Here is a 121,896-nt window from a genome sequence, read left to right as displayed (position 1 = left end):
TAAACCACAATACTTCCATAGCATGGGTTTATATGACATCTATATATCAAAAACTAATTTTCATACAATATGACCCAAATGTCATATTTTCATGCATGATACCCATTCCAATTGTGCCAACCCACTATATTAGGGACTTAAGTCCGTCTCCTAACCACTTGGCACATTTGATAACCCATCTACCATGGGTCCCAAAGGCTCTTCCTAACCTTAGAAATCTTAAACTTAGTCATCTCCCTTGGTGACTCATTCACTATGGCTACACCTACATGGTGTATCATAGGTGGCATTTGGCTTACAAACTTGACTTTCTTAACCTTAGATACCTTGTCTTTGGTTAATTTCTTCTTGTCCTTCACCTCGGACACCTTATCTTTGCCATAATTATATGTCATCCTAGCATATTCCTTCTTATTGGCCTTGGATGACTCTCCCTTGTCCTTTGTCACACATCCCTTACCAATGTCATGTGTCACTTTAGCACTTGACCTTCTTTTGGTCTTGGAGGGACCCAATTTGACATGTTTGGATCTTTAACCACCTAAATACATGTCAAGTCCTTTAGGTCCAATAATGAACCTCTCTAGGACTTTCTCCATTTCCTCAATCTTTTCCTTCAAGGCTTGATTTTCCAATTCTAGGGTTCTAACCCTAGAATCAACATGTCCATCATGGACATTTCTAGACCTACCCTTCCTAGGCATGTGTCTCCCTTTCTTGGGATTAATGCCTAGGTTTTCAACCACCTTCTTCTCCTTAGGCAAGATAGGTTGTTTCCTTTTTGGTCTATCATTTGAAAATGATTTCCTAGGGTTATCACCTACATTAACCATATTCCTATCATTATATCTAAAACCATAAATATGCATGGGCAAATAATTCATATTATTTCTAACATACATGGAGGAATTTAAATTTGAACTTGAATTCAAGTTAGGGTTTACCTCCCTTACCCTTGAAGCTCCTCCTTGACTTGAGCTCCTCTTCTTTTTCCATTTCTTCAAGTGCGCTAATTTCTTGAGCTCTCCTCTCCTTGGGCACTTTGTGTGGTAGTGACCCCACTCACCACATGTAAAGCACCTATCTCCTTCTTCTTCTTCTTACAACTCACATTAGTTTCTAAATTAACTTTAGTGAGTTTAGGGTTTACCTCCTTTACCTTCTTGAGCGAAGGACATCTACTCTTGTAGTGCCCCATCTGACTACACTTAAAGTATCTGATGTGGTCCTTTATGCTCTTCTTGGTAGTTGAGGTGGAGGGTTGAGCTTCCAAGATCTCCTCTTCCTTGGATTTCTCTTCTTCCTCTTCACTTGAAGATGTAGATGATTCCACTTCTTCTTCCCTTGAAGATGTGGATGATACCTCCTCATCTTCCTTCTCCTCCTCAGATGTTGAATACATGACAACATCCAATTGGTCCTTCTCCTCTTGGACCAATGAGTCATTCTCCTTGGGCTCCTCCACTACTTGGAGTTTTATAGGATCCTCATGAAGCACAATTACCTTTATCCAAAGGTCGCTTGTGTTCTTATATTCACCTACATTCAATACCAAATTAAGGGGTAATAAATTAATCAAAATTCTAGTTATCTCCTTGTCTACCTCCAATTGCTCCCTTTGCTCCTCGGTCCAATACCGAGGCCAGAGGTGCTTTCCCTTATTGTCCGTTGGAGCTTCAAACGGTTCCTCCAACACAATCCATTGGTTCCAATCCATTTGGAATCAAGTCTCCAACCGCTTCCTCCAATACTCAAAATCATCTCGATCGTATGGAGGTGGGATTCAGATATCCCATCCTAGAGGGCTTTCAGATTCCATCTTCCTCTAGCGCTTTGCTCCCTCGGCGATTAGTCCATAGAAGAGTGACCCACTCTGATACCACTTATTGGGACCTTAACGTTCGCTAGAGAGGGGGTGAATTGTAACACCCCTAGGATATCTAGCAAGATTATTTATTTTTACCAAGGTTTAAATTAGGCATTATGTGTAAATTTGCAAAGAAATAAAAAATAGAACCAAAAAGGAATGACCAAGGTTTGAACCTTGGATCTCTTACTAGATACATGTATGTGTTAACCAATAGACCAAGAGAAGATATTGTTAGAGAGAGAAGTGACAATATAGTTAAGAGTAAGAAAAGAGCTTCTTTCATTTAGAAGGAGAAGTTAGAGTTGCCTTCTTTCTCTCAAAAGAAAAGAGGACTCTTGCTTCCTCTTTTCATTAAGGGAGAAGTAAAGGAAAAGAGAAGGAAAAACCCATTTTTTCTTCCTCTTCTCATGAAGAATAAAAGGAGAAATTAAAGAAGAGAGTTCATTTTTTCTCTTCCTCCACCCTCCTTCTCTTCACCGTGACCAAGAGCTTCTTCCCCCTCACCATTGCCGAGCCCAAGCAAGAAGCTCCTCTCTAGGAAGGCTCCACAAGCAAGGTCTATTCCATAAGAAAATCAAGCGAGGATGTGAGTATCCCCTCACTGCAGTACAAGTAGTTTTCGGTTTTCTTCGTACGTAAACGTTATTGAAATCGTAGAGATTTCCTTTTTCAAGTTTCGGCCAAGTTAGATTTGTGGTCATTTAGGTTAACAAGTTTACAAGCTATGCTTCATGTTGGAAAAAAAAAAGAGTCTAGAACCTCACTTTTAAAGTTTCGGCCATGATCAAAAAGTAAGGTTTGGATCCAAGTTTTGTTTGGTAACAAGCTTGCCTATGTTTTCTTCATGATATAAGATCTTTTATATGTTGTTGGCTAAGCTTAATACTCCCTATAATATTAAAAAGTTTAAGAACCCTAACCTAAAGTTTCGGCCAAGATGAGTTATAGGGTTTAGGGCAAGGCTTTAAAAAAAAAAAAAGAGGAAACTTATTGTTTATGTTCCTAAACTTGTTAAATTTTCTTATATGTGGATAGCTTAGGTGTTCCATGCTCCATGTTGTATAAAGTTTGGAGAAAGTTACTTTCAAGTTTCGGCCAAGGTTAGGAATGCAATTTAGGGCGAAGTTTTGTTAATGATAACATGTTGTTTATGCTCCTTCATGATGTATGAACCCTTGTGTATTGGTAGCCTAGATTTTTATGTTTCATGTTGTATGAAAAATATGGAAACCCTAGTCACATGTTTCGGCCAAGAATAGAAATGAAGTGTGGAGTAAGATTTTTAAATGATAACATGCTTGGTTATGCTCCTTCATAATGCATGAACCCTTGTGTATTGGTAGCTTAGATTTTTATGCTTTATGTTGTATGAAAAATATGAAAATGCTAGTTGCAAGTTTCGGCCAAGAGAGTATAAGAGGCCTAGGGATAAAAATTTAGAACCTAGACATGCTTGTTTGTGTTCATTCATGAAGTATGATACCTTGTATGTAGCTAGGTTAAGCCATTATGTCACATGTTGCACTAAAAGAATGGAAACCCTAATTGTAGGTTTCGGCCAAGGTAGAGTGTAAGCTTAGAGTTAAAGTTTTTCTAATCTAATTATGCTTGGTTATGGCTCTACATGTTGTGTGATCTTGTGTATAAGATTAGATACGTTTCCATGCTACATATTGTACAAATGAATGCTTAGAACCTCACCTTAAGGTTTGGCCAAGCAAGTATATGGGCTTAGAGCAAGGTCTTGAAATTCAACCATGCTTGTTTATGCTTCTTTATGATGTATGACTAATTATCTAGAGTTGGTTTAAGTTTCATGCTTTGTATGGTGGCCAATGTTTAGAATCCATGCTAGTAAGGTTTCGGCCAAGGTTGAAAGAATAGGATTGGGGAAAAGTTTTGAACCCAACTATGCATGCTTATGTTTTCTCATGGTGTATGATCTTTGATATGTGATTAGTTTAAGTTCCATGCTTCATGATATGATATGTTATGCCTTATGTTATGAGATAAGCTATGTTCCATGATATGATATGCTATGCTCATGATATGATATGATATACTATGTTCATGATATAATATCTTATGCCTTATGTTATGAGATAAGCTATGTTCCATGATATGTTATGCTATGCTCATGATATGATATGCTATGCTCATGATATGATATGCTATGCTGCATGATATGATATGACATGCTCGATGTTATGAAGATCACATGTTATGTTTTATGTTATGATACCAACATGTTATGTTTCATGATATATGTATGAAAGGCTTATGTAAGAAGAAAAGCCTAAGAGTTGCTTCCCTTAAGTTGGGATCAAGAGCACTCTTCATGGTATGGCAAAGAGATGCTTCCCTTAAGATGGGATTAAGAGCTCTCTTCATGATATGACAAGAAATTTTGACATGTATGATAAGCTATGATATGCATGATGACATGATATGTATGACATGATATTTTATTTTATATGGCTTGTACCAAGGGTGGGCTCCATAAGCGCCCCGAGGTCGATGGTCTATGAAACGGGCCTCGTAAAAAGGGATGGGCTCCTTAGTACGCCCCTAGGTCGACGAACTATGAACGGACCTAGATCCCTAGTAGGTTCGGGGCTAGCTTCCCTGTCCTAGGGATTGCGCACATTATGTATGTATGTGGTACAAGTCAGGTCCTCATGATGATATTATGTTCAAGTATGTATATGATATGTTTTAAAAAGAGACATGATGCATATGTGCATTTCATGATACATGTTTTTAAAAAAAAAATAAAATAACAAACATCTTGCATCTACATGCACATATTTTATGAATTATGGTTTATGCACTATTATGAACAGGTATGAGTTATGATACATGCTTACATGATATGATATATCTCATGATATGTGCTTACATGATATGATATGTTTCATGATATGCGCTCACATGCTATGCTATGCTATGTTATACTTCTTATATGAGATGACATGTTTACGTTATGTTCCCTCATGCTATGTTGTGATATGTTATGTTTCTTACATGATAAGATATGTTCTATGTTATGATTTCTCATGCCATGTTATGCTATGCTATGTTTCACATGCTATGTTGTGTTATGAGCTTTATGTTTTATGAGTAGGAAAGGAGCTCATTAAGCCTTTGGCTTATAGTTTTTATGTTCCTTGTACTGCAGATAAAGGCAAAGAATGGATGAATTAAGGGGAGCAGCAGGAAGGGCAATGATGATGTGTGTGGAAGTGGCATGGTGGATAGATCGAATTAAATTTAAATTTATATTTGGTTAAATTGTGCATGTGAACTAAGTTTGAACTCTATGCTTATGTTCTTATGATAGATTGAGCTAGTATGTTATGCTCTTATGATATTTTACTCTTGTTAGAATGATCATGATATGGTAAAATGTTAAAAGTTATGATTCACATGCCATGGTTTAAGACAATCAAATGCATATGATAAAATTTTAAGTATGTCTTCCGCTGCCATGAGTTCATATGCATTAGTATGTTAGGTGAATGTGAGTAACCCCGTCCCTCTAGGGCAGTCTGAGTGTCTATGGAAGGGCGGGCGTTACAGGTTGGTATCAGAGCAAGGTTTACCTTCCATATACACACACATCAAGCCTACATCCTGCCGCTCCAAGTAAGAATTTCTATGCTTAGTATATATATATATATATATATATTTATGATGCTTATGCTTAGTTTATTTATTTATTTTATTTTATTTATGATTCTTAGTAGTATGCATGCTTACTTTATTCTTTTAAGTCACAATTTCAGTTTAGGTTGCATGATGGTAGGTTAGGGATGATAACACAACAAACTTATAAATAGTTAGAAATGATGATAACCTTCGTTAGTCTGGTTAGAAATGATAATAACTTACGCTAGCTCGATTGTCATTAATGAAGATAAGGATGGCTAGAAGACGTAATACCAGAGCAGGTGAGACAGCACCTCCACCTGATCTAATGCATGTAGTTACCGAGCTCCAGCGTCAGGTTACGGAACAGCAGCAGATGATCACTGCTCTACTGAATCAACAGGGAAATCCTGCTACCCCGCAAGGACACCAGAACGTAGTACCAGTAATACCTACAGCTGTACCAGTACCACCGGTACCTGCACCACCAGTAGGCCCAGCTCCAGTGGTTCGTCAGGAGGCATATCTGATTCAGTGCCAGAGATTGAAGCCGGAAGCTTTCTCTGGTAACTGTGAACCGTGGGATGCACAGGCCTGGTTCAAGACTGTGGAGAGCATAGTAGAGTTACTGGATTGGCCTGAGCACGAGAAAGTCAAATGCGCATCGTTCTGCCTTACGGGCGATGCCAGAATGTGGTGGGACCGAGTCAAAGCAAAATGACAGATATATCAGATGAGATGGACAGACTTTGAGACGGAATTTTTTGAGGAATTCTTCCATATGAGGGTGACAAACAGGCATTATGACGAGTTCACCAAGATCAGAAGACAGTGAGCGATGGCAAGAGTCAAACTCAGCCGGGAGGACAAAAATTCCAGAATACCCGAGCTAATTGGAAAGGGAATCACAGTGGCAAGCGGAAGCAAGGGACTGACTCCAAGGGTGGACCAGCAAGTAAGCAACTCATGTTTCCTCAGTGTACCACCTGCGGGAAGAAGCACCCGGGAATATACCGGATAGGCACAAATAGATGCTACAACTGTGGAATGGAAGGGCATATGGCTCGGAACTGTCCTACTCAGATTCAGACACCCCCTCCACAGCATGTCCAAAACAGAAGTGTTCCCCCACAACTACACCTGATGCAAGCTGTGATAGAAGGCCCGCAGATAAGCCAAGGGAGACTGGAGAATGCTTCTACTGCTGTCACAGGTCAGTTACCTAATTTTAGTCAATATGCTAAAGTTTTATCTGATACTGAAGGTGAATTGTTATCTAATACTGAAGGCGAACCAATAGTCGAATTTATCGGGAAGCCGAGAAACATTATGTGTCACTGGGTCGAAAATATGTCCGGACAACTCTCTACCCTGACCTTAGCACCGACATTATTCGACAATATATTGGAGAAGCAAACTAGTGACCAAAGCCTCCAAAGAATTAAGCAGGAAACCTTAGAGGGAAAGCATGACAGATTCCGTATCGCGGACAGTGGAATATTATATCTTAGGGATCGATTATGTATTCCCGGGGATCCAGAGTTGCGAAAGAAGATACTGGAAGAGGCCCATGCAACACCCTATGTGATGCATCCGGGTTCCACTAAGATGTACCAAGATCTGAAAAAGAAATTCTGGTGGTCCGGTATGAAAAGAGATGTGGCTCAGTATGTCAGTACCTGTATGACATGTCAACAGGTTAAAGTAGAACACCAGAGACCTGGAGGATTACTACAGCCAATCCAAATTCCAGAATGGAAATGGGAAGATATCTCTATGGATTTCATCTCGGGATTACCCAAGACGATGAACGGTTACGACGCTATATGGGTAATCGTGGACAGGTTGACGAAATTTGGCCACTTTCTGGCAATTAAGATGACCTCCTCTATTAGCTCAATTATATGTCAAAGAAATTGTTAGATTACATGGGATTCCTAAGACCATTATTTCTGACAGAGATGGTCGTTTTATTTCACATTTTTGGGAATGTGTTCAGAAAGCCCTTGGCACCAAGCTATTGTTCAGTACTGCCTTCCACCCTCAGACAGACGGACAAAAAGAAAGGGTAAATCAAGTACTAGAAGACATGTTACGGGCTTGCGCCTTAGATTTCAAAGGGAGTTGGTGCCGATATTTATGTTTAGCGGAATTCGCCTACAACAATAGTTACCAGGATACTATTGGAATGGCACCTTACGAAGCTCTGTACAGAAGGAAATGTAGATCCCCTATATGCTGGTACGAAGGTGGTGAAAAGAAGGAGATGGGAGTTCAAACAGAATTCATTGACAACACCACCCGTGCTATACAGAACATCCGCCAAAGAATAGAAACAGCTCAGAGTCGACAAAAGAGTTATGCAGATAAAAGACGAAGGCCCTTAGAATTCAGTATCAGAGATGCAGTATTCCTTAAAGTGTCTCTTATGAAAGGAGTAATGAGGTTTGGAAAGAAGGGAAAACTAAGCCCGCGCTATGTAGGCCCATATCAAGTTCTGAAAAGAGTTGGCAAGGTGGCTCACGAAATAGCGCTCCCTCAGGAGATGTCAGCTATCCACAATGTGTTCCATGTTTTGATGCTAAAGAAATGTATTCCGAGCACGGACCAAGTGATCAAACCACAAACCGTACAAGTGCAAGAGGATCTAAGTTATGAAAGTCGACCGGTTCAGATATTGGATCGAAGTATCAAAAGACTAAGGAACAAAGAGGTACCCTTAGTAAAGGTCCTGTGGCAAATCAACGGTTCGAAGAAGCCACATGGGAACGAGAAGACGATATGAGACAAAGGTACCCGGAACTATTTTAAGTTCTAGGACGAACTTTTATGAGGTATGGGGGACTGTAACACCCATAGGATATCTAGCAAGATTATTTATTTTTACCATGGTTTAAATTAGGCATTATGTGTAAATTTGCAAAGAAATAAAAAATAGAACCAAAAAGGAATGACCAAGGTTTGAACCTTGGATCTCTTACTAGATACATGTATGTGTTAACCAATAGACCAAGAGAAGATATTGTTAGAGAGAGAAGTGACAATATAGTTAAGAGTAAGAAAAGAGCTTCTTTCATTTAGAAGGAGAAGTTAGAGTTGTCTTCTTTCTCTCAAAAGAAAAGAGGACTCTTCTTCCTCTTTTCATTAAGGGAGAAGTAAAGGAAAAGAGAAGGAAACACCCATTTTTTCTTCCTCTTCTCATGAAGAATAAAAGGAGAAATTAAAGAAGAGAGTTCATTTTTTCTCTTCCTCCTCCCTCCTTCTCTTCACCGTGACCAAGAGCATCTTCCCCCTCACCATTGCCGAGCCCAAGCAAGAATCTCCTCTCTAGGAAGGCTCCACAAGCAAGGTCTCTTCCATAAGAAAATCAAGCGAGGATGTGAGTATCCCCTCACTGCAATACAAGTAGTTTTCGGTTTTCTTCGTACATAAACGTTATTGAAATCGTAGAGATTTCCTTTTTCAAGTTTCAGCCAAGTTAGATTTGTGGTCATTTAGGTTAACAAGTTTACAAGCTATGCTTCATGTTGGAAAAAAAAAAGAGTCTAGAACCTCACTTTTAAAGTTTCGGCCATGATCAAAAAGTAAGGTTTGGATCCAAGTTTTGTTTGGTAACAAGCTTGCCTATGTTTTCTTCATGATATAAGACCTTTTATATGTTGTTGGCTAAGCTTAATACTCCCTATAATATTAAAAAGTTTAAGAACCCTAACCTAAAGTTTCGGCCAAGATGAGTTATAGGGTTTAGGGCAAGGCTTTAAAAAAAAAAAAAGAGGAAACTTATTGTTTATGTTCCTAAACTTGTTAAACTTTCTTATATGTGGATAGCTTAGGTGTTCCATGCTCCATGTTGTATAAAGTTTGGAGAAAGTTACTTTCAAGTTTCGGCCAAGGTTAGGAATGCAATTTAGGGCGAAGTTTTGTTAATGATAACATGTTGTTTATGCTCCTTCATGATGTATGAACCCTTGTGTATTGGTAGCCTAGATTTTTATGTTTCATGTTGTATGAAAAATATGGAAACCCTAGTCACATGTTTCGGCCAAGAATAGAAATGAAGTGTGGAGTAAGATTTTTAAATGATAACATGCTTGGTTATGCTCCTTCATAATGCATGAACCCTTGTGTATTGGTAGCTTAGATTTTTATGCTTTATGTTGTATGAAAAATATGAAAATGCTAGTTGCAAGTTTCGGCCAAGAGAGTATAAGAGGCCTAGGGATAAAAATTTAGAACCTAGACATGCTTGTTTGTGTTCATTCATGAAGTATGATACCTTGTATGTAGCTAGGTTAAGCCATTATGTCACATGTTGCACTAAAAGAATGGAAACCCTAATTGTAGGTTTCGGCCAAGGTAGAGTGTAAGCTTAGAGTTAAAGTTTTTCTAACCTAATTATGCTTGGTTATGGCTCTACATGTTGTGTGATCTTGTGTATAAGATTAGATACGTTTCCATGCTACATATTGTACAAATGAATGCTTAGAACCTCACCTTAAGGTTCGGCCAAGCAAGTATATGGGCTTAGAGCAAGGTCTTGAAATTCAACCATGCTTGTTTATGCTTCTTTATGATGTATGACTAATTATCTAGAGTTGGTTTAAGTTTCATGCTTTGTATGGTGGCCAATGTTTAGAATCCATGCTAGTAAGGTTTCGGCCAAGGTTGAAAGAATAGGATTGGGGAAAAGTTTTGAACCCAACTATGCATGCTTATGTTTTCTCATGGTGTATGGTCTTTGATATGTGATTAGTTTAAGTTCCATGCTTCATGATATGATATGTTATGCCTTATGTTATGAGATAAGCTATGTTCCATGATATGATATGATATGTTCATGATATGATATGCTCATGATATGATATGCTATGCTTATGATATGATATGATATACTATGTTCATGATATAATATGTTATGCCTTATGTTATGAGATAAGCTATGTTCCATGATATGTTATGCTATGCTCATGATATGATATGATATGCTATGCTGCATGATATGATATGCCATGCTCGATGTTATGAAGATCACATGTTATGTTTTATGTTATGATACGAACATGTTATGTTTCATGATATATGTATGAAAGGCTTATGTAAGAAGAAAAGCCTAAGAGTTGCTTCCCTTAAGTTGGGATCAAGAGCACTCTTCATGGTATGGCAAAGAGATGCTTCCCTTAAGATGGGATCAAGAGCTCTCTTCATGATATAACAAGAAATTTTGACATGTATGATAAGCTATGATATGCATGATGACATGATATGTATGACATGATATTTTATTTTATATGGATTGTACCAAGGGTGGGCTCCATAAGCGCCCCGAGATCGATGGTCTATGAAACAGGCCTCGTAAAAAGGGATGAGCTCCTTAGTACGCCCCTGGTCGACGGACTATGAACGGACCTAGATCCCTAGTAGGTTCGGGGCTAGCTACCCTGTCCTAGGGATTGCGCGCATTATGTATGTATGTGGTACAAGCCGGGCCCTCATGATGATATTATGTTCAAGTATGTATATGATATGTTTTAAAAAGAGACATGATGCATATGTGCATTTCATGATACATGTTTTTTTAAAAAAAAAATAAATAACATACATCTTGCATCTACATGCACATATTTTATGAATTATGGTTTATGCACTATTATGAACAGGTATGAGTTATGATACATGCTTACATGATATGATATGTCTCATGATATGTGCTTACATGATATGATATGTTTCATGATATGCGCTCACATGCTATGCTATGCTATGTTATACTTCTTATATGAGATGACATGTTTACGTTATGTTCCCTCATGCTATGTTGTGATATGTTATGTTTCTTACATGATAAGATATGTTCTATGTTATGATTTCTCATGTTATGTTATGCTATGCTATGTTTCACATGCTATGTTGTGTTATGTGCTTTATGTTTTATGAGTAGGAAAGGAGCTCATTAAGCCTTTGGGCTTATAGTTTTATGTTCCTTGTACTGCAGATAAAGGCAAAGAATGGATGAATTAAGGGGAGCAGCAGGAAGGACAATGATGATGTGTGTGGAAGTGGCATGGTGGATAGATCGAATTAAATTTAAATTTATATTTGGTTAAATTGTGCATGTGAACTAAGTTTGAACTCTATGCTTATGTTCTTATGATAGATTGAGCTAGTATGTTATGCTCTTATGATATTTTACTCTTGTTAGAATGATCATGATATGGTAAAATGTTAAAAGTTATGATTCACATGCTATGGTTTAAGACAATCAAATGCATATGATAAAATTTTAAGTATGTCTTCCGCTGCCATGAGTTCATATGCATTAGTATGTTAGGTGAATGTGAGTAACCCCGTCCCTCTAGGGCAGTCTGAGTGTCCATGGAAGGGCGAGCGTTACATGAATAGCGTCTCACCCAAAACGTCGCTTCCTATAATGGTTAGTGTGCATAGCGGAAATACAAGACAAACACTAACAAAAGAAAGCAAACTTAACACGTTGTTTAACATGGTTCGGAGATGAAGCTCCTACTTCATGGCTTTCTGTAAGGTGGATGATCCCGATCCGTCGGTAGATGACTCCCCGGAAAACCTCTGGCTAGCTCGAGTAGCTCCTTATGGGTGGAGAAACCTCGCCACAAACTCGCACAAGCTCTTGATCACTCAAGAAGATCTTGGAGACTCTAATAGGGGTTAATCACCTCTATTTTCATCAACTTTAACCAAGCTTTCAATCCTTGGTTATATAGGCCACGAGTTGGAAAACTCCACCTACCAGTTGACTGCCAAAACCATTAGTCGACTGCCCTCTGTGGAGATTCGACCGTTACAACCCAACGGCTCGATACCAGTCGACAGATACTTCCATCAATCGACTACTCCACACTAACCGAACGAACAAAAGAATTTTGTTCGTTCCTAGTTGACTGCCCGGTCGACTGCACCAGTCGACTGATTAAAATATCAGTCGATTGCTATAGTAGTGCTACAGTAACACTACAGTACTGCTACAGTAATGCTATAGTAAAATCCTAATCCTAGAATTTAACTTCCGAGTGCATTCACTCAGCACTCGTCCTCGCCCGACCAACATAGACCTAGCCTTCTAGCCTCCTCCATTAGCCTTGCATCCCTCGGATGCCTCCCCATCCTTCACGTCTTACCTTCTGGAGCTTCCATCGGCCTTGTCATTGTTGTCGGGTCTTCCTTTGCCAAGAGGTTGCGCCTCCGGGACTTCATCCATTGCTAAGTCACACTTGGACTGACGTTGCCAAGACTGCATGTTTGGACTTACACCGCCAAGACTCATCCTTGGACTTTCCTCCTTTGCCAAGATCACACTTGGACTTTCCTTGTTGTACCTGTATCCTGCACACTCATAATGCATATCAAATACAACAATAAACCTAACTTAAATCTTTGTCCAAACATCAAAACCTTGGATACCCAGATTGCTCCAACAGTATATAGTTTGTAATTAATACTCTCAATGCATATGGTAAGATTTTGTTTTTGTATCCATTCTCCATTGTATGTATCTCTAACATTCTTGCAGATAGTATCCTACATTTCCTTTTCAATCGCTGTGGTGAAAATTTTTTTTGTTTGGTGAGTGGGGGACCGAGACATGCTACTATGAGGTTGCCATTTTCCAGGTCATTCAATTGACTTGTATGTGTTTCGTTCACTAGAACTCCCTGTTAACTACTCTGGTAGGGGGGTGCTTGATTAATTTACCATTTATGAATGGATCTTCATTTCTATTTGGTTGTCGATAACCCATGTTAGGATTTAATAAGTATCTTGACCTTCCCGTTGAGATATTAGAAATCAACCTAGTCATTACTTTCTATCACTAGTGGTTACATCATTGCATGCTATTATTTCCTAAGAAAAACTATGTACTAGTCTATTATGTCACAAGATTGTTGAAGAATACTCTCTAGCTTGATTGGTTGGGTGTTATATATATATATATAAGAGCATTGATTGCAATTTGGATGATTTAAGCTTGTCTTGTTACTTCATATCTTGTTCTAAAATTTGTAGAAAATGGTAGATGGTGGGGGAATGAATAGCTGGACATTTATCAATTTTGCAAAGATTGTCCAAGATAATTTGGCTAGGGGATTTTGTCATGAGTTTGCTCAGATGTGCCAGATATCAGGAATGGTATGACTTCAACATTTTTTACTACAGCATATGATTTACTACATGCAACTTAATTCTTAATTATCTTATTTGAAGAAGAGCCACATAGATCATTATTTTTATCTACATGTTTTGTACGAATTTTCTCTAGATCCTGTGCTTCATCCTCTAACTGCTCTGCCTGATCATGTTGAAAGAGCACTTTCAGCACGCTATCATGATGCAATGAGCATACTCTAACCTCAGGGAAAGGTGCTTGATTTGCTCATTGTAATATTGTCTGATAATGATGGTTCTCTTTATGGTATGATGTCTTTCTTGCACTTGATCTTGTTTGACACAACTTGATATTTCTTCTTGTTGACAAATATCAGTTGGCTGAACCTTGTAGTTTTAATTTTTTCCTCTTTCCTTGTTCACTTTATTATTATATGTCATGGTTATTACAGGTGATCTAAAGCGGATATGTGAGACTGCCTTGGTTTAGTTTTACAATGTTGTTTGACAAAGCATGTTTTCAGATGAGTAAACCATACCTTGCCAATGTTGGCCTCTAGATCAATGTAAAGGCGAGTGCGTGGAATGTGGATCTATTTTTCTTGTTCTGCTTTTTGTTACTAAAGCTTGATTCATAGGTTGGAGGAAGGGACACAGTTCTTGTCGATGCATTGTCAAGGTGCATTCCTCTTGTTAGCGACCGACCAACTATAATATTTGGTGTTGATGTAACACATCCTCATCCTGGGGAAGATTCTATCCCTTCTATCGCAGCTGTAAGTATTTTGTCAATCTTCATTTCTTGCTCTATGTATATTTGCCTTAATGTATCCTTACTATCTTGATTATATTTGGTTTTTCAGGTTGTTGCATCTCAAGACTGGCCCGAGGTGACAAAATATGATGGATTGGTCTGTGCTCAGGCCCATCAAGAATTAATTCAAGATCTATTTAAAGTCTAGCAAGATCCTCAGCAAGGAACTCTTACTGGTGGCATGATAAAGTATGAAATACAATCTAAAATCAATTTTAAATAGAATGTTAGTTTTCTTTTTCGATTTACCTGGCTGAGTAGAACATTTGCCATGCAATATCTAGGGAGCTACTTATTTCCTTCAAAAAGGCCACTAAACAAAAGCCTCAATAGATTATATTCTATAGGTATGAATCTTTGGAAAACTTAAAAAATACTTGATTGTTTAGATTAATATAGCAAGTTGTACATTTAGGGATGGAGTGAGCGAGGGTCAATTCTATCAAGTTCTACTATATGAATTGGATGCGATCAGAAAAGTAAATTTTTCTATCATTTATACTACGATTCTGGTTTCAATGTTTTTGTACTCAACACTCCATTTTTGTTTCAAGACTGTGCCTCTCTAGAACCAAACTATCAACCTCCAGTGACTTTTGTGGTGGTCCAAAAACATCATCACACTAGACTGTTTACTAACAATCACGGACCACCAATCTGTTGATAAGAGTGAAAACATATTTCCTAATTAGTTTAGCTGATGGCATGGATGCATCATTTTCAAGACAATTCTATTTTGTATATTTTTTTCAAGCCTTGTCTTCTCAATAGAGCTTTTCATCCTTGAAATTCCCGGGATTGTTGTTGATTCTAAGATATGCCATCCTACTGAATTTGACTTCTACTTGTGTAGCCATGCAAGCATTCAAGTAACTTATCTCACAACTAATACCTTTTGTATGATGTACTTAATTTAAAATCTCAAATTTATGTATACTTTTTAAATTGTGGAACCATTCACGACTCTGAAAGAATAATAAAGGCACACATATGGTAACTGTTGTAAAAATATATGTGTATTTATTATTCTTTCAGAACAAAATTTTTCATACATATAATAGTGTATTTCTTTTGATATCAATAGGTTGTTGATCTCTTGGTGCCTTATCAAAGGGGTGAAAAGATTGGACTTTTTGATGGAGCTGGTGTGGGGAAGACTGAATTTATTATAGAACTGATGATCAACAATATTGGAAAAGGTTGGCATGAAAGAATCAGCAAATGAGAAAGAGGAGTCCAATGAAATCTTACAAGTTGAAGATTGTGATGGGTCTTGGGTTGACAATAATTAAGTGCAATCCTACATGGCATGGACCACCATCACAAGTTTCTAGTCTTTTGGTTATTGTTCATTAGTTATAAATAGAGTTTATTTGTTTATTTGTATTGAGATAAATTTTATTTGAACATGAGACATCTTTCTTCTTTTGTGATTGTAATTCTTGTATAAGTAACATTTTGAATAATATTGATGTGGGGAATATTCTTTCTTTAGTGATTATGATTCTTTATTATATATTTATATTGAAATATGATATATTAGTATTAAAAGATAATAGTTTAAAAGACAATGATTTAAAAGTGTTATTGTTGTCTATTACCCTCAAAGATAATGGTTAAAAATCATTGTCATAGTCCTAAAAACTATTGTAATTGCCAGTGTTATTAAAAGTACTTTAAATAACAACATTTTTAAACCATTGTCATTGCAAAACTGTTGTCTTTTCATTCAAAGACAACAGTTTAAAATCATTGTCATAGCCCTACTTTTAACAACATTGCCAATTACAACGATTTTAAAGGGCCTATGACAACGGATAAAATCCGTTGTCTTTTAATGTTTTTGTTGTAGTGTTTCGTAGCAAATGAAAAGGTCGAAACTATCATACCTTTTTTGAAATTGGCAACCATGCAGTATAATGGCAATGGAAACATGAGAGAGACACCTGTAAGTGCTCACTCAACATCTGGGTCCCAAGATTCGAGCAAGAAGAGGAAAAGGATCAGTAAAGGAAAAAAAAAAGGCAAACTACAGATTTCGGGGGCTATAGCTTTAAAGTACAAAAGAAACAAGATAAGGAGCCTACTTGTTTCTTCTACAAGAAGAAAGACCATATGGTGAAAGACTACCCCAAATATGCCAATTGGCGTGTAAAGAAAGATAAACTTCTCAACTTTGTTAGTTTAAAAGTCAATTTAATGATTGTACCCACTGATACTTGGTAGATAGATACCGATGCTACTACTCACATAAGTGTCACTATACAAGGTTGTCTCAGGAGCTAACTTTCGCTTGATGGTGAAAGATACATCTATACGGGAAATAAAAAGAAGGCTAAAGTTGAGTCAATTGGTATTTTTAGGCTTTGTTTAGGAACCAATATTTTTTTGGATTTAGAAAATACATTTATTGTACCATCTTTTTGACAAAATTTAATTTTAATTTCTTATTTGGACAAATCAAGTTATTCTTGTTCATTTAGAAATAGAATTTTTAATATTTTCTTTAATTTAATGTTGGTTGGTAATGATTCCTTAGTTGATAAGTTTTATAAGTTTAACACTTTTACTCTTATGGTTGATAATGTAATAATGCATAGTATAAATACAAAACGTAAATTGACCAACGAGAATTCTTCCATGTTGTGGTATTGACATTTAGAACATATATCCAAACAACGCCTATAAAGGTTAATGTCACATGGAATTCTTGATTCCCTTGACATGTCAAACTTTAATATCTGCATAGAGTGTATTAAGGGTTAGACCACTAATAAAAAAAATAAGGGGGATAACCGTTGTAGTGACATTTTGTAGCTAATACATATAAACATTTGTGAACCATTCGCTAAGGTATCTTAGAATAAACACACATATTTTGTTAGCTTTATAGACGACTATTCCAGATTTGGCTATTTATACCTTATTCATGAGAAGTCATAATCTTTAGACATGTTCAAAATTTTCAAAGCCGAAGTTGAACTTCAACTGGGTAAGAAAATTAAAGTCGTTCGATCCGACCATGGAGGTGAATATTACGATCAATATGATGGATCAGGTGAATAATGTCCAAGACCTTTTGTGAATTACCTTACTCAGTGTGGGATTGTGCCTTAGTATACTATACCGGGTACTCCCAGTTAGAATAGTGTAGATGAATGTCGCAATCGTACCCTAAAAGATATGGTAAGAAGTATGATTACTTTTACTTGTCTACCAGAGTCTTTGTGGGGTGAAGTACTCAAGACTGTAGTTTACCTACTTAATAGAGTTCTTAGTAAGGAAGTCACTAAAATCCCATTCAAGATGGGGATGGGTAGGAAACCTAGCATTAGACATTTACACGTCTGGAGTTATCCAGCTAAAGTTAGGCCTTATAGGCCTAATGAAAGGAAACTGAAGGTCCCTTGCAGCTGGCAAGACGATGGTGAATTACCTTGCACAATAAAAACAACAAATATCTTTCTCAACTATCAAGCTTTAAACAATTACACACTTAATAAAAAATAATTAAAATAAGAAGAGTATGAAACAATAATTTTACTTAATTTGTAATCAAAGGATTGCTACTCCAAGGAAAGTAAGCTCACTATGAAGATCTCCTTTTCAAACAAAACGTCAGAGGAAGAGAAGCCTCGTACATGAAAATGAAGCTTGAAAATGAAAAGTAGAAGGAAATTCGAAGTACAAAGTGTATTGTTCGAAATGAAGAAGACTAGGGTTTTATTTATAGCTCACTGGTTAAAATTGATTGTTTGTTGATGTGGCACAATTTGGGCCCCCAAACCCGCTATGGGTGCTCCCAGGGTGGCAAAATTATATCTCCATGCGATGACTATGCAACAGACAAGCGATAAGATTTTATCCACTACCGGGCATCCAGACACGCTTTGGGTGCCCAGACCTCTACTGATGTGGACCCAAAGTCGATCGACTCATCGAGACACCCTTTCTGCATCGAGGTGGTCCAAGCTCTCGGACAAGAGTCAACCCTAAGTTGACTTTTTGTCCAACCTTCAACTCTTGCTCCGTTCGCTTGGATGATTTCGGTCATCTGGAATTGGGCTCACCCGAACTCATCTTTCGGCCTTCTCGAGCAATCTTTCGCTCTGCCTTCTCGTTCCTCGGAAACGTTGCGTTCCTTCTCATCTGCCAACGTACTCTTTCGTAGCACCTCATCCCTCGGACGTATCGAGCTCGTCGACTCCTTGTACCATCCTTCTCGGTAGCTGTATCTTTCGTTTGACTTCGTATGCTCCTAAGTTCCTACACACTTAGACACAAGGATCAAAACATAACAGGACCTAACTTGACTTGGTTGATCATATCAGAACTACGATGGGGTACTTACAATCTCTCCTTTTTAATGTGAGCAACTCAAATTAAGTTAGGGTAAAATAAAAAACAATAGTAAAATAACAGGTGAATCATTTGCAATTAAATAAATATGTTATGCAATACCAAAAAAAAAACCTCCCCCTAGACTTCATCTTGTATTCTTCCCCTTTAATCATATTAAAAATAGGGGTATTCTATGGAAATGACTTTGAAATAAATTCTAAGGGATATAAAAAAGAAAAAATAGTAACTAAGATTCAAAAAAATTATGAAGTATAAATTTTGAAAATATGAAATTTTACGATTTAAAAATTAGATTTAAAAGAAAAAAATATTTTCTATCATTAAAACATTATAAAAATTTTTATAATGGTTCAACAGACATAGCCAAAATAGTGATAAAATTTGTATTAAAGATTGAAGTTAATATAAGTAGGAAAAAATTATTTTCTATAGAAAAAGGTATATCATAAAAAAAACTTAAAAATAATTTCTAAGCTCGAAAAATCATAAAACATTTTCTGAGAATGTAAAATTGCAAGTATGTTTACAAAAAAAAATCAAAAATTAAATATTTGAGAATTTTTAATATTAAAAATTAGCATTTTGATAAAAAATTCACAGAAAAATCAATAATGGGAAAAAATTATAAATATATTTGTTTCGATAGAGAACATGATATGATATTACAAAAAAATAAAATTTTAAAAAATTACTCTGTGAAATAATTTTAAATTGAAAAATCTAATTTAAAAAAAAAATCATAAAAAAATAATACAAAGGTAAAAAATTTTTGAAATTTTTTTTGTTGATAAGTAATGAAATCCTATTTCTTGAAAAAATTAAGATATAATTAATTTCTAATAAAAAATATATAAAACAATTTATTTAAAACTGTAAGACAATTTTAAGTAAAAAAATATTAAATTAAATTTAAAAAATAAAACATGCATAAAGATTTTAATCTAAGCATGATTTTGAAACCTTTCTACCTACTGAATTAATCAAACATATTTAGGAACATATTTTTATTATAATTTTTTAATTTGACCCTTATGATATTGAAAATGCTAATTTAGTTCTTGATAATTTTTAAAATTTGAAGTAGCAAAATTCCAACATGTAGAATTCTTCAAATTTTTTATTTGTTCTTTTAATTGTTCATTTTATATTTTCATTTTGTCAAAATCTTCTAGTCGACAGGATTTTGCTAAAGTTCCTTTAGCTCTTTGTTTTCCTTTAATAATTTTTTATTATCATTTTCTAATTGACAGAAATTTTTAGATAAAATTTTAATAAACTTGTATAACTGGTCAGGAGATAAAGACCGTACCTGACTTATCTCGTCGATCTCGTTATCTGATGCTCCTCCTGTAGTGCTGCTTCTTTCTGACGTTGCTTTCCCTTGATCTATGCTCTTGATGCTTATTTCAGATGAGCTTGCTTCACCATCTTCTTGGTGACTTGCCGTCAGCGCAAGTCTGGCGTGGGCTTCAATCTTCGACTCTGATGACAACATTTTGTCTCATGTCACCTTTAAGTTTTTGTGCTTTTTCTGGGTCAGTCTTTTAACCTTGTTCTTCAATTTTGGGCACTTGTCTTTGACGTGCCCTTCTTCATTACAGTGATAGCATCTCACTTTCTTTTTTCTTTTCTTGGCTTGCACTTAATTAAATTTATTAGATCTAATTTTTTTTTTAAAACTTTCTTACCATAAATGTTGTTTCATCATCATCAAGAGATATTTCAGAATCTGGTTCATCCATTTTTTCCTTTAAGGCAATGTTCTGTTTCGGCTCCTTTAAATCTGCACATCCAGATTCATGAATTTCAAATGTGAAAAATAACTCTTCTAGATTACTTACCTCTAAGTCCCTAGAGATGTAATATGTAGGGGTGTCAAAAATGAACTTGACCCGATAACCCAACCAGAATCACAAAAAAAAAAGGTTCAGATTGGGCATTTTTGGGTTCGGGTCGGGTTCAGGTTTGGAGGGTTTTCGGATTAAAAATTTTTGAGTTGGGTCGGGTCAGGTTCGGGTTGACCCGGGTATCTATCTATCTATCTATATATATATATATATATATATATATATATATATATATATATATATAACAATGTTAATATGATAATGATAAAATATTGAGATAAAAGTAAAGAATTATAGGAAAAATAGCCCTCAAAAGTCATTTTGAATCAGATTTTCGGGTTACCCGGGTCGGGTTTGGGTTGGTCAGGTTCGGGTTCAGGTTTAGGGGTTTTGGGTTAAATTCAGGTTCGCGTCGGGTTCGGGTTGCGTAAAAAAAGATCAACCCGACCCAACCCAACCTGACCCACCCGAATTGACACCCTTAGTAATATGCATCTACTAGAGTTGACCAGTCTGGTGTTCTTGGAAAAACATTAAGTGCATACCTTATTGAATCTCAGTTGGTTATCTTTACTCTGAGATTCATGAGTTCGGTGATTAACTCCTTTAGCTTGCCCTGCAGTTGAGGGACTATTTCACCTTCCTTCAGTCTAAGATTCATCAGTTGGTTCCGAAGTAGATCTCTTCTTACGAGCTTGGTTTTCAAGGATCCTTCATGAAGCTCTAGGAATTTTTCATGGAGGTCTTTTGTAAACTTGTAGACTCCAATTCTGTTGACCTCTTGTGGTGGCAGCGCGCTTAATAGAGAGAATTCTATCTTTTCCTTGGTCACAAACTTGGCTTGTTTTTTTTTTGTCCAGTTTTCTTCTTTCTTTAGCTCACCGTTGTTGGCAGTAGGTACTGCAAAATCATTTTTTTAAATTAGAAATATATCAAAATCTATTTTTAAATATACCTCCATTTTCTTCTTCCAGTGGGTGAAATCTCCCTTGAACTTTGGCGGGTGGATTCTTGTTCCAGCCATCATCTTCTGTGCTTTGATCAGCGATTAGTCCTTCTAAAACGGTTGGGCTCTAATACCAATTGAAGGTCCCTTGCAGCTGGCAAGAGGGGGGGGGGGGGGGGGGGGGAATTGCCCTGCACACTAAAAACAACAAATACCTTTCTCAAACTATCGGGCTATAAACAATTATACATTTAATAAAATTAATCAAAATAAGAAGAGTATGAGACAACAATTTTACTTGGTTTGTAATTAGAAGATTGCTACTCCAAGGAAAGTAAGTTCACTATGAAGATATCCTTCTCGAACAATACGTCGAAGGTAGAGGAGCCTCGTATATGAAAATGAAGCTCCAAAATGAAAAGTAGAAAGAAATTCACAGTATAAAGTGTGTTGTTGGAAATGAAGAAGATAAGGCCCTATTTATAGCCCATTGGTTGAAACTAATTGTTTATTGACGTGGCATGATCCGGACACCTGGATCCTCTTCGGGCGCCCTAGCAAGGCAAAATTTTATCTCCATGCGATGGCTACGCAATGGACAAGCGATAATTGATCCACTCCTGGGCACCCGTACCCGCTCCAGACACTCGGACCACTGTTAATGTGAACCTAAAGTCGATCCACTCGTTGAGGTGCCCTTTCTACACCAAGGTGGTTCGGGCGCCCGACAAGATTCAACCCTGAGTTGACTTTTTGTCTAGCCTTTTGCTTTGGCTTGTTCGCTTGGGTGATTTCGACCATTCGAAATTGGGCTCACCTGAACTTATCTTCTAGCATTCTCGAGCAATCTTCCACTTCGACTTCTCGTCCCTTGAAAATGTCGTGTGCTTTCTTCTTGTTCGCTAGTGTACTCTTCAGCAGCACCTTATCCCTCGGACGCACCGAGCATGTCGATTCCTTCTCGTGACATCCTTCTCGCTAGCTGCATCTTTTGCTCAACTTCTTGTGCTCCTAAGTTCCTGCACACTTAGACACAAGAATCAAAATATAACAGGACCTAACTTGACTTAGTTGATTTTATCAAAACTACCATGGGGTACTTAAAGAAACTAAACTCAAGAATAGTTAGCTGTAATTTTATAAGTTACTCTGAGAAGTCAAAAGGGTATAAATGTTATGATCCCTCTAATAGATCCTTCTTCAAAAGGGGAAATGCCAAGTTCATTGAGGACAGTGGGAGTAATAAGTTTAGGAAAGTATCTTTTGAGGAATGCGTTGGCAATCTTCCCGTGGTCACTACTAGTGCAATCAGTAGCGGTGTGGTTACCATACTGGACATTATAGGTATCACACATCTAGTGAATGTAGTGAATTAAGATATTCTATGACATCTCCAATGTAATTGGAGGAGCTTGTCACTGAAATTAAAGTATTACTTCACATTAATGAGTAAGTACCTCAACCACCTCAAACACAAGTGTCTTTAAGGCGATCCATAAGGGAATAAAGAACCATGAATTCTCGTAATTATATCTATCTCTAAAAGCATAATTTTGACATAGGGTTGAAAAGTGATCCTACATCTTTCCAATAAGTCAAACACTCTAACCCTGAAAAGTGGATTAACGTCATGCAATAAGAGTTGAAGTCTATGGTAAACAATGACGTTTAGAAACTTATCAAATTGCCTACAGGTAACAAGCCCATTGGTTGTAAATGGATATTTAAAAGCAAGAGGGATTCAAGGGGCAATGTCGAAAAGTATAAGGCTCGTCTTGTTGCTAAGGGATTCACTTAAAAAAAAGGCATTGATTACAAGGAGACTTTCTCACCTATGTCGACGAAAGACTCAGTTTTTTGACACGTCAACCCTAAACCCCTTGGAAGACCTTCCTTTTGCTTCTGCTCCGCTTCTTCTTCTTCCTCAGGTTCCTTTATCTTTGGTTATTCTTTATGTTGTTGTGCCATGATTAATTGTTGAAACTAGATCCATGCTCATATGTTCTTGTATTTCCTATATGTGAATTCTTATATGATTCTTAGAATCTATGCAGCTTAGGTTTTACAAGTTTTATCATTCAGATGAATCAATCCATGATTTCTTCTTCTTCTTCTTTTTCTTTTATAGTGTGGAAGAACTTGGAACATGATCATATCATTTGCAATTCAATAATGTTAATATGGCATTGATCACATTGAGACTGCCATTTTATCAGGCACTCAAACATGATTTAAGTCTAGATTAGAAATAAAAACTACTCAAATTAGACACCCTTAGTTGCAATGGTCATTTCTCGACTAGGTCGTTGAGATTCAAGACTTTTTTGATTGGCATGGCATGACTTAAGTTGAGCAAACACAATTTTCTAAAATCAAACTCATAGAATTGACAATTAATACAAAACTACTAAAATTTAATATGTTAAATTATCTATCTAGCCTAACATGGATCATCAAAGAGGTGTCAAAACGTTGAAGAGATTGAACAATTTATGATACTCTCTACCTTTTGACCATTAGACCTCTGATCGACTAGCTTATCTCCTACTTTATAAGTAGAGAAATGATATACACCTCGAAACCCCATCTCGAAACTCCATCTTGACCAACGTGGACTCTTGCGTGGACACTTCCATATCAGCACCAAAATATTAATTTTTTCTCTCTGATGCATCTCTCCGCGCTCATTTCTCTCAGCCTCCCTACACTAAATCTCTCTATGCGCATTTCTCTCTACCTCCCTACCCTAAATCTCTCTGCACCCATCGAATGCCCGGCCAACCCTCCTTCTTCCCCCAACCCTCCCCTGCCCTAAATTTCCCCTCCATCTCTTTGAAGATATCGGTGAAACCCTCCTCCTTCCCCATGCAAAGGATTCAGCCAACAAATCTAGGTATGAGGTAGAACTAGCTCCCTTCCCTAGCTGAAGCTTCTTTCGTGACTCCTTCAGCTAGCCCCTGCCCTCCCGGCCTCCCTCTCCAGGCCCTAGGATTGTGAAGCAAAGCTATGCCAAATACTTTGCACCATTGCCCAAAGATAATTTTTTCTTCCTTTGCTCTTTTGGTCCTTATAACTATTCATATTTAGTGACTAAATTTGGAGTTAATTTAATTTCAATTTGTCTGTAATGGGCTAAAGAAGGAGCCTTCCTTGTGAAGGCTCTTCGATTTAATACACAATTGACAAAAGGAATGTCTCAATCTGTTTCATGATTTCCTTTCCTTTTTTGAGAGTTTTTTCTGGTGAAATTTGTTCTGGTCTTTAGTTTGTTACTGTAATGAGAAAATTAAGTAGCAATAGTAACGTAGTAAGTGTCGATGTACATGTCAGAGATGGTGCTGGTGTGGCTCCATGGCATGCTCAACGTTGGCTTCCAGTTCATGATCCGATCAGCATCCTCGCTGCAAACCTGATCAACTACGGCACCAACAAGATAAAGTGCGAGTGGGGGTGGCGCTTCAGCCTTGCACTCGCCGCTGTCCCAGTGGCCATCATTACCGCTTGTTCCTTGAATAGACAAATCAAGGACCTTTTTATCTTTCATTGACTCTATTGAATTCTTTTAACAAAGTCCAAAGGAAGAAAAAAATTGGAAGTCATGTGATTAACACAAAAGGGGAGAAGTCGTGATTGCGACCAAACCATCAACTAACCATCTTTAAGTTTTGGAGGGAGATATAACCATTCTTGCTTGGATTTAACATAACACATAATATTGCAATATAATTTCACATTCCTTTCAATATGATTTCACATTCTTGCTTGACTGAAGAAGTATCAAAGATGAGAACTAAGTCCCAAAAGAAGAACAACATAGAATAAGTCATTACAAAATGTTCAACCATTATTTAATATGTTTCGCATCATCCATCTTAACTAAAAACTTATTATCCTATCACATTACAACACCAACATTAGTCAACACTAATTAACCACCTGAACTAATAAACTAATTAGACTTCATCTGGTTCTTAGAAACATTTAGCCTATCATATTATAACAACAACATTACTCAACACTAATTATCAAGAACGAACTAACAAAGTAATAAGGTATATGACCAAAAGAGTCAAATTTACTATAACTGATATCCAGACCACTGATGGTACATTCAAATTTCCTGGATTATGTCCATGAGAAGCAATGTGTTCACTTCCTAACCATGACTCTATTGTGTTAGGACCAAAAGGAATTTACATATTTCTACAATGGCATGATATTGTCCACTTTAGACCTAAGCTCTCATGATTTTGCTCTTTGGCTCAACCCAAAAGGCCTCATACCAATAGAGATATCTTTTTCTTATAAACTCATGATCTTTCCCGTGTGTTTTTAATGTGGGACAATGTTTACAATCTTGCAACCCCAACAATCCAGCTAAACAAAGGACCATAGGATCTCCCTCAAACATCAGGTCACTCTTGACCTGTTTAGTGCCTCCTCTTGAGCATCGGGTCACTCTTGGCCTACCTAGTGCCTCCCCTAAGCATTAGGTCACTGACCTGCTTAAGACCTCCCCTACTTTATTCAAGGTTTCACCTACATGATTCAATCTTAGATCATGGCTCTGGCTCATTCTTCTTCTAGCAGTTAATCCGGTGAAGAGCGACATTTCTCTGATACTAATTGTAGGGTTAGTAGCATCAATAAGGGGTGAATATCGACTTGTCTCTTTCACTTCAATTTTGTTCGTTCTTTCTATCAAAGTCGTTAGTATGCAGTGAAATATAATAAACAGAACAAAAAGACAAGTAGGATTTACTTGATTCCCAACCCCCTAGAGTCAGTACGTCCAAGGCCTAGCACTCAAGCGTGAGTCCACTAGTAGTCTTCTTTCTAGAAGCTTTCCGGAGACAGAGAAACTCATCTTACAGTTTATCAAGTACAAGCATAATAGATTAATAAAATTAATATAGTTTGCAATAAAAATACAAACAAACACTTTACTAAGATGATTTGGAAGTCCTAAATGCAGCACACTCTTCTTAGAGCTTCTTCGCGTCGTAGCTTTCCTTTTGAGAGCACGGAGTATGAGTAGTCAAATAATAGATCACTCGAACGTAAAGCCTTCATCTCCTTTTATAGAGTTGGATCAGATTCTTACCAAAATCAACTCTTATCTGGATGAAGTCATATTTGGATGAAGCATATCTGGATAAAGTCCTATCTGGATCAAGCAATATCTAGATTAAGTCTTATCTCTATCCACATCATCTGCTTATCCTTATCCTCATCTAAATCATAAAGATGAGCTAGATTTTTTATCACATCATCTTCCATACCAATATTTCACAAATCAGCAATTCAGACCTAGCTCAATCTGTCTATCAAACTGCTAGTTCGGTCCATTGAACTGGTTTGGGTCTGGTTCGACCTGAGTCAAGTCCGGTTCACCCATTTGTGTTTGTCTTCTCTCTATTTTTCTTCCATCTCTAGGTTCCTATAAAACAACCAAACATACACAAACAAGCAACCTTAGCCTTAATCATATAAGTCTACTTGACCTACTAGACTTACCTTTTGTTTAGAGGTCCCCCCTCCAAGTCTACCACTTAAGGGTCAATGTCTCAAGATCAAGCCGCACTCCTGTAAGTCTACTCAACCTAGTAGGCTTACCTTTTCCTTAGAAGTTTCTACTCTAAGTCTACCACCTAAGGGTCAATCCCTTAGGATCAAGCCACACTTTTGTAAGTCTACCCGACTTACTAGGTTCATTCTTGGCCTGTATCCAAGACTTTACCATTACCTAGGTTACCTCCCCCTAGGATTTTCACTGTCTAGCTCCACTCACAAGGACTTTTACCTTCTAGGGTTACCTCCCCCTAAGATTTCCACTACCTAGTTTCACTCACCAGGACTTCCACCACCTAAGGTTACCTCTTCCTAAGATTTTCATTGTCTAGCTTCACTCACCAGGACTTCCAACACCTAGGGTTACCTCCCCCTAAGATTTCCCCTTGCCTAACTAAGTTAGGACTTTTCTTGCTAGTCTCTTTCAAATATCAAGTCTTGTTTGGATCGACTCTTGGTCAAACTGACCAGACTTAGGTACATTGTCAAGTATCAAAACCCTGGAAGCTTATCGCATCAACATATTCTTCCTAACCTTCCACTATATATTTCACTGTTGTCTTCATCAGACAAAGTATCGACCACCACCTACTTTTGCAAGCCATGTTGCCCACATCCATAAGACCTCCTTTCAGGATTTTTAGTCGATTTAGAAACACATACCAATGTTCTTCATCCATAGTCCCTGTATTGTACAAGTTTAAATTTCGTATTGTCGATAGATCTATAACTTGATGATGTCATGAAAAACCAACTTAATAAGAAAACGAGAATTATTTAGATTCAAATTTTTTTAATGTTCATAGAGTGAATGCTAAATCAATTCAAAAAGAGAAATAAGCTATTTTGTGTTACTATATAAATCAGCAATAAGTACCACATAAATTATCTCATTTTGATAATAAGCAATATGTAAAACATAAACTTATTGCTTCAAGCTATCTCATCACTCGAAGTATCTCATCTAACAACTAACAACTTATTTATTTGGATATGAGATACAATAAACCAACTACCAATCTCTTGAGTGACAAGAATGATGGTTAATTTCATAGAAAGAAAAAAACTAATAGAGAAAGAACATAGAAAAACAAATCCAAAATACATAGGCTTAGAAAAGAAGTTCACTAGTAGTGATGAGTAGATCATAGTTTAAATAAAGGAAGAAAAAGAGAATGGAGTTGCTAAGCTAAATCCACATTCCATATGGTAAAGAAGAATACAAACAAAAAAGTTATAAGGAATAGCTGTCAGTGCAGTACTACCCTCTGTCACGTTTTATTTTAAAAACTTACTAAACCAAAGCCACTACTCCAAAACAAAAACAAAAACCCAAACAATGAAAAAATTCACATATACGCACAATGCAATTGTGGTTCAGGGATAAAGTGGTTTCTCCAAAAATAGTTAGGCACTACATACTGAAGCAGAGTAAACAAGTATCAAAATAGGATAAGAAAATGGAACAACATAAACTTCGATAGAATTCAGTCAAAATTGTTAATAAATAGTTCCATTGTCTCAACTATTAATTTGAAACACCAAATGGCAAAAGACATAATTTGAAAGGCATAGGTGTTGATGGCCAAATTAATAAACACGAGGGAATAAGACTATAAGAGGCAATCTCCACCCACATCAATGACTTCTTTTTTAAAATAGAAAACTCCTAGTTTTGAGTGACTAAAATGATATATGGTAAATCTTAAATCTCCACCCTAAACATACAATGCCTTTTCATAATTTATACAGTAAATATAGATTACCTTCTTTGGAAGATGCAAAGCATGTGCCCCAATCTTGTTTGCAAGGAGAGTTGAATCCAGCAACTACCCTAGGGCGAATCGAGCAGCTAAATAGAAGAAAATTAAGCAACATTAAGATCCAAACAGAAGAAAGCTAATTTGTACAAAAAAAATACAAAATTTATAAAATCACTTAAGGAAACTAGCGCAACCCATTTGAATACTCATAGAAATTCATACCTAGATTCGTTGGCTGAATCCTTTGTTAGGGAAGGAGGATTTCGTCGATATCTTTGAAGAGACGAATGAGGGGAGATTTAGGACAGGGGAGGGCTAGGGGAAGAAGGAGGGTTCGCTGGGCGTTCCATGGGCGCGAAGAGATTTAGGGTAGGGAGGTAGAGAGAAATGAGTGCGGAGAGATTTAGGGCAAGGAGGTGCAGAGAAATGAGCACGGAGAGATGCAGTAGAGAGAAAAAATTAATTTTTTGGTGCTAACATGGAAGAGTCCACGTTGGTCGAGATGGGGTTTTGAGGTGTATATCATTTCTCTTATAGAGAAGTATCAACACAATCAAATAAAGTGACCAACTCAACTCGTCCAAAATCTATCATTCAACTAGTAGAGACAAACACATATGCAAACTTACTTTTCATCTCTAGGTAGTGGCAATGAGGTCTAGCCCTTTCACAGGAACTACAAGCCTCTTGGAACTCAAGAACAGACTCTATTATGATCGAATATTGAGTGTCACATCAATAATTTTCACATGCATGCAAATGCAAAAGTAATTCTTATAAAATTATTATTGAGTGATGAAAAATTTATAAAATTTAAATTGATGCACTTTGTAAATTTTTAAAAATACAATGATACGGTGCATAAAGGTAAGCCCGGTCATTGGGAGTCAAGGAGATGTGGCGGTCAGAAGTTAAGGGGATGTGACAGTCAACAGTCAAGAAGATGTGGTAGTCAGAAGTTAAGGGAATGTGACAGTCAATAGTCAGGAGGACGTGGTAGTCAACGATCAGGAGGATGTGGTAATCAATAGTCAGGAGGATGTGGCAGTCAGCAGCTAGGGAAAGAAGAGGTAGTAGAATCGCCTGGTGTCACCAGAAGCAAGATGCTCGGTCTGGTACTTACATATCAGGATCCCAGATCTGAATCAGAATGTGCAATTGGGGTGATGTCTGACCTACTCCGACTGGTCGGGTTTTCACAGTCCGGTCATACTCAGACCTGGTTCTCTTAGTAGGTCAACTCCCGGTCAGCTCTTGAGCGATCTCATCATAGCTCTCCCAGCCCCTCAAGACTTAGGCAAGGTGTTATACATGACAGATCATCCCGAGCTGCCCTAGTCATGCCCGGGTAGGACAGAAGGCGCTACACAACAACAAGGTCAGGGAATCGTAACTGCCTATCAGGGAATAACCACTGTATGTCAAAGAATATTTCAATGGTATGTAGTCATTTATGAATGGAATCTTCTTCCAGTCCACAAGAGGGTGCTACGCGTCCTCCATTACTAGACAGATCCTGACACCCGACATTCTCTGACATCATTTAGGCTCTAGGGATACACACTGTCATATAAAAAGGGAGGTCCTCTCCCTTGCGCCGGTACTCTCTCTCGCATATTCACATTTGTCTTCTACTTTTCTTTCTCCATCGTACACTGTTCTTCTAGGAAATAGTACCTGACATGAGCATCGGAGGGCTTGCTACAGGGACTTTTTCCTAGGTTTCTGGCCTCTAACATTCCGTATGTTTGTCTGAGTGTGCGCAGAGCTCAAGTACCGTTGGCTCAGTCATCGTTGTCTGTCAGCGTCACGTGGGGGTTCGTTCTTATAGGCGTATATGAGAAGGGTGTCCTAGTCACCTCTCCATCAACACCAGCGATAGCTCATCCGACCTTCGTCTGACTCAGATTTCGAACACCGGAAGAATCAACGTGACCATGACGACGGGGGAGTACGAATTGTTCAAGGAGGCCAAGAGGCGCGCAACTTCAAAAAAATAGACAACTGCTTCACGACCGTATAAGATGTCTGCAATTTCTAAGGACCTGACTCACATCTCTAACAAAGGATCTAAGAGGAAACAACCCGAGGAGTTCCCTCCAACCTTTTATCGGGAACCTGGCCCGGACTATTTCCACAAGGGCCCAGACTATTATAATAAGAAAGAGCAGCCGCAGGCTTCTATGGCGGAAAGCTCCCCGCCCAGGGACTTAAAGAAGGGGAAAGTCATAGTCCTCAGGGAGGAGCCTCGGGGGGAGCCTGAGGAGCAAGTGTCCTTCTCTTTAAGGGTACTCAAGGAGAAGCTACTGAAGGGGTACAAGCCCCCAGCTATCGGAGAGTATGACGATAGTAAGGATCCGGAGGATCATCCCTGAAAGTTTCAAAATGCTACGCTGTTGCACCAATACAGCGACATCATTAAGTGTCGAGTGTTCTTGAACACTCTGTCCGACTTGGCACAGAAATGGTTCGATGGATTGCCGAACGGGTCCATCACCTACTTCCATGATTTCAAGACTGTTTTCCTGCATCATTTCACTAGCAGCAGGAAGTACCAGAAGACATACCACTGTTTATTTGCCCTCAAGCAAGGGTCTGCCGAGGCCTTGAGAAGCTAGCTATATCAAACGCTTCAACCAGGTAGCCTAGGATGTCCCGTCCACTATCTCTGAAATATTGATGAGCGCCTTCTCTCATGGGCTGGTAGAAGGGGAGTTCTTCCAAGCCCTCATCGGAGAGCCCATGAAGAACTTCGATGAGATGCTAGGGAAGGCCGCTAGTTACATCAACGTAAAAGAAGTTCAGGCGGCTCGGCGGAAAGCGGATAAGGCACTTGCTCCCGCCAACAAATTAAAGAAGAGGTCACCCTAACCACCAACTCAGCCTCTTCCACGCGCTCAGGATGCCCGACTACAATTCCATCCCGGTCAAGATTCTAGCTAGGCCGGCCCAATGTGTGGCAGTTGTCCAAGCCCAAAGGCCCGATTAGTGGGGGTCGCGTTATTGTACTTACCATAGGTCCCACACCCATGCCACAAGTGATTGCTTTCAATTCGTCTGTGACTCCCGACACGCAGCTGAGCTGGGCCTACCTCCACCTGAGATCGCACCCAAGATTTAGAGGTTGCTAACCAACCAACAACCCGTAGCAGGTCAGTCCGGTAAACCCCTGCTCGATAATGCAGGACAAGAAAGTCAATAGCTCAGTCGTGACCAGGAGCCAGGAGAAGCCCGGGAGGAGGGCAACAGAGGAAACGTGGTCATCTAAGAGATTGACATGATCTCCGGAGGGCCCACAGATGGAGATTCCGCTAGAGCTCAGAAATCTCATGAGCACCGCCTGGAGATACACGTTGTGGGATGCAGTCAGGAACAAGCTACCGGGCCCATCATCAGTTTTTGGCCGCAAGACCTAGAGAGGCTGGAGCTTCCTCATGATGATGCTTTAATAATTAAAGTCGTCATAGCCAACAATCGCATGGCCAGGGTTTTTGTTGATACCATAAGCTCTGTCAACGTACTGTTCAAGAGTGCATTCGAGAGCATGCAAATCGATGCAAGTGAACTCCAGCCCGTGGCCACTTGATTATACGGCTTCACCGACAATGAAGTAAGACCCATGGGCCAGATCAAACTAGCCATATCTTTGGGTAGCGAGCCCCCGGTGAGGATATGGAGGAGCACTTTCATAATGGTGGATTCGTCGTCCTCGTACAACGTCATCTTAGGGAGACCGACACTGCATGAGTTCTAGGCGGCAGTCTCCACTTTCCACCAGAAAATCAAGTTCCCTGTGGGAGATTAGGTCGGGAAGTCAGAGGTGAGTAATTGGTCTCTCGTAAGTGTTATATCGACATGATGAAGGTGGAGGCCCACAAAGCTTAAAGAACCCAGGATGACAGTATCCACGTCATCCAAGAGGAGCCTCTGCCAATAGTAGAGGAGCCCATCCCTTGAGAGGAAGTCCAGCTCTATCCCGAGCATCCAAAAAGTCTCACCTGCATATCGAGCGACCTGCCTATTGAGATCAAGACAGACCTGGTTCAATGCTTGATGTGTAATAGGGACGTCTTCGCTTGGTCCCCCGAAGAGTTACCCGGAGTCAGGCCCGAGGTGGCTGAGCACAAACTGTTAGGATCCTTTGTACGGCTAGAGAGGGGGGGTGTGAATAGCCGACCCCAAATCGCTCGCGTTTCTTCCTACACTTCGTTAGCGCAGCGGAAAAATAAACTAGAAACGAAAGGAAGAATATCAAACCTTAACACAGCGATGTACGAGGTTCGGAGATGATACTCCTACTCCTCGGCGTGTCCTTAAGGTGGACGAGCCCTGTCAATCCGTCGGTGGATGAATCCCCGGAAACCCGGCTAAAATATACTCCTTCTGGGTGGAGTAACCTCGCCACAAAATCTTGCAACAGCAAGCAAAGAGTACACGAGATACAACAAGAAATACAAGACAATATGAATGCAACAACACAAGCTTGCCTTCTCGTTGTCGACTGAAGTCCCAGATTAAGCAACAACTTCACGGACGGATGCCAACAAGCAACTCAGCAGCAGCTGATCCAGTCGTGGAATGAAGCTCACGCGAAGCTTGCAAAGAAGAGCTCAACAAAGCTCAAGCACAGCAGCGGCCAAGAGAAGAAGAGGAAGAAGAAGAAATGCGGCGACTCTCGACCCTTTATACTGCGAAGCGGTGAAGAAACTGGCGCCGCAGCAACTGAGAACTCGGCTTCTGATCGATGCCCTTCATCGTGGGGACCGATCAATCGGTCCCAGACCGATCCAGCTCTCCCGTGGCGCGCTTTCGTCTGCTGATCGGTCGTGGAGACCGATCTCGGTCTGGACCGATCGAGAACTCTTCTTCACCGATCGTCGCTGATCGGTTGAGGACCGATCGAGAACTCCATGATATGCTCTCTTGAGTGGAATCGATCGGTCACCGGACCATCACGATCGATCATTTTGGATCGGTCTGCAGACCGATCCAACTCTAGGTTTAGAGTGCCCTCTCTAACCTAGTTCGGAGAAAAGCCCTCTCCGACTCCATATGCCAAGCTTCACTCACTTGGACTTCTCAACACCGGATGTCCGATCACCCTTGATCTATCTGGATTTTCCTTGCCTGACTTCACTCACCTTCCACCGGCTTCACTCACTAGGATTTCCACCGCCTAACATCCTCACTAGGTCCTTGCTTCACTAGGACTTTTCAACTGCCTAACATCCAGTTAGGACTTTCCTCGTGCCAAGCTCCCTGCTTGGACTTCTCGCCAAGTCTCCATACTTGGACTTTTTGCAAGTCTCCATACTTGGACTTTTCGAGCTAAGTCTCCATACTTGGACTTTTCGCGTGCCAAGCTCCTCGCTTGGACTTTTCCGTGCAAGTCTCCATACTTGGACTTTTCCAGTGCCAAGCTCCCTGCTTAGACTTTTCCGTTGCCAAGTCTCCATACTTGGACTTTTCGCGTGCCAAGCTCCCTGCTTGGACTTTTCCCGAATCAGGTCAACCAGGTCAACCTTGACCTAAGGTTGCACCTACAATCTCCCAAACACCTATTCTTGTCAAACATCAAGAATACAACTCTCTCACGAGTGTCAAACATCAACATGCAACTCAACTAGGTCAACCTTGACCTAAGGTTGCACCGACAATCTTCCCAAGTCAAACATCAAAATACAACTCGAGTCAAGTCACCTCGAGTCGGGTCAACCAGGTCAACCTTGACCTAAGGTTGCACCAACACAAACTGCATCTTTTGCCCGATTCACAATTGGTCAAGCAAAAGAAGTAAAACTTCATGGTCGAGCAAAATAAGATCATCCGAACTGAGGTAGACCAGCTCTTGAAAGCAGGACACATTAGAGAAGTGCAATTATCACCCTGACTCTCTAATGTGGTCCTGGTGTCTAAACCCAACAATAAGTGGAGAGTCTGCATCGACTTCCGAGACCTCAACCGTGTCATCCCCAAGGACTACTGCCTACTGCCCAGGATTGATCAGATGGTAGACTCGACCTCGAGCTGTGAAAGGATTTGTATGCTCGACGCTTACCAAGGGTACCACCAAATCCCTCTAGCGTGGGAAGATCAGGAGAATGTCAGCTTCATCACGGCAGATGGTACTTTCTGTTACACTGTCATGCCTTTTGGATTAGGAGTCCGTTCTTGTAGGTGCATACGAGAAGGATGTCCTAGTCGCCTCTCTGTCAATACCAATGACAACTCATCCAATCTTCATCTGACACATATTCCGAGCATAATCATACATTATGTGAACTAAATATTTTCTTTAAAACTCATTTAAAAAGTTTCATATTCGCTAGCTATTCTACTCCATTCAAATAATTACTCCTTTACAAGTAATTATATCTGCCATTTATTCATTTTTTAAACGCCTTTTAAAATTTAATCAATATTAAGTTAAGTTCTCTTTAAAAAATTTATCCTATTGTTACATATCTCTTCTTTACTGATACATAAATAATCTAAATAATAACTTACAAGGATAAAATAGATATTTTAATAATAAAATACAAACTTTTATTAGAAGCATTTTACTAGACAGCTAACAGATGGATACTTAACAATTATCCAATTTTTCAGTGTTCAAAGTTTGGAGCTATGCTTTTATCTCAAACTCTGTTCTCATGGAAATAGCTAGCCTTCAACTTGCAACTGATGCCTCATGCTCATGCAACGCCAAGTTCAATATTTCTAGGTGACAATTGCCATCATGTTCAGTTGCATGTGAACTGTGTCCAATTGTCTGCTCTGATTGATGCTGAAGGCATGCAGCTGGAAAGGCACACGTTTTATTGCTTCAGCTTCAGCACCACAACCATGGCTTTCCTAATTAACCTTTACTTTGCCTCTGGATCTTGTCAGAGAGATGTCGTGAATAAAAATACAACACGGTCATCCAAAGCCCATGGATGACAATGAGAGACTTGAAGGTGATCTGCATTCTTAACTTGAAGGTGCATGTCAAGACCTCCTGTATCTGATCAGAGCTGATCGACACGGACAAAACATATGATGTTGATTTTGCTTTTGTCTGATCATGAACGAAAAAACACAATCAAATTCTGACATGACAGTGAAGCACTAGCGCAACCACACAATTACAATAGAAAAAAACAACATAAAACCATGCAGGCTCCCATCTGTTTTCTTGTAATTGAAAAAACAATGAATCCTTCCGGCTGTGCAGGCTAGGTCCTCCTCGTGCATTTCACACCCCACTCGGTGGCGGGTACCAACTCTATCTCCTCTGATCCATCCGCATCGCGCTGGCATCCGACACACGCACGCTCGGCGCGCACGCTGCCGTTCGCTGATATGCCAACTCCACCAGCCTACGGTTGTCGCTTGCAGCTTCCCACTCGCTCTCATCATGTGGCGTTCCATATGCATGGCGTCGGCGCATTGACATGTCCTTGTTCCAGTACGCCCACTGCTCGACGATTGTTAGGGGCCTCGCTAGCTGCAGTATTTGACAGGACGTAGCTGCGAGGGAGCATGCATCTCTTGCATGGGGCCTCGCACTGATTGCATTCTAGCGACGCATTAATTAAATCAAACTAGAAGAAGAGTAATGGGTTCTGATTAATTGGGTTTGGTGAAGTTGTACCAAATGTTGGATTTTGGATCGTATTTCTATATCTAATCGGCATCACGCATGCATGCAGCACTGGACAAGCTGGGTCAAGAACAGCATGCAAATTGTTATTTTATAGTGCCTGCATATTCATGGTTGGAGATCACTACAGGACCTTCTGTTTTATCTTTCAATTCGGTCCATAAGCAATTCAATTTGGCTATTTGGGGGCAGGGAACACTGGTGGTGCATGCAGATTTTTTCTTTGATCAGTACTTCGCTACTCATGAAACTCTCAAGATTATGTCTAAATCACTTGGTTACGTTCTTCAGTATAGTTTTTGATGCCAGTAAAATAAGCACTAACCAAGAGTTAAAAATAGATGCCATTTATGATCAACAAAGTGAGATTTCAGGCAGGGAAAAGAGGTGTGGGTTGTGGTGTCAAATCATAATTTTAGGTTATATGCTCTTGCTCTTTAATGTTCCTCCACTGAAGAGGATGGCCTTTAGATGGTGCATGTATGTGGGGAACACTGTGCTGAAACTGGTACCCTTGGTGGCAAACACTGAAAGGAAAATCCAACAATTCAGCAAATATAAATCCTGCAGCAAGGTGTGCCCATATGTGACCAGCTCCTGTGAACTTATTGGCTGGATTTTTGCCACGCATAGCAGCATGACATAAGAAGAAGAAGACAAGGAACATTTCGCTACGAATCTCTCCGGCTCTGAATTTTGCAGCTATTTTTATTCTCTGCTGCTTGTTCTGGTGCAGTTAATAAGTGATGCATGGGCATGTGGAGCATCAAGTACTTTTCCTAGCTAGCATGTCCCATATTGTTGTGTCTGGACCAACTTGCATGCCTTTGTTTGTCAGTTGATCGATCTGTTTCAGAAGGTGAACTGGAGACTGAAGCTAAGAAAATTGAGTTGTCTCCGAGAACGGGGCATAAAATAGATGATGTTTGATGCCGAAGAGGAGACTGTCGAAGATGAACTGGTCCTTTCGTCGGCCGATGAACATTTAACTTGCCTCTCATGTGAAAGAGAGAAAATATAAGAAAATCTATCTTTATCTTATCAAGAACGGAAAGAAAACTTCCAGCTCTCAGGATCTGTAGGCAGTCAGAGAGGCTAAAAAACAAGCCGCAAGATCACAGGCGGTCGGTAAGTTCATGAGGCAGCGAGCTCATAGCTGCCGACATTGGTAGGGTGGCAGGAGGTGAAGGAGGATATTCAGCCTTAGACATTTGAAGTTTCAAAGTTAACATATTTAAAGGAGGAGGATATTAAACCTTCTTTAAAAATCATGTATTATAAATTCAGATTTCTTTTAAAAAACACTTCTTCAAAATACATTGGCATATATCTCTAGCATAACTTGTAGTCTAGCAAACAGAGGGAAATGATTGAAACATCTGCTGAGGGAAAGGTGAAGAAGATAATTTGCAGACTTTATAGACACTTTATAAAAGCAAAAACAACAACAAAAACAACAAAAAGTAGTGCAGGCAAAGACAATTATGATGGGAATGATTTCAGTAAAAGCGAATTCCATTTAATGGTGGCTAATCTTATCTTTTATTCAACTATTTCACAATTAATTAATCTACATATTATCATTTGGATTGTGATAAACAGACTGGAAGCACCTCTGCCTTTGCAAAGAAAACTTCTTACGAGATTAATCGATGCTTCTCATTTGAACTTCTGTTCATAGCCAACAATTTGCTGATGATCTTCTTGGGCTTCTTAGGAAGTGAGCAAAAGGCCTTGAGCCGCAAAGAAGTGGTTCTCAATAGAGCTTCGCGGGGAATTAGGTCGTCGTCGATGTCATTATCGTCCTCAGAAAGCTTCATCTTGAGGGTTTGGAGCTTGGCGGCAGGGCATTTCAATCTTGAGACATTCCAACCATCTTCCAAGGGAATAGCAGTGCCAATGCGGGGAGTAGCAGTGCCAATGTGGTGAAGCTTCAGTAACTCCCTGTCTTCATCTCTTGTGCCGGTCTTGGCCAGCAGTGCCTGGATGTTGCTGGGTAACTCAGTCACCTGGCAGCCTGACATGGCAGCTCTCGATTGCTCGAAGAACAGTACCTGCACAACTACCCTGAGAGGAAGTAGCTCATTCTGTGCTGCATGCATGCAGGCCTCCACTGACAGCTTCTTGCAATCCAATATTCTACACAATTGCTTCCTTGAAGTCTTGTCAAGCTCTGGGTGTGACTACACCAAGCAAAACCAAGACTAGTTTGAGGATCACTCGAGCAAATCTTTGAGAAAATGAATCATTTGACCTAGAAATATTAGTGATCATTACCCTGAGATAGATGTCGATGACTCCGTAAAGATCATCATGGTTGATCCTGGCAAATTCTGGGACAGCTTCAGCAGCAGCAATTAGCTTCTCCATGGTTAAGTTCTTGTCCCTGGCAATTTCTTGGAGATAGCCATCAATGAGCTTGGCCACTCGCAGCTTGGAGCTATGGGAAGCCGAGGATGACCGCCGGCTGTTCTCCTGCAGCTCGAACTCCACGTTCTCAGTTGACCGAGACCTCCTCCTCTCGCACCAAAGCTTCTCCCTCAGTGGACTAGTTGCAGGGCTCTGCCACTGAAGCAGAAACTCCTCCAACATGATCATCACCAGATCCACGTCATATAATGTGTTGCCGGAATCTGATGCAGGTGGAATCAAGAGATCGTCAACTGATGCTTCCTCCAATTGTAATCCAATTCGTCTGGCCAATTCCGTCTTCAATGAAGCAGAAGCATGGAGAAAGTTGGCGGCTTTGAGAAGCTGGAGAAGGAAACCGCACGAAATAGAGCCTTTGTCGGAAGGCAGCAAGCTCACTATCTTCTCCATCAGCAGCGTAGGCCTTATGGTGGTCTCATGGTCGTCGCTCGGTGCCATCATTGGCAGCCACCTGCCGGCATAGACCTGCAATGCCTCGCCGACAAGCTTGCCGGAGACAATACTGGCAGATTTCACGGCAACCATGATCCGCCAGTAGTGGTCGACGCCGAGTTCGCTGAGGTCGTCTGCCCACAGGTTCCTCGACGTGCTGGGGAGAGTAGAATTGGCAATGATGGTGGAGGCGATGGAGTCGACGCAGCGACTGGTGATGCCGACCTCCTCGCACAAGGATGCGTGCCTCCGCGTGCTCTGCAGCGTGACCAACGTGTCCTTCCACCGCCGGAGGATGGAGTTGAAGAAGACGTCGAGTTTGCCAAGTAGGTTGCTGCGGTCGGCTGCGTCGCTCATGCAGAGGTAGTGCGCAGCGCACCAGACAGGCACAAGGTTAAGGGGGCTGAGGGTGATGGTGATGCCGTAGCAGAACTTGGCGCAGAGCTCGAAGGCCTCGGCGCCACTGGGGAAGTCCGGGAGGTGTATGACGACCGGATCGGCCGCGTCCTTGAGCTCGGAGTAGAGCTTTTGCAGGCGAAGGCATTTTGACAGCAGGGGGAACTGCATGATCTCAAACATCAACACCAAACAGAATCTGGTAACAAGAACTGTAAAAAATGGACACAAACTCGAACGAATTGCGGTGCAATTTACCTGGTGCAGGTGATACAAGTTTTTCTGCACCTGGATTTGGAGGTCAGTGGAGACCTCTGAAGAAACAGACCTGGAATTAAGAGGCCGAAAGCAGCAAAAGAATCAGAAATATTGCTTCTGAAGCTATGATGAACAAATAACTGATCAAAAAAATGACTACCTGATAGCTTCTGCGGTGAAAAAAGTATCAGGTCTGGCTCCAAGCTTCATGAACCTCATTTTTGGAAGCTTAGTGCATCACCTGAGACAGAATTCAAGGAACCTAGAAAAGAATGGAATGCTGAGGTATTGGCTGGGGTCTGGATGATTTTATTGGAAGGAATAAGTAATTCAATTGGTTTTGGATGCTCAAGAAGGTTGTATATATATTATACATCATCCTCAAACTATGTTTGTCATAACTGGCCCTCTCAAGAAGAGACCTCACTAAAGATGAACTGATCCTGTCCTTTCGATTTAGAAAGAACTCAGATACTGTTAACGGAAGACCAACAATGACGGGACGGTCCAGTGACTAGCGCATGAACTATTGTTAATTTAAAATTTGGAGTTTGAATCTTGACATAGCTGAGATAAATATCTTCCTCATATGTCAGTCATTGTTCCAAGAACTAATAGTCATCTATAATTTATGTCCTATATATTGATCCTAAAATAAATTGACGGGGGCGCTGGGACGAATACCGTCACCTTCTACCAACTTGAAGAGGAACAATAGCAGACCCCATATCCCATATTTGCCAGCAAAGAGATTAAAATAAAATAAATACTCGTTCAATGAACCTTTCTCTATGCAGGCACGGTACCTTCGTACCTCATCTGTTCTTGTGGCAATATTTTAAAAGGATATCTTCTCTCGTGTGTGTTGGCTTATGAGATTATATCAGAACTAGTGCTTATGTCTCAAACTCGTGTAACTTAGCTTCATGGGGATGGAGGATGATGAAGGTTTGTCTTCATGTACCGTGTCACATTGGAAACTTATGTTACAATTAGCAATCTAAGCGTGCGCTGGTCTGAAGCAAGAGGTTGATGGAGATGCATGCAAGCCTCAAGGAGCTGGAAGCTGAAGACAAAGGTTGATGAGTTCATTTCCAGCACTGAGGTCATTACCTGTCATTTCAAGAGAAAAAAAAATGTCATTCGTGAATGATGATAAGAGGGAATTATGAACACGCAAGGTGGATTCAATTCACATGTATGAATTTCATGACTGAACTTAGAAACAATAATAAACTGGAATAATTCATGGTTTTCACACATGCCTGCCCGCAGGACTAATTTGTCTTCAAGAATTCCGACAAGACTTTTCCTGATGATTCAGTTGGTAGAAAAAGAAGTCTGATTCACGCACACCTCCTTCGGCTGCCATTATTATTATTGTATTGTTTTCAAACTAAACAAATTAAAGTGAACCACAGTTAACTTGGGTCTGTACTAATAGAAAGAGGCAACGCAGATTGCTTGGCTAACCCAGGTAGTAGAACACCCCAGACAAGCCAAAAATACTACAGTAGTTACAATAGCGCCTACAACAGCTACTAAGCAGGAGACCTTAAGAAAAACTAAAGTGAAACGCAACACTTCCAAACTAATCTAAACCAAGCAGATGGAACAGAAATGATAAAGAACAAAAACAAGCACTCCAGCAGCCAATAATGATCATGACCATGAAGAGAACTTGTAAAAGAGTTGATGCACAGCTGACGAGAGAGTTGACGTATTGAACTGCAATGTTAGTGTTCTATAGAAAAATAATTCGGCAGAAATTAAAAAAAAACACAATAAACAAAACAAAACGAAAAGTAGAGTATACTGGTTTAACGTGATTTAGCAGTCTCGGACTCCTAATCCACAGCTTATTATCCGTCAGTGGATCACTTCCGAAAACATCTCTATATTTTTGCCTTCTTAGCAGCACCTGAGCTAGAGAAGCCTTTTAACAGAAATTACAAAAGAGAAAGAAAGAAATTCAAAAGAGTTTTTCAAAATGGCAGAGTAATGATGTTGTTTTCACTTGATGGGACGAAAGTTCCATCAGCAGGTACTCCCAATGCTGCAACAAGTTTAAAACTGATGAAGCTTTTGACCAAAAAGTAGCATCATTTGTAGCAGTCCAAATCACAAATAGGCAGGCCTAAACCTGCACCTCGTGTTTAGCAGCTTCGGTTATGTGTCTATTGCAAGAATCTTCAATCTCCTCTCAAGCAGCACATAGATCATAAGCATAGCTATCCAAACAGCATGCTAATAACATTTTAGTTCATCCTTGCATGGCAAAAACACAGCTGAAAACCAAATGACGGTAGTTACATCATAAACATGACAGAAGATACATTTAGAATCCAAGTGTCTCATTCCTTTCCTTTTCAACAAACCTTTTGTGTTAGCTTTTCCATTAACAACCAGCCATGCAAATATTTGGACCAAGCGAAGGACTTTTGAACCAAAGGACTCCTGCACCAATCTATCGTTAAGATCTTAAGTCTGGATTTTAAATCTCATTTTAAAATTATTGAAAAAGTTTAATATTGTCTAAGTCGTTTAAATTTTTATACTTTGCTATATTTCAATAATCTTTAATAGTTGTTTAGTTTTGAGCAATTATTAAAAAGAAAAATGGAAAAGATAAATAGATCAACTGTCTGTTTTGACTTGTTCAAATTAAAAACGAACTTGAAATCCTCACAGAATAAAAAATAACCTTTATTACACTGAACATAAATCATGCAACCATAACAGCTATCAACATTATCTTATACATTGAAAGAAGTTTAAAAAAAAAAAAAAAAGGCACATACAAGAAGAATGTTGACGGTACAATGATATCGTGCTAAATCTTCACAAACCAGCATTCAACACTTGTAGCTAGCAATATAGACATTTATGTGTCTACTAGTAAAATTGAGCAGACTCTGGTGGTTCCTCCAGAACTGCAAGTTCAAACAATACGGAAACACAATGAATCGTCAGTGTAAATTATGATTGCTATTCATTCAAAGAGTTTCAAAATTATAGGCAAGATAGGAACCTTGTGTTCTTCTTGCTTCTTCAGTTGAGAAAGTTTCAACCTAATTTAGTTCCACCTAATGAGTTGTGGGCTCATGAAGAAACTTTATAAAAGTTAGATGAATGAGCTATTAATTGTTTAGAGACATTTGGACCTAGTAATAGACAGAATGTGCTTTGGTTTGAACTCTAGATTCTGCATGTGTACCTCTCAGTGCCTTATGCTGTAAAGCAGATATGCTCATTTAGAACCATCCATTGGCATGAACTAAAGTGTGGTCTACAAGAGTGAAAAATTCTCTCAATAAGATACAAAAAAAAATATTTCTGAATACGTCATCGGCAAAAGAAGGAAATTCATGTTGTGATCATCTCCACTTTGATTTCTCCTAAAATGCCCTTTAGTTGTACATCTGGCGAAGATGACCTCCTAGTATAGTGTTCTGAAACTTTTATTTTGTGTCTCTACCCTACTGGAAGCATTTCAACAAATGAAGCATTGTAGTCATGCAGACTGATACGCATCAGTTTTATACTAAGCACTAATTTGGGTGGTGCACTTTTGTTATTTTATTTTTTTATGTAGTGATGCTACAACATTGTGGATACAACAATACCATATTGATGAAAAGCAAGACTGGTAAAACTTTCAGACATGAATTAGTCAAAGATTGTCAGCAACAAAACTATAATGCACTTGGCAAGTTCTTTATTGCATAGTGACCAAACTAACTGTGTCCAACATATAATCCCTTTGCTGAGAAGAAAAAAAAAGATGATTGACTTGTTTTGACATCTGTTTCAGTGCTGAATTTTCAATTTTAATACTTTACCAGAATAAAATGGAGAAACTTCATGCATTAATTTTGACCATTTATTATATTGCATAGGCTCACCACCCAAATAAATTTCATGGCACATGCCCAAAATAAAGTGAACCAGAAATGGATGGATGTTCGAGGACAACACTGAAACGAAAAATGAAGTACGTACTAAACTGAAGCAGGAATCATATCTGGCCTTTTGTTTAATTTATTAGGAAATTGAAACATACTCAACTAATGTTTTGCTAAACATTACATTCTGCCCAAGTTATTCTTTGACTAACAACTTGGATTATTGGGGATATCAATCATCAACTTAATTGATTTATTCTTTACTGAGGTATAAGATCATTCTATTAGTTAGTCAACTACAGAATTTAAGGTTAAGCAGCAAATTGTTTGAAAATTACAGATAATTTAGAAGTCAAATTGTTATCCTTAAAGATCCCACTTCTTGATAAACTTTGCCACAGGCAAATAATCCATCAGCTTTGAATATTGTTCAGGTTGATCTCACTTTGTATAGCTTTGATATCATCACTTCATGCCTTCAGGCTATCAAATGCAGCTTTTGCTTTGTAGTCCAACATCAGTCAACTAAATTAGGAGATAAAATTAAGCCCAGCATTGCATTTTTTTTATTGAAAATATTACATAGATACACTTAAAAACATTTGGAGTGTCCAATATATACATGCGGATCATAAGGTACCAATGTAGTTTCTAGGAAGATTTTCTATTTCCAAACTGCACTCCACACTTTGGTTTTGCTTAAATAGCACACCTGTGAGGATGATATCTCTGCTATACCCATCAAGCCAAATGGAAGTCTTCCATTTTTACAACTGTAGCTTTAAGTTACTTCCCCTTCTATAACTGGACTGGATCAACCAAGAAATCTGTAATCCCACCTTGTTATCCTACCACAACCCCGATATCCAGCCTTTTTATTCCTAAAAGTTAACATCACCTAGAAAAACCTCTCTAACCATCCAAGCCCTTTACATCTCAACTACGCTTTCATCTCCACCAGTACTTTCTACTCGTGTCTTCTCATTCAGGAATAGGAAGGTTTACGATTGTAGGACAAAGAAAAGTACGTGTTTCTTTTTTTTTTTTATAATAGAATGTGTAAGTTTCTGTATAATTGTTTGATTCCCCAAATATAAAAGTTTATAGTGAACTTGAGAAAATTCTTGTGTCCACTAGAACCCATGAGCTAGCAAAGAAGGCCCTATGATGCTTTCTAATGGAAGAAACTGTTAAAGTCAAATCTAAAATGTCCATGCAAGAGTTTTCAGACAATTTCCAGTCCATTTATATAAGACCAACTCTCATCCTCAATTCAAACCCGAGAGTAGTTATCAGACCATCCTCATATCAAGGGGATTTTAAACTCCTTGACGACCTAAAACTAGCCTATTTGATCTAAGAACATAGCAATTCTCAATGGAGGTTCTGGAGAAGTAATCAAGCCATCTTCACCTCAAAATGTCAATCAAGGAAATTTTCTCAAAAATCTCCCTCATGATCATTTTCAGATCATTTTAGTTCGCAATTTGAACAAAAGACTCCTGGGACCTATGTTACTCGGACTCGCAAAAACCCCCTGTTCCCATGGAGACAATTGAAACAGGCATTGGTATAAAAACTGAGTTCCAGCAGTAATAGAGTTCTGGCGTAATAAAAACTAAAGCAACACATCGGTGAATTTGTTTGTCATCCTCATTCACCCAGTAACAGGGTTCTTGCATAAATCATCAAATTGGAATTAATCCTATCATATGTCCTGATAGTGAAGTTTTATGAATATAATCTGCGAGTTTTCTATAACGTGGATTTTCTAACCAATGTCAATAAATACAACCAGACAATAAAAAAGATGAAAATTTTGTAAAAAGAAAAATTGTAATTCGTCGAAAATAATCAAAGGAGAAGATTCTGAGCTGCTGCGGTAGTGAGTGAGTTTACAGCATTGGATCTCGAGGAAGAGGATGGCTTATCCAGCACCATGATCACGATCCCTTGTGCTGCTTCATGAATATCTACCTCACTCTTCGCCTCCGTTCCTCCTGCTTGGAAGAGTCCCAACGCAGAAAACAACCTCATGTCCGATGATCTCCGTCGCCGGCAAACTTGTGATTATGCTCCTCGGCGAGTAGAAGGGCGAAGGGAAGGGGAAACAGCGTTACGAGGGCATTGTTGTTGTTGTTTTTTTTTACTATTGTTCTTATTTCTTGAGAAAGGAATAATCTTTTTAAATTTTAAAATAATTAGTATAACGTCTTAAGTTTTCAATCTCACAAACTTAATTTTTTATTTTTAAAATAAATTTATAAAGAGCTGATAAATCAATTTATTTAGAAGGATATATATTATTTAAGGAGGCCGGATCTCCTGGACCATTTTTGTGATCCAAAGAATATGCCACTTATATTTGCGATCAAATTATGGTCGCGATGCGGTTTCAAATTATTGTGATCCCTTTCTGGGTTCATCGTCCCCACTATATTATAGTTTTTGTTCAGAGCGAGCGGTCGGAGACCGCCTAAAAGACATCCTCGCTCGGTGTCTAGTAACCTGACCACTTATTCATCACCGGAGGTCTTCGGACGGCCTCTGGCCGCTCGCTCCGAACAAAAACTATAACCTGATGGGGACGATGAACCCAAGAAGGAATCGCAATAATTTACGATCGAATCATGATCACGATCCGACCGTAAATACGAGTGACATATTTTTTGGACCATTAATACTACAGGGGATCTGTGCTCTTATTTAATATAGTTGGAGTATAAAAATATTTTGATAAAAATATTACTTTAATTTGATTTATTCTTAAGTTATAGCTTAATTATTTCTTCAATTGAGTCATTTAAATTTATTTTGGTTTAAGCTTTAAAAGACCTCACTTCAATTAATTCTTTGCATAATATTCAGTTACATTTGGTTTTATATACCGTTTACAATTTCGTTTTGTGTTTGCATATTTCTAATATATTTTTTTATTCTAAGACTAAAATATCTCATCTTGTCCGAAAATCTGATGAGATGGAAAGTTAAAGATGTGATATTCTCATTGACCGCCTATAGATTCTGCTCCAATTTACAACACAGATTACGTCAATACCGAGCCAGGGATGGAGTCCCCGGTGTTGGCCCTCCGACGCTCAATTCAGTCAGGGCAATGAAATTGAAGGCAGAGTACCAACAAGAAAGAACAGTAACACGAATAGTGTCTATTGCATACCTCCGTCGATATTTGAACCCCCCCCCCTTTATATAGAGATACTGTAGCACGTGTGCACTCTCCCCAGGGTGATCACGCTTCCCAAAATTTTCCCTGAAAAGACTTGTCAATAAAGTGTCTCTGACATAAGTACTTTAACAAGTCGGGCATATCTCTGAAGTGACAGTGGAAGCTTCCGTCGTATGATCTTCTGATTGTCCTCGGTGTCAGCAGCACTAACTTCCAAAAGGATGTCCATGAATAACAAAGGGAGTATGCTACTAGGCCGAGCAGGTTGGCCGCTCGGCAGGAACTTCGCTGCTCCTGTGTCCCATCCGCTAGGTCGAAACTTCACTACTCCTGTGCATGTGTTTGCTCGCCCGTAACTCCGTTGTTCTTGTGTCTCGTCTGGTCGACCGAAGCTCCACTGTGCCAATACCGAGTCTTATCGCAAAGCCAAGCGGGGTAGCTGCTCGACCCATCTTCTACACATCGTCTCCTCTTCCGTCCAGCGTCCACTACTCCCTTGAGCGTCGATCATTTGACACTCCCCGTGTCAAAGGCGGGATCGGATCGGAACCTTCTCCCCTCATAATCGGACCGGAACCTTCTCCCTCGGGGATCGGACCGGAACCTTCTCCCTCCGGTTGGGCATGATCACCCAACTGCCCAATGATATCTAAACGTTGACTGCCTTGACTTTAACCTCCACCGTGGCAACTATCCTCTGCGGGGTGGGGCCCCTCCTTATCACTGTATCACATGTCTCCCTCTAAAATCTAGTCGAAGGAGGTTGTAAGTATGACTGTCTGGACAAAATTGTATGTGAAGCTTACGACCCAATCGACTTTGACACTCCTTGGTTTTTACTCGAACTAACGTAGCCCAATAGTCGACTATGTGACCACTCTGTGTCGGTCATCCTGTTGAAGATTGTCGTTCGGACATAGGTCTACTCTCTTATGCCGATCGACACAACGAACATTCATACTTGGAAATCTTTTCTTGCGCTGTCTTGGGTGAGTGTGATCTGAGCTTACGTCACCCGTATTTCTGGGAAATCGTGTAAATCCCTGCGCATTATGGCTGAGCGTGCCCCCATGCCTTTTAATTGCCCTCATTAAATGTCGGCCCGTGGTGAGGCGCCACGTGTCCCGCCCGCTATCATCACACGCTTAACGTGACAAGCGGATATCCGCTGGCGCCTTCAAATTCAACGACCCAATTTCTTCCTGGGCTTCCGCGACCTAGATCGGACGGCTCCGGTTAGCCGACTCTGGGGCTTATAAGTCCGTGCACGTCGCCTTCTCCTCCTTTGCATCTCCTCTTTGAGCTCTTCGGCGATAACTCCGTCTCTGTGCTTCGGTGATATTCTTCCTTTCCTACTCCTCCAGTGACCTTCCAGTAAGCTTCCTTCCAATCGCACCCGTCGTCGAGTTTTTCGACATTTCTTCGTCTGTGTTCTGGCGATAGTCTTCCTTCCCCTCGCATCCTTTCGCTGACTTTGTTTTTTGCGATGGCGAGTTCCTCACAGCCGCCTGTCGGCGTCCCTGGGCTTTTGTACACCTCTACTGAGTCCAGATTTGATGTCGGCGACGCTAAGAGTCTGACAGCCGCCTTTGAGTTTTCTTCTGAATACAAAGTTGTTCTTCATTCTCCTTCCGATCGGCCAAACTCTCCGTCGCCCGGCTATCTTACCTTTTGAGGGATTATTTTACCATCAGTCTACGGTTTCCTATTCACCCCTTCTTTCTCACCGTTTGTAAATACTTTCGCATCTCCCTTCATCAATTAGTGTTGAACTCCTTTTGACTACTTTGCAGGGTAGTTGTTCTGTTCCTCTTGCATGACATTCCTCTCATTCCTCGGATTTTTCACTATTTATATTATTCGAAATTATTCGAGCCGGGGACTTTTCTTTTCCAAGCCCGAGTGGGCTTAGTTTTCTTTGATAAAATACCGACGTCCAACAAACATTGGAGGGAATACTTCTTTTTTGTATGCCTTCCCAAGCGGTCAGACTTCCCGACCCACTGGCAACTCGAAATGGCGAGTGAGCCTCCCTTGAAATAATACAAGAGCCAATCGGACTACCTCAACGCAACTTTAATGTTGGTTGGTCAAAAATATGACATCCACAAGTTGCTGCTGGACGGTGTCCTCTACATTTTTGGCCTGAGTCCGATCCGCACCCCGCTTCCGTCCAGCCTAGGTATGCAACTTCTTCACTCCTTCCTTTGATTGTAACTGATTTTTCTTCTTCTTTTGCAGCTGAAGTCATACTACATTTACGTCTGGCCGGCAAGGCTAAGCTTGCAGATGTCGCGATCAATGTGGCGGCTGTGGAGGAGTTGGAGAGCTGCTGTCTGTAGCCAATCATCTCCCAGGAAGACCCACAAGACGAGAACGAAGTGGCTCCAGTCTTGGTGAGCAAAGGGGCAGCCAGCAGGACGCCTAGTGGTGGAGTGGTTGGTGGATCACAGCCTCCCTCCGAACGACATCTGGTCGTTCAAGTTGAGGGGGTGACGAGCTCGGCCTCCTCAGGAGAGTCGTTGATGAGGCGTAATAGGCACCGAACGGAGCCTTCATCACGCTCCACATCCTCGGTGGTGCGGTCCGCCGAAAGGGTTGAAACTTCGACCCCCGCTCCAATTCAAGAAACTATGGCCCCCACGTCGTCTGATCGGATGCTCTCGTTGTTCAATCTGCCGCAAGGGACTCTCTACGCGCCGCCAGTGGCCTTCATGCCACCACCATCAAAGGTCAAAAAATCTGGCATCAGTTTGGTGTCCTCGCTCGGTCGTCCGGCCGAGCGACCTCTGCCCAATCAGCTCCGAGCGGCCAGTGCCATATAATGGCGGTTCTCCACCTCCCGACTAAAGAATGGCGTGAGTTGGCTACCGTTGAATCTCGAGCCCCCGAGCACCAAATAATTATTCAGGGGTCGCTCGCACAGATATGGGCTGACGCCCGAGCCCGTGCAGTGATGATGCCTTCAGGGGCGCTCGCGGACAGCCATACCCAGATGTCAACTGGGGTAAGTGTTGTGTTTGTTTTTCATAATTTATCCCCGGACGATGCTTATACTTTCCTAGTTATTCGTAATATTGGATAGAGAGACTGGCCATGTGGCAAAGGCTCGCATTTTTGGAGGAGGAAGTCAAGAAGCTGAAGGTCCCGAGCGGCCAGTCATCTGCCTCTCAAGAGTAGACGAATGTTGAGGTGGCTAAGCTGAGGGCCGATTTGGCGAAGAGCACCGCGCTACTTGAGGCTGCGTGGGGAAAGAGCGCAGAGCAGGCCTCTCTGCTAGCTCGGCTTAACAAGCAAGTCACCACCTTTGACGCCAAGATCGAATCGGCAATGCGAGGAAACTCTGGGCCATTGAACACCTGGACCTGAAGAATAAAGAGGCCTGGGCCCTTGTTAAGAAACTCAAAGAAGGTGAAGATTTTTTGGTCGCCGAACGAAAAAGTCAGTTGGCCGAAGAAACTGCCATTCGAGGCCAACTCTCCGTAAAAACTAATGAGCTGGTCACCGTGAAGGATGAGCTGGAGGCCTCCTGAGTGGCCTTGAAAACTTATCAAGATGCCAAGCCTAGCCGGTTTGAGGTTATAAAGAGGAACTACATCCACTCGGACGCTTTCAACGACAAGGTCGTCGACCGGGCAATTCTCCTGTTCGACCTGGCAATCGAAGGGCATTCGGCCAACTCCAGGCAGGCGGCTACCTCTCTGCTACTTTATCGAGTAAGGTCATCAGTCAGGACAAGTTGACTGAAACGCTGCCTGACGATGCCTTAGATTACCTTGAGTGAGGTTGCGAGTTCCGCCTCTGTAAAATTTTGAAGTTTCAATGAATGCTTGTTTGTTCGGCTAAGCTTTATCTTCTTCTAGTATTTGTTTTTTCAACTCGTCTTTCGAACGTGGCCCAGTGATTCCTCTGATCGGTGACTAGTCTATCTAGCCGATCGATCCGTTTTATTTCTAGAGTTGCTCATTATGATTCTGTGACTTTTCGATTAGTGATGGAAATATTTTAAAGAATAGTTCCAAACGGTCACTGTATTTCGTGGTCAGTCATTCGTTATTCTTGAGTTATAAGATCATTGCTTGACCACTTATCGAGATGAGGGTTTAAGGTCGTCGCTCGACCGTTGGTGAAGACCAGGGTTTAAGGTCGCCGCTCGACCGTTGATGTAGACCAGAGTTTAAAGTCGCTGCTCGACCATTGGGGAAGATGAGGGTTTAGGTCGCCGCTAGACCATTGGGGAAGATGAGGGTTTAAGGTCGCCGCTAGACCATTGGGGAAGACAAGGGTTTAAGGTCGCCGCTCGACCGTTGGGGAAGACGAGGGCTTAAAGTCACCGCTCGATCGTTGATGTAGACCAGGGTTTAAAGTCACCGCTCGCCCGTTGATGTAGAACAGGGTTTAACGTCACCGATTGACCACTAATATAGACCAGGGTTTAAGGTCGTCGCTTGACCATTGATGAAGACTGGGCGAAGACTAGGGTTTAAGGTCACCGCTTGACCATTGATGTAGACCAGGGTTTAAGGTCACCGCTCGACCGTTGATGTAGACTAGGGTTTAAGGTCATCACTCGACCGTTGATGTAGACTAGGGTTTAAGGTCACCGCTCAACCGTTGATGTAGATGAGGGTTTAAGGTTGTCGCTCGACCGTTGGGAAAGACGCATCTCAAGAGTGGCATTCTTTGCTTTTATTCATATTTGCCCTGCGTTCAGGAAACATACAAAAATACATGTATTCACTAGTGCACCTCTCATCCGACCTTATAGTGTTGGAGATAATTCACACTCCTCAGCCTCTCGAGCTGCCTCCCCCCCTCATCCTCCAAGTAGTAGGCGCCTGAACGAAGTTTCATAGTGTTGAATCTACCGTGCATTTGACTCATGGTCTCATTGGACTTCATAGTGAAAGTTTGAAGTTACCCCAACAAGAGATCTCTCTTGGCTCTCCTTGATTCGCTTGATCCTTCATTTAACTCAATGAGTTTTTCCCAAAGCTCTTTGGCGGAGTGGAATTGTCCTACTTTGCTTAGTTGCTCCTTTGAGAGTCCACATTGTAGGGTTGTTGTAGCTTTTGCATTTGCTTGAGCCTTCTTTGTCATCTCTTTTGTCCAATCCTTGGTTGAAAGAGGAGCTCCCGACCCATCCTTTGGCATCTCGAATCCATCTACAACGCTAAACCAATTTTCAATGTTATTCATTAAATAATGCTCCATCCTACCTTTCCAATATGCAAAGTCGTTGCCATCAAAGAAGGGTGGCCTTGCGGTGCTATATCCCTCTTGAAATGTCATTTTGATGCTTCGGTTGACAGTGAGGTCTTCCGATGCGAACCGGGCTCTGATACCAATTAATAGGACCTTTGCTATTGGCTAGAGAGGGGGGGGGGGGTGAATAGCCTTTCTTCGATTTTTCCTACAATCTTGTTAGCGGAAGCAAATAGAGATAAAGAAAATACAAGAAAACAAGAGAACAATGTTAACTCCTTGGTTTACTTAGTCTCCATCTCCTTGAGGTGACTAATCCAAGACACACACCCACACAATCAAGCTCCACTATAAACTCCTCCTTATCGAATCACAATCGAAGGTGGAGAAACCTTTACACAATTTCCTCTTCCTCTTTACAAAATGAAGATTACGATCAGAGGGAAGAGAATGAATATCTGTAGACTTGAAGATCAATTGATGAGCACTTTTTCAGTTTTTTGAACAGTAGTTCTTTCTCCAAGCTCTAAAAGTTGTTTTTATAGTTTTCCCGACATCAGTCGACTGGTATTCATATCAGTCGACTGATGGGCTTCAACGGCACTAAAGATTTGATGAGATTTTGAGCCGCCACTTCATAATGGTCATCTACCAGTCGACTGGTACTAGTACCAGTCGACTGGTGCTTGACTCCAATCTGTCTGCCGACCTTCTGTTCATTCTGTGTCTTGGTATCAGTCGACTGGTGTGGGTACTAGTCGACTGGTACCTTATATCTTTGAAATTTACAACAAACATACAGTTTCAGATAAACATTACTTTATACACTTGAATTACTTCCTTAGCTTAGATTTCATGCCTCCAAGCACCTTCCCTCAGCCTTGCGCCCTTAAGATACTTCCGTCTCCATGACTCCTCATCCTTACGCTTGCCTTCAAGGGCTACCTTTGGCTTTGTCATGCTAAGTCTCTATTTTGCCAATAGATCGCACCTCCGGAACTTTCCTTGCCAAGTTTTCATACTTGGTCTTCTCTTCATATATGCTCACTCAATACTTATGTTAGATCATAATTAATGCCCAACTTAAACTAATTTAATCAAACATCAATAATGAGTAATGTCTTGAGCAAGATTGCTCCAACAGTTAGGACACATATGAGCTAGAGGGGGTAAATAACTCGCTTTGCTTCTTCGAACTTGATGTACAGTGGAAACTTAAAGTGAAGACTTCACAATGCCAACTCTTGAATTTTACTTGGTATCCACCTTCTTGAGGTAACTAATCCAAAGGTTCACTCCTCACTCACAGATTCACTATGAAAACCTCCTTCTTAGAGGTGGAGAAGCCTCGTACAATCTCGAACATGAGAAATACAACAAGAGAATACAACAAGAAATATAAACAGGATTACAAATGAAATTGAAAATGACTTTACAACAATTAACCTTGTTTTGCTTGCTATTTTTTTTATTTTAGTTAGCCTCTTGATGCTTAGAAAGTACAACAGCATTTGTCGCCAAAACCTCAAGAATTGACTCTTTCAAATGCCCATGAAAACTCTTTCTAGGGTTCGTTCGATGCCTCCTAATCGATTGACATCATCTCTAATTTATTGTTATGTCAACTCGATCATTCAAAACTTGTAGAACGACTCTTTTTTACCTAACTAATCGATTGGGGAGTCATACTAATTGATTCAGAAGCTTCTAATCAATTGGCCCAATTGATTTAGAAACTTTCTATCCTTGCGAAAATACTACCTAATCGATTATCTTAATCGATTGACATAGCCTCAATCGATTCCAAGACTTTCTGTTCTCATGCAAAAACATCTTCAATCGATTAGCTCGATCGACTGAGAAATCTGAATCGATTGTCCCAATCGATTCCACCACTTCATTTGCTTTCATGAAAACCTTTGCTAATAGATTGGTGCCTAATCAATTGAACAATCGATTCTGATCCTCACTATGCTCTCGTAAAAAAAAAACTCTCAATCGATTCCGACCCTCACTGTGCTCTCGCGAAAAAGCTTCCAATCGATTAGCCTAATTGATTACTTTGGGTCAATCGATTAGGGTAATCAATTACCCAACCCTGACACTCAGAATATGAGTTTAGGGTTCTTTTGCCCAACATTCGGTCATCTGTAACTCATTAGGACTTTCCGTTGCCTAACATCTGATCAACCTTGACCTGCCAGGGCTTCCTCACCAAATGTCTAGTGAACTTTTAATCCACTTGAACTTTTGCTTGCCTAGCCCTATTAGGACTTCCTCCTGCCTAATCTCCAGTTAGGACTAGGCACTCGGTAGACTTCTTACCTACCTAACCTTTAGTTAACATTTTCCATTTCCTAACCTTCAGTTAGAACTTTTCCCTTGTCTAACCTCAGTTAGGACTAGTCACTCGGTAGATTTCTCATCTGCCTAACTTCCAGTTAGGACTTCCCATTGTCTAGTCTCGAGTTAGAGCTTTTCCTTGCCTAATATCAGATAAAACTTTTTATTATCTAACCTCCAGTTAGGATTTTTTGTTGTCTAACCTCAGTTTAGATTTTTCGTTGCTTAATCATCAATTAGAATTTTCCTAGTCAAGTATTCGGTCCTCTCTTGATCTACTTGACTTTTCTCTTATACATTGTCAAATATTGAAACTCAAATTTGAACAATCCGAGTTTAATCAAATTGGTCAATCTTAATCCGAGTATGATTACATCAACACATAATTGCTACTTAATATTATGTGAACAAATTAAATATGTATTATAATAATTATGAAAATATAATTATACGACGGCAGCTATTATTTTTATTTTATCACTGTAATGCCATGAATATTATGTGAAAACTAAAATCAAGAATATTTTGTTATTGTATCTTATAATTTTAGACCAACACTGAATCTTTCGGGAAGAAAGGAAGCTGAGGAGAAATAGAAGGTAAAGGATGTGGCAGAGTTGATCGGCGATGAAGAGATGGGACGGGCGTACCGAGAAATTTTGGACAGATTTTAAAGTTGCAAAAAATAGTCGATTTCAATCCGGTTCAATAGTTTAATTTTGAAATCTACAAATTAAAAAAATTTATACAGTATATTTAAAGGTAGCTGTGCATGCCTTTTATTAAAAAAAAAAAACGGACTTCTAATTTTTGACCCCAAAAAAATCAACCTCGTTTATTTAACGAAATCCTTGTAAATTTTTGAAGCCAAATAGCTGAATAAATAATTATTTATATCCATCCTAATTCCTACGGAACAAATCCTTCTACAATATTTCAGCACAAAAAACTCGGTGAGCAATACGATCTCACAACTCACGGTCTCCTCCGACGCCTCTCCGGCTAGTCAACAAGAGGGCGAAGAAGCTGATCCCGGCGCAGACGCCAGCGACGACGCTGCCCTCGCGGACGAGTACCTTGATGGCGACGGCCGCGATTTCGGCGGTGATGCCCAGCCCTTCCATCACCAGCGCCCCGCGCGGCTTCCCGGCGAAGGCGAGCAGCACCAGGATAGTGATCCACGTGACCAGCGTGGCGGGCACCGCCACCGCGAGGGCGGACCCCATGGCCAGCAGCCCGAACACGGATCCGTACATCAAGGACGCGCACAGCGCCAGCCACCCGGCGGAGGCGGAGGAGGAGGTGGAGGCGTGGTGCCATGAGTGGATGAAGAGGAGGAAGGTCCAAGAGGAGTAGAGGAGGAGCGCGTAGGCGAGGAGGAAGAGGCAGAGCCAAGTGCGGCGCTTTCTCATGGCCCTGAGGAGGAGGAGTCGCCCCGAGAACGCCATGGCATGGGCCGATTACCCGACGAAATGTCCAAACGGAGGAACGGAGCAGAGAAAGAGGAAGAAGAGCAGTCAATTGGGAGTTGATAGCTGGTTCAATAGGACAGAGTAGGCATTGTTATTCTATCAAAATTACGTGGGCTTTGTGGGCTCACATTCATGTCAGCGCAATTTATGTCCCAACCCCAATGGCTGGTTCAATTAAATAAAAACAATGAACAACGTCGAAATTAGAACAGTAAACAAGTTGAGATATGAGGTATTCAAATTTATTTAATAAGATAATTGAGTGAAGTTAAGCTGAGTTTAAAATAAATCATGTCTTTGAAATAATTAAAAAGACATAATTATTTAAGTTTGATTAGATTTATTTTTTATGAACTTGAATTTGTTTTAAGCTTGACTTGAGTTTGGTTCGTTTAGATATTATTGAATTCTTAATTCAAGATTAGCTTGAGCTTAGTTTAAGCTTGGTTCGTTTAGATGTTATTAAGTTCTCAATTTAAGTTTGTTTGATTATTTAAAACTTTTACTTATTTGATTGGTTATTGAAGTTGATAATTCAAATTTATTTGTTTATTTAGTATATTAATAAGAGTTATTAATGAATATGATTTGTAAATATTATTTAAGAATGTTGTTCACGAACATTAATAAGCTAAATACATATGTGTTCAAGCTTGTTGTTTAGCTTAATGAGCTATTAAAACTTATTTACTTAATTGATCTGGTGTATATTGAACGAACATAAATAAGTTCTTACCAAGCTAAACATCAAGTTTGTTCATGAATGTTTGATTCATTTACCGCCTTAGTCGAAATAATAATAATAATAATAATAATAAGGAAAGTGATATAAATTTTATCATTTTTAAAAAATTATTATATTAGTTATGAATTTAAAATATATTTAAAATATAAAATTTTAAAATTATTGTAACTTTGTTTAAAAAATAGAGATCAAATTAATATAAAAACTATATGTTTACAGGCAAATTTTTTAAAAATAGAAATAAAAATAAAATTTGAATAAATAGTTGCACATGTTGAATCGTGTGGACTAGGGATGGTAATGGGTCGGGTTCGGGTCAGATTCTATATCCTACGTCCCCATACTCATTGGGTATAAGATCTCCGATGGGTATATTCATACCCATTAAAGGATCAAATATCTTCTATAGTTTTAATTTTTCTTCTTTCTATCCAACTATTATCATTCAACAAAAATATATTAAAATTAACATCCTATTAACATATATATATATATATATATATATATATATATATATATATATATAATTAAAAAATAGATTAAACATCTATATAGTCTCCTCCTAATATCAACAAAAATAGCAAGTTGATTTTGGAAAAAGAATATTTTCTTTAATATATGTATATATATTATTTAATCAAGTATTCGGGTCGGGTATCAGGTCTTGATAGTCCCTCCATACCCTCCTCCATTCGGATCGGGTATCGGATCTTCCATCGGGTTCGGGTGAAATTGTCATCCCTAGTGTGGACAGACTAGAGGTAAGTGAATTGTCATGCAATTAAAATTTGAATCTTCTCTTGCTACTTACTTAGCAATAACACACTTTAATTAATTAAAGACAAATAAAATAAAAAGAAAGTAGGGACTCAAGGTTTTAATTGGTTACAATCTAAGTGGTTGTTAATTCTATGAAACTCGTAATACGAAAGCTCCTTCTTAAACAACAAAGGTCGGAGGCAGAGAAGCTCCTTACATAGTTGAGAGTACAGAAGGTTAAAACCGAATTAAGAATTGAATATGAAGTATGTTGTCCTAACTTAGAGGACAAGACCTCTATTTATAGTCTACTAGTCGAAATGACCCTTTGTTGACATGGCATTTCTCAGACGCTTGGAAGCAATCCAGGCACCTAGACTTGGTTGAGTCGATCCACTTAGCAACGAGTCTCTCCAATGATCCTGGTCTTCCCTAGCGGTTGGAAGGGATTTGAGCGCTTGGAGTCTGCTAACATGGACTACGTGTTCATATGCTTCAACAATGACTCTTGCTAATGTGGTCACCCTTTCCAAGCACCTGGATTAGATCTGGGTTCATGGAATCGGAGCCCCTAGAATAGATCAAGGAGCCTGGAATGGTCAACTCAGAAGTTGACCATTCTTCCATCCGCTTGCTTGAGTGATGCTCCGATCATGCAGAGTTGAGATTACCCAAATTTAACTCCGGTCTTCTCCTCGAGTAGGCTTCTTCCTTGACCTTTAGTCCCTCAGACGCTCCGTGTGCATCCTTCTCACTCCACTAGTGTACTTTTCTATAGCTCCTTATCCCTCGGATGCACCAAACTTGTTGACTCGCTTCCCGTATCATCCTTCTCGATCGCTGTATCTTCCGCTCGACTTCTTGTGTTTCTAAGTCCCTGCACACTCAAACACAATGCATCAAATCCACAAGACTTAACTTATTTGACCATATCAAAACTAATCTTTGGTACTTACAATCTCTCCCTTTTTGATTTGTATTAACCCAAGTTAAGTTTAGAATAAATAATTGTAAAAATCATAACACTAAGATAGAATATTACAAGTGTAAATGTTTACAAGAAAATTACAAACTCCCCTTTAACTTAACTCTTCTAATTTATCCTCTTTTGATCACTTTTGATCACATGAAAAATAAGAAAAAATATGACGAAAATGAATAAAACTTATAATTTTTCTAGGGGTTGTACATAGATAATTCAATATTTTTTTTACCGAAATTATTTTGCAAAAAAAATAATTTTTAAGAATTATACTTTATTTTTGAAAAAAATAATTTAAAAATTATTTTTAAGCTTTGAAATATCCTCAAAATTTTTATCAATGTCAAACAAAACTATTTAAATTATTTTAAAAATTTTCAAGAGAAATCTATTTTTATTTTATCCAAAATAAATATTTTTATACAGAAATAGGCTTTTTTGAAATAAAATAATTAAAAATAGATTTTGACTTGTAAAAAACTAGCTAATTTATTTAAACATTCAAAATATAATAGTTATCTTTACAAAAATCAAGTTTGTTAAAATTTAATTTTTGAAAAAAAAATTAATATTAAAAATATTTATGCTAACAGATAACATTGTTGTCTATTATCAAAAAATGAAATGAATTAAAATAGGACAAAAGCTTGTGAAAAATTATTTCCAAGTAAATATTAATTTTATAACAATTTAAAAAATCTAATAGGTTAGAACAAATTTATGAATCCAAAACAAATTTCTATCTATTAGATTTATTAAGTATTTTTATGGAATGCCACTTTTAACATTTATAAAATTTGGCCCTATAAATTTTGATATACCAATTAAGTCCTCTATTACATTTAAAGTTTAAAGCTTGTAACTTTGAATTTGAGCATGTAGGATCTTTTTCTTATAAATCTATTTGTCCTTTTAATTTTACATTTTCATTCTTAAGTTTGTCAAAATTTGCTATTAGACATGCATAGTTATTCTTTAAATTAATATACTTTGACCTAGTTTTACAAAGTGGCCTACTTAGTATTTTAATAGTTTCATACAATTGGTTGGAAGGTAAGAGACGTACCTCACTTACCATGTCGGACTCATAGGTGGATGCTCCCCCTTCATCAATGCTCTCTTCCAATATGGCTTCATTGTCTTCTTCTTGGTGGCTAGCTATTAGTGTTGGGGTTGCAAGGTTACAAACATAGTCCCACATTGAAAACACATGGGAAAGATCATGGGTTTATAAGAGAAAAGATATCTCCATTGGCATGAGGACTTTTGGGAAGATCCCAAGAGCAAAGTCATGAGGGCCTTTTTTTCGATCCTACAATTGGTATCAGAGCCCAGACTGCCAGAAGGTTTAACCGTCGACTGTGTACAAGAGCTATGGTCTGATTGAGCCATGTGGGTACAATATTGGCCTCGAAAAAAGAAAATGGGGGCTCCTATGTTCAGATCAAGAGGACCAGATACCAGGTAGGAAGTCCTAGTAGGTCAGGTGGACCGAGGGGCAGGAAGACCTGGTGGGTCGAGGATCGGACATGGGAAGTCTGTGGTCCTTTGTTTGAGGGGGGATTGTTGGGGTTGCAAGGTTGCAAACATAGTCCCACATTGAAAACACATGGAAAAGATCATGAGTTTATAAGAAAAAAGATATTTCCATTGGCATGAGGCCTTTTGGGGAGATCCCAAAAACAAAAACATGAGGGTCTAGGCCCAAAGTGGATAATATCATGTAATTGTGGAGATATATCTAAATTCTTTTCGATCCTACAATTAGTGCTAGCCCGACGTACTATTCCATCTTAGACTCAGATGATGATGATTCTCTCCACATCGCTTTGAGGTTCTTATGCTTGAACTTTCTTAACTCTTTGTCTTTTTCTTTTTCTTTGAGTTGCAGGCAGTTGTCCTTGATATGACATTCTTCTTGGAAGTTGTAGTTCCTCACTTTCCTTTTACCTTGTTAAAGCTTCTTTCCTTGTATCTAATTAATTTTTTTAGTTTTAAAATTTTTATTAAACTTCCTTACCATGTAGGCTTCTTCATCTTCGTCGAGGGAAGATTCCAAATCTAGTTTTACTTCTTAGCTTATAGTGCTAGATTTTGATTTAGCTATTTTTCCTTTCTTAGTCTCCCACATCAAGTTTTGTATAATTCTAAGGTAGAAAATAAATTTTTTAAGGTACTTACCTCAAGATCCTTAGAGATATAGTAATAGTTTACTATCAATGCCCAGTCAGGGATCCTTAGGAAGGCATTAGGTGCATATCTTAATGAGTCTTGATTTGTTACCATTTCTCTGATGTTGGTGAGTTTGGTAATCAGCTCCTTGAGTTCGATGTGTAGTTGAGCAACTGTTTCTCCCTTTTTAAGTCGGAGGTTGTTGAGTTGGTTTCTGAGAAGATCTCTCTTGGATAGTTTTGCTTTAGAGGTACCTTTGTGTAATTCTAGGAATTTCTCCTAGAGATCTTTGGCGGAGTTATAAGCACTGATCTAGTTGACTTCTTGAGATGGTAATATGGTTAGCAGATGAAATTATGCTTTGTCGTTGGCCATAGAGTTGACCTACTTCTTTTTATTGCATTGGAGCTCTTTTTTTTCTTCTCCGTTTTCATCCCTATGTACTTGAAAACCATACTTAATTGTTAAAATAATTTTAAAGTCAATTTTGAAGAATACCATCTGACACTTCCAAAGTGTGAACTCCCTCTCGAACTTCGATGGATGAATGCTTGATCTAGTCATCGTCGTGTTGGTTTAGTCAGCGATTAATACTTCTAAGGCAGTTGGGCTCTGATACCACTTGTTGAATCACATGTGTAGGTCCTGGTTGGCTGGCAAGAGGGGGGGGGTTGAATTATCCTATTAAGAATTTTGATACTTTCTTTTGCTTTCTTATTTTAACAAAGATAACACAGGTTAGTTGCGCAAAAAGTTAATAAAAATAAACATAAAAAAGAATAGTAAGAGATAAGACCGATTTACTTGGTTTGCAATGAGAAGATTACTAATCCAAGACTTTGAAAGCTCCACTAAAAATCTCCTTCTAGCGTAGTAGCATTTTACAACAATTAAGTACAAAAAGACTATAAAAGTAGTAAATAGAATTTGGAAGTTTGTATTCGAGTGTTGTGTTGAATCTTGAGCACCAAGCCTCCATTTATAGCTCCACTAGTCGACACTACAACAAAAAACCCTCATAGACATCGGTTTTCCACCGGTGTCTATTATATTTTCGACCGATGTCTATGAAGGCGATGTAAAAGGTCTGCCATTTTAGACATCGGGTTAAAACCAGTGTAGTATCACTTAACGACACCGGTTTTCAAATCGGTTATTAACCGATGTAGTATCACTTAACGACACTGTTTCATCAACGGTGTAAAACCGATGTAATATTATATGGTAATAACAGCAGTTTTGGCAGTGGTATACGACCGATGTAATATTAGTTAATGACATCAGTTTTGCAGCAGTGGAAAACCGATGTAATATCTGTATTTTTTACCAACACAAATTTGATTTCCGAAATAGTGAAAAATCGACAGTAACCAAGAAAATACACAAATATTTACAAATTACACAAATATTCTTCATTCAACAGTATCTATAAAATACACAAATATTCACAAATTACATAAATATTCTTCTTACAACAGTATCCATAAAATACACAAACATTCTTTTTACATCAAAAGCTAATAGATATCAAAATTAAGGTAGAACATTCTTTTAACAACACATCAAGGTAGAACATCGTGAGTCAAAAATCAAGTTGAGGCTACATTAAATTATGTGAATCAGAATCCGTTCAACTTGCTATACTGCTCCATTCTTCTTGCACCTTTCATTTCCCTAATCTCACAACTTTTCACCTTCAAATGCCTAGTTTTCTGAGTTAAAACATCCACTGTTCTAATCTGTCAAACAAAAGTATCATTTGGTCTACTTAACTACAGCAAAGAACAAAAACAGAAGAATTATACATGCTGCAGAAGTCCTAGAATATCACCATCAGAAAGAAATTGACATGGGACAATATACGCAATTTACATTCCATGCAAATGCATGCATCATCCAAAGTTTTCAAAAATCAAATACCTTTCCTACTCAAATGTAATCTAGCATGCATTCAGCCCACTCGAACAACACTTCATCAATTTCAACTCTGGAATACTTGAGATTTGTAAACTGTAAAAATACAGAAATAATATATTAGTAAACCAAGACCAAAAATCATAGTTGAAAAAGTAGTAAGAACACCAGGTAACAAAATGACTAATTTGAATGCTTAAAAAGAGACACATTCATCATTTATCTCAACCACATCATATAGTGATAGATCTATCATTCCTGGGAACTTAATATATTCCAAACCAGAAATTATTGCAACAAAGTTTTCTCATAGTTGCAATTTAATTAATCAGTACTTGATGGAGGTTCAATCTTTTCATATTCAGAATATCATTCAAATGTCCTGGTGTAGCAACAATGATTGAACACTACGTTCAAAAATTAATCAATACTTTAGAGCCTTCAAAAATTCCCACTGCGTTCTTCACAGACTCAACATCAATGTCTATTAGCTTTCCTGTGCTTGATGGAATGATTGAACACCTCTTTTCTCGGGCATTAAGGTGTTTGCTTTTTCTTCAGAAGAAAACAATGCAATATTGACAAACAAAAGAATGATATGTTATTAACCACTTACGAATCAAATAAAGTTGAGCTAGAATATTGAGGTGATGGGAATTTAGATAAAGACCTTTTTTTTTACTGTACAAGGTTTATTAGTAAAGAGATTATTTTGCTGATCTCTTTCATCCTATATCTTTTCCAATCCATCATGGTATCTTACTGGACATAAACTTCAAACGATGCCTAATAAAATATCAAAAATAGTACTAGAGCCAAAATTCTCAAACACATCAATCCTCTTCTTCCTTTGGTTTATCTTATGGCAAACATTTTCGTATATTTCCTTTACGGCACCCTCTTCTTCCCTGGTACTTTCTATACCAAACACATCAACCCTCCCATGGAGCCTCTATATAAAACAATGCCTATGCGCTATAACTCATGATATATGTTGATCCGGCGGTAAGAATAGGGGACCCCCTTTTTCGAGAAGTCAACGCCACGTGGAGGTCAAAAGGTTAAAAGGATTATCGGAGAAGGGTGGGCCGACCTACAGCGGCGACCGACACGAACGAGGGTTGGGCCGACACCAGAAAAGGGTTGGGCGGCCGGTCTAAAAAGCAAAGGCACCCGGGAGTCGGGGTTCGCATGTTGAACAAGGTCGTATGGCCGGAGCGGTGGCTCGCCGTGAAGGCATAAAATAATCACACGCTAATAGTCCACGGAGCACACACTGATTCTCCCGGACCGACCGACCGGACGAGATGGAAGCCGTGTAGGACGCTTCGGCATGAGGTAAGAGAGAAAAGGACAAGGGAACATCTTCAGTGTATGTTCGGCAGAGTAGGCCATACGCGAGAATCTTATGAGAGGGTTCCGTTGTCCCATCGAGACGGTGCTCGACTGTAGCGTGATGATGTCGGTAAGTTTGTCGACAAGCCCATCGAGGTATGGGAGGGGACACGTCTGGTGGTATGTGTGCGCGAGCCTCTTTCGCAACTCTATATAAAGAGTCTCACCCTTCATTGGAGGTACGCGTTCTTAGATATTGAAGCCACCTCTTTGTTGCCCACTTGCCGACTTGAACGTCGGAGGCGTCATGCGCGGAACCCCTTCCGCGCCCGACTTAGTTCGCAGCCCGTACCCGATCGGAGATCTCGGCCAACTAGGAGGCGCCGCCACGCGCGTCCGTTGATTCATCGATTCGACGGGATCAATTTTGGCGTCGTTTGTGGGAATGCTCTTGCATCCGATCGGAAGCAATGGACAGGCCCGACCGCACTTGTGATGCTCTCACGGAGGAGCTCGGCGCTTGATCGAGACAAGAGCCGCTAAGCTTGTGGAATAGAGACAAAAGTCGCAAGCCGAGTGGGTTGAACACAAGCAACATCAGCATCGAGGGCCGAGCGGAAGCACCTCATGCCACGGTTCCATTTCATCGGACCTTATTCCGCACGTCTCCTGAAGCCGCGGTAGTGAATCGTGATCGAGGATCTTCATTAGATGAAGTGCCAAGGCGAGAGCAGGAAAAGGCAAGGCTCCCGGCGGATGCCTCGCCGAACGGATCAACGTCAATTCTCGAGGCCATCTGCGGGACCTTGCGAAGGCACTATGTGCCTCCGGGATTGGTGAATACAGCGGAACCAGACCGGACGATCATTTGGGTAAGTTTGACAACACCGCTATCCTTCACAGATGGAGTGAAGTGTCGAGTTTTCCTTACCACCCTCTCGGGATCGGCTCAACGGTGGTTTCGGAGGCTCCGGGCCGGGTCCATCACAAGTTTCAAAGACTTCGACGACCTTCCTCCACCATTTTCAAGCATGGCGCTACCGAAGACTAGCGTGAGCTTATTCACCATCAAGCAAGAGCCCGAGAGCCTTTCGAGCTTATATCCGCGATTCAACCGGGTGGCCATGGACATTCTTCCGAGACAATGATGAACGCATTACGCAGGCCTCGTGGAGGGGACTTCTTCTCGCTCGCTTCGGAAGCCGCCCCGAGACTACGATCATATGCTACCGGGCTAATGAGTATATCAATGTGGAGGAAGCCGGCTCGGAAGAAGGAAGCTCAACCGCCCACCACTGCGGCGAAAGTAGTCGCATCGCATCGCCATCGTGCCTGCGGAGGACCCGATAGGCACCCGCCCAACATGCAAGATCCCACGCCATTCAAGTATTTTGCCAGCGCCAAACCTAAAAAGAAGGTATGGACCCCAATGTTTTGCTCATTTCACCGGACGGACACGCATAATACAAGAGATTGCCGAAGCCTTCCCTTGATCACCCACCCTGTGCCCCGGGGTGGCCGCTGTCGATCACCATCATCCGACAGGCGACAGCACCCTCGTGAAGCCGATCGGATGGTACCTGACAGGCAACAAAGGCAGACTCCCGAGCGGCATCATACTCCGAGACGTGAGAATCCCTGGATGTCTAGGGAGCGACATAGACCGTCCGCTCGGGAAGAAGAAAATAGAAGCAACACTTCCCGAGGTGAAATCAACATTATAGCTGGTGGGCCGACCGGAGGTGACTCTAATCGAGCAAGGAAGGTGAGCGTCAAACAACTTCAGATCCACGCGGTCGGATGTAGCCAAGAACGGGCGAGAGGCCCCGAAATCAGTTTCGGGCCCAAAGACTTGGAGGGAGTTGAAGTACCGCATGACGACGCTCTCCTCATCAAATTGGTAATAGCCAACTACACTATTCACCGCGTTTTTATTGATATAGGGAGCTCGGTCAATATTATATTCAAAAAGGCCTTTGACCAACTACAAATCGATCGAGCCGAGCTGCTGCCCATGACAACCCCCCTCTATGGGTTTATGGGCAATGAAGTTTTACCGGTCGGACAGGTTCGACTGGCTATCTCTTGGAGAGGGGGAAGGACGCTTGAGATGCCAAACTTCGTGGTGGACTCTCTCGACGATAACGTAATATTGGGACGCAGGCTCTCGGTGAATTCGAGCGACCGTCTCACTTTCCACGGAAGATCAAGTTCGGTTGAAGACAAAGTGGGAGAAACGAGGAGATCAAGCTGGCATCGGCGATGCTACGTCGAGATGGTGCGGCAGCCATTGCTCTGGAAGGTGCCGGATTGAGGTAACGCCATAATGAAAAACCTCCTCTTTGGTGTATGAAGAAAAAAAGGAAGTGCATCCGACCGGGAGGCCACCACATTCATTGCGATCCGAGGAAAGCCGAAAGAGGAAGTGGTCAAATGCCTCCAGGCGAATGATGTGTTAGGCCCACGGCGCATGGGAAATTTCACGGTATCACAGTGACAAGCTCCACGTCCAACCGGACTCTCGGAGGTGAAGCAAAGGAAGAGGACTTCAAGAACAAAATGCAATCATCCAGGCGGAGTCAACTCAAAGAGTAGGCCACATACATGAGGTCAGCCAGTGGCGGTTGGCGAGCGTGGTACTAGTCTCAAGCCGCAACCCGGTGGAGAGTGTGCATCAATTTCAGGGATCTTAACAAGGCGTGCCCAAGGTTTTATCCCCGGATCGATCAACTGGTAGACTCCACGGCCGGTCGAGTTGATATGCATGCTCGACGCTTATCAAGGCTACCATCATGCCGCTCACAGAAGATCAAGAAGGTTAGCCACGCAGCCAGTGGCGCTACAATGTGATGCCGTTCGGTGAAAATGCGGGAGCAACTTACTGAACAAAGTCTTCGAGGCGGATCGGCGAAATCTGGAAGTATATGTGGATGACATTCTCATGAAGTCGATCGGCCGATCTTTTAAAGACATGGAGGAGACTTCCGACACGAGGAGGTATGGAGTTAGTCAACCCTCAAAAGTGTCTGCGAGGCAAAAGGCGCGTTCTTGGGTTACATAGTGTGACCGAGGGCATCGAGGCAAACCAGCAAGGTGAAAGCATTACAAGATATCGCCCCAAAAATCCGAGGCGAATACGGTCCGGATAACGAAGATTGTCGTGTTCATCTCAAGACGGCCGATCGGAGTCTCCCGTTTTCAAAATCTTGTGCAAAGCCACTAAGTTTCATGGGACGAAGAATGCGATCGAAGAAGATCTGAAACATACTTGAACTCTTTCTTGTGCTAGCCAAGCCGGCTATGGGTGAGCCACTTTGTATCTATTTATCTTCAATCGAGCAAGCCGTCGGCTCAGTACTAGGAAGAACCCATATATTTTCTAAGTCATATTTTAAAAGATGCTGAATCTCGCTACACTAGGCTCGAGAAGCTGGCTTTTGCTTTGGTCCTCGCCGCTCGGCGCCTCCGTCCCTATTTCTTGGCGCATACTATCATTGTCCGGACAAATAGCCCATTGGGGAGAGTGTTGCTGAATCCAGAAGCGTTCAGACGGCTCATCAAATGGACAACGGAGTTGAGCGAATTTGATATTCAGTATCAACCCCGCTTGGCGATAAAGGCACAGTCCTTGGCAGATTTTATCACCGAAGTGCAAAGGCCAGAGCTCGAAGCTATGTGGAAATTATTTGTGGACTGATCGTCCACCCGGCTCGGTAGCGGGATTGGCGTGCTATTGCTCTCTCCCCAAGAAGAAAAGATGCACTTATCCGTCCGGCTGGACTATAGAGCTACAAATAACGAAGCAGAGTATGAGACCCTTATAGCGGGCGAACAAGGCCGCATGTATGAGGACGGTGTGTGCCGCATTGATTCTCGAAGATGACTCCCGATACTTTTGAGATTAATAGCTCGGCTCAAACTCTACTGAGGCCTTTGAAAAGCTCAAGGCCAATTTAGAGAAGTCATTATCCGAAGATACCGAGCGGAAAACCAGAGATGAGTTAGCCAAACTCACAGTTCAATAACCGGCTCCACATCAGGCCCAATTGAGCAAGTGTCTTTGGTGGCCGCCGATCGGATGGAGGCCTCACATTTACGGCGATTGGAGAACACTCATCATGGAGTTTTGCTCGGGTGCTACACCTTCCGCCGGATGAAGCCCCTACGAGGAGGAGAGCCGATCGGTTCACACTCATTGAGACCAACTCTACAAGAAGGCTTTCTCCGCCCGCTTTAAAATGTGTGAGCTTGGAAGGCGCAGGCGTACATCCTCAAGAAGTGCATCAAGGATCGTGCGGGGCATCCGCGGACGATCGTTGGTTAAGAAGATCCTATTGGTCGGATACTTTTGGCCAACCTTGCCGCACTGCCGACCTTCGCGACGTGGCTTTCATGCAGATATCACAACTTCTCCACCGGCGGGGAGGAAATGAGGCCACTACGTCTCATGTCCGTCCGATCGGTGGGGATGGATATCGTGGGTCCATTTCCTGGCGGCCGGTCGGTGGAAGTTTCTTCGTGGTCATCGACTATTTTTCCAAATGGGTGGAGGGCGAGCCACAAGATCACCGAGCGGATGGTCAAGAAGTTTATTTGGCAACATATCATCTGCCGGTTCGGCATCCCCGATCATGGTTTTAAAGGCGGTTCAGGGAAAGTTGCTCAAGATTGGTGAAAAAGCTGAGATCGAGCAACACTTCACGTCCGGGCGTATCCCAAAGTAATGGTCAAGCCGAGTAGCTAACGGGAAATTCTTTTCGTCATCGCTCGGCTCGACCATTTGGGAGGAAGCTGGGTAGATGAAGTGTCAGGTGTCTTATGGGCCATCCGCACGACCCCAAAGGAAGGAACGGGCGTCACACCTTTCCATTTGGTATATGGCGGCGAACCGGTTATTCCGGTCGAAGTCGGCGTTGAGTCCGTCTGGATCCAGAATTATGATGATGATAACGCCGAGCGGAGGAACATGGAGCTAGATTTGGTCGATGAAGAGCGAGCCAAGGCGTCCGTCCGACTGATGACGTATCGGCAACGGATGAAGCAAAACTACAACCGACGCGTGATCCCTAGAGCATTCCAAGTTGGCGACCTTGTCTGGAAGAAAGTAAAGCCGGTCGGCGACGTCGGAAAGCTGGAGGCTCCTTGGGCGGGCCCCTTCAAAGTCATCGAAAAGCTCCGCTCGGGTGCTTATTATTTGGAGGATGAAGACGGACGGCCTAGATCGACCATGGACCTTGATCATCTCCTGCGAGATGGGTGAGAGGTGCTGATGTAATTTTATATATGTTTTGGTCGCCTATGTCCTGTAATGCGAAGCGAAATGATAGAAGGATGGCAAATAGCTTCGTCGAACGGCAATGTTAAAATTAGCCTTAAAGACCGTCGAGCTCGACGTTAAAATCAAGAGACGAGCCGGCGTCTATAAATCATCCGAGCGGAAGAAGGCGATAAAAAGAGAGACGGTGTCATGTTTGAAAAAGGCAAAGAATCCATAAAAATCGAGATCAGCCTAAATCCTCAGTAAGACCCGGTCAGTCGAATCGGCTAACGAATTATCAAGTAAAGAGGGTGCACGGGTACAATAAGCACACTCAGGCGTTAAAATCGAGCGAGTCCTTAGTGTAAAGGAAGTCCACTCGTTGTTAAAGACGAGGCAGGTGTACAAATAAAAGAAACGTAAGGTCACGTTAAAAATCGAGAGACGAGCCAGCGTCTATAAATCATCCGAGCGGAAGACCGTCGAGCTCCGACGTTAAAAATCCCGTTTGCAAGGTAATTTGGCCGATCGGTCAACTAATCAAAGGCACTTCGTGAATGTCCGCGGAAATCCTGTTTGCAAAACAGGATATAGCCAGTCGAGCGGACTAGCTATTCAAAAGACTTCGTAAAAATCAGGGAATACAAACGGTAGTTGGTAATCCGAGTGGCTAGCACATGTATTGATTAACCAAAGAAAAAGCTAGCATTGAAGAAATTAAGGCCGAACGGCCTAATTACAAAAAGGATAGTTTTTGACCGAACGACCTAATTACAAAAAGGATAGTTTTTGGCCGAGCGGCTGAATTACAAATAAACTCCCTACTCTAGGTAATCGTAAAGGTCCTTCGGGATGTTATCGAGGAGCGCCACTTGATCTGCAGGAGGAATGAGAGCGGAGTCGGGAAGAAGACCCTTAGACTTCAAATATGTCGTCGTGGTGGTCATAGCAAGGTCGAAGGCGGTGTACATTCGTTCGCAGACTTTCTCTGAAAATGCAGCCGAACGGATGTAGTTTAGCCGCAGGGCTGCGACTCGGCCAGGCTCTGCGTCCTGATATTCCTTGAAAGCCGCTTGGGAGGCGTTGAGGGACTCCTGCAGAGTTTGCAGTTCGTCCTTATGCTTGGTTGCATCGGCCGAGCGGCCCACCTTCTCTCCATCTATCTGCTCCATCAGCTCCTTCACTTTTTACTCCAGCCCCCGAGCCTCTACATTCTTCTTCTCCAGGTCGGAGATAGCCGTGTTCTTCAGCTCGGTCGCCAGGCTTATCTTACGATCTAGAGATTTATTCACACGGTCGAGCTCGACCAAAGTGTGGGCCTGATCGGCAGTCTTCTTCCGCTCGGCCTCCAATAGATCTTGGGCTTTTTTGAGCTCCTTCTGAAGATCGGCATATGAAGGGCCTTGGGAAGGAGCGCCGCCCGAACTCCGTAGCCGTTTGAGCTCCTCGTCCACCATGGCAAGCCGATTGGAGACCGCAATCTCCTCCACCCATCTCTGACAAAGGAAAAATTGTTAGTAGCCGATCGGAAAGACTGTGTAAAGGACTTAAAAAGAAAATGCACTTACCCCGGTGGCCTGTTGCATGTGGCTATTAGCCAAGTTGCTGAGTGGAATCATCGCCACCCGCGCCTGAGCGTCGGCCCACATTTCGGCTAAGGGGCCCTTCATCGTGATCATATGCTCGGGCGCGGTGGGTCGATCGGCCTCGGGCAGCAATTCTTCAGTCGGGAGGTGAAGTGAGACTCGGACAGTGCGGCGCCGACCGGGGGTCGTCTGGGCGAAAGCCGGAGAAGGAGCGGAAGCCGGCGCAGAAAACTGGGACAAAATAGTAGAACGATGAACTTGTCGGGGAGCGGGCGGAAGGATGTTGACTGGCACAGCCTCAAGAGGGTCCACCGACGCGTCGAGTTGGGAGGGAGTTCGATCGGACGAAATTGCCTCGATCTCTGGAGCTTTGCCTCGAGAAGCGGCGGTGACCCGTTCGGATGGATGGATCGCAGAAGTAGCCGAGCGGAGTGGCGTTTCAGCCCAGTGCCTTTTTTGTCGGAGGGGCGCTCTTCCTCTTGCGCCAAGCCCTCCTCCCGAGCGGAAGGCTCTCGACTAGCAGTTGCGCCAGCCGCTGGCTCTGGGAGAGAAGCCTGAGCGGCCGACTCCCCAGCATTTGTCCCGCTCTCCCCCTCATGCGAGCCGACTGGCTGGATGCCGAGCGTCTCCATTTCTTTGGCTGCCGCGGCTTCGAGCGCCGCCGCCTTCTTTTTCAGAATTCCAGCCATCACCGACTCCATGACAATGTTTGCTGCAAAGGAAAAAGGAGGAAATCAGTTAGCAATCAAAGCAAATACACAAGTAAAATTCTTACCGAAGTCGCTTGGGAGGGGTGTTCTGATCGGACTCAGTCCGAATATGTACATAACCCCTTCTGGAAGGAATTTGGTGATGTCGACCCGCAGACCGGCAAGTATATTGGCAGCGTGTAGATAATCCGGACGGGTCTTGAATCTTTTGAGCTCTGGGGAGGTTGGTGGTCCGATCTGCCACTTCGTCAGGAAGGGGGCCCGCTCGGGCAGGCGGAGGTAGAAATAAAATTCTTTCCAATGCTTATTGGAAGAAGGAAGTTTATTGAAGAAAACTAGGCCGGGTCGAGCCTGGAACATATATGTGCCCAGCTCGGACTGTTTAGGGTAATAAAAATAATAGAAAACTTCCGGTTGGAGGGGGATATTGTGGATTTTGAACAGGACAACGACGCCGCATAAAAGGCGGAAGGTATTGGGGACTAGGCTTCCGAGCGGAATGCTGAAAAAGTTGCAAACGTCAACGATGAAAGGATGAATGGGAAACCACAAACCGGCTGTAAACTGGTCGCGGAAAACACAAAAGGCTCCGCGCGGCGGTTTATGAGGCCGAGCGGAGGGACAGGGTAAAATGACTTCGAAATCAGAAGGGATGTCAAAATTTTCTATCAAAAGATCGGCGTCGCGCCGATCGAAGCACGACTCCATGGTAGTATACCATGGGCCGAGGGCTTCGTCTTGTGGCTGAGAAGAGCTAGCCATTGTTCGAGCGGACGAAACCAAAAAAGATGAAAAAAGGATAAAAGGAAGAAGACGGCAACAAAACAGTACCCCCGAGCACGAAAACTTGGGAAAGAAGTGTAAAGAAAATGCTAGAACCAAAGAGAGGAGGAAGAACCTTACGACGAAGAGGAAGATCGAGGAGAGAGCACCGGAGATCGCCGGAAACAGAAGCGCGAGATCACCGGGAGTCTGGAGCGCAAGAAGAAGCAGTGAACTCGCACAGACGCAAATGCGGCGAAGAGAGGAGAAAGCGAAGATTTTATAGGGCGGAGCCCGAGCGGCCTCCACCATTGGATCCAGGTCGCGAGAATCGGAGCGTGCATCGGGCCCTTGATTTCGGACACCTCGCCGCCGTCGTACGATGACGGCAGCAGCTCCACGTGACATTCCGCCATTGGAGTGCATTTAATAAGCGCATGCTTGGCCTTAATGACGAAGATTGGTGCAACTTCCAAGGAGATCGAGGGAGGGTGGCGTTGATGAGGCGTGGCTACCCCTTGATCCGAGCGGATGGAGGTTAAAGGCGCCGCTCAGCACTAGATGGTCCATCAGTCGGACTAATCGCCTCCTTCGACTAGACTTGAAGGGAGGCAAGTGATCCGGCGGTAAGAACCCTTTTCGAGAAGTCAACGCCACGTGGAGGTCAAAAGGTTAAAAGGATTATCGGAGAAGGGTAAGCCGACCGGCTACCAGAAAAGGGTTGAACCAACCGGACGACCGGAGAAGGTGATTTACGTCTGGATCGCCGGAAGTCTAGCGAAAGCAAAGGCACCCAACGTGAGGGTTCCGGCGCTCATGTTGAACAAGGTCGATGGCCGGGTGGCTCGCTCCGAAGGCATAAAATAACGCTAATAGTCCACGGAGCACACTCTGGATTCTCCGGCGGACCGGCTGACGAGATGGAATCCCGGCCTGCTGCGCCGACTCGGCATGAGTAAGCAGAGAAAGGACAAGGGAACATCTTGACAGTGGGTATGTTCGGAGTAGGCCATACCACGAATCTTATGACAGAGGTTCCGTTGTCCCATCGACGAGACGGTGGCTATCAGGTGTCGTAAGTTTGTCCGACAAGCCCATGTTGAGGTATGGGAACACGTCGCGGCGATATGTGTGTGCGAGCCTCTGCAGCTCTATATAAAGAGCCTCACCCTTCATTGGAGGTCTGCGTTAGATATTGAAGCCACCTCTTTGTTGCCCACTTGCCCGACTTGAAGCGGAGGGTGTGAACCCTTTGCAGGTTCGTCGGAGCGTCGTACCACCGATCGGAGATCTACATCAGCAACTAGGAGAGCGCCACGTGCCCAGCGTCCGTTGATTCATCGATTCAGACAGGATCATATGTCATGCAAACTTTATACGCATTTAGTATCATCAGTTTATGGAGGTATTAAGGAAAGATTAAAGTGATTGTTGTCTAATTCATAACCAATTCTGCCTTGATCCTTTCCAGCTTGATGTATTACCATATTAAAATTCCTAATTGCTTTCGTATGATGTGATTTTTCTCTATTCTTGTCCATTGTTTTTATGTAACTGCTAAAGTATTGCTTGTGTTAACTATGAACTTTGAACAATGCTGAACAAATCATCAAGAATATTATTCTTTCCACAAGTTCTCACAAAATTGTGTATAATTGATCTAAATAGTTAGCAAATGCAATTTTGTGATTGTTTTTTCAGAAAGATATATAAAGGAAGCCCTTGAGCCTCCATCCCCCAATAACTTATAATTGTTGTAAGACATTGACATTGTTGTAATACAATTTCAAAGTGTGTTGTATCCTAAAGGTTCAACTAACTGGGGCTCTGACAATATTAATCTTAACTCACCAATTAGCTTATATTGCTAGTAATACCATAGTTATCCTTCACACACCTTTTACTTAAATCACAACTTAAAGGCCTAGATAACCAAATAAAAGGATTGAACACAGAGTTAAGAAAAAATGACCTCGGTTTGTTGCGAGCATTAGCGAGTTGCAGGGCAGCAGTGTTTGTGGCAATTACTCCGATTGCATCATCAACGAGAGCTGCTAGCTAAGGATGCAATTGCAAAGTAAATTAGTATTGAATGCATTTGAAATATAGAAAAGGATAAGTAATTAGATTTAGGATACCTGGCCAGGAGTGGTAATGAAGAGGATATGTGTGTCATCTCCGACCACTTCCTCTACATCCTCCCTCACTTTCTCATGTGGGATGACAAAGAGAGGCTTCACACCCCAGTTTCCACAAGCTAATAAGATGTATCTAATATGAAATCAATTCTTGAAGATTTGATATCCATAAGAATAGGACACAGAATTCTAAATTCACTTTCCAAGAGTAAGTATTCTTCTACAGACCATCAAAAACAAGTACTGTATGAATTACATAGTGAACTAAATTTTCTATGCAAAGCAAGGATACATTACCACCATCACAAAGGGAACTATACGATTATATTGTCTTGGCTTCTTTATTCATGAGCTGAAAATCACTTATCTTATGTGTACTGATCTAGTAGTTAAAGTATGCACATGAGTTAACATCTAGTAAAGTGTCATTCATGTCTAGATTATAGATTCTACATGATGGCAGTAGTGTCATCCATGTATACTTTGTTCTTGACTGTTTCTTCCACTTGACTAAACTTATTGTAGATAGCATGGCTTCACTCTATAAACTTGTATCTCTATAAAGGAGTTCTGCATACCTCAAACTTTTTACTATTTCAACCCAAACTTAGATCGGCAACAAGCTATCACTGTCCCCCTTGGATCTCATTGAAGTCACAGAATTTGTTTCAATGCCATGAATGACAACAAATCCCCCCTTTCGAACTCCGACTTTGCTGCATTTTTCTTCCACATAGGCCCTGAGCTTCTTTGAGATGGACACTCTGAGAGGAGACACTGGGTGCCTTGGCACACTGCGAAATGGTCTCCCTAACCATTCCTCCATTTCATCATACCTGAAACACCACAAGTATCACAAATGAACAATCCACAACAACAAAAAATTTTTTTGTTTGTTTGTTTAGAATTGAGGCATCAATGGTGGTTACCTCACATGTGGTATCCACGTTCGGAGAGGTTCATGGTTAGAGAAGTGAAGGTCTATGTGAGCAGCAGGCCTGCGCCTGTTCACATGAGATAATGAGCATTGAGCATGAGATGGCCCACGCACTACAAGGTGACAACAAACCTAACAGTGCCCAGGGCCATGCAGCATTAGCAGTAGGTGGTATCTCTCTAATGTCGGCATGTCATCTACGCTTGTTCACGCTCCCCCTCACTGTGCCCACCTATGCTCTCACTCCCACACATGACAAGTAGACTCTAACCTTTTCTCCATCTTCTCCTATAAATTAAATCTACTTATTGCTTTCTCTCCAGCATACCGTCAAACACCTTCAGTGCGCGGGCCTTCTCCAATACAATGGCATTGTCACTCCGTCACACCTGCTTCTTCTTGCTCTGTTCGCTTTGTTTCCTCATCTCTGCAACCTCAAGCGACGGCTTCGAAAACTGGCAGAGTGCGCACGCCACGTTCTACGGAGGGGGAGATGCCTCCGGCACCATGGGTGAGATAATTTAAGTTTGTTATGTTGCTGAAATAATTACTGATGGAACTGTTTGCAGGAGGTGCGTGCGGGTACGGGAACCTCTACGTCCGGGGATACGGAACCAACACGGCGGCGCTGAGCACGGTGCTGTTCAATGATGGGCTCAGTTGCGGCGCTTACTACGAGCTTCGGTGCAACGACAACCCTCGGTGGTGCCTTCCGGGCTCCATCGTCGTCACGGCCACCAACTTCTACCCGCCTAACTCCGCTCTCCCCAGCAACGACGGCGGCTGGTGCAACCCTCCCCACCCGCACTTCGACATGTCCCAGCTGGCCTTTCTCCACATCGCACAATACCGAGCCGGCATCGTCCCCGTCGCCTTCAGAAGGCAAGCTAAATAGGCAAACATTTCGACGAACATTTTGTGTCTGTAGTTTAAATCCGGTGAGATTTTTGCTGTCATTCCATTTCAAGGATCATGTGTTTTTCCCCCTTTCATTTGTACCTTTAATAGACCGATCATGTTGACGTACTCCGCCGGCTCCGGGAAATCTTCGTCGAGGTCATACACATTCGCCCACCTCACATTCTTGTTCACCTTGTACACCTGCTTCCCCCTGGGTGAGGCAATGACATTGATCTGCACGTCGGGGTACCTATCCTTGATGAGCTGGATCACGGGGAAGAAGAGGAGGTTCTTGTAGACTCCGCCGAAGATGACGTAGCAGCAGAGGCGCACGTCGCCGCGGACCTTGGAGGCGAGCGAGGCGAGCTCGACGTTGAATCCCATGGGAAACTTGAGGAAGCCGTAGGGGTTGGAGGGGTTGTCTGGAGGGCGAGGGTCCTCCTCCTGCTTTTCGTCGGTGAAGAGGGATCAATACTCGATGAGGTTGAGGAAGGGGAAGAGGGAGATGAGGTTAAGAGAGATGGTCGGAAGTTTAGGTTTAAGTTTAGGCTGAGAGAGATGGTCGGAGGAAGGGGCGCGATATATGTTTAGGTTTGGAGGGGACTTTGTGAAGTGTTGCAAATTTTAGCTAGTGGGAAAATTAAAACATTTTATTTTGGTTCATTAACATCGGGTTTTAAAAACCGCTGTTAAAATCGGTGTCTATTAACGAAAAAAAGGCGGTCATAGACATCGCCTAAAAAATCGATGTCTATGAGCGAAAATATGCGCTCATAGACACCGGTTTTTGAAAAAATCGGTGTAAAATACTCAAAGACATCGGTTTTTGCTTAAAACTGTTGTTGTTCCACCGATGTCTATGAGGGTTTTTGTTGTAGTGCGAAGTGACCATTTGCTGACATGTCAGATTCGGAGACCTTGGACCCAGTCCGAGCACCCCCAACTGGTCGCTTTAATTCGCTTTGCAACGACTAAGTGATAAGCCATTTATCCACTCCCAAGCACCCAGACCAATTTGGATGCCTAGATTGCTGCTAATGTGGGTCTGAAAATGATCTGCAACAATGGCTCTATGATGAGGTGTTTGTTTGGTACCAAGGTGGTCCGGGCGCCTAGAGTCCGAGCGCCTAGACTTGGTCCAGGTGCCTAGATAAGGTCAACTTAGAGTTAACTTTGTTCAATTTCATCTTCAATCACTTGGGTGATTCTCGAACCTATTCAGAGTTGAGCTCACCCGAACCCAACTCAGGCCTTCTTTCCTCGAGCAATCTTCCGCTCCGCCTTCTCGTCCCTCAGAAGTGCCATGCGCGTTCATCTCATCTACCAGTGTACTCTTCCAAAGCACCTCATCCCTCGGATGTATCTATTGGTGCAGTTTACACTAATAGTCTGACTCAAGTTTTGATGAATGGCAAGTGAGTTAAGTTAGGTGCTTTGTGATCTAACTATTTTACCGAGTGTGTAAGAATTGACGAGTCTGAAGGACCGGACACCAGGCTAAAATCCAACTAGCTCTACGGGACCGGATAGCTGGTGTGAAGTCTAGATAGGTCAACGGGCCGATCGGATATCTAGTAGAAAGCCCAGTTGGGTTCGTGAGACCGAACAATTGGCAGAAGTCTAATTCGGTCCATAGGACTGGACAACTGGCATGAAAACCTGGTGGGTCAAGAGGCTAGTCAACCAACTAATCGATAAGTAAAGGTAGGTCACTGGAGAAGAGTGACTAGGTGAGGGCACGTTCTCCGGAGAGGGAATAGTATGCGTCAATCCGACCTAGAGTTTCAACGAAACTCAAAGTCAGGACCGGACAGTCCGAATGTTATTAAAACTTATCTTTACATGTTTTATTATTTGTTATTCTAACTCTATTTTGCAGGAAGACTAACATTTGTGCAGGTTAGAATTCTACCAAAATTGGTCGATCGAACATCCAGATCAGTCGACCGAACCTCAGAGATCATATCAGCTTGCGGCTAAGGTTTGACTAAGGGATCGGTCGATCGAACCTCAGGACCGGCCGACCGAACAGTGGATATGCGGTGACCGAGATTAGGCCAGATTGATCAGATCAGACCAGATAAGATAGTGAGGAGCAGAATCGGTCGATCGAATGGAGGGATCGATCAACCGAATGAAGACTCATTCGAAGCTGAATCTGGATGGGAAGACGGACCGATTCAGGAAGGAACAGCCGACCGAGCAGCTGGATTAGTCGATCGATCAATTTCGAGTCAAACCCTGATCCCGAGATCAGTGGATCTGGATCAAGTCTAGCTCAGCTATATTAAGAGCCTCGATCAGCACTTCGAAGACACTAGAAAAAGAAATAGAACTTGATAATGAGCTTCTACAATTCTTCTGCTGCTTTGACTATGATATGCTGTTATTGCACTACTATCCCGTGATATCCAACCACTGCCATCAGACCAACATCAACGCATGAGCCTATTTAGATTCATATCTTCTAAAGTGTTGGTAACGAATTTTTATTTACTGTTTATCTGTCATACTTGCAAAAAGGAAGTGTAGGTTGTTACACTATCCTACTTTCATCTTATATTTGATAACCTCTTCTGGGGGTACCAGAAGAGGTGTTTAGTGGATTACCCATTGATAGGTCCACGGGACCTAGGTGTTGGAGTAGGAGTCATCACAGACTCCGAACCAAGTAAATCGATTGTGTTCAAGTACTTCCTTGTGTGTCTTTTCTGCTTCATTGTCTAACTTAGTTTTCCACTGCATACTTTGATCTTAGTTTTAAAAAGAAAAGATAAGTTTTTTAAAACCACATGATTCACCCCCCTCTCACGTGTGACTCAATCCAACAAGTAGTATCAGAGCAAGGTTCTGCTTTGAATTGGTGCAACCACCAATCAAGCCTAGGGAATTGTTTTGGATTTCAGATTTTTTAAACTTATTTGAATTGGTAAAATTTATCTTTTCAAATAAATCTTTTTCGTATGACTTTACTCGAAGTTGGTGCAACACCACTCGAATCGTCTATAGTTATTTTTTTTCTTTCTCAAGCACTGCTAATCCAAGACCAAGTCTTGGTACCTTCCTCTAGTTTTATTTTTCAACAAGGTTCTGTTGGAGCAATCCCAATGGTCCGTGCGACCATGTGTTTTGATGTTTAGGCAAAGGGTTTAAGTTAGGTTCACCCTTGTATTTGATATGTGTATATGAGTGTGCAGGTTTGTAAGATACACATATGACTCAGCTTGATGGCTTCAAGTCCAGTGAAGGATGGAGCATCCAAGGGACCGTGGATAAAACAGCAAGGACAAGGGCGGAGGGAAGTGACTTTGAGGCATACGCGAAGGATGACATTGGGGAAGAGCCACGAGCTTGAATGCATCCAAGGGACGAGAGCCAAAGGAAGTAGGCTTGAAGGCAAGAGGTCAAAGCTGTGAAGAAGAGTCAAGTGAGTCGTGAGGGTCTGAGTGCGAGAGAAATGTACTCGGGAAGGGAAACCCTAAGTTTAGGATTGTACCAGTCGACTAGTACTGAAACCAGTCGACTAGGGCTGAGCATAGAGAGTTTCTATGCTTGAACGACAGGGACCAGTCGACTAGTGTTGACATCAATCGACTGGTAAAGAGGCGTTGGAGAGCTGTTGGTCAGGCACCAGTCGACTGGTGCAAGGACCAGTTGATTGGGAACCATAAAATAGCCTTGCTATTTCTTCCAAGCTCTGTATAATGAGCTTGGAATGCTAGCCAAAGTTGATGAAATTAGACTGGGTTAAAGTCTAATTAGTAGTCACTAAGTGCTCAAGGTTTCCTTTGTGTCCAAGTGTTCTTGGTTGGTGTTGTAGTGAGGTTTCTCTACCCACAAGGGGTTGTTTGAGTAGCCAAAGTTTGTCGGGGCTAATCCATCGACAGATAGGGATCATCCACCTTACGGGCAGCCGTGGAGTAGGAACCCTAATCTCCAAACCATGTTAAAAGAAACGTGTTAGCGATTTACATTTCTTTTCTGGTCTTTAACTTTCTACTTGCTTTGTTTGTATTTTTGCCTGCGCAAACTAACATTGTAGAAAGATATGATTAATTTGGGGCAACATCTATTCAACCCCCTTCTAGCCTACCATACTATCCCCAACAAGTGGTATTAGAGCGAGGTCACACTTCGTCGGACTAACCGCCAAGAAGAGCAACTTTCAAGGATGGCCGACTTGATAGCTCTGCCGAAGTATGAAGGGGGAAGCTTATGGAACATCACCTATTGGATAATGACGATGGAGGTCTTCTTCAATAGGGATTGGGACACCATGATGGTGTTTAAGGAGCCATTCGAAGTCCCAAGAGACAAGAAAGGGAATAAACTCTGACCACGTTATTGGATGTCGGAGCAAATTTCATGATCAAAGGTAAATTCAAAGGTAATATCAATTTTGATAGATATTTTATCTTCTAACGTGATAAGTAGTGTAGGTGAATATGAGAACGTGCATGATTTGTGGAGCAAGATAAAGAAGGTTCCATGGGAAGAACCTTTGCCTACACAAGAGGAAGAAAAATTCGAAGAAAAGGATGAAGTGGCTCAAGTAGAGGAGGAGCAACCGGGAGGTGATGTGTGTTCAACTTATGAGGAGAAAGAGGATGAGAAAATGTCATCTACAAGTGTGGATGAGGAGACATCTTCAAAGGTTGAAGAAGAATCCAAGACAAGTGAAGAAGAAGAAGAAGTCTTGGAAGTCAACCTAGTGAGTATCTCCACCGAAGTGAAGTCAAAGGATCACATCACTTGGTTCGGGAGCAATGAGAAGGAACACTACAAGAGTAGGTGTTCATTGGGTAAGAATAAGGTAACTTCTAAACCCATTCAAGTTAATTTAAATACTAACAAGGGTTGTAGGAATGACAAAACCCAAGGAAGGAGATTGCACATCATATGCTTCATGTGGGGAGAAGGGCTACTACCATACCAAATGCCCTAAGAAGAGGGAGATCAAGAAGCTTGTGCATTTAAAGAAATGGGAGAATAAGAGGATCTCAAGTCGAGGGGGGGGGGCTTCAAGGGTAAAGCAGGTATACCCCAACTTGAGTTATAATTCAAATTCTTATGTTCTCATGCATGCTAGGAAAAATAATGATAATCATTATGTAGCAATGAAAAATTTTAGTTTTAAATATCATGACAGTCAATATAGATCATAACCCTAGGAGACCTATGCATGATAAACCTAGACATGTTAGATTCTCATTACCTAAGGAGAAGAAGGTAATGGAGAACCTAGGCAAAAATCCTAAGAAGGGGAGATATATGCCTAGAAAAATGGGTAGCTGTAGGAATGTCCAAGGTGGACATGTTTATTCTAAATTTAGGAATCTCAAAAAGGAGAGTCAAGCTTTAAGGGAAAAGCTTGATAAGTTAGAACAATTTCTTAAGAGATTCAATGTTGGGATTAAATATGGTGTTGGGTAGCCAAAGACTCAACAATGATAGATCGGATTTGTGATACCGATCTAGTCCTCCAAGGCTAAGGAGAAATCATATGCTAAGGTGACAAATGATAATGGAAAGGGAGGGTCATCCAAGGCCAAGGAAATAAAATATGCTAGGGTTGCATATAACTATGACAAGGATGATGTGTCCAAAGTTAAGAAGATAAGGAAATCTTCTAAGGGACATCATTGTGGTTTAGCCACAATAGATAAGTCACCTAGGGAGGTGGTTAAGAGCTCTAGGGGGAGCTCAAAGAGTCAATTTAGGACCTATGGCCAATGGATCTCAAGTTGGTATTGCTTGGGTTTCTAGATGAGCCATGGAATGTGCCAAGTGGTTTGGAGATGGACTTAAGTCTCAAACCAAGGGAATTGGCACAATTGGTTTGTGTTTCAATGCAAGGAAGTATGACATTGAGGTCATATAGCATGAAAATTAGTTTTGGATGTATAGATGCCATGTAAACCAATGCTAGGGATGCATTTTGGTTTGGTATGGGCAAATACACTAAGAGGAAACCAAAACTAGAACTTTAGGTCAAGGTTCAATTGAAACATTTAGCTAGTTTTGAATTTTATGTCAATCTTGGGATTGGTGATAGATACATTTTTAAGTATATTTTTTTCAAGTAGAAAAAGGTAAAATAGACCTCTCTATAAAATTTGGAAATTTTTGGATGTCTGTAGAATTATTGGTGCATTTCTGAAGTTAGGTTCAAAATACTGAATTAGGCTAGAAAGGGTACCAATCAACTGGTGAAGCTACCAATCTACTGGTAACAGTATTTTTTTACAACAAAATATTTCTGTGAGGTTGTGTCGAAGGGAGCAGTCGACTGGTGCTTAGGGTAGTCGATTGATACCAGCCTGAAACTATTTTTCAGCATTGATTTTGACTAGGTCAGCTCGTATAGGTGTATGAAATTCTTAGGGGATAAATACATGAGTTTACGGTCAGGTTGATGATTAAGTTTTCAACAATTGGGATATTGTTGGAAGCTTTTTAATGTTAGATAAAGGGGGAGAAGTAAGGTTTAGTTGCAAAAACCTTAAGTGTCTTTGCCTAGGGGAGTCTTGTGATAGGTTCTTAAACATCCTTGTGGTAAAAATCCTAACTTAATGGGGAACTTAGGTGTAGGGGGAGCCTTGTGATAGGTTCCAATGCATATTTGTATTTTTTTTATTCGGCAGTGTAAGTCCAAGTGTGTAGCCTTGGCAACGTAAGTCCATTCGGCAGTGTAAGTCCAAGTGTATAGCTTTGGCAACATAAGTCCATTTGGTGGTATAAGTCCAAGTGTGTAGCCTTGACAACGTAAGTCCATTCGTTATTAATATATTTATTTGCTATTATATTTTTCCTAACTTAAATATATTTCCAAACATCAAAAAGGGAGATATTGTTGGAGCAATTCCAATGGTCCGTGCGACCATGTGTTTTGATGTTTGGGTAAAGGGTTTAAGTTAGGTTCACCCTTGTATTTGATATGTGTATATGAGTCTGTAGGTTTATAGGATACACATATGAGTCAGCTTGATGGCTTCGGGTCGTGTGAAGGATGGAACATCCGAGGGACCATGGACAAGGCAGCAAGGACAAGGGTCGAGGGAAGTAACTTCGAGGCATACGTGAAGGATAGTATTGGGGATAAGCTGCAGGCTTGAATGCATCAGAGAGACGAGAGTCAAAGGAAATAGGCTTAAAGGCAAGAGGTCAAAGCTGTGAAGAAGAGTCAAGTGAGTTGTGAGGGTCCGAGTGCGAGAGAAATATACTCGGGAAGGAAAACCCTAAGTTTAGGGTTGTCCTAGTCGACGAGTACTGAGACCAGTCGACTGGGGTAGAGCACAGAGAGTTTCTGTGCCTGAACAACAGGGACCAATCAACTGGTAACGGTAAAATAGCCTTACTGTTTCTTCCAAGCTCTATATAATGGAGCTTGGGATGGTTGGACAAAGTTGACGAAATTAGACTTGGTTAAAGCGTAATTAGTAGTCACTAAGTGCTCAAGGTTTCCTTTGTGTTCAAGTGTTTTTGGTTGGTGTTGTGGTGAGGTTTCTCCACCCATAAGGAGTTGCTTGAGTAGCCGGAGTTTGCCGGGGGATAATCCACCAACGGATAAAGATCGCCCACTTGATGAACAACCATGGAGTAGGAGCCCTAATCTCCGAACTACGTTAAAGGAAACATGTTAGCGGGTTGCATTTCTTTTCTTGTCTTTAACTCTCTATTTGCCTTGTTTGTATTTTCACCTATGCAAACTAACATTGTAGAAAGAAGCGATCAATTGGGGGCAACGTCTATTCAACCCCTCTTCTAGCTGGTCATACGATCCCCAACAAGTTCATGGCCCAAGAAGAATACAGCACCGTTCGTCCACCACTCTTCAACGGGGACGATTTCCCATACTGGAAGAAGCAGATGGAGGTGTACCTGAAGACTGACTTTGACCAATGGTTCAGTGTCACCAAAAGGTACAAGGCGCTAGTTGATAACGCTGGAATTCTAGTGATCCCGGAGAATTGGAATCCAGAAATGAAGAAGAAGGCCCAAATTAACTTTAAGGCCCTTAACACAATCTAGTGCGGGTTAACAAAGGAGGAGCTGAACCGCGTCGACCCACACAAAAATGCCAAGGAGCTATGGGACAAGCTCATAGAACTACACGAGAGAACTAATGACACAAAGGTAATGAAAAGAGATCTATATTTAAATAAATTATTTAATATAAAAATGCAAGAAGGTGAGACTGCTAGTCAGCTACACGTGAGGATAAAAGATATCCTCAACGGACTTCATACAATCGACCACCAGTTGGAGAACCATGATCTTATAAGGTACGCTCTAAACACATTTCCTCGAAATGCATTGTGGGCATCCATCGTAGATGCCTATAAGATTTTGAGGAACTTCTCCAAATTGAAATTAGATAAACTTTTCTATGAATTAGAGATGCACAAATAGACTAATGCCAAACCCAAGAAAAGTGTTGCTTTTATTATAGGAACATCAAAAGAAAAAGCTAGAACCAAACTAGAACCTGAAGTTGAGTCTGACCAAGACTCAGATGATGAAGAACATTTGGTGAACCTAGTAAGAAAGATATTCACCAGGAGAAAGAAGAACTTCATTAAAAGGGACCTACAGAAGATCAACTCCAGCAACAACAAGATGAACGTCACGTGTTTTGGATGCAATAAGAAGGGACATTACAAGAACGAATGCCCAAATATAAAGAAAAAGAAAGCCTTCAAAGCAATGTGGGATGAATCATCCGCGGCTGAATCGGACATCGATGAACTAAAACACACCAACTACCTCACGCTAATGGCATATGGACCAGGATTGGAAAGCGAATCAGAAGATAAGTCCGAACCCGAATTGAGCCACGAATCCACACTCGTTTCTGAAGGTTTCAATGAGGTACAATTTACTTTAAGCAAGAAATTTTTTAAAATAATTGCATGTTTATATAAGAGATTAACCTTGTATGAAAATCAAGTAAATGAACTAAATTTAGAAAATAAAACACTTAACGAATAATTAAAATCAATCTTAACGACCGAGCCGATTCAATCTAAAACTCCAACTCAAGTTGCAACACTTGAAAAGGAGAATTTCAGTTTGAAATGAGAAGTAGTTGAACTAAAACAACTACTAGAAAATTCATAACTCAATCCAAGTACCTTGATATGATACTTGGATCATAAAGAGCAATGTACAATAAATCTGAACTCAGATACGAGTCTAGCTCAACTAATAAAACATTTATATCTCTAATCACTCAAAATAAAAATCAAACTAATGCTTAGGTTCTGAAAGCGTTCTTAACCACGCAAATAGGACTCAACCTCTACTATGTACCAAAAAATAATATTCACTACATAAAGCAAAATAAATCAAATAACTCACCCCCAATTCTGAAAATTAAAGCTTTAAACAAAAAGAATAAAATCAAATCTAATAAACCTAAATTAAATAAAATCAACCTAAACTCAATCTAGTATAACTATGGAACAAATGGACATAAACCTAAATTAAATAAAAATAAAATTAAATCAAACCAAAATTATAACCAAGTCTATCGTATCTATAAAACAAATCGAAACAAACCCAAAACCTAAAACTCATGTCAAATAATTTAGGGGGAGGCTCCAAACTATTTGGCATCTCCAAAATCAAGAAACCTACCCAGATGAGTAATTAGGAATAGTTTAAAAAGAGACAAAAGTTTAACTTGACCAACTGTACTTGTGAAATTTTGGATGATAGTAAGTTAGGGAAACTCTATCTATGCATATCTATGAAGATATGACTTCGACCTGATGCATTTGGCTTAGTGAAACTAACTGAAGTTACCCCTTATGAATCCTAACCAATTAGACCAAAGTTTTATACTAAGTTTAATGGATAGGACTATTTGAAAATTTTTGAAGGCATGGTTACTCTAATGATGTCTAGGTGACTCGCCATAGCTCAGAAGTTTATCCAAAAAATGCCTATTTGTTGAACCCAAAACTAAACTCGAATCTAACACAAAGTTAAATTCAACCCTAAAATTCAATCTAATTTATCTCACAAAATTATAAGATATCTTGATTGAAAATATAGATCATGTGAGATGACTAAGGATTAAATTAAATTAAAATTAAATGAAATTAAATTAAAATCAAAACTTAAATTCAAAATCAAAATTAAAATTAAATTAGACTAAAATCAAAATTTAAATTCAAAATTAAACTTAAATTAAGAATTAACTTAAATAATTAAACAACTCAATTCTTGTTAACTTAAATTAAGTTTCTAAATTGAACCCAAATTAATGATTCATACGCTTGTAGGAAACCAAGTGGATATTGGATAGTGGTTGTTTCAGTCACACCAAGTTCACTCAACTAACATACAAAAGCTTAGGAACAATTGCTTTTAGAAACAACGATAAACTCAAGGTAATTAGGATAGGTAATATCGAACTCAAAACTGACTTTATTATTAAAAAGGTATAACTTGTTGATAATTTTAAGTGCAATCTAGTTAACTTAGTCAATTGTGTGATTACGGATATAAGGTTAGGTTCCTATCTTCTGAATGCTTAATTAAGCACATAGATAATCCTAATATAAATCTAAAAGGGTTTTGAAAGGACAACATCTATGCAATTAACCTAACCAATTCTTCACTTAAGTGTCACTTGACATAAAAGAAAGAAACCTGGTTATGGCATAGAAGAATGTCTCACATGAACTTTAGAAACCTAACAAAATGAAATGGTTTAGTTAGAGGCTTACCAAAATTACCTAACTTAGACTCAACAATTTATAATACCTATCAACAAGAAAAGCAAACCAAATCAACCCACAAATCAACTAATCAAACTCAAACTAATTCAATACTAGAATTATTGCACCTAGACCTATTTGACTCCCATCGAATCAAATCCATGAATGAAAGTTTCTATTGCCTAGTAATAATAGATGATTACTCGAGATTTACTTGGGTAAAATTCTTAAAAAAATAAAGATGAAATGTTTGAAGTGTTAAGTAATTTTTGTAAACAAACTGAAAATGAGAAAGACAAAAAAAAATCAAACGAATTAGAAGTGATAATGGATGTGAATTTCATAATCATGACTTTAATCTATTTTGTCTTGAAAATAGTTATCATCACGAATTCTCATGCCCTAAAACATCCCAACAAAATGGAGTAGTAGAAAGAAAGAATAGAACCCTACATGAAGCTTCTAGGATAATGCTAAATGAATATTAACTTCCAAAATATTTTTGGGCAGAAGCTGTTAGTACAGTCTGCTATGTACAAAATAGAACCACAATAAATAAAAATCATAATAAGACTATCATTTAAACTCTATTATAATAAAATACCCAATATCAAATACTTTAAAGTATTTGGATGCCCAGTTTATATATTAAATACAAAAGAACACTTAGAAAATTTTACCTCAAAAGTAGAAAATGAATTTTTTGTAGGTTACTCATTAAACAATAGAGGGTACCGAGTATATAATAAAAATACACTAAGAATCGAAGAGACCACAAATGTAAAATTTGAAGAATCCAACCTGAACCTAGAACAAACTCATATTCAACCAATTGACTTTGTTAGAGGTAGCACTACTCTAGGGGGAGCAAGTGAAGAAGAAGAACATCAACCTTAAGAACAACAAACTGGAACCATAAGGGTTAACCTAAACTATCCACTTGACCAAGTAATTAGTGACCCAGACCTAAAAGTTTAAACTAGATCAGCCTTTAGAAACTTAAGTCAAATAGCTATAATCTCTAACACCAAACCCAAAATAATAGAAGAATCACTAAGTGATCCAGATCGGATCTTAGCCATGCAAGAGGAACTGGCCCAATTTACAAGAAATGAGGTATGAGATTTAGTTCCATTACTAGAAAATAAAAGGATGATTGAAATCAAATGGGTCTTTAGAAACAAACTAAATGAAAAAGGAGAAGTTGTTAGAAACAAGGCCAGATTAGTAGCAAAAGGATTCAGCCAAATTGAGGGACTTGACTACAATGAAACCTATGCACCAGTTGCTAGACTTGAATCAATTAGAATGTTACTGAGCTATGCAGCTCATAAGAGATTCAAATTATATCAAATGGATGTTAAGTTAGCCTTTCTAAATGGACTGATTAAGAAAGAGGTGTATGTAAGTCAACCCCCCAGGTTTGAAAACTTAGAATACCCTAATCATGTATACAAATTAAAGAAAGCCCTGTATGGCCTAAAACAGGCCCTCAAAGTTTGGTATGAAAGGCTGACCACATACTTAATCCCAAAAAGCTTCCAACAAGGTTAAATAAACCCAACCCTTTTTGTAATAGTAATTAACCAAGATTTATTTATAACTCAAGTCTATGTGGACGATATAATATTTGGATCAACTAACTCAAACATGTTACAAGAATTCATAACGTTAATGGAATAGGAGTTTAAAATGAGTCTAGTAGGACAACTAACATTCTTCCTAGGTCTACAAATCAAACAAATAAATGAAGGTAACTATGTTTATCAACAAACATATACACTTGAATTACATAAGAAATTTGGAATGGAAAACTCCAAAGACATTAAAACTCCAATGACTACCAATACAACCCTAGATAGTGACCCAAATGGAAAACCTATAGACCTTAAATATTATAGAAGTGTCATAGGAAGTATACTATACCTAACTGTAAGTCGACCAAATATCTTATTTGCAGTTAGTATGTGTTCTACGTACTATACTTATGCCAAGGAATAACACTTGGGCAATGTTAAAAGAATTTTTAGATATTTAAAGGGTACATCCAACGTAGGAATGTGGTACCCTAGGATAGCAAATTTTAAACTTATAGGGTACTCTGACTCAGATTATGTCGGCTGCAAACTTGATAGGAAAAGTATAAGCAGTGGTTGTCAATTACTTGGATCATCACTTGTCAGCTGGTTTAGTAGAAAGCAACACTATGTTGTTTTATCTACTACTGAGGCAGAATATATAGCAATAGGGGAATGTGTTGCACAACTCCTATGAATGATGCACATCCTAAAAGACTTCAATCTAAACTTTAAAAATACAAAAGTGTTAATTGATAACATTAGCTCAATCAACTTAACAAAAAATCCAGTGTATCATTCAAAAACTAAACACATTGAAATAAAACACCATTTTATCATAGATCATGTTACTAAGGGAGATATTGAACTCAAGTATATTGAGTCCAAATCTAACTTAGCTGACATATTTACCAAACCACTCCCTGATAATGAATTTAGCAACTTACGATGGCAACTAGCAATGTGTTTCATGGAATAGGACTTCTCTTCAAATAATTTCTTAAAATGGTTTGAAAAATCTAAGGAAAAATCTTTACTTTTATTCCCATTTCCTTAAACTTTCAAAATTGATTTTAGCCTTAGTCTAGGTCAAATCCATAGAAAGCATGTTCCTATAGATCTAGGACTGGAGCATCTCACAAATATACTAAGTTTACCTTGATTGTGCATTCACAAACTTAGACTGGTGTGAGATGCGTAGGCCCTTTGCCTAGACTTAAGATGCTTATATCTGTGCATCAACACAAGTCTGGAAGAGAAATACCAAATTACAGTGATCAAGTTAAGTAATCCATTTTAGTTAAATACTAACTAGACTCATATACTTAACTTGATTAACTAAGTGAATACTACTATCTTCTGATAGTTATTTAATAACTGATAGATCGAATGAGTGCAATAGAGGGGGGGGGGGTGAATATCGCGTATTTAAAAAATTTTATTTTAACTTTGAAAGCAGAGTCGTGCACAACAGAAAGTAAAAGAGTAGACAAGTTTGTTTACTTTGTTCGGAGTCTAGCTCGACTCCTACTCGAAGGCCCGCGATCCTTGATCGCACCGATGGGCAAATCACTATAACCCTTCTTTCCGAAATCTTCAGAAAGAAGTGGATCGTACAGATACAAATATGTAAGATAGTAACACTCCTATCTTATATGAAATTAAGTGCAGTACAAATAAAATATACCGACGGTAGTAATTAAAAGTCGAAGCTCGGTCGGTACTTCCGGACGGAGTAGCTTGCAGGACTGATGAAGACTTGTAGTACAATCCGTGTGCAGAGAAAACCTTTGAGATGATCAGAAGTGTTCTATTAGCTACAGACTTTGAGCCTTCTTTTATAGGTGTAATAGACATTCGGTCGACCGATCCCCACTGTTCGGTCGACTGAACCCGCTCCCTTCCTTCCCGGCTGGAGTCTGACGCTGGCTCGATCTTTTACATTTACTGATCATAAAGGGTTCGGTCGACCGATCCCATTTTTCGGTCGACCGAACAAGCTCCTTCCCTGTTCGTCGAGATTTGTCGAGATTCACATTTACTGTGCATTAATGTTGATTGGTTCGGTCGACCGATCCAATCGATCGACCGATCAGCTCTATTTCCTTTTGCTTCTGAGCGATGCTGATGAGCTGACCTATGATGAGTCAACTTGGTTCGATCGACCGATCCCTAGGTTCAGTCGATGGATCCGGCCGAACCTGCAACACAGAATTAAACAAAGTATCCCTACAACATAAAGGTTAGCACAATAATATATAATGCATGAGTAATATTAGATAGTAAAACTGTCTTGATCTCAACTTGGAAACCTTCCCGGTTTCTTCAGTTGGATCAGCGACGTTAGGTTGTTCCTTTCAGGAACCCGACCTCACTGTCGCTCCTCTAGTTGTTTACCTCAACTTACCTGCCAAACATGGTCCTCCAGACATGTTTGGACTTTGCCTGCTCAGTGTCTGATCACTTGATCCACTAAGACCTTTCCTACAATACTATATTAGGCAATATCAATAATAGTAATACAGAATATAATGGTAAACCTAATCCTTGATTTACCGAGATTCCCTGGTCCGGTCGACCGTGCGCGGTCGACCCGGAAACCATCCGATCAACCTTGCTTGGAGTTCACTCCTCCAAGACTTCTCGTTACCTAAGGTTACCATCCCCTAGGATTTTCTCCACCTAGCTTCACTCACCAAGACTCAGTATTCAGCTACCCAGGGATCAGGTCCTCCAAACCTATCCACCTGGCTTCCATGATATACCGAGATTTCCCTTGCCTCAGTATTCGGCTACCCAGGGATCAAGTCCTCCAGATCTATCCACCTGGCTTTCACGATATACCGAGATTTCCCTTGCCTAGCCTCCAACTAGGATTTCTCATGCCTAGCCTACAACTAGGACTTCCCTAGATCAAGCTTCATACTTAAACATATTTGTCTGACATTAAAACCGTGGAGGTTGATTGCACCAACAATAACTACTTGTTAGACATTTAAGGACAATTTTTCTAGATGAATATTTTTAAATACATACCATATCTAGGGGGAGGAAAAATTCTTGCTCAAACTTTATTTGAAAAATATTCTTAAAATATTTCCAAGACTATTTTTGTTTAAACGTTTTGAAAATCATTTTTCAAAACTAACACTCTTAAAAATATCCATTGTGGAAAATTTTTGTACTTTGAAAATCATTCTTAACCATACTTTGAATAATTAATTTGTTTCCAAATTACTTTGTAAACATTTTAACATTGACAAGCTATTTTTAAAAGTATCTACTGTAAAATCATTTTCAAAATTACTTTAAATGTTAAAGTTATTTTCAAGTTATTTGATAAGCTATTTTTTCTTGCAAAAAATTATGATACTTTTTCAAAATGTATGTTTTACAAATTTACCTATAAGCATTTTGAAAACTATTTTAAATCATAGTTTGAAAGATGTTTTAAGCACACACGTTAAAAAGGTTTTAACAAGTTTTGTACAACTCTTGCAAAAGTGTTTTAAACCATCTTTTACTTTCACAAATATTTTAAAAACTTTGTTCAAAAATCATCTTTACATATTTCTGAAAAATTATTTTACTTAGCAATTTTTTTGTTTATGAAAAATCTTTGACTTCTTCCCCCAATAATCTTGAAAGTTTTTAGGAAAACCCCTTGACTATTTCCCTAATTACTTTACTTAGCACACTTTTTCATCTGTTGATTCATTTTTCTTCTCATTTTTTTTATGAATATCAAAGGGGCGGGTTAGGGTTCAAGTTAGAAAATAAATAAAAATCAGAATAACTTAACTCTAAAAATGATAAAGAGAACAAAACTAATTAACTCATTTTTTGTTGCTTCTCTTAGAATCATTTTGTGTGTACTTGTCATATATTTTTTCTAACTTAATCTAAATTGTCATTACATCAAAAAGGGAAAGATTGTCGGTGCAATTTGCACTAACGGTCGAACTCAGGTTTTGATAAATGACAAGTGAGTTAAGTTAGGTGATTTGTGATCTAACTACTTTACCGATTGTGTAGGAATTGACGAGTCTAAAGGAATGAACACCAAGCTAAAATCCAGCTAGGTCCGCGGGATCGAATAGTTGGTACGAAGTCCAGATAGGTCAACGAGTTGACTGAATATCTGGCAGGAAGCTCGGTTGGGTCCGCGGGACTAGACAACCGGCAGAAGTCCAGTTGGGTCCGCGAAACCGAACAATTGGCATGAAGACCTAGTGGGTCAAGAGACTAGTCAACCAACAACAAATTGGTAAGTAAAGGTAGGTCACTAGAGAAGAGTGACTAGGTGAGGACGTGTTTCCTAAAGAGGGAACAGTAGGCGTCAGTCCAATCTAGAGTTTCAGCTAAACTCAAAGTCAGGACCGGACAGTCCGAAGGCTGTCAAAACTTATCTTTATATGTTTTATTATTTGTTATTATAACTCTGTTTTACAAGAAGACTAACATTTGCACAGGTTAGAATTCTACCAGAATTGGTCGACTGAACATCCAGATCAGTCGACTGAACCTCAGAGATCAGATCAGCTTGCGGCTAAGGCTCGACCAAGGGATCGATCGACCGAACCTCAGGATCGGTCGACCGAACCTCAGGATCGGTCGACAAATTAGTGAATATGTGGTGACCGAGATCAGGCCGGATTGATCATATTAGACGAGATAAGCTAGCGAGGATAACATAATCAGTCGATCGAATGGAGGGATCGATCGACCAAACGAAGACTTATCCGAAGTTGAATTTGGATGGGAAGACGGATTGATTCAAGAAGGAACGGTCGACCGAACAGTTGGATCGGTCGACTGATCAGCGTCGAGTTAAACCCTGATCTCAAGATCAGTGGATATAGATCATGTCTAGCTCGGCTATATAAAGGGCCTCCACTAACACTTCGAAGATATTGGAAAAAGAAATAGAACTTGATACTGAGCTTCTACAATTCTTCTACCGCTTTGACTATGATCTTCTATTGCTGCATTACTACCTTGCGATATCCAATCGCTGCCGGTAGACCAACACCAACTCACGAGTCTGTTCAGATTCATATCTTCTAAAGTGTTGGTAATGAAGTTTTATTTACTATTTACTTGTCATATTTGCAAAAAGGAAGTGTAGGTTGCTGCACTGTCCTACTTTCATCTTGTATTCGATAACCTCTTCTAAGGGTATCGGAAGAGGCATTTATTGGATTAACCATCGATAGGTCCATGAGACCTGGGTCTTAGAGTAGGAGTCATCGCAGGCTCCGAACCAAGTAAACCAACTATGTTCGTATACTTCCTTATGTGTCTTTTTTTCTTCGTTGTCTAACTTAGTTTTCCACTGCGTACTTTGATCTTAGTTTTAAAAAGAAGAGATAAGTTTTTTAAAATCACATGATTCACCCCCCCCCCCCTCTCATGTGTGATTCGATCCAATAGCACTGAGCCAGTCAACTAGCTTCTAGTGTCATTCTTCTCGCTAGCTGTATCTTCCGTTCGACTTCTTATATTCCTAAGTTTCTGCACACTTAGACACAATGATCAAATACAACATAACCTAACTTAACTCGATTGATCACATCAAAACATACCCGGGGTACTTACAATCTCTTCTATTTTGATGTGCATCAACTCCAAGTTAAATTAGGATAATAAAAATAAACTAACGTAAGTAAATTTTGATTTTGTAATGTACTACAAAAATTTTGCACTTTAAGTTAGCAAATTTTCAAATTTTAATAGAACTCCCCCTAAACATAATTCTCTCCCCCTTTGATTACATCAAAAAAAAAAAAATTTGGGGGCATAATGTAAAAAAAAAATCTCTAAATTTTTCTTAAGGATTTCAAAACAATGACTAGTTTGAGGAAAATTTTTGAAGAATAATTTTTTGAATATCCAAAATTTTAAAATTTGAATAACTAGATTTTAAAAAAATAAAATTATTTGAAAATTATTTTTAAGTTTCAAAAAATACTGAAAATTTTTCTGGTGATAAAAAAAAATAGATTAGTTTAATAAAAATTATGACAAATAAATAGTTATTTTGACTAGTATGAATTACTTAATTAGAAATAATAATTTTTGAAGTTAAATGTTTTAAAAATAGAATCTGATATCTAAAAATTGTGATAATTTTTTTGAATATATAAAATTTAATTTTTATCCATAAAAAAAATTAAAGCTTTCAAAAATAATATCTAGATAATTTTAAATTATCATAACATTGTTTTGGTAAATAATTCAAAATAAATTAGATAACATTAAAAAAATATCAAAAAAAATTTCTATAACAAATAACATAATATTTTATCATAAAAAAAATTATTTTTACAAAAATATCTCATGAAACATTTTAATTTTTATAATACAATTTCATTAAAAAATTATAAAAAATTATGTAATAGAAAAAAAAATCTAAAAAATTTTCTACCGATAAATAATATATTTCTTTTTTAAGAAAAAATGAAAATCTAATTAATTTCAAATATAAGGTTTATGAAATTTATTTGATATATTTTAAGGTAATTTTAAGCATGAAAAAAAAAGTAAGGCAAATTAATATTAAAACATGCATAAATATTTAAATTAAGCATGATTTATAAATCCAAAATAAATTCCTTAGGTTCTTTTCCATCTTTACTTTTGGGCACTTCAAAATAAAATTTAATTATTAATAAAATATCGAAGTCGGATTTGAAAAATACATCCATGCATCTCTTCAAAAAAGCAAAATTTTCCTCGAATATTGGTGGGTAGATGTTAGATCTAGTTATTTCTTGTTGCTTTAGTCGGTGGTCAGTCCTTCTGAAGTGTCCTTTCTCTGACACCACTTATAGGTCCCGGTTGATCGCCAAGAGGGGTGAATTACCCTGTTAAGAATTTAAATACTTTCTTTTGTTTTATCACTTTAGCAAAGACAACTCAGGTTAGTTGAGCAAAAAGTTAATCAAAATAAATATAAAATGAATAATAAGAGACAAAACTGATTTACTTAGTTTTCAATCAGGAGATTGCTAATTCAATACTTTGAAAGCTCCACTGAAAATTTTCTTCTGGCGGAGTAACCTCTTATAACAATTAAGTACAGAAAAAAAAACTATAAAAGCAGTAAACAAAATTTAGAAGTTCGTATTCGAGTGTTGTGTTGAATATCCAGCCCCAAGCCTTCTTTTATAGCTTCACTAGTCGAAGTGACCATTTGTTGACATGGTGAATCTCGTACACCCAGACCCGGTCTAGGCGCCCCCAGTTGATCGCCTCAATTTGCTTCGCAACGACTTAGTGATAAGCCATTTATCCACTCCCGGGCGCTTGGATTGGTCCGGACGCCAGGATCGTTGCTGATGTGGACCTGAAAGTGATCTGCAGTAACGACTCTGCTACGAGACGCCTGTTTGGCACCATGGTGGTTCAGGTGCCCAAACCCTCCCCAGGCGCCTGGACTTGGTTCAAGCGCTTGGATAAGGTCACTTAGAGTTGACTTTGTCCAGTTTTGTCTCTGATCGCTTGGATGATTCTCTGGCCTATCCAGAGTTGAGCTCACCCGAACCCAACTCTGACCTTCTCTCCTCGAGCAATCTTCTGCTCCAGCTTCTCATCCCTCGAAAGTGCCGCACGCATCATTCTCATCCATCGGTGTACTTTTTCATAGCACCTCGTCCCTCGGATGCACCGAGCCCGTCGACTTGCTTCTCATGTCATTTTTCTCACTAGTTGTGTCTTCCGCTCGACTTCTTGTGCTCCTAAGTTCCTACACACATAGACACAAGGATGAATTATAATAGGATCTAACTTAACCCGGTTGATTACATTAAAACTTACCCGAGGTACTTACAACATAGACCGGATATAGGGAGGTGAATAACCCTTCAATTAAAATTAAAACTTCTCTTGCTACTTACTTAGCAAGGATACATTTTAATTAATTAAAGATAAATAATATAAAAAAGAAAGTAGGGACTCAAGGTTTTACTTGGTTACAATCTGGGTGGTTATTAATCCAATGCTATGAAACATGCACTACAAAAGCTCCTTCTTTGACAAAAGTTGGAGGTGAAAAATCCCCTTATAGAGTTAAGAGAACAGAAACTTCAAATTGAATTAAGAATTGAATACGAAGTGTGTTGTTGTAATATAGAGGACAAGACCTCTATTTATAGCCTACTAGTTGAAATGATCGTTTGTTGATGTGGCACTTATAGGGCGCTTGGAAGCAATCTGGGTGGTTGGACTCGGTCAAGTCGATCTACTTGGCAATGGGCCTCTCCAATGGTCCTGGTCTTCCTGGGTGCTTGGAAGGGATTTAGGCGCATGTAGTCTACTAATGTGAATTCCGTTCTGATCCACTTCGGCAATGACTCTTACTGATGTGGCTTCCCTTTCCAGATGCTTGGATTAGATCCAAGTGCATGGAATCTGGGCACCTGGAATAGATCCAAGCATCTGGAATGGTCAACTCAAAAGTTGACTATTCTTTGATCCGCTCGTTTGGGTGATGCTCCGATCGTCCAAAGTTGATCTCACCTGAACCCAACTCCGGCCTTCTCCTTGAGCAGACTTCCTCTCCTGCTTCTCATCCCTTGAATACTCCGTCCACGTCCTTCTTGTTCAACTGGTGTACTCTTGCTCATCTTCTCTTTCCTTAGATGTACCAAGTTCATCAATTTGTATCTTGTGTCATCCTTCTCGCTCACTGCGTCTTTCTCTCGACTTCTTTTGTCCTTAAATTCCTATACACTCAGACACAAAGTATTAAGTCCACAAAACCTAACTTAACTTGATTAATCACATCAAAACTAATCCAGGATACTTACAACAAGTGGCCATAATTTTAGTTAAAAGATTATTTATATATATATATATATAGAGAGAGAGAGAGCCTAAAAATTATTTTATCCTCCAAAGTGCTTTGATCCATCTCAACAGCCTAAAAATTCCTCTAACAATGATTGGTTAATCTTACAACCAACTCATTCGACTAAATTTACAATACCATACTTTTGTATTTTCAGAAGAAACCCTACAACTCCATAGGAGCAACCACTTAACTTCAAAAATTCATTCTAAAGCAACAAAACTATATATATATTGCACACCTTATGATGCACACCCGTGAACAACTAACGTAATTTTCTTTTAAAATGTCTTTAGCTTAAATCCTAAGCTCTATTTTTATTTTTTAAAAAAAAGTAAATTATACTAGGTGCTCATAGGATGTGCATTATAAAGTGTGCAACATAATATATATATGTTGGACACAAACAATCTATTGCCGGAGATTTACGGGTATTAGTTGAATTTAAGCTACACTGAATTAAATTCAACTTACAATCGAAATGACCTGAGCGGATAATCTCATGCTACCAGTAGGGGCTGGTTTCTATAATGTGCAGAGCTGAAGACCAGGTCTGTAGAGTGGAAGACCAGGTCTGTAGAGCGGAAGACCAAGTCTGCAGAGCGGAAGACCAAGTCTGCAGAGCGGAAGAGCAGGTCTGTAGAGTGGAAGAGCAGGTCTGCAGAGCGGAAGACCAAGTCTGTAGAGCGAAAGACCAAGTCTGCAGAGCGGAAGACTAGGTGAGCAAAACGAAAGACCAGGTCTGCAAAGCGGAAGACCAAGTCTACAGAGCAGAAGAGCAAGTCTGCAGAGCGAAAGACCAAGTCTACAGAGAAGGTCTGCAGAGTGGAAGAGCAGGTTTGCAGAGCAGCAGACCAGAGAAATTCTTGATCTGGCAAAAGACATATCAGGCGAGCAGACTGGTCAACAAGAGTCGCAGTTTCCTTTAAACAGATTCGCCCACCTCCGACTGTGCTTCGGAGAGCCTCTCCCCATGCATTTGTTCACAACCTCAATGTATGTGAATCAATATTAACCAACAAAATTGCCTTGAAACCACAATGGAGCCTCTTTCCTCTTCCATTTCTTCTCCATTCACTTATTCAACAATCCCCCACATGAATGGAGATAGGGTAAGTGATAGCATTCAGCAGTTGAGTCAAGTATAGGATAGGTAGATTTTACCCTTTAAACCTTCCCTTGTGAAGTGCTTACTGGCTGATAGTAGACATGATGTCCTTGAACTATACTGCCGTCTGTGTAAGCAGTGACAAGTCTCACCCAAGACTCTCCCTGATACAACTCAGTTCTCATGAGTGTGTTCGTTCTTGGCCATGAACACGCCTAGTTTTGTGAGAAGCTCTAAGAATTGTGCCTCCAATTCTCTTCGACGCGGCCCCACTTATTTCTCACATAAGTGATCCCTCAAGAGTTGCCATCTACTCTTCTTGATCATTAAAAGCCCATCGTCTTACCCTGGTCTTGTCACTGTTTCATTGGGCTATCCCCTTACAGTGTGTCTAGTCAGTACAGATTAGTTGTCCATTTGAACCTAGTTCTTGGGATCTCCAGTCAGCATAGGTTGGGTGTCCTCTGCACTGATCGCTGACAATGGCATCAAGTCCATTCCTTTTGATGAGCTTGTAACTAACTCTCGATTTAACCCCTTGGTTAGCGGATCCGCTAGGTTATCTTTTGACTTCACATAGTCAACAGTGATAACTCCCATTGAGAGTAGTTGTCTAATGGTATTATGTCTACGACGTATATATCTAGACTTACCATTATACAGATGGCTTTGTGCCCGACCGATTGCTAATTGACTATCGCAATGTATACAAATTGTCGGCACAGGTTTCAGCCATCATGGAATATCTTCTAAGAATTGCCGTAGTCATTCAACCTCTTCACCACATTTTTCAAGAGCTACAAACTCAGATTCCATCGTGGATCTGGTTATTACGGTTTGCTTAGAAGATTTCCAGGAAATGGCTGCACCAGCTAGAGTGAAGACATATCCACTCGTAGACTTAGAGTCTTTTATATCAGATATCCAACTTGCATCGCTGTATCCTTCGATCACAGCAGGATATCTTGTATAGTGCAGTCTATATTCACGAGTATACCTCAAGTACCTCAGTACTCTTGTTATCCCTTTCCAGTGCTCAACACCGGGATTACTCGTGTATCTACTCAGTTTGCTTACTGCGTAGGCCAAGTCTGGTCGTGTACAGCTCATCAAGTACATCAGACTTCCAATCACTTGAGAGTACTTTATCTGCGAGATACTTTCACCTCGATTTTTTTATAGATGTTGACTCGTATCTATCGGCGTTCGTGCCAACGTAGTATCACCCTTGGTGAATTTCTCAAGAATCTTGTCCACGTAATGTGACTGACTAAGAACAAGTCCTTCTGTCGTTCTAAGAATTTTGATTCCTAGAATCACATCAGCTAGGCCCATGTCTTTCATGTCAAATCTTGAGTTCAACATATCTTTAATGGATTTGATTATCTTATCATTACTCCCAATGATAAGTATGTCATCTACATAGAGGTACAAGATGACATAGTCACTCTCTGTGGCTCTCATGTAGACACATTTATCACATTAATTGATCTTGAATCCACATTCCTTCATGGCTGATATGGGTTAGGTTTAGTGGGTCCCCGGTTAAAAGGGGAAAAAAGATAGCAGAATCAAGCAGGTATGAATATCGGTCGGGGTAATAGGCTTAAGAAAATATAGGCCAATACCGGCTGGAATAACAGACTTAAGAAAATATAGGCCAATACCGGCCGGGATAATGGGCTTAAGAAAATATAGGCTAATACCGGCCGGGATAACAGGCTTAATAAAATATAGGCCAATATCGGCCGGGATAACAGGCTTAAAAAAATATAGGTCCATGTCGGCCGGGATAACAAGCTTAATGAAATATAGGTCAATATCGACCGGGATAACAAGCTTAAGGAAATATAGACCAATATTGGCCGGGATAACATGCCGAATAAAATATAGGCCGGGATAACATGCCTAATAAAATATAGGCCAATATCGACCGGGATAACATGCCTAATAAAATATAGGCCAATATCGGCCGGGATAACATGCCTAATAAAATATAGGCCCATATCGGTCGGGATAACATGCTTAAGAAAATATAGGTCACTATCGGTCGGGATAACAAGCTTAATGAAAATATAAGTCCATATCTGCCAGGGTAACAAATATTTTGAGAATATTTATAAATACATTTGTAGTATGTGATTGTATAACAGATTTGCTAATTTGGCGAGAAGAATGTTTCTAGACTCTTCTACAGGCACTAGGCGATAAAGAAGGTACATCTGGGGTACAAAAAGATTCCTTAAAAAGTTATTTTCTGCAAGTACATGGCTTACATCATCGCATAATGAACTCTAACAAACCGGGGTCCACTTCATGACTACGGAGGTTATATGAGGTGGTATAAAAAGGGGAATCTCCTCCGTTGGCCAGGTAGGCTGAGGCGTATGCTCTAGCTCACAACACACAGAATCATCTATTGCAAACCCTAGTTCTAGCTACTGTTCATCTTCTTCCTTCCACACTAAGAGAGATCACTGACTTGAGCGTTGGAGGGCCTAGCTAGGGATTCGCACCCCGGTCTTGGGTCACTGATGATAGTGTTGGCGATTCTCTGGTGCACAGGAAGTTGTCGGAGTTCTAGATCTTGGCGTTTTTCACTGAAGCCTTCCTTTCTTATTTGGATCTTAGTACAAGGAGGGCGTCCTGCGGGTTCATTCTCCCAGATCTGCTTTGGGTTTCTCGGATCGGTATTCCACATGTGTTATTCTTCATCAGCGGTGAGGTTTTCTCCCAGCTTTCCATTTTGTCAAGCTTCTCAGACAGGATCAAATTTGGCACCGTCTGTGGGAAACTTCTACTGAATCTGAGATTGCAATATGGAAGATGCTGGAAAATCGAACCTACTCACTATTAGTCGAGAAGATCTAGATTCCCTCATTAGCACTCACGTCCAGAAGGCGCTACAGCAACAGCAACAACAACAACAACAACAACAAGCTCATACTAGAGCTACCCTGCCAATGGCTTATAATCCGACAATCTCAACCACTGATCAACTAAAGGGAAGAGAGGCGGAGGAAGAAGATCGTGTATATGTTACTCCAGCCATTGCTTCTCCGACCCGGTGCCCTCGAGCCTTTCTTCGTACTCCTTTCGAGCAGGGAGGACGGAGACCTGTCTTCCAAGAATCCTCTGGCGAGGCACCGGACAAAGAGAAATGTAAAGCTAAAATGACGGTGGCCAGTGATAGCTCACCGGAAAGAATTATTTCTCCCTTCTCTCAAAGTGTCCTGGATGATCCGCTTCCTAAGCGATATCAAAACCTTCAAATCGGGAAATACACTAGAATCACAGATCCAGAAGATCATTTATTAAAATTTGAGAATGTAGCATTATTACAACAATTTTCTGATGGAGTAAAATGTCGGATGTTCCTCACAACACTCGGAGGAGCTGCTCAACGATGGTTCAAAAGATTGCCTGAAAATTCTATTCGACGGTTTAAAGATTTCAAGAAGGCTTCTTACACCATTTTTCCAGCAACAAAAGGTACCATAAAACTCCCTGGAGCTTATTTTCAATTAAACAAGGATATAAATAGGCCATCAGAGCCTACATCAAGAGATTCAATCAGGTAGCTATTGATGTACTCAATGCTACTACTGAAATATTGGTAAGCACTTTTTCTCAAGGATTGAATGATAATGATTTCTTTAAAGATCTGGTGAGGAATCCTCTAGCCAATTTTGATTTATTAATTGAGCGAGCTACTGAGTTTATTAATGTTGAAGAAGCTCAGGCTGCACGCCGGAAAGAAGATACCATTTCTTCTCCTACTCTTGTTAAGGAGAAGGCTCCCGCTCCTGCCCCCCCCCCCCACCGAGAGGACCTCGAGTATTCCCTCCACCCCATCGTCATCCTGAATATCGTCCACAAGCAGTACAACATGTGGAAATGCAACAAGAAGCACCGAGAAGATGGTGCACTTATCACAAGACGAGCAGCCATCATACAGAAGACTGTTTTGTTCTGAAGAATAAGAGAGCAAATAGGGAGCGTTATCAAAGGCAAAATTATTATCAACAACAATATCCCAGGTAGCAAAGTCCACTCAAATTAGAATATCGCCCAGTCGAACCTCAGCAAGGTGTATCATCAATCCCAGTCGGTACATCTCAAGTGCCTGAGAAAGCTCAGCCTGAAGTCGTAACAGCTCGACAAGAAGAAAACAGGGGCAATGCCGCCCAAGGTAGCATTAATATGATAGCGGGCGGGCCCACTGATGGAGATTCCAATAGGGCCAGAAAAGAACATGCACGAAGACTCGAAATCCATGTTGTAGGATGTAGCGTAGAGAGAGCAGCAGTGCCAGAAATCAATTTTGGGCCCAAAGATCTTGAAGGGGTAGAAATACCCCATGATGATCCATTGATAATCAAGGCTATGATAGCCAATTACACTATTTCTCGTACCTTTATAGATACTGGTAGTTCTATAAATATTATCTTCAAAAAAGCTTTTGATCAACTGCAGATTGACCCGAGCGAACTTCAACAGATAGTGACTCCTTTATATGGATTCACTGGTAACGAGGTACAACCGCTTGGTCAAATAAAGTTGGTTATATCTCTAGGGAAAGAGCCCCTCATGAGAACAAGAAGATCTTACTTCATGGTGGTGGATGCCCCTTCCTCTTATAATGTGATACTGGGTCGATCAGCCCTAAATGAGTTTAGGACGGTCGTTTCTACTTTTTGCCAAAAAATTAAATTTCTTGTTGATGATTAGGTCGGGGAAGTACGGGGTGATCAGAAGACAGCTCGTAAATGTTATGTGGAAATCATCATAACTGAAGCTAACGTCGCCCGAAAAATACAAAGAATGGAAGTCAATGTCATTCAAGAGAAGCCACCTGTTCTGGTCTATGAGGAAAAGGAAGAGGTCCAGATACAAATCGATCGGCTTGAAGCTATTACCTATGTCGCGGTCGATCTTGATCCTACGTTGAAAACCGAGTTAGTTTAATGCTTGAAGAGAAATAATGATGTCTTTGCCTAGACGCCTACAGAAGTCACGGGCGTTTCTTCTTTAGTAATGGAGCATTCTTTGCATGTCTTCCCGGATGCCCAGCCTGTCATGCAAAGAAAAAGAAATTTTAGTGCAGAGCAAAATCAAATCATCAAGGGAGAAGTGGCTAAACTCATGGAAGCTGGCTACATCAGGGAGGTGCAGTTCCCTAGCTAGTTAGCTAATGTGGTCCTGGTCTCTAAACCAGGGAATAAATGGCGAGTATGTATTGATTTCTGTGATCTCAACAAGGCTTGCCCAAAAGATTATTATCCTTTACCTTGTATCAATCAATTAGTGGATTCTACAGCCGGATGCAAATATATTTCTATATTGGACGCCTATCAAGGGTATCATCAGGTTCCTCTCGCTAAGGAGGATCAAGAAAAGGTCAGTTTTGTAACATCTGAAGGTACTTATTATTATAATGTTATGTCGTTTGGACTAAAAAATGCAGGAGCGACTTATTAGAGGCTTATGAATAAGGTCTTCCAGAAAAAGATTGGAAGAAATATGGAAGTATATGTTGATGATATTTTAATTAAGTCTATTCAAGCTACTGATCTCTGCAGGGATGTAAAGGAAACTTGCAGAACATTGAGGCAATATGGGCTCAAGTTGAACCCGGGCAAATGTTTGTTTGGAGCGAAAGGTGGAAAGTTCCTGGGGTATATGGTGTCCGAGCATGGAATAGAGGTCAACCCAAGCAAGGTTAAAGCACTTCAAAACATGGAGCCACCACGCAATATGAGGGAAGCTCAAAGACTCACTGGTCTGATTACCGCCTTGTCTAGATTTATTTCAAGGTCAGCTGATCGTAGTTTTCATTTCTTCAAAATACTCCGGAAGGCTAACAAATTTCAGTGGGACGGAGAATGTGACAAAGCCTTCCAAGAATTAAAAGACTACTTGTCTACCCTTCCTGTGTTAGCTAAGCCTGTAGTGGGAGAAACCCTATGGGTATATTTGTCAACCAATGAAAATGTTGTAGGCTGTGTGTTAGTTAGACAGGAAGAGAAAGGGCAACAACCTATATATTTTTCTATCCATTTATTAAAAGGAGCTGAGTGTAGATATACTACACTCGAAAAGTTGGCCTACGCATTAGTATTGACTGCTCGGAGATTGCGTCCATATTTTTTAGCACATGCAATTATTGTGTTGACCAACAGTACTCTCGGACGGGTGTTGCTTAACCCAGAGGCATCTGGTCGGTTGATCAAATGGACGACCGAACTTAGTGGGTATGACATACAATACCAACCTCGCTCGGCTATCAAGGCACAAGCTCTAGCAGCTTTCATCATAGAGGTTCAAGGTCCTGAAGAAGAGAATACTTGGAAAGTTCATGTGGATGGATCTTCAACTAGACAAGGTAGCGGAATTGATATTCTCCTCACATCTCCAAGGGAAGATAAGCTTCAACTTTCTGTCAGGTTGAATTATAGAGCCACTAATAATGAAGCAGAATATGAAGCATTGATAGCAGGATTACAGGTTGCTCGGCATGTGGGAGCATCCCTGGTTTACATTTATTCTGACTCTCAGTTAGCAACCCAACAATTATCAGGTAACTTCGAAATCAATAATGATAGACTCAGGTTATATGCCGAGGCATTTGATAAATTGAAAACTTAGTTTCAAGAAGTAAATATACAAAAAATTCCTCGCTCTGAGAATCAAGTGGCTGATGAATTAGCTAAATTGGCCTCGACTATAACACCATGGAACTTAGATCGACCAGTTGAGCAGACATTATTAGTATCTTGTATTGAGAGGCATGCTGAAATGGAGATACAAGGTGATTGGAGAGCACCAATCATATTATATTTACAGCAAGGCATTCTTCCGATTGATGCAGAACAAGTAAGAATATTTAAGAAGAGAGTTTCCCAATACACTATGATAGGGGAACAATTATATAAACGGGCTTTCTCTAGACCTCTGCTTAAATGTGTCGGAACAGAAGATATACAATTTATCTTGCAAGAGGTTCATCAGGGCTCATGTGGCAGTCATATAGGAGGAAGATCCTTAACACGCAGAATTTTATTAGCAGGATATTTCTGGCCTACTTTACATGAAGATGCCACCAAATGTGTAAGAACTTGCATTTCTTGTCAGAAACATCAGAATATTCCACATCGTCCTACACAATTATTGAGAACCTCTACAGTTTCCTGCCCCTTTGATCAATGGAGCATGGATATAGTTGGTCCATTTCCTATGGCAACTGCACAAAGAAGATTTTTATTAGTAGCAATAGATTATTTCTCTAAGTGGGTAGAAGCAGAACCACTTGCCCGGATTACTGAGGATACGATTATTAAATTCTTGTGGAAAAATATTGTTTGCAGATTTGGTATTCCCTACAAATTAGTCTCTGATAACGGAAGGTAGTTAAAAGGAAACAGAATATTAGATTGGTGTAAAAGCTACGGTATTACTCAAGCATTCACCTCTGTGGCGTATCCACAAAGTAATGGTCAAGCAGAAGTAACCAATAGAGAGATTATAAGAGGTTTAAAAACCAAACTGGATCATGTTGGAGGCGGCTGGGTAGATAAATTGCCCAGTGTTCTTTGGGCATATCGCACTACACCCCGAGAAGCTACAGGGATTACTCCCTTCCAACTAGTTTATGGAGGAGAAGCCGTAATTCCTATCGAGGTGGGCATAGAATCCGAAAAAAGACAACTATATGATGAAGACAATGAAGGTAGACAACTTATGGAGCTAGATCTGATAGAAGAAATTTGAGATAAAGCTACAAATCATCTTATATCATACCGACAACGAATGAGGCAAAATTATAACAAAAGAGTCATTCCAAGATTCTTCCAAGCGGGGGATCTAGTATGGAAGCGTGCCAAGCCTGCTGGGGATGTTAACAAATTAGCACCACAATGGGAAGGACCCTACAAGGTGGTAGAAAAACTTGTATTGGGCTCATATTATCTCCAAGACGCAGAAGAAAGAATTCTCGGGCGCCCCTAGAGTGCAAATCATTTACAGCCCTACCGAACTTAATAAAGCTTATATCGCTCGAGAAATACAAATATCTCAGAACGAGCGGACTAACACCTCTTCAGTGTATTTCAATCATCCAATCATGTGAAACTTAGCGTGACCAAAAGAACAAATCAAGTTTAATTTAAGCAATTTTCCTCCGTCCGACCTTGCGAACAGATAACAAGTATGCTCATAATTTATGTACTTCATTTGGTAAATACAATGTCGGCCAAGTATCACCTGAAAAATAAGCGCAGTTTAAGCAGCGTGGTAATTATCGGGCAAACATTTTTATTCTGCTCAAGCGGCCGTCGATTGGGGGCTTTAAGGAGTGACCAATCAGGTTTCCTTAAGGAATCTCGAAGACGTTAAACTATCACAAGGTTAGTGCTAGCAGTGTAACTTCAATCAAATGCATAGTCGATCGGGAAATCTCTTGAAGTAACCCAGACGGGCCGTCTCGAGAAGAACCGGAGACTTTAAACTATCAAATGCATAGTCGATCGGGAAATCTCTTGAAGTAACCCGGACGGGCCTTCTCGAGAAGAACCGGAGACTTTAAACTATCAAATGCATAGTCGATCGGGAAATCCCTTGAAGTAACCCAGATGGGCCTTCTCGAGAAGAACCGGAGACTCTAAAGTATCAAATGCATAGTCGATCAGGAAATCTCTTGATATAACCCGGACGGGCCTTCGTGAGAGGAACCGGAGACGTTAAACTATCAAATGCATAGTCGATCGGGAAATCTCTTGAAATAACCCGGACGGGTCTTCGTGAGAGGAACCGAAGACGTTAAACTATCAAATGCATAGTCGATCGGGAAATCTCTTTAAATAACCCGGACGGGTCTTCCTGAGAGGAACCAGAGACGTTAAACTATCAAATGCATAGTTGATCAGGAAATCTCTTGAAGTAACCCGGACGGGCCTCATGAGAGGAACCGGAGACGTTAAACTATCAAATGCATAGTCGATCGGGAAATCTCTTGAAGTAACCCAGACGGGCCTTCTCGAGAAGAACCGGAGACTTTAAACTATCAAATGCATAGTCGATCGGGAAATCTCTTGAAATAACTCGGACGGGCCTTCGTGAGAGGAACCGGAGACGTTAAACTATCAAATGCATAGTCGATTGGGAAATCCCTTGAAGTAACTCGGGCGGGCCTTCTCGAGAAGAACCGGAGACTTTAAACTATCCAATGCATAGTCGATCGGGAAATCTCTTGAAGTAACCCGGACGAGCCTTCGTGAGAGGAACCGGAGACGTTAAACCATCAAATACATAGTCGATCAGGAAATCCCTTGAAGTAACCCGGATGGGTCTTCTCGAGAAGAATCGGAGACTTTAAACTATCCAATGCATAGTCGATCGGGAAATCTCTTGAAGTAACCCGGACGGGCCTTCGTTAGAGGAAATGGAGACGTTAAACCATCAAATGCATAGTCGATCGGGAAACCCCTTGAAGTAACCCGGATGGGTCTTCTCGAGAAGAACTGGAGACTTTAAACTATCCAATGCATAGTCAATCAGGAAATCTCTTGAAGTAACCCAGACGGGCCTTCTCGAGAAGAACCGGAGACTTTAAACTATCCAATGCATAGTCAATCGGGAAATCTCTTGAAGTAACCCGGATGTGCCTTCGTGAGAGGAACCAGAGACGTTAAACCATCAAATGCATAGTCGATCGGGAAATCCCTTGAACTAACTCGGACGGGCCTTCTCGAGAAGAACCGGAGACTTTAAACTATCCAATGCATAGTCGATCGGGAAATCTCTTGAAGTAACCTGGACGGGCCTTCATGAGAGGAACCATAGATGTTAAACCATCAAATGCATAGTCGATCGGGAAATCTCTTGAAGTAACCTGGACGGATCTTCTTAATAGAAACTGGAGACTTTAAACTATCATGAACAAAGTCAAGCGGAAATCAAGTACCTGACCAAAATATGATAGAGCACAGGACTCTATCAGTTTATATCGGTTGGGATTACACGTCCGACCAAAAACTCAAAGGTTGATATCAAACCGTGCAGGATTACACACCCGTCCGAAATCTAAAGTTATCTGGCTTCCCTTATGAAAAATCATTTGGATTTACGTTCTTGCTCGGGATTCTAAATTCAGTGGAGTTCATTAGTCATTCAAAATTACATTCCCTGTCAAAATTCATAGGCTTATGAAAATCTTGTGATTTGTCATATATTATCATTCGGGATTACACACCCGTCCGAAATCTAAAGTTATCTGGCTTCCCTTATGAAAAAACATTTGGATTTGCGTTCTTGCTTGGGATTCTAAATTTAGTGGAGTTCATTAGTCATTCAAAATTACATTCCCTGTCAAAATTCATAGGCTTATGAAAATCTTGTGATTTGTCATATATTATTGTTCGGGATTACACACTCCCGAAATCTACAGTTATCTGACTTCCTTTATAAAAATCACTCGGGATTACATTCTCGCCTAAGATTCAAAACTCAAAGTTGCAATTATATGGAGCTTCTTTAGCTAAATCAACCGGGATTGCGCACTCGATCAGAAGTCACTATCATATAAAGTTCTTTATCCAAAATTACTCAAGATGGTATGAGTACGCTAGGTGGAGTTTATGAAAAGTTTTATTGTTCAGAGCCATATGATCAATTAAGATACCATCAAAGGAAGAGTTCTTGAACAGGATAATACTTATTCTTGGCTCTCTGGGTCATTTTAGAGGAAGCAGCAATAAAGTAACAGCGGTGGAAAAAACAAGTACAAATTTTCACAAGAAATGCAAGTATTTGATTATCAGACTTTTATGAATACATAGTCAGGCTTACTCAAAATTTCTTGTCAAGTTCTCGGGTAATTCTTGGTTAAGTCTGCGATAGTTTACGAATAAAGAGGGGGGTTCTCGGGATAGATAACCACCTTCCCTCAATTGTTGAATAACCCCTGTCATAGTATGATTCAAAGTCCCTATCATACGACGGACATATTCGTTGTTAAATTACGGAGACCTCAGATAGGTTAGTCATCTGTCCTCCCATCAGTCTTCCTCGTGCTCCTTGTAACTTAGGAAGTCAGTCTGCAGTTTAGCAGCTTGATCTTTGAAAGTGTCTCTTTCCCATTTGAGCTGCTCTATTTATTTTTGGAGTGAAGATATCTCTGCATCTTGAGCTTTTCTTTGTTCTTGCTCTTGTAGAAGAGCAAAATCTCTTGAGGCTGAATCTTGAGCCTGCTCAGAAAGAAAGACATTGTAAAGCCTCTCCACTTTCTCTAAGACAATATTTTTATGAGAAATATCTGAGATGGCTTTGTCTTTCAAAGCAATTTCCACCTGGAGGCTAGAATTTAACCTATCCACCTGTAACTCCAGGGTTTTCCTTTCAAGCTCTTTGTTCTTTAATAACTGGTGCTGATGCTGCAATTCCTTTTTCATAGCCTCTATTTGTTGAGTCTGTGAGGTTATCTTCTCTTGTAATTGAGTAAGCTCAATGTGGGAAGGAGGAAGACTAGCTTTCAGTGCCTCTACTTTAGCTTTTAACCTGCTATTGTCCCTTTCCAAAGCAATGACTAGTTGGTCCAAATGAAGACTTGAGGTAAGAAACTGAAACAATAATGCAGTTAGCAGGAAATAATGATACGATAACAATATATAATGAAAAACACTTACGACAACGCGGTTGGAAATACTCGTGCCCCTTAATAGTTCTTGGTTATGCTGCCAAGACTCAGCCAACGGGCCTTGTAACTGCAGAAAACCGTAACTAGGAGGGTCCGAAGCTTGTCCCAGTTGAGAAGGCAGACTCATAGCCTGTCTAAATAGAGATGGGAGGATAGAAGGTGAGGAAGGCTGGGTGGAAGAAGAAGGAAGAGAGAGAGAAGAAGTGGTAGAAATGGGAATAATAGAGGAAGAACTAGAGGGGATGGAAGGTGGCAAAGCAATAAAAGTTGATTCAGTTGTTGAAGCATGGATAGCTGATAGTCCTGGACTCGGAGAAAATCTCCTACAAGGTGTTCTTCTAGCTTGGGGTCTAGAAGCCAAAGGAGGTAAGGCCAGGGAAAGAGGTTGAGAGGAGGTCGAAGTGGTAATAGCCACCTGAGAAGCAGAAGTAGCTGAAATAATAGCAGAAGAGGAAGGAATAAGTAGACCCGGTCTTATCATTCTAAGAGAAAGATTGGAAATAATATGGGTAAGGAGCATTGGTGCCTTACCTATCTCAAAAGAAATAGGTGAAGGAGTAATAGGGGTCTGCACAAAAGTACCAAAAGTGTCACGAAAGGGAACTTCCTCAGTAAGCTTGGGTTTCTTAAGTATGGTAATAAAAGGTTGTTCCTCTTCCTCTTCCATAGAAGCAATAGCTTCCGCTGCTTGTTCTTCTTTAGATAACAAACCTAAAGTAGAAGCGGTAGGATTAGCTCGACGAGCTTGTAGTAATTGTTCTCCAAGTTTATTCAAAAAAGACTTGGTCATAGTTGTATTCTTGTACATGAAAGCGGGTAGAAGCGCATCAGCTGAAACACAAGAATTGGGCATCGTTATAGAAAATAATTAACAAATAGCTGATAAACATAGACAAGAATATTTAGACATACCAAAAGAGACCTCCAAGGGAGTGTCGATGCAACATATTCCAAAGGGAAACATTAAACCCTCCACAATCAAGGCCGGTAAGCAAAATTTAGCCCCCTTTAGCTTGGATAAGGCAAGAGAGACAGAAGGATCATTGAGGAAGTTATCAATGTTAGGAGTCGGGGGAGATTGTGTATCCAGGCAATAGGAAAATGAGGAGAAGAAGGGAGACACATAAAGAAAAATTTGTGACGCCATTCCTCTTGAGGAGAAATACTGTTAAACAAAATAGCCTTAGGGCGAGACTGAAATTTAAAGACATCAATGTCTACTTGGCGGGGAATGCAGAAGTTGTGAAAAAGACGAGGGGATAGGGGAAAATCTAGTAGTTTAGACACCCCAACAAAACTCACGAGGACAAAAAAAGACTGAGGAATAAACTGACTAAGAGGAATATCAAAATAAATACTAACATCAACGAAAAAGGGATGAAGAGGGAATCGGAAACCTTGTAAGGCTTGAGCCCAGAAGATTGATATACTTCCTAAAGGAGGAAGATGCGGACTATCCTGAGGGGTAGGGCGAACTATATAGGAAGGAAAACCATAGTTCACTTGTAACTCCACCTCCTCTGGCTCTATAAGGCCAGAAGCGCACGAAAGGAACCATGCGGGGGAAGGAGTGGCCATGGCTGTGTTGTTTAGTCCTAGGAAAATGTACCGGTTCCACTGTACAAAAATTTTGTACAAGTGTTGAATCTTTCCTTAAATAACCTATTGTGTTCTTTAGAAGTTAAATTAGGAATCGCAGACAGAACTTAACATCATTGATTCCAAATTTAACCTATCTGTTCTTAATGGTTTAGATTTGAATCGCAAGCCGAACTTAACACTATTGATTCAAATCCACCTATGTTATTAATTCCATTAAATATTAATTTCTAAAATTGGCTTCCAGGACTGCATGGCGAGGCACATGGCCTTCTTGGATATGGGAGGAACCACCACCACCTAGACAAAGCCTTTTAAGGAAAGCTAATATTTAATTTCCTTAAATAACTCTAGGTTAACCAAAAACAACAATCGAATCACAAATTCGAAAAACAAAGAAAACACAAACTCGAAAAATAAATTCGAAAAACTAGATCTAATGCCTCTTGTGTTTGAATTCTTACAAAAAGAAATAATTAGCATGATGCGGAAAACAATTGCTAATTATACCTTCTCTTTATATGCTAATGACCTCGAGATCTTCTGCCGTATTCCTCGCCTCGCCTTGGATGTCGTGTGGGCGACGATCCTCCAAGATGAACACCACCCAAAGAGCTTTCTTCTTCCTCCTCTAAAATTCGGCCACCACCACCAATTTAGGAATCAAAGAGAGCAAAGGAAAGAGAAGGGGAGAGATCCGGCCATCATGAGAGAGCACAAGCAAGAGACTAGAATTAGATGCCTTCTTCTTCTTCTTCTTCTTCTTCTTCTTCTTCTCCTTCTCCTCCTTCTTGTATCGGGCCACTTAAAAGGAACCACAAGCAATATGTGGCCAACCCTAGCATGATAAAGAGCAAGGGGCCGGCCCTAAGGAGGAGACTAGAGAGAAGAGAGAAAAAGAATTCATTCACCCATGAAGCCTCTCCTCCCCTTCTTTTATAATACTTGCCCAAGGCAAATAAGGAAAAACTTTTTACAAAAAAAAAATTAAAATCTTCCTTATGTTTTTCCTTTTCCCTTTTTATTTTTCCTTTTCTTTCCTCTTGATTGAATCAATCACCAATCATAGATTAGTTTTAATTTGATTGGATGATGATTTAATCCTATTGGTTGGCCCCTTGCTTGGGCACCAAGCAAGGGTGGTCGACCCCTATAAGAAAAGAAAAAAATATCTTTTGTAAAAATTTATAAATTCTTATAAAATTTTACAAGCTCTCTTTTAATTTACTAAAGTGGATGTTAAAAAGGAAAGTTTTAAAGATTAAAACCATGTTTTAAAATTTTAAACTTCTCTTCTAAAAATTTCCTTTTTTAACATGTTTTCAAAATTTTAAATTTTAAAACTTCTCTTCCTTTTTCTAAAACCATGAGGATGGTTAAAAAAGAAAAATTTTAAAACTTTTAAATTTTCTTTTAAAACATGTGGCCTAATTCAAATAAGGAAAGTTTTTAAATTTTAAATCTCTCTTTTAAAACTTGTAGTTTTCTACAAAGAGACGATTTTAAAAATTCAAAACACCCCTTCCTATTTGAAATATTGTGGCCGGCCCTTCCTATGCTTGGACACCAAGCATAGGGTCGGCCCTCTTGAGAGGAGATGTGGTCGGCCATTGCTTGGTCACCAAGCAATGGACCGGCCCCCTTCTTGGACACCAAGATGGGCCTTTCTTTGGATGGACTTGAGGGTTTAATGAGACTACGACAGGGACCTAGAGGAGAAATTTGTTTTGGCCTTCCGATGAGCTTGAGTATCCCGTGTTCTCCCCGAACACACAACTCAAGTTCATCGATAATAACTCATTCCACTAGAGAGTTATTATCGCACTACCGTACCAATCCCAAATTACATTATGGGCTCCTTCTTATCATGAGTGTGTTAATCTCCCTGTGTTTAAGATTACAAATGTCCACTAATTAAGTAAGTTACTGATAACTTACTTAATTAATATCTAGCTCCAAGAGTAGTACCACTCAACTTCATTGTCATGTCGGATTAAGTCCACCTGCAGGGTTTAACATGACAATCCTTATGAGCTCCTCTTGAGGACATTCTCAACCTAGATAACTAGGACACAGATTCCTTCTATAATCAACAACACACACTATAAGTAATATCATTTCCCACCTTATCGGGTTTATTGACTTATTGAGTTAAATCTCACCCATTGATAAGTCAAAGAAATAAATACTAAATATATGTGTTTGTTATTATATTAGGATTAAGAGCACACACTTCCATAACAACTAAGGTGTAGTTCTTTTATAAAGTCAATAAAAAAAGAACTTACCTAAAATGGTCTTACTCAATACACTTAGAGTGTATCAGTGTAATTTATTAGTTAAGATAAACTAATACTTAATTACATTACGACTACTTCAACGGTTTGTTCCTTTCCATCTTAGTCGCGAGCAACTGTTTATAATTTATAAAGAACTAACAACATGATCTTCTATGTATGACACCACACACCGTGTTGTCTACTATGTAAATTAATTGAACAAATTATATTTAACAAATAAATGTAGATATTGACCACTGTGATTCTTTATTTCTAAATAAATGTTTATACAAAAGCTAGGCTTTTAGTATACACTCTAACAATCTCCCACTTATACTAAAAGACTATGTTGCCATAAATGCTGCCATATATCTGATTCCCAACCCTTCAACATGCCCATCAAAAGCTCTTAACTTAAAGACCTTAGTGAAAGGATTCTACAGGTCATCACCTGATGCAATCTTGGTGGCAACAACTTCTCCTCATTTATACGATTTCTCATATTGGATGGTACTTGTGCTTTATTGTGTTTACTTGCTGATCCGGCGGTAAGAATGGGGGGCCCACCTTCTGAAGGGTCCCAACCTAAGGACGGATGGAGGGCTGGCCAAGCGGGTAATGGTCCGAGCGGAGCTAGAGATAACCCATCCATGGGCTTGGGTTTCCGACGCCAAGGCAGGAAGATCGAAGGGCCGAGCGGAAGTCCGCTCGGCTGGGACCGAAGGGCCGATCGGGTGGTCCGTTCGGCCAGGATAGGGGCGAGGGTACAAAGGTGGCCGAGCGGCCTATACGCTCGGCTCGGGTTATGGGATATCAGCAGAAGCATGTCTGATGATTAGGCCGTACACAAGATCACACGATGGAGGATCTTGCCGTCACATCATGGGAAGGTTGATACAGTAGCAGTATGGCCTCATGGACGTCTTCCTGATAGATCCATATCTAGGCATGGCCCTTCTGACAGACCCATACCTGGGCATGGTCAAAGGCAGGTGGTTGCTTTGACTGGCGCGCCCAGGCTTCTTCGAGAGGTCTATATAAGGCCTCCATTTCTTCACCGGAGGTATGGAAAAAAAGTCTTCATCTTGAGGCCACCTATTCTTGATTCCTCGCCTGACTTGAGCGTCGGAGGGCCGTCGACACCCCTCCCGGTTTTTTGCGAGGTTCACGGAGCGCCGAGGATTCAGCGGGAGGCGCCACGTGCCAGGTCCGCTGACTCTGGTTGACAGATCAAATTGGCGCCGTCTGTGGGAACGCTCCTGCATTGGAAACAATGGATGAGGGGCGACAACACGGTGGCGCTTTCGACGAAGAACTCAAGCTCGGTCGAGATAAGGGCCGCCAAACTTGTGGAACAAAATGAGGCGGAAGAAGCTGAGAGCAACAAGCAACATCTGCGTGGTGGGTGGCTGAATCACCTCCCCACCGTCCGATTCCATCGAGCCTTGTTTCGCACCACTTAGCTTGCCGGCGGCCGGGCAAGCTTGAAGGTGGGCGTGGTCCCTTAAAATCATCGAGAAGCTCCGCTCGGGCGCGTATTATTTGGAAGATGAGGAAGGTCGCCAGCTAGATAGGCCGTGGAGCGCGAACCACCTCCAGCCTTACCGGGCAGGGTGAAAGGTGTGCCTATGTAAATCATCTTGTGTACTTTTTTCGACTGAATACTTGAAATGCAGAAACGAAAAATCAAAAGAACAAATAAGGCACCGCCAACAAAATAACGAAGGCCCCGAGCCGCTCGGCCGGAGGTAAATGGGTCAAGCCAAGCGCTCGAAAATTGAAGGCCCCGTACCATTCGGACGGAGGTATATTATCCTAGCCAAAATGCTCGACGAAGCAGACCCTGAGTCGTTCGGCCAGGAGTACGTTCTCCAAGCTAGGGAGCAAAAAGATGAAAACACATGGAGCATTCTCCGCTGAACGGCGTATGCATATAGATTCTTAAGCAAATGACCCGTGCCGGTCGGATGGGCGTAAAATTTGTTCGAGCACGGGAAAAGTTATGAAGGCCAAGGTCGCTTGACCAGTGAGTTAAGAAGTCTAGCCTTAAGCAGTCCGCTGGCGTAAACGCGGTTAAAAGCAAAAGCCGCGGAAAATCGCAAACCAGCACGTAAAGATCGAGGCCGGCTATAAACATCAGCCGTTAAGATCACGGCCGTTAAAAGATCCGGCACATCCGCACCGTAAGAAATCGAGCGGCCGTCGATCGGCTATAAACATCCGCACCGACGAGCACCGCCGGAAAGACGAGCAGAGCCGTCTCGCGGCTATAAACATCCGCGCCGGCGAGCCGTCAGACGGACGAGAAGCACGCGCTATAAACATCGCGGACCGAAGATCGATCTTAAACTCACGGGCTAGGCGAGCACCGAAAGATCGAGGCGCCGATCGGCTATAAACATCCGCGGCGACGAGCGACCGCAGAAAGATCGAGGCGCGCCGATCGGCTATAAACATCCGCCGCCGACGAGCACCGTTAAAGATCGAGGCCGCCGATCGGCTATAAACATCCGCCGCCGACACCGCCGTTAAAGATCGAGGCCGAGAGCGCTATAACATCCGAGCATGCACCGTCTAAAGATCGAGACGCGCCGATCGGCTATAAACATCCGCGCGACGAGCACCGGCAAGATCGGAGCCGCGCCGATCGGCTACAACCGCGCCGCACGTCAGATCGAGGCCGCACCGCCGTTAAAGATCAAGATCGAGCCGATCGGCTATAAACATCCGCGCCGACGAGCACCGTCTTAAAGATCGAGAGCCGCGCCGATCGGCTATAAACATCCGCGCGCCGACGAGCACCGCCGTTAAAGAGCGATCGAGCCGCCGACGCGAAAGATCGAAGACGCGCGGATCGGCTATAAACATCCGCACGAGCCGCGGCCGTCAAAGATCACGGCTATAAACATCGGGCCGACGAGCACCGTCGTTAAAGATCGAGAGCCGTGATCGGTATCACGGCGAGACGCCGTTATAAACATCGAACACCCGAGATCGAGAGCCGCGCCGATCGGCTATAAACATCCACGAAGATCGAGGATATAACACGCGCGACACCGTACGAGCACCGCTTAAAGATCGAGCCGCCGATCGGCTATAAACATCCCGACCGTAAAGCGAGAGCCGGATCGGCTATAAACATCGCGCGCGAGCACCGCGACGAGCGCACGCCGATCGGCTATAAACATCCGCCGACGAGCACCGGCCGTAAAGATCGAGAGCCCCGATCGGCTATAAACATCGTGCAAGCGAGCACCGAAGATCGAGCACGCGGATCTATAAACATCAGCCGAACCGGCGAAAGATCGAGAGCGCCGATCGTTAAAGATCGAGGGCACCGCGACCGTCGTTAAAGCACCGGCAGATCGAGACCGTCGTTAAAATCGCGCATCGCGACGGCTATAAACATCCGCGCCGACGATGTTAAAAATCAAGTCGGTCCGGCGACTATAAATACCCCGAGCGGACGAACGAATATCAGAGTAAGAAACCGCGAAAACTACAAATATTAAAATATTCAGGCCCGATTGGGGGTTGGTCCTTCGATACTCGGCGTTTGTTAACTTCACGCAGGCAAGATACGTGCAGAGCGAGTAGGCCTCCCCGCTCGGACTTTGTGCAATGGGCCAAGCCGATCGGACGTGTGACGGTGAACGCTTAAGAGCATGACTGACTCTAAGCATACACGTTAAGCAAACAGAAGAATATTATGGATAATGAGTAAGAAGACAAAAGCAGATGGGCATCGTTTCATTAGAAGAAAAATTAGGCCGAACGTCACGTACAAAAATTTTGCATCCGCCGAGCGGATGAAATACAGAAAACACTTAACTCGCCTCACTCAGGGTCTTCAAAATTAAAGAAGGCGTCCGGGATATCATCGATCATGGCCGCCAGGTCGGAGGCGGGAATATACATTCCCTCAGGAAGGTGGCCACCCCTCTTCAAGTACGCCATGGCAACCTTGACCGCTTCGGCGAAAGTAGAGGAGACGCTGCCACCGAATTTTACGCCGAACCTCTCCGAATGGAGGTATTCCTGGCGCGCTGCTGCTAAGCGACTCGGCTCTCCCTCTTTATATTTTTTGAGCACCGCCCGGGAGGCGATTAAGGAATCTTGGAGGGCCTTCAAGTCCATCGCAGCCTTTGTGCGTTCTGCCGAACGGTCCTCTCGCTCGGCGTTCAGCTGGGCCTCCAGATCCTTGGATCGCTGATCTAGCGCACGGACATCTACTTTCATCTTGTCCAGATCGGCTACTGCTCGCTTCTTCCGGGCAGTAGCGCGTTTGGCATCCGCTTCGCGCTTCTTGACTTGGCCCTCTAGCCGAGCCACCTCCATAGCCAGGTCAGCAGCCTTCTTTTGTTCGGCCTCGAAGGCTTGTTTCTCTCGCTCAGCCGATGGACCCCGACACTCGAAGTTTTTCCAGCTAGCCGATGGCTAGTGGCGATTTGCTCAGCAACGCTGTGAGGGGAATAATAACATCATAAGTCAACGGTAGCATGTAGTACAGGAAGAAAAATGAACGCACAGGTGGCTTTGCGCATGTTGTTATCGATTGCTTGGCGTCATGAGGCCACTTGAATCAGCCGTCCTCAAAAAGCTCGGCGGACCCGTCAAGGTTATTTCATGAACGGGCTCGATGGCGATCGACTGACAAGAAATACTTCCGATGGGAATCGGAGGTGGCCTTGATGGTCGGATGGCGCTTCTTGCCGCTGGCGAGACTCTATGGTGGAAGTTTGCCCAACCGACGTAAGCGGCGACGAGTCCGGGAGGAGAGCCGAGAGGGCATGCGGTGGGGCGAAACCGCGGGTCCCGATCGTGATGGCGTGCGATCCAGATGGTTACGCCGATTGGCGCTGTGGTTCCGCCTCTTGGGTCCGGACGGCTGGAGTCTCTTGACGCTTCCGCCGAACCTCCAATGGGGATCCCGACTGGGGACGCCTCTCGGCGGGAGCGAAGAAAGGATCCGCCTCAACCTCCGTTGAAGCGGATTGGGAGCTTCTGTTTCAGGCGTCCCCCCCTCTCCTACTCTGTCGGGCGGCTAGGGATAAGACCCCGCTCGGCGAGTTCCTTTTGTGGTGGCCTCAATCTCCACGGCCTTCAACTTCGGATGATCAGTAGCCTTGGAGCGCCACATGACTTCAGTGCAGAAACGAAATTAAAATCAATTAGGCAAAAGACTAAGAGAGTAAAGAATCCTTACTCATGCGGAAGGGATTTGTCCGAACGGAGACAATCCGAAAATATACAACACCCCTTGAGCAAGGTCGATCTTGTATCGACTGGCGACAACGAAGCGCACGCATGGAGATAAATTCGGATTGCTCGAACTTGCAAGCTCGAGTCAGCAGTCCGCCATTTTGTTCGAATGCCGCTCGGAAGTCGGATATAGAAGAAAAACTCCTTCCAGTGTTTGTTGGAGGTCGGCATATTATCAAAAAATTTAAAGCCTATTATGCTTTGGAAAATAAAAGTGCCCGGCTCGGATTGTTTGGGGTAGAAGAAGAAGTGGAATATTTTGGGGTCAAGGGGGATACTGTGCAGCTTGAAGAGGACGACCACCCCGCTCAGCAGCCTAAAGGAATTCGGCACAAGTTGGCCGAGCGGGATGCGAAAATAGTTACAAACCTCTAAAATAAAGGGATGGGTAGGAAATCTAAGGCCGCCCTGGAATTGGTCTAGAAAGAAACAAATGGTGCCGATCGGCGGGTCATGTGGCCGGTCAGTCGGGTCGGCTATAACTATTTCATGGTTATCGGGAATCCCATACGTCCTAACCAGGCGCCGAGCACCCTCCTCATCAAATCGGCTCTCCATGGTCAGGTACCAAGGGCCCTGAACGCCAACAGCGGGTTCGGAGGAGCTTGCCATCTCGGAGAGGCGAAAGAATAGCAAGAAATCGAAGGGAAACGAAAGGGGCGAAATGAGCAGAGAAGACCTAGTAAGTGAAGGAAGAAGACTCACTGGGAAGGAAATGGGTGGAAAGAATCACCGAGGAGATGATCGCCGCCTAAAAACAGACACTAGATCGTCGGAGGTCGCAGCAGAGGAAGAAGCAGAAGGCAAAGCGCGAGCAAGTGACCGGCCAAAAAAGGGGACGGAGGCTTTATACGGCCGAGGCCGGTCAGCCTCCGCCGTCCGATCTAGGTCACGAGAAACGAGGATGCCATCGGGCCATCCATTTCAAATGGGGGCGTCCCATCGTAAGTGACGCCGCCACCAAACAATGGTCGACACCTGGCGCCCTATCATCGAGCGCAATTAATGCGCCCATACCGCGCACGCTTCGCCTTAATTAAAAAGATTGCACGATTTATGAGAAGATTTAGACAAGCAAACACCCATGTTGAGCGACAAGACAACCAAAACGAAGAGCCGAGCGGCTGAATTTGGCAGAAGGGCCGAACGACCCCATGGATATTATAAGCTACGGAAAGACGGCGACCGCCCGCTCGGACACATATGGTCCAGTCAGTCGGACTCACTTCCTCCTTCGACTAGACTTGAAGGGAAGGCAAGTGATCCGGTGGTAAGAATGGGGGGCCCACCTTCTGAAGGGTCCCAACCTAAGGACGGATGGAGGGCTAGCCAAGCGGGTAATGGTCCGAGCGGAGCTAGAGATAACCCATCCATGGGCTTGGGTTTCCGACGCCAAGGCAGGAAGATCGAAGGGCCGAGCGGAAGTCCGCTCGGCTGGGACCGAAGGGCCGATCGGGTGGTCCATTCGGCCAGGATAGGGGCGAGGGTACAAAGGTGGCCGAGCGGCCTATGCGCTCGGCTCGGGTTATGGGATATCAGCAGAAGCATGTCTGATGATTAGGCCGTACACAAGATCACACGATGGAGGATCTTGCCGTCACATCATGGGAAGGTTGATACAGTAGCAGTATGGCCTCATGGACGTCTTCCTGACAGATCCATATCTGGGCATGGCCCTTCTGACAGACCCATACCTGGGCATGGTCAAAGGCAGGTGGTTGCTTTGACTGGCGCGCCCAGGCTTCTTTGAGAGGTCTATATAAGGCCTCCATTTCTTCACCGGAGGTATGGAAAAAAAGTCTTCATCTTGAGGCCACCTATTCTTGATTCCTCGCCTGACTTGAGCGTCGGAGGGCCGTCGCCGGGACACCCCTCCCGGCTCGGTTTTGCTGCAGGTTCGCCGGAGCGCTCGAGGATTCAGCAGGGAGCGCCACGTGCCCAGTGTCCGTTGACTCCTGGTTTGGACAGGATCACTTGCCTTATGGACTTATGGTTTCTTTGAGTTTGCTACTGCACCATTATTATTACAATAAATTGTAATAATTTTTGGGCAAACCAGAAAACATGTCTAAGTCCATCATGAAGTATCTGAGGCATACAGCTTCTATGACTACCTCAGAGGTTGCCACTTACTCAGCTTCTATGGTGGAGTCCGAAAAAACACCTTTGCTTATCACTCTTCCATAGTTATGACTTCACCTCCTAAAGTAAACACAAAACCCCGAGGTCGACTTACTATTGTCCCTATCCGATTGGAAGTCAAAATATGTGCAACCCACAGGGACCAAATTAACTGTCTTGTAAGCTAGCATATAATCTCAAGCGCCTCTAAGGTACTTCAATATATGCTTTACCGCAGTCCAATGTCCTT

General features: G+C 41.2%; 4 protein-coding genes and 2 pseudogenes across 6 annotated transcripts; 2 read left to right on the top strand and 4 right to left on the bottom strand.

Moving 5' to 3' along the window:
- The first annotated feature begins 5,792 nt into the window (after positions 1–5,792).
- Positions 5,793–15,696, top strand: LOC121986713 (annotated as a pseudogene).
- A 22,391-nt stretch (positions 15,697–38,087) lies between these two features.
- On the bottom strand, positions 38,088–46,157 carry LOC121984498 (BTB/POZ domain-containing protein At1g67900-like). 3 transcript variants are annotated; one of them, XM_042537438.1, is made up of 7 exons: positions 45,926–46,157; positions 43,153–43,410; positions 42,923–43,054; positions 40,282–42,264; positions 40,122–40,191; positions 38,883–40,028; positions 38,088–38,788 (listed from the first exon to the last, which is right to left on the bottom strand). In XM_042537438.1, exons 4-7 carry the CDS (start codon positions 40,338–40,340, stop codon positions 38,243–38,245), a joined length of 1,821 nt encoding a protein of 606 aa, XP_042393372.1. In that variant the 5' UTR covers positions 40,341–42,264; positions 42,923–43,054; positions 43,153–43,410; positions 45,926–46,157; the 3' UTR covers positions 38,088–38,242. The 3 variants fall into 3 exon arrangements, with proteins under 3 accessions (XP_042393372.1, XP_042393370.1, XP_042393373.1); XM_042537436.1 differs by lacking the exon at positions 43,153–43,410; XM_042537439.1 differs by lacking the exons at positions 42,923–43,054; positions 43,153–43,410; positions 45,926–46,157 and adding exons at positions 42,271–42,409; positions 42,500–42,699 and having other exon boundaries at positions 40,282–42,177.
- A 9,444-nt stretch (positions 46,158–55,601) lies between these two features.
- Positions 55,602–56,291, bottom strand: LOC121987470. The gene has a single exon (XM_042541246.1). It carries the CDS (start codon positions 56,207–56,209, stop codon positions 55,730–55,732), a length of 480 nt encoding a protein of 159 aa, XP_042397180.1. The 5' UTR covers positions 56,210–56,291; the 3' UTR covers positions 55,602–55,729.
- A 6,927-nt stretch (positions 56,292–63,218) lies between these two features.
- On the bottom strand, positions 63,219–76,898 carry LOC121986712 (annotated as a pseudogene).
- LOC121987469 (expansin-A4-like) lies at positions 75,535–76,507 on the top strand. The gene is made up of 2 exons (XM_042541245.1): positions 75,535–76,041; positions 76,100–76,507. Exons 1-2 carry the CDS (start codon positions 75,897–75,899, stop codon positions 76,423–76,425), a joined length of 471 nt encoding a protein of 156 aa, XP_042397179.1. The 5' UTR covers positions 75,535–75,896; the 3' UTR covers positions 76,426–76,507.
- A 32,945-nt stretch (positions 76,899–109,843) lies between the features above and the next one.
- On the bottom strand, positions 109,844–111,052 carry LOC121986711. The gene is made up of 3 exons (XM_042540660.1): positions 110,917–111,052; positions 110,375–110,817; positions 109,844–110,308 (listed from the first exon to the last, which is right to left on the bottom strand). The coding sequence occupies exons 1-3, from the start codon at positions 111,050–111,052 to the stop codon at positions 109,844–109,846; spliced, it is 1,044 nt and encodes a 347-aa protein (XP_042396594.1).
- Between the last annotated feature and the right edge of the window lie 10,844 nt (positions 111,053–121,896).

The sequence above is a fragment of the Zingiber officinale genome, chromosome 5B (assembly GCF_018446385.1).
Source record: "Zingiber officinale cultivar Zhangliang chromosome 5B, Zo_v1.1, whole genome shotgun sequence".
Classification (NCBI taxonomy): domain Eukaryota; kingdom Viridiplantae; phylum Streptophyta; class Magnoliopsida; order Zingiberales; family Zingiberaceae; genus Zingiber; species Zingiber officinale.
This window is presented reverse-complemented; position numbering and strand designations above follow the sequence as displayed.

Excerpts from the sequence above, each read along its gene's own strand:
- LOC121984498 (XM_042537438.1), bottom strand. The coding sequence starts at position 40,340 with ATGAGGTTCATGAAGCTTGGAGCCAGACCTGATACTTTTTTCACCGCA. Across the intron at positions 40,192-40,281 it reads TTCACCGCAGAAGCTATCAG|GTCTGTTTCTTCAGAGGTCT; the intron begins GTAGTCATTTTT and ends TCTTAATTCCAG. Across the intron at positions 38,789-38,882 it reads TCATCGACATCTATCTCAGG|TCACACCCAGAGCTTGACAA; the intron begins GTAATGATCACT and ends TGCTTGGTGTAG.
- LOC121987470 (XM_042541246.1), bottom strand. The coding sequence starts at position 56,209 with ATGGCGTTCTCGGGGCGACTCCTCCTCCTCAGGGCCATGAGAAAGCGC.
- LOC121987469 (XM_042541245.1), top strand. The coding sequence starts at position 75,897 with ATGGCATTGTCACTCCGTCACACCTGCTTCTTCTTGCTCTGTTCGCTT. Across the intron at positions 76,042-76,099 it reads AGATGCCTCCGGCACCATGG|GAGGTGCGTGCGGGTACGGG; the intron begins GTGAGATAATTT and ends AACTGTTTGCAG.
- LOC121986711 (XM_042540660.1), bottom strand. The coding sequence starts at position 111,052 with ATGGAAGAGGAAGAGGAACAACCTTTTATTACCATACTTAAGAAACCC. Across the intron at positions 110,818-110,916 it reads ACCTATTTCTTTTGAGATAG|CTACTTCTGCTTCTCAGGTG; the intron begins GTAAGGCACCAA and ends CTATTATTTCAG. Across the intron at positions 110,309-110,374 it reads GTATTTCCAACCGCGTTGTC|TTTCTTACCTCAAGTCTTCA; the intron begins GTAAGTGTTTTT and ends TTATTGTTTCAG.